General features: G+C 50.0%; 6 protein-coding genes across 8 annotated transcripts in view; 3 read left to right on the top strand and 3 right to left on the bottom strand.

The window, feature by feature from the left end:
- The first annotated feature begins 4,249 nt into the window (after positions 1-4,249).
- ADORA1 (adenosine A1 receptor) lies at positions 4,250-29,891 on the top strand. Its single transcript, XM_075722382.1, is given in 4 exon segments — positions 4,250-4,289; positions 4,292-4,467; positions 4,868-5,253; positions 29,258-29,891. Coding segments are annotated over 4 exon segments (1,236 nt in total).
- Positions 29,892-34,353: 4,462 nt separating this feature from the next.
- On the bottom strand, positions 34,354-44,551 carry MYBPH (myosin binding protein H). The gene is made up of 10 exons (XM_009489549.2): positions 44,269-44,551; positions 43,898-44,032; positions 41,815-41,982; positions 39,139-39,227; positions 37,900-38,095; positions 37,434-37,573; positions 37,124-37,283; positions 36,146-36,282; positions 35,520-35,706; positions 34,354-34,364 (listed from the first exon to the last, which is right to left on the bottom strand). Exons 1-10 carry the CDS (start codon positions 44,549-44,551, stop codon positions 34,354-34,356), a joined length of 1,506 nt encoding a protein of 501 aa, XP_009487824.2.
- A 13,830-nt stretch (positions 44,552-58,381) lies between these two features.
- DENND2D (DENN domain containing 2D) lies at positions 58,382-69,660 on the top strand. Its single transcript, XM_075722407.1, has 12 exons — positions 58,382-58,436; positions 62,003-62,187; positions 62,721-62,833; positions 62,947-63,016; positions 64,156-64,233; positions 64,327-64,467; positions 66,367-66,515; positions 66,670-66,847; positions 67,359-67,400; positions 67,754-67,844; positions 68,292-68,531; positions 69,599-69,660. Exons 1-12 carry the CDS (start codon positions 58,382-58,384, stop codon positions 69,658-69,660), a joined length of 1,404 nt encoding a protein of 467 aa, XP_075578522.1.
- A 6,145-nt stretch (positions 69,661-75,805) lies between these two features.
- Positions 75,806-107,780, bottom strand: CEPT1 (choline/ethanolamine phosphotransferase 1). 3 transcript variants are annotated; one of them, XM_075722509.1, is made up of 9 exons: positions 107,746-107,780; positions 105,601-106,002; positions 101,739-101,886; positions 100,592-100,733; positions 84,655-84,739; positions 79,681-79,812; positions 78,655-78,813; positions 77,352-77,477; positions 75,806-76,586 (listed from the first exon to the last, which is right to left on the bottom strand). In XM_075722509.1, the coding sequence occupies exons 2-9, from the start codon at positions 105,994-105,996 to the stop codon at positions 76,467-76,469; spliced, it is 1,308 nt and encodes a 435-aa protein (XP_075578624.1). In that variant the 5' UTR covers positions 105,997-106,002; positions 107,746-107,780; the 3' UTR covers positions 75,806-76,466. The 3 variants fall into 3 exon arrangements, with proteins under 3 accessions (XP_075578624.1, XP_075578625.1, XP_075578623.1); XM_075722510.1 differs by lacking the exons at positions 84,655-84,739; positions 107,746-107,780 and adding exons at positions 93,222-93,306; positions 107,711-107,732; XM_075722508.1 differs by lacking the exon at positions 107,746-107,780 and adding an exon at positions 107,711-107,732.
- A 3,980-nt stretch (positions 107,781-111,760) lies between these two features.
- Positions 111,761-123,573, top strand: DRAM2 (DNA damage regulated autophagy modulator 2). Its single transcript, XM_009483761.2, has 8 exons — positions 111,761-111,855; positions 114,298-114,455; positions 115,240-115,307; positions 115,871-116,010; positions 118,571-118,748; positions 121,593-121,675; positions 122,652-122,744; positions 123,255-123,573. Exons 2-8 carry the CDS (start codon positions 114,325-114,327, stop codon positions 123,360-123,362), a joined length of 801 nt encoding a protein of 266 aa, XP_009482036.1. The 5' UTR covers positions 111,761-111,855; positions 114,298-114,324; the 3' UTR covers positions 123,363-123,573.
- Positions 123,574-136,906: 13,333 nt separating this feature from the next.
- Positions 136,907-140,711, bottom strand: part of LRIF1 (ligand dependent nuclear receptor interacting factor 1) — an 11,363-nt gene continuing 7,558 nt past the window's right edge. Inside the window, exons 3-4 of the mRNA XM_075722381.1 lie at positions 138,880-139,155; positions 136,907-137,556 (exon numbers count right to left, since the gene is read on the bottom strand). Of these exons, the coding sequence (XP_075578496.1) occupies positions 137,089-137,556; positions 138,880-139,155 (744 nt within the window). The 3' untranslated portion in view covers positions 136,907-137,088. The remainder of the gene's footprint in view (positions 137,557-138,879; positions 139,156-140,711) is intronic.

Genomic DNA, 140,711 nt, shown 5'->3' with positions numbered 1-140,711 from the left:
AGAAGCCACATTTTTCCATTTACATTTTCCTCCTTTTTTTTCTTTTTCTTTTCCTTTCTGGGGAAGTTGCTGTTGCACACACGTCTTTGCCCCACAAAGATCTGTCATCGCTGCTGCGTGCTTCAGAGCACTTACACCACCAGCATCCCTCCCTCCTGCCTTCCCATGGGCATGGCTCCATGCCCCCAGGGCCGGAGGTAGCAAGCACCATCCTACCTTTCCATGGGCCATTTCAAATAAAAAGAGAGGCTAAACAAGCGCTGGGCTTGTTTAAAGGGTGGCCATGGAGTTGGGGCAAAGGGTTTTAACTGTCCTTTAGACTGATTTGCAGCAATGGAAAGGTTTAACCACCTCCTGCATTGCCGAGCCTGCTGGAAGCATTGGGCAGGAATAGCTCTTGGCCGGCAGCCTGGCTCGATAACACTCCCGGGGCTCCCTTGGGATTAAAATAAACCCAGCATGTGGTGAGGAAGATCCAGCGGCGAAGAGGCAAAGGGCCTGGATTGGGGCATGGGGGCGGACGCCAGCACCCTGCTGCGGTCCTGGGCGCACTGCAGAGCCGGCGAGCGGGACAGACCTCTGCTCTACTGTGCTGCTCTGCCAAGGATGGCACTGGCGGAGAGCTAGCAGGGTTTTTGACTTGTTTTCTCCTCCATCGAGTGACGTCTCAGCAGTTCCTCCCTGCCAGGGAAGCACAGAAGCCCATTAGCATCCTGCTGTGCCAAGGCACCCAGCTTGGCTGCGACCCAGCTGCCTGCGGGCAACATCTGGCTGGCATCTGGCAGGGCACCAAGTGGGGTTTGACCCCTCCAGCCACTGCGTGGGAGCCCGCAGCCTCATGAACATGGCATCTCCCTGGGTGGAGGGGAGCCGGGGCATGTCCTCGCGCCAGCACCCACTTGCTGAGTGACCACAGACACCACCCGTGACTCAGTTTCTCCCTTGAGGCATGGGCAGTGCTGCCAGCCCGCGTTAAAACCTGCTCTGGGCGGCAGGGCTGGGATGCGCTTGGGGGAAAGGGTCAGTCCACAGGGAAGCAACCGTTCCTCCGTCTGCCCTCCAGGATTTCCTGGTTTAAATTATCTCCTGGGAATTTTTTCTACACTGTGTCATTGCTGCTGAGTATCTGCTGCAAAGCCCAGATGGGGATGCATCACCCCGCAAAAGCATGGTGCTCCTTGCTCCCCAAACCACTTCCCAAGGGCCATGTATCCCGTTAAATGGGAGAGAAACCAGGCACAAGTCATGGAGCAGCCCTGTATCACCAGTGGAGTCCCGCTGGGGCTGTGTCACCCGGTGCACACTGACCAGTGGCCCCAGGGCTGGAGCTATGGGGTGAGCATTGCTCCGCAGCAGAGGCATCCTTGGCAAACCTCCGGCTTTTCCCTTTGTTTGCTCCTTCTTTTTTCGCCTTGTGCCATCTTGTCTGCACCCACCGGACCATGGCATTCGGGGAATCACTCATCCTAATTAATATCTTGCAGAGACGTCAGCCCTCCAAGCACACAGCCCTGTGCTGCTGGCACCAACTGTGCTCCTAATAAACTTTCCTAATTAAGAGGCCCCTTTCTACGACCAGAAGGGCTGTGGGATGGTTCTTGTGATGGAAGAAGTGGAGAAACCCTCAACTTCTCCTGCCCTGAGCACCCAGGATGGCAGCATGGAGCTGCTCTTCATGTAGGTAAACTGAGGCAGGAGAGGGAAAGCTCAAACCCCCAAGAAAGGCCAAAGAAGAGACGGGTGGAAATGAGCTACCCACGCCCTGACTTGCCTCCTTGGAAAAATATTTCTTGGCTGCTGCCGAGCCCTGGGGGTGTTCAGTCAGGGTTCGGTCTCATCAGCCGGGCAGGCTGGCTCAGCCGGCCCTGACATGCCAAACGCTCCGGTGCCTCACGCTGGCACGGAGCCAGACACGAACCATTCCCTCCTGCCATGGCCCAGGTTTGGTCCTGTCCCCATCTCACAGGAGGCGGCAAGGTGGAAAAGCTGGTGCAGGAAAATTGAAGCCACGCCTGTCCCCTCCTTGCCCTTCTTCATCCCATCTCTCCCACTGTGCTGGGGATGGCAGCAGAAATTTGCCTGTAGCAGCACCATCCGACACTTCTTTGGGATCGGCACGACCCGTTGCACCTCTCAGGCCATTTTCTCCTTCCAAACCCCAGCAACAGCCTGGAAGACCTGAATAACCTTCTGGTACCTGACGTTCACCAGAAAATTACCTTTCGTGGGTTTTTAAGGAATCTCCGACACTTGCCCGACACAAGACCTAGCCTGGTGTCCGGGAGGGTGAGCAGATGATGCCACGTCCGTCAGGAACAGGCTCTGTGCCACCACCTGCGACAACCAGCAGCAGCACTTGCTCATTCAATCTTTGCAGCCTTTGCCAAAGCCCTGGGACAGTTTGCTTGGGCTGGTGGGAGAGCTCCTACCTCGCTTTGGCAGACACCCAGCCAGGCAGCTTATTTTTGGCATGACGTGGGGTTTTTTAGGGGTGCTGCTAAAATTAAGTATGCTGGGGCATGAGTCCAGGGAGGGAGAACAAACTGCAAATCCACTAAGGAAAAGGAGTGGTTTTTTAATCTCTGCGTTTGGGGGATTTGCACACAATTAGGCCGGGACCTGCCCGCGTTTGCTTCCGCATTGCACTCCTGTGATGAACCTGCCGGTTTTCCTGCTCTGCTCCCAGCCAGAGATTGATTGCAAGGACACTCGCCCTGCAAAGTCGGTGGGCGAGGGGTTTCTGCGTTTTCTGGGGATGCCCTTTCCACTCCCGGTACCCTGTCCTGAGTGCATCCCCCCATGCATTGCCTATAGCGGGGCAACAGCTTCCTCCCTGCGGTGGAGGATGTGTGAGGAGATGCGCTGTGAGATGCTCCAGCAAACGCCTCCCATAAATAGCACAGTGTTTACAGGAGCCCGCCATCCTGGGTTTATTTTTCTCTCTGCAGAGCAAACAGATCGCTCAAATCCAAATAAGCTCTCCTCGCCCTGCTCCTGGCACAGCCCAAAGGCTGGAGGCGGCACATTGCCACGGTCCCCGGACAGCACTCGGGTGCTCGAATGCCCAGCCCTGTGCTGGCCACTTGGCCAAGGAGGTGAGGGGGAAGCCCACGGGCCACCAGCTGATGGAGAAGCCCAGTGCTGGGTCTGTGATGGTCCCACAGCTGTTCCCATCCCTGCCTGGGGGTGTGCGGGCTCTGAGGGAGGAGAGGGTTGAGGGTCAGCCCCAAGGGGCAGATCCAGGTGTTGGGGCATCTCTCTCCCAGGCAGAGCAGAGCAGGAGGGGACAGCTCCAGCCCCAGGTCTCTCCAGAGGAGGGAGAAAGGATGGGGAGAGGTGCAGATGGGGTTCGGGAGAGTCCCCTTGCCCCAAATCTGAGGTGGTAGCTGGTCCTGGTCCCTGCAGCACTCGGATAAACCAGCCCCGCTCCTGGGGAGCGACTTGCGCAGGATGAGCCTTGCAGGTGCCTGCTCCACACCTGGGGGGGGCTGGAGGGCTTGGCTGGTTCAGCTCCATCAGATCCAGCACCCAGACCCATTGCCTCTGCGCTACCCAGCCCAGGGGGGAGATTTTGGGGGTGGCCATTTTTCCCCAAACTTCTCCTAGGACCTTAAATAACGTCCGGTCCAGCCTCGCCGCCGGTGTGGGGCCACTATTCCTCCACCCCCCCATCCGGAAAGGCCCTCCGCCGTCCCCAGCAGCCGTGTCCCAGCCACGCAGCCCCCTGTGCGAGGGGTGCTGCCAGCCCTGTCCCACCCCCGCTCCGAGCATGGGGTGCAGCCCCACCCCAGCACCCAAGGGTGCCATTCAGAGGATGAAGGGTGCTTTGGGGCTCGCCCTCGACCCACCCCAGCAGTGATTTTGGGTGAGACATTGTCAGCCAGAGCCCGGGCGAGCACCCCAGCTCTTTGGCCCTGTTCGGGTGTGACCTGGGGTGCCGGCCCCATCCTGGGGGGATTCGCGGGGTCCGAGCTCACCCCGAGCTCAGGCTCTGCCTCCGTGCTCGCCTCCCCTCCCCCGGATCCTCTGCTCACACCCGACCTCAAAAACCGGTTTTGGTGCTAAAACCGGGAGCCGAGCCGTGCCGGGAGCTTGGGGCTGGCCCCGGCTCCGCCGCCCCCCCGGCTCCGGCTCCCGCCCGGCCCTGCCGCCCCCCGCCCCCCGCCCGCCCTCCCCCGGTCCTCCCCGGGCCCGGCGAGCCCCGAATCGCGTCAGACCTCTTTAACCGGCTGGAAGGCTGCACCATGTGATGCTCCAGCTCCGGCTGGGAGCTGGCAGAGCCTGCGGGAGCGAACGGTGCCGGGGACCGAGCAGAGCCCCGCTCGCCGCGGCGAGCCCGGGACCCAGCGCCCCGAGCATCCCTCCGGCCGCCCCCCAGCATGCCCCCCGCGGTACCCTGCGGGTGCAGAGCTCTTGCTATTTTGGGGTGAGGGCACCCCAAAACAAGCCCTGGGCTTGCAGGACAAGGTGAGGAGGGCGGGGGGCGGGCGGCTGCTGCCGGGGAGCGGTGCGAGGGCGGCGGGAGGGAGCAGCCGGGGCGGGCGGGGGGCAGGCGGGGGCCCCGCTCGGGCTGCACCGGCCCCGCTCGGGCTGCACCGGCCCCGAGGGGCTCTGGCAGACGGCCCCGGGGCGGCCCCGAGGGGCCGTGGGGCTCCGCCGCTCCCCACGGCGCCGGCCGGCGGCTCCGCTCGCCCCGCAGCTCCGGGAGCGGTGGTGGCGAGGCGGGATGGAGGTGGGTGCAGGATGAGCCCCGGGGGGGCCGGAGCCCCAGGGGACGGCACAGCCAGGAGAGGGTTTGGTTTTGTTTTTCCCACCCCCCGCCCAGGCTCTATCCCGGCCTGCAGTTGCTAACCCCACGCGTTCGCAGGTGGCCGAGGGACCCCAGCGTGAGCGGGGAGGGGACCGGAGCATCATGGCACACCCCGTCTCAGCCTTCCAGGCTGCCTACATCTCCATCGAAGTCCTCATCGCTTTGGTGTCCGTGCCGGGGAATATCCTGGTCATTTGGGCTGTGAAGATGAACCAGGCGCTGCGGGATGCCACTTTCTGCTTCATCGTCTCGCTGGCGGTGGCCGACGTGGCCGTGGGGGCCCTGGTCATCCCCCTGGCCATCATCATCAACATCGGACCGCAGACGGAGTTTTACAGCTGCCTCATGGTGGCCTGTCCCGTCCTCATCCTCACCGAGAGCTCTATCCTGGCGCTCCTGGCCATCGCCGTGGATCGATACCTGCGAGTGAAGATCCCTGTCAGGTAGGAAAACGTGTCGGGACAGGCTCTGCGGTGCCTGCTGTGGGGGTTAAAAGGGAGCAAAGATGCCTCAAACTCTTGGAGAAGCACTGGGAGAAAGGTCTTCCTCCACACTGCTGGCCCGGCACATCTGGCCGGGCACATCTGGCCGTGGCAGCAATCGGGCCGGCTGGGCAGGGGGGTCCTCAGCGCCTCTGGCAGCTTCGCTTGGGGGCTCAGGGGGGTGCTGGGTGTGCAGGCAGAGATTGCATTGTGGCAGCCGGCAGGCAGGGCAGGGCAGCCCCTCTCCGGATCCCCGTGGCTGGGACAAAGTGTGTCCCACTGCATGTGGGAGAGCACCAGCAGGGTGCTTCAGGGAGTGGAAAGGGAATGACAGATTTGCCTTCAGCCCAGGTTTTCCTTTGCCATGGGGAGCCCAGGAGCCTGGGAGTGATAACCTGCTTGCTCATGGACATGTAGGGGACAGCTTTGGGGTTTTGAGGGACCAGAGGTGACAGCCCAGCACATCTCATGGGGCAGGCTCACCCAGGAGAGACCCCTGGCTATGGGGTTGCCCCACAAGTGGCTCCTCTCCCTGTTCTTCCCTTCTCATCATCTGGATCTCTTGTCAAAGCCAAGCCCATAGCAAATACCGTGGACCATAAATGAGGGGGATGCACTTTATTTGAACTCTGCTGCTCCCGGAGGAGGTATTTAACCGCTTTGTAGCCAGCACCCTCCCCACTGGTGCGGTGCTGCAGCTGCTGGGGCTGGGGGAGGCAGCCGTGGGGCCAAGGTGCCGCAGTGGGACCGGGAGTTGTCGGCAGGGCTGGAAGGGGATGTGACCCCCAGTGTCAGCACCACTTTAGTGCAGCCTGCGCGTCCCAGCTCGGCCCCTCACCGTGCAGTCGTCGCTGGTCCCCCTTGCTCTGTCCGAGGACACACCCGGGCTGCAGGGACACCTTTGCTGGGCTCGTTGGCTCTGGGAAGGCTCCCACTGCCACAAGCATTGCTGGAAAACTCAGCCCAGCCAGGACAGCTGAGCACACACCCAGCTCATGTCGCCCCACTGAGCCTTTGAAGCTCAAACACGGGCTGCAACCTGTTTGCTGGAGGTGTCCATGACACTTCATCAGCACAAAGACGCCTCCCAAAACACGACCAACCCCCTTGTGTTAGTTGCTGCCCAGACCCCAATGGGCGTAGGACCCTTCTCGGGGCAGGAATCGCCTTCCTGTACAGGGAGACAGGGACAGGAGGCAGCCTGCATCGGGATCAACTGACTGCTCCGGAGTGCTCAGTGTCTGCTGATCCACTGGATCAGGCCAGAGATCTGTTGCTTTGGGGATTTTGCCCCCGCCGTGGCTGGCACAGGCTGCTTGGCGAAGGAGCATAAGGCAGAGGGGGGGGCACAGGATAAACCCATGGTCCCTGCCCACCCCCTCCCTGCCACGCACAATTTCGCAGGCTGTTCCCAACTTCCTCCCTAAGTGTGATTTTTCCCAGCCTGAAAAATCCTCGTCTTCCAGCCCGTCGGTGTAGCCGAAGCGATTCTCACCCTGTCATTGCTCTCGGTGTTTTTTTGGTCCTCCTGCACCCCCTGTGCGGTGCGGATGGGTTCAGGTGTGGGAGTACTGTGGCTTTATACATAGCAACACTGCCTAGCTCTCGTCTGTCGTTTTTCGAACAAGCCCAGTCTTTTTTCTTCCCTTGCTGCCTTTAGCATCAAATGGGCCTTTTTGGGGACATTTCTGCCCCAGGCCCAGTAGCTTTCCTGGGAGCAATATTAAGTAGGAGCCCTCTGTGCTGTGTATAGTTTGGGTGAGTTTTTCTCATGCAACATCGACCCTGAATTTTGTCATCCTGTTATGTGCCTGAGCACTCGTCATCATGAGATTTTCCTGTGACTTTTTGTAGCCTACTTTAATACTGAAAGTTTCGTAGCCTCAACAAGAAGGGTTCGGCTTCACCAGTTCTCCTGTTCGCTTATCTCTGGATGTCTCCTTCTTTCCCTGGTGTGAATTCCCAGCTGTTGGCAAATGCAGTGATTTGAGGTGATTTTTGTGCCCTAGACACAGCAGCAGCAAAACAACGTTGTAGATCACAAATAGGACAGAAAACTCCACTAAAGAATATTCCCTGAATCTGAAATGCCTTAAGTTTCTCCCAACCTGTTGCTAGATGCTAAAAGATGATACTGAAAACATTTCTACAGTGCTGCCAACTCGAATCGCAGCTTCGTGGTGTCGTTCCGCACTGCGACGCCGAACCCACCGGTGTGCAAATTGGTGCTGGGCGCTGAGAGCCTGCGACACCTCGGCAGAACTTGGGTCCCTGGCAAGACTCGTGTGGCCACTCGTGCCTGGGCACCTCAGGGAGAGCTGCTAACGTCCCTGGAGGTCCCCAGGCTGCAATGGCATCCAGTCCTGGGCAGCGATGGCATCCCACAGAGATTCGCAGGCAGGTGGGGAGCGATGTGGGGGGATCTCTGTCTCAGCCACATCCCTAGGGCAGCCAGGACACGGAGCAGGCACATCAGCTCCGGAACGTGGCCAGCCAGCATCACGCACAAAGGGGACAGGGTCAGCAGACAGCGTGCGCGCCACAGCCTGCTCCTGTGCCAAAGTCCCCAGATAAGCCTGGCACGGGGTGAATGCTCGCCAGCATGACCCACAGGTGGCCCAACATGGCCAAGGGGGTATCATGGGCTGTCGTGAGGGGGGTTCTCCCACATCCCCGGCCCTGCTATCTGCTCGCAGGCAGCCCTGGCTCTGCTGAGGCTCCGGGAGAGGCGACAGCGGGGAGCGGAAATGCATTTCATAGAGGCAGCAGACAGGGACCGGGAGCAGCAAGGAGAGAGGCTCTGTGCACCCCTGCTCCGTCCTCATGCCAGCCACCCTGCAAATGCTGCTCCAGGGGTCCCCAGCAAGTCACCACTTGCATTTTGGGTTCCATGAAAGGGTGTGCGAGTGTTTCCACATCCCTGTCATGTACGGGCCAACTGGGGTGAGAAGCCAATGGGACTGTTGGCTGGGAAATGTTGTCTGAAGGAGAAGCAAAGTCACCGCTGAACTTCCCAGGCTTTCTGTTTAATTAGGCAGAGCCAGGACTGGAAGCGCAGCTTGGCAGGGACAGGGGAACACGGTGCATCGCAGCCCGGCTCTGGCTCCTGGCTGCCCACGCACACCCCAGCCCTGGGGCCTGCGAGCTTGGGGGAACAACCTACAGGTTTGCTCCTTCTTCCAGCAAACACATGGACCCGTCCACTGCCCACGCACCCGGCCGGAGAGCGAGCCCTGGGGGGACATCGGGAGCTTTGCGGCCCCGCGGGTGGGTGTCTGCTGGCAGCATGTCTTGAGCAAATGATGCCTGGAGACATTTGTAATGTGTCTCAGGATGGCAGCAGGAGATGTCCAAGTGTCATCCAATGCTCAGTCTCAGGCATCCTCCTCACTCCCCTGGCCATGTTTCCCATGGACACAGAAACACAGAGGAACGTGGGCCACTTGTGCAAGGCGGAGGCAGATTTTGTGGGATGGAGAGGGGTCTTGCACAGCTCTGAATTGGCACCTCCTTCCTTCTGCCTTTGGAGATAAAGCCAGTGCACACCCAGCATGGTTGGGGGACCAGGATATCCCACCGAACCCTCTCCATCTGCCCCAAGCCCCTGGGTAGCATCCCTCCTGGCTGCTGGGGTCTGAAGGATGCTGCCTCTCCCCAAGGGGCCTTTTTTCGGCTGTGGAGAGATGCAAGAGCATCGCTCGGGATGAGCAGGCTGGAGCAGAGGGTACCACGCTCCCCAGCCTCCACAGGAACCGCTCTAAACAGCTGGAAACCAACTAAAATAGGTTTGCTGCCTTCCTGCTGGTGGAAAAGCTCACATCTCCCCTCTCGCATCCTTCCTCCCCGCCCGGCGGCAAGGCAGGACCCCCATCCTTGTCGTCCCCCTCCAGCTGGGCGCAGCGGGGTCCCCCAGCCCAGCCCAAACTTCCCTCTTGCAGCCGCACTTGGGGAAGATGAAACGAGTTCAAAGGGAGGGGAAGCAGCCGGCTGGGGGCGTCCGGCAGGAACCGGCCCCTCGGCATCCCTGCGGCGGCTGTCGGCGGCAGGATGCTGGAGGGGACGGTGCCGGAGGGATGTTTGTGGGGGGATGTAGCTCCTTTGGCGCCAGCCTCCACTGACTCAGGGGCTCCCGTCTCTGCTCTGAGATGCTGCATTGGGCTTTTTGGAGAGGGCCATGGCAGAAGGAGCTGGTGTCCTCGGGACACGCTGAACCACAGCCCCTTGGCCAGGGATGCTGGATGCACGGATGCAGCCTGGTCCTGTCTTGGTGTGTCCCTGGGGGTCCTTACCTTGTTCACTTTGCTCTTTCCTCAAACACTTTGAAACATGTGCCAGGAAGACAAAAACTGGAGAAATCTGCTGGTAGCAAGAGCCCTTGTACGTGGGGTCTCTCACATCACAGGAGGGACCCCCACCCTCTGTGCCTGGACCCCGACTTTGGGGTGCCCCACCAGCTCTGCCCTTCCCACCTGCGGCATCCTGAGGAGCATCCCAGCAGGGTGAGCTGCATTTTGTGTTGCTGAAGGATTTGAATGTACACATGAGACTGCAGAGCCATGGAAATTAGACCAAACCGGGCTGGAAATTGCCAGGAAATGGGGGGGGGGGGGGGTGGGGGCAGGAGGCTGGGATGCAGCAGGGGGAGAGCCCAGGGTAAAGCAGGGTCTGTGGGTGGCTCTGCGGACAGCGCTGGCATTCTCCGATGGTTCAGAAGTGCCCTGTCCTGAGCCTTACGAGACAAAACAATGCAGGCGTGACAGGAGCATCTCTCGGTCCCGGACTGCAGCACCTGCAAGCCAGGAGGTGAGGAAGACTTGGAGGTAGCCTGCAAGCTCTTGGCTGGGCCCAGCAGTGGAAAGGGGAAGCTTTCCTGCCTTGACCCTGCTGTTTTTCAGGCTCCTGCCTGAAGTCAGTCTCTTGCCGGGATTGCAGCGCTCTTTCCCCTTCTCTCCAGGCCTGCCAAGGGCCCCAGGCGTGGGGCCAGCTGGGGCTGGGTCACAGGGAAGCCTAGGAAGTCTCGTCACCCTCAGCCAGCTGGGTCATGGAGCAGGGCACACGTCCGAGATGGTTTTCCCCCTTTTCTCCACCGAGAGTTCATTGAGGGTCTTGGCAGGAGAGCGATGGGCACCCCGCTGCCATGGGATGGGGATTGAGGAGGACGTCGGGATGAGACCCTGCTTTGGCCCAAATTCCCGGGCACCAAAGCACCTAAGGGCCCACGAGAAATCTTTCCAGCACTCCCAATACTAAATGCCAGGAAACCTCCCCAGACACTTGGGCTCTGAGACCCAGCAGCTGTGTCCGGGATGGAGATGGGGAGGTTTTGGACCAGGATGGGGTGCGTGGTGGCCCCAGTGCCTGTGGGAGATGGTCCCCTGGGGACAGTACGTGCTGAAGGGAGAAGGTATCAAACTGCAGAAGCAATTTTTCAGGCTGGCACAAGGGTTTCATCCCAGAGCAATGGGATGAAATTAAGAAAAGGAGATGTATGCTCCACCTGAGGGCAATTTGCTGGCCAGGTGATGTGTTTCACATGTCCCCAGGGAGGCAAGGGTGACTGGAGGTGTCTCTAGCCAGCCTGGCCAAAACAGCAGACGATAAGTGAGGGCAATGGCAAGCGACCCTGTCCAGCCAGGCAAGTGAATAAACATGTCTCTTCCAAGGCTTGTTTTTAAATTTGGAGGAAACATTTCAAAAGCATCCAGGTGACTCAGAGCCGAGAGCGTGAGCTCGGAGAGCTGCAGGGGGGCTCTCGTGCCCAGGAGCTCATCTAGCTTTTTTTCAACCTCCATTAGTCGATGAAAAGACAGCATCCATCCTTACAGGCCCTGCCCCTGCAAAAGCCAATTGAATTTCCAAGGAAAACGCTCCCATTTTTCCTAAAGTGGAGAAATTTGGGGGACTGGCAGGTCTTTGCAGCCACCTCTCTTGTTTCTTCCCTTGCTGCTCTCCACCAGGTATATTTTTAGCAAATTAGGGTGTTCTATGGAGACCTACATTCCCAAGGAACAGGCAGATCTGAACTAAGGATGGAGAATAAAAGGCAGAAATCACAGTCCAGAGAGGTTTGCTGGAGACTTCAGGATGTTTCCAAGCCGTGGTTTCCAGCACCCTGCACCAGCTCAGCGTGTGGGTGCTAAACCAGAGCAAGCATTTCACACCGAGCTCTGCTCGAACAAGATCCGGGGTGCACGGACGAGCTGTGCCGATCCAGGACCAGGAGCTCTATTCTGATATCACCAAAATACTCAGAGCCTTGGAAACAGGAAGGGATTTACCAGCAGGTTATATTGGTCTTGAGGTCCTGGCAAATACCCAGGTGAGCCGGTTTTCAACACGACTGTGATCTGCAGAGCAATTTTAAGCCAAGAGCATGTTAAGTCAGAGATCAAAGGCATGAGGGCTCTTTCCTTGGTGAGGGGACGTCTGGCTTAGGCTCAGCGGGAGCATGCACAGCTGCTGCAGCGGTGCCATGAGACGTTTGCCGACAGACGCAAAATCAGGTCACTCAAAAAAGCTACAGACACTGCCATGCCAGCCAGAGGGAAGCGACTTGGGCTGTAAGCAGTGTCCCCAGCTCCTGGGGACACTAATTCCAGAAAACGCTGGGGTTTGCAAGTTTCCCCCTCCTTGGGATGCAGCGAGGGTCTGACCGTGGGATGTTCCGTTCTCAGTAGCACAGAGGGAAGGGGAGAAGAGCAGTGAATCCTGTGCAGAGATGCTCCAGACTTGTTGATATTTGGGGTTATTCCCAAATTTTCTGGATTAAAAGGGCAAGGGGATATACATGGCCTCCAGAGACCCAGGACGGGCTTCCTGAGCAGCAACACCCCGTCTCCTCCCAGCCCTTCTCCTGTATCTCTGAGTGGGGTGAGACGTGGTCCCCATGCTGGGTAATCTGCCCAGGGTATCATTTCGCCCTGACCCCGTTAGCTGTGAGTCGACATCTGTCCCCTCAGCAGAGCTTACATCTGCCTGCATTGTACTGCAGGATGATGAATGAAATACAGCTCCTTTCTTGCTGGTGTTTGCCTGCTACGCCCCAAAATCATGCTCTGGGAATATTTTCATTGGTTTTTTTTCCATTTTCTACTGATTTTTAGGTTAAAGCATTGACCCTTGACAATGCATCACCAGTAAATTTGAAGGCATGTTCCCAGCAAGTGCAATAGCACATTTGCAGACAGGGAAACTGAGGCACAAAGCAGCACCATGGCTCACTCAGGGTGACCCCACCGGCCAGGGATGGAGGCTGGGGCACAGCAGGTATGGAAGCTGAGATAGGCCGGGACAGCGTGCCCTTTCTGTTCACGCACTGTGCAGTGATCAGCTGGTCTTATGTCACGACTGTGCCCAGGGCACCCGGCAGCCAGGCTCCTCCATGGTCCCAGCCCATGCCATGGTGATCCATGCAGGAGTAAATGAAACAGGGTTATCCAGAAGGCCAAATGGTCCTTCTGGGCTGCAGGTCCCTGATCTGCAGAGCCTGGAGTCAAGGATGCCAAAAGTCACTCTTGTCAGCAATTGGTCCTAATTAAAAGTGACAGGATCTCCGTCCACCGAGAGTGTCAAAAGGGGCTGAGATATCTGTAGGGACAATGCCCTTGGCGAGTGGGCTCCTGCCCATGAACTCATCCTGCAGGGAACACAGACATCAAACCAGGTGGAGATAGGTGGATGGAGCCCAGCAAGGCTCTGCCACCTCCATAGCAGTGATTCAGGTGTGTTGGGTACCATCAACCCAAGAGGATCTACTCTACGAAGTGGGCAGATGGGACACTAGCCAGCTTGCATTTCTTCATTCCACGGCAATATAAACTGACGATGAGGTCCCCATTGACCAAAAGGTGAGGAGCACCAACAGCCAGGGCCACCCAGACATGGTGGGATGGACAGCAAGGTGTCTGCAGTGAGTAAGGTGATGTCCCTCACTGCATGGGTCCATCAGACCCATGGTTGAGCAGCAGAGCTCCCAAACACCTGGGAACACCCAAACAGACTGTCACACTTCCAACAGCACCACTGAGCACTTCGGAGATGGTTTTCCCTTTTCTGGAGTGACCGGGGTGTTTCCAAGGTTACTAGGTTGGTGGAGGTGATGCTGATGCACATTGGGGCTTGGCATCCAGTGCTTTCCAAGGACCCTGTGCAGCTGCTGGCAATAAGACAAGTGAAACACCCTACCGAAGGAGGCCCCGCCAAAGCAAAAGCTGCTGATTCAGCGTACCCAGTCCCCGCCAGCCCAGCCTGGCCCTGCAGGCAGCATGTCAGGAGTGAGTCAGGACCAGCTCACCATGGTGTGTGCTGTCACTGCAGCCATCTGGTGCTGGAGCTGGCTCAGGGCATGCAGGACCGCTTTGATGGGGTGTCCTGGGTCTTCCCCACCCTTGAGATGGAAGAATGTGACTCCATCAATGGGAGGTGTCATCATTATCTGATCTTTACAGAAATGGTCCCACCTCCGCTCCATGACGGCCAGAGCAGGCAATAGAGCAGAAATAAGTGACTCAAAGGGTCAAGGCTGGGTGTGCAGGTGGGCTCAGGCACTCTTATGCCATGGAGCTGGCACCAACCCCCTCCCCAGTGACCAGCTCTGGAACCGCAGGCCAGTCTCTGTGTCATCACCCAGCCCTTGGCACATGCATGTGGCATCTGTCTTGCTCTGGTCACACATGTGCCATGTGGCCACCAACAGCCAAGCCACCTTCTAGCTCCTTTTACACCCCAGGGTGCATCATAGCATGGTTTTTTCTAGCCCATTCATGGTGTTAGAATAAGCTCAACCGTGTCTTAAAAGTGCCAGGTTGACTCTGTTGACCAGAAAGGGGATTTTGACCATGAGCTTGGATGGGAGACAGCTGGGACAAAGACCACCAGCCTCTGTTTTCAAAGTCTGATCTGGAGGGTCCCCCAGACCCACAGCTGCCATTTGCAGTCAGTGAGGCCAGACCCAACAAGGTCTAGGACATCTCAAAGCAGCTTGTACCCAAACACAAGGGACTACTGGACATAGGGATGTGCTCTGAGGGGACATGGCAGCCACCTGCAAGTCCCTGGGCCTCCAAGGCAGCATAGGCAGAGCTGGGCAAAGGCTCAGGGACAGGGGCCATGGAGCCACTGCATCCAAATGGCCATGCTCGAAATCAGCCTGACCCCAAGGGGTCACAGCATGAGCCTTGGCACAGAGAAGGGGTTCGGTGGAACTGGTCGGAGCAGACACGAGGGAGTCAAGAGGGGTCTGTAATTCAGAAAGTCAGCATATTGGCAGGTCTGTTATGGAGGCAGGGGTGATAGAATGGTCACTGCAACACAATGAAGGATGGAAAAAAGGAGGAAAACATGGAGGAGGCACCATGGTGAAATGACCTGAGAGATGAATTTCTTCATGACACACACAGGAGTCATTTGAGAGTGGAAAGAAATTGATGGGCTGGAAGAAAACCTCTGGCTGGAGGAAGGACAGGGGAAAACCCTGCAGGGTCCTGCCCACAGGCATGTGAGGTCATGCAGGTCATGGAAGGTTGTGGTCCCTGCAGACAGCGGGACATGGAGCATGGAGGAGACCACGCAGGCGAGAGATGCCGGGGAGGGACGGGGACAGCTTGAAAGGCTTGTCCCCTTGGGGACAACAGCACCAACTTAGAGCCTGGCAAAATGACAGCCAGCACAGCTGAGCTAATATGAACAGCATTGGTTTATCCTGGAGATAAATTAATGATTTTTCAAAGCGATCCCGCCAGATGCAGCAGGGCTGGATGCAGGGGCTGAGAGCCGGGGACAACCCAGCGTGCGGGCTGCCGATGGGCTGGAAGGAGCAGTCCCAGGGAGCCAGTCCTTTTGGGACACATCTCAACCAAGATGACCTGAACTTTCAAGCCCATGAAATGGGAAAACAGCCATCCCAGAGGCAGTCTGGGGTCCTGGCAGGGAGATGCCTTCTCTGGCAGCATGGCTGCCCAGCTGCTGGGGCAGGCGCACAGCTCTTGCGCAGGATGCCCAGTTGCAAGAAAGAGCAATTGATGCACTCCAAGGCGGCCACAAAGCAGCCCCACAGCCAGTGGGGTGTCCTGCAGAATAGCAATGAGCTGAGCACCCCCTGCTCCACCAGCACCCAGCCCCAGTGCAGCCTGCTGTTGGGCACGTAGCCGCCTTTCCAACCGGAGGGCGGCTGAAGGGGCAGGTCTGGGTGTTAAGGAGACATCACTGGTGAGGCCATCAACAAGAGAGTAAAAAATAGCCCCAAGGGGTTGAGATCCTCCTTCCTATAGAGCACAGGCAGCACTCGCCTATGGGGTAAGGGCCAGAGGGCTGATGGGGGGCAAATAAGGGGGGGAAGGACCCTTTTTGGTGACATAGGGCAGTGCAGAGCGGGATGGGCCACTGGAAAATTTTGCGGCATCTGGGTTTGCCCTTCACTGCACTGAGCCTGGCGGGACCCAGCAGCTCCCCCTTACATCCTTGCCCCATCTCTCACTGCCTTTTCCATCCTCCCCCCATCCCTTCCTTGCCTCGGCTTTGCCCCCCAGCACTGAGCAGGGGACCACTTTCAGCAGCTGCTGCAGTCTTGGGTGGCTTGGTTGGATTTTTGTTAAGAATAAAAGTCTCTGTTCAAAAAAAGGAGCTGGAGGAGAAAAGGGGATTTGGTCCCCAGCCCCGTTCCCTTGTCTTCCTCACCAGCCCCCATCTATGCTGTCCCCGAGACTGGCCCTGGTGCTCTTGCACGCAGACCCCTGTGCACCAGCGATGCCCGAGCAGGACCACAGGGACACAGAGGCAGGGAGGTGACATCCCCCAGCCCTGGACCCTGCCTGGGGTGACAGTAACACCTTTCCATCGGTCCTCAGAGGATGGCCAGAGCACAGAAAGCCAGGACATCACTGAAATGGCTGTCTATCTGCTTTCTCCGGGCCATTTCTCTCCCTGCATCCAGAGACCAGGGTGATTTTTATTGGCCTCCTTCAAATAAGGGAAGTGCCAGCTCCTGGCACCAGGGATGCTTTCTCATGCAATTCAGTTCATCTTGCTTTGCTTGGCATGCCATAACCCCCCTCTGCGACTCAGTTTCCCCATCTGTTCACAGAGGGAATGATGCTACAAACTCTCCGAAAGCAGTGAGAGGCCGATGCTGAGAAATGTTGTCTCAGACATAGCCATAATTAGCACAGTCTTACAGACTAAATTATTTCTCTTTCTTTGCTGCACTGGTAGCAACACTCAGTGACTTAAACCTTGTAACACGCAAAAATGACACACTCATTTTTCTCAGCGCAAACGGCTCTGTTTGCCTGCAGCACTAAGCGGTCAAGACTGGGAGAGAGCTTAGAGCACAGCCTGCGTCCAGATGGACACGGCAAAGCCTGCGCAGAGCCAGGCAGACGCCTGCGTGGGTGCAGGCGAGGGGTTTAATTTAAGGGAGCTCATTTGCCACGTTCAGTACTGCCGGGACATGGGTGCGTTATGGGCTCAGAGAGGTCTGTTTGCTCAAAGGGAGCTCAAGGTGCTCTGGTACCAGCAGCCACCCTCCTCTCACTTTTACACCCACTCCCGTGACGCTCACAGAATCAGCGGTGCAGATGACCGCCCTCCATAGGGCCATACCCTGCTCTCAGTGCCACGGGTCCAGCCACAGAAGAGCACCTCCATCTCCAGCAGCCTGGGGACCTCCTTGCAGCACTGCTTGTCCCTTGTGCACCAGGCAGGGGGGATGCCGGGTCCCTCGCGGGCTTCACAGGGACCGGCACAGTCCTCATGCTTGGGGAGGACTCGTTCTGCCTGGCCTATGCATCCTTCATCTCCATGCCCTGCGCCAGCCAGGCTGCCTGGGCAGACTCAGGCTATGTCTGCCCGTTGCTCCTTGCCTGGATTTAACTGCCAGAGCAATTAGGAAGATGTACAGGGTGTAATTTATGCCCAGCTGATGCATTTTGCTGCAATTCCTTGTCTTGGGTCTCAGCTCTTTCTCTCCACCATCCTGATGGAAATACTGAGCTGTTTCCTTTCCAGGCAACAAGGTCAATCAGTTTTCCTCCAAGGGAATAAATAATCTTTTAAATCTGAAAGAGGAAACAGGGTTTAAATAATAAACTTCAGGTTTGCTTTGCATTTGCACTTTTTATTTGTTTTCTGGTGAAAGATCGATTCTTTGCGGTGAGGGAACATTTAAGTGTGGTGTTAACTGGAGCCTTCATTTTCAATTTGGCATTTCATTTGGCTGATCAAGATATATAGATCTGCACTGGACAGATTCATCCCAACATAAATAACTTAATGGCTTGACACATAGGTACTCTGATCCTCACTTTCCCTGTTTTTATAGTGTTGTGGAGGGGTGAATAACCAGGTTTTACTCAAGCTTTGTGGCAAGTTGTGTTTGGGCAGAAGCTGGAAGTCGACTATAGCATGAAAGGGCCTCTCCAAATGATTTTCACTAATTGAAAGTACATATAGCCAACTCATTAGCAAAAAAAGAAATTAAATTAATCCAACTGGTTTTTGAATTTGAAATTGATCCTTTAATCAGGGGAAATATGCATTGGACAGAAGACGCTGAACTGGTTGTTTTGGGTTACTGTGTCCTCTGAGGTTTAGAAACAGTAGATCTCGTCGGCACTCCTAATTCTCATTTAGACATTGGGCAGAGAAAACAACCTCCCTCATTTTGTGAGCTTCCAGCCAATTTTTCAGTCTTGAATGTACTAATCATTTAACTGGACTAAGCGCAAGAACAGAAATGTCCCCTTTGCAGCGACAAATTGTGCTGTGAGGATCCTGGACAGCAATAACAAGTTGTAGCCTAAGAAACTGAGGAGTTCAGTTGTTGACTGCAAAATCAGGAGTTGGGTTGGCAAGCAGAAGTGTAAAACCCAAGAAATTAAAAGGCAGCTGATCCTAATCTCTTGTTCCAGCTGTAATTTAGGATATGTCTTTTTCTGAAGAGTCTGTCTGCATTGGAGAGATAAAGACCCACCTCAGCCCTGCTTCGTGGCTGAGTTAATGCCTCTTCACAGGAGATCCTATCTCCAGTTTCCTGCCTCCCATTTATCCAGGGAGCAGAGCTTGATGTCCTGTCAAATGCAGATGAAATACCAACAGCAAGTCTCAAGACCCCTTTTATTTTCCTTCTAGTTGAGATCTCTGAGCTGCTCCTGCCTTTTAATGGCTCTCGGTGGTTTTCAGAATCACCTGCTTAGAGGTCTCCTCTGGGTACCGACTTGTCCTTTGATTTAGCAGCATTTGCAGAACGTGGTGGGGACATGCAGGGAAGGACGGTGGCACTGGGCAACCTGCCCTGATGCTCTACAGATGGCACCAGGTGCTTCCTTAGCTGGCATCTTCCCCCTAGCACAGCCAGCTTTCTGTAAGCCACAGCGTTTTGTGGGATGGAATATGAGCCACAGAGGCTCTCAGAGCCCAATCACACCAGGCACTTTGTATCTGCCGTCTCATTTCAGCTTCTCATAGAGCCCGCATTTGACAGATTTGGCATTTTAAGTGGTTTTTAGAGCTGTCTTTTTTCTTTGTCCTTCCCTCTTCTCTCTTCCTTCTCTATTTTGGGGCTGACTTTCAGACTCTTCATTTCAAAGAGGTTCTTTTGCATAAAGAACAAAAATATGCAATGCATAGAAAAATTCAAGTACAATACAAATAGTAATTAAAACCCCACTGCTTTTATCTAGCAAAGTTCTGGATTTACACTGAAGATAGCCAAAGCTGCCTGTTATCACTTCTCCTTTGTACTGCACGAGTACATCGCCCTGACTTCTCTAATCACACCGTGACATGCAGGGACACGCAGGATCAGCTGCTGAGCCAGGCCTGGGCAATCAGCTCCCAGCTAATCGCCACGCCAGGGGCAGGGCTGATGTGTGAGAACCTTTGAGGTAGCCACATCCACAGGGTGGTGGTCTGGCGTGGCGAGGGCAGATGACCTGAGACTCCTGGCCGAGCACATTGATCTCCCCCCCAATGATGCTGGGTGAGAAACACCTCCAGCGCACTGTCCAGAGAGGGATGCACATGCATTTTGAGTGTCTACTCCTGAAACCTTCTTGCCCTGCAGAAATTGTCTTCTGCTGGAGATGGCATTGCTCCCAGCATTGGGGGGGTCAGCCGTGTGGTGGGGGTGTGCAGGACCCTCCCTCAGAGTCAGACCCGTACTCCCCTCCAAGAAGATGTTCTTACATCCAATTTCTATTTTTTGATGACAAAACTGTTTAGACACTAAAGATGTCCAGTAAGTTTACTGCACCAGGGTAACACTGGAAACAAGTCCATCATGCCGTCACGCTGTCCATCAGCGATGTAACCAGCTCTCATAATTTCACCCCCTTCTCCTAGAGACTGGGCTGTTCCTCTCTGCGTGCCCTAATTCCCAAAGTCCTGGTGCTATAGAAGAATCTCGACTTCTGTTTCTTCTCTCTTTTAAAGCAGTCCTTCTCATGCTTTGCATTGCAGGGAAATGCTCAAAAATGCTGCTGCCTGAAACCAGGAGCCAAAAGACAAAAACATCACATTTTTTTCCCCAAGTTCTGAGATTCTGAAGCTCATTTCATGATTTTGCAGCCGTTGCCAATAGCGTTAAATCATTTCCCTCCCACCTACCTCGGGGTCCTGGATGGAGAAGCCAGCAATCCAGGAAAATCCTGGAGGGCTATGACCACAGATGGTGGAGCTGGGAGGGAGCTCTGGAGCTGCCTGGGCACAAATCTATGGCTCGGTGCGACTTGTACCCCATTGACCAGGGACACTGGGTGCACCCTCAGGACTGTCACACGGCAGCAGCAGGGTGGCACATCCAGAGCATGGCCACCCCAGTACAGGCACTCAGCACCCTTGGGTGCACTTGGTGCTGCCCACAGCATCAGGCGGTCTCACAGCTCCCTTTGGGGCATGAAGGGTCTGCCTGGGCTTACAGGGCAGCGCTCCCCGATAGGCACAAATAAAATTATAATTTTCATCAGGCATCAGATGCCCTGGGCATCCCCAGCCCCCTGCCTAACCCCCACCCACACACATTTGGGATGAGGGGGCTGAGCATTGGGTGAGTGGTCCTTGCTGAGAATTGCTGCTTATGCAGTGACAGAGCACTTGAACATGTTAGGATCCAGCCACAGGCTGTAAACCAAGCCCAGTTTGAAAACCAGATTAACTTTATGCGCACAAAGGATTTATATTTGCTGCTGGGGTGAAGAATGCTGCTTAAAGGATGTGAGAAAAATTTGCCTTTCTCATTGAGCAGCAGTGGACGACATGCGCTTCTTTGCCTTCTTTGGACAACAGCAGTGCCTCCTCCACACCCAGGGCACAGCCTGAAGGGGAAGGATGTGTGCGAGGTCCCCATGCTTTCCGACCTCCCGCCCTGCGATCTCCAGCCCTCCCCTGCTCCCTCTTCCCCTGGCAGCATCCTGTTGCAGTGAGAGCTGCTGGGATGCCCAAGGGGAAGCCATCAGCACTGGTCCACGGTGGAGCTGCTGTGGAGGTTACTCACATCCCACCTCTGAGATGAGGACAACTGGGCAAGTGATCTGAAAGAAGCTCTGCAGTTACTGGAAGCCTGTGATTTGTTCCCAAAGATGGGTTGTGATTCATCACCAAAGCCTGGGCAGTCCAGCAGCACAGGCATCCCCAATGAAGCAGGCTGCACAGATCCAGCCAGCAGATACTTCTGCATTGAGGCCAGGAGCAGCCCCAGGAGGGGTGTGCAACTGCTTGGCAATGAACTCATCCAGGCTGGTGTGATGTTGTGGCTGCTCCTAACATCCCAGGGACCAGAGATATGATAAGACAAGTCTCTTTGGCTCAGCAGGCAAAGATTTAACTCAGTCCTCTAGCTGGAACCCAAAATATGGCAGGTTTAGGCTCAAAAACAATGTGGGCTTGTGTATGGGTATTGGGGAGCAGGGAAACAAGCCCTTAAGCAGCCTCATGAGGTTGTGAGTGATGCTGCTCCATGGAAGATGCCAAGCTCAAGGTGGACTGAGCCGTGATGTGTGCTTTGAGGTTGGTCCCACTGGGGCTGATGGCATCAAGAGAGTGGCAGGGGTAGGGGGACGTGCCTAGCCTCTGGGTCCACGCCGTGGACTGCTGGAGCCGGGGGAGGACATCTCCCACACGTGTAGCCGTCCACTGGAGGGACATCCCTGATGGGCTTTCATGTTTTGTACTGCCAGTCTGGGGTGAAGATACCCTGGCACAGCCTGGCTGCCCTGTAGAAGCATCATTCCTCATTTCCAGGCATTTTACCCCATAAAACTCTTTTCTACCTTATTTCCCCTGCTTCTTGCGGGGATGTTTGTGTCCCTAGGGCTGCTTCTGGATGTGCCTACATCCCTCTGCAGTCCTCAGGGATCCCAGGGTGCCCCCAAGGTCCCGGGAGATGTGTCAGGGCAGGATGAACCCACACCAAGGCAGCAGCATCTCCCCAGACCCTGTCTGGGGTCCAGGAGGGCTGCAAATGGTCCAGGTCCCTGCACAACCTGCCCCGACAAAGCTCAAAGCACAAAACCTCCTTTTTCTGTCACTTTCTTGCCGCTTGCTGGAGTTGTGGCCAGCTCCAACTTCACCCACCACTAAACGAAGCACTCACCAAAGCCCTGGGGATGTCATGTCTCAGTCTGTGGGGAGCAGTCAATTTTGGCAGGATGGGTTTGTTCTCATAAGCCTCATAATCACCCTCGCCTTTATCCATTAAAGAATTACTGGCTGCTGAAAGCAGTCAGAAACATTTGGTGGACTTGCCAGCTGCTTCACCCAGCCATAGCCTCTTGCACTTTGCAGTTGCTTGTTGCAGAATAATTCCTATGCGGAGAGCTACCATTTTAGGACGGTAAAACCAAACCCTGGACATACACCAGACCAGGAGGAACTTCAGTGGGATGCACACAACCCAGTGCACTTATGGATCTATACAACCCCATGCACATGCTTTCCGCCTCTCTCATGGTGCCTTTGGGCAAGGTTTGCATTAAGCAGCCTTGTGGTGTGGTGCCATCTCCTCTTGCTGCAGTGGAGGAGACCCCAAGTGTTTCAGGAGCAGAGGTCCTCAAAGAAGAGGGTTCATCATGCCCAGCTCCTCTCTCTGCTGAGCCTGGGGTGCTGAGCTGCTGTAACTCCAGGTCACCACGTGTGAGCTGAGCTATAGGGCTTAGAAAGGTGCCAGCAGCTCGTAGAGATGACGCCAAGCAGAAAGGACCCATATGGTGAGAAAATTCTTCTCTGACTCTCGGTGGGGTGGTCCCAACCCTGCTCTGCCCCTCTGCAGGGCACTGCTCCAGCTGCAGTGGCAGCCGTGACCTCTGACATCTCGGCTCATTCAATGCAGTGGGACTTGCAGCAGCATGGCAGGGAGGACCTGGCACCCACTGGGGACATCCATCCCCGGAACCCCTTGCAGACTTCCAGCTTTGGACCTCCTGCCCCCACCTCTTCTTGCAGCGCATGGCTCAGGGAGCACCGAGCACCCTTCTCCCGCCGTCCCCTGGGCTGTCCCAGTGCATGCTCCAGACTGGGGCAGCTGGTGATGATGGGAGCAGGGCAGCCCTGACTTGGGCTCTATCTCAATGGGTGCCAGAAAGGTTCTAGGCTGAGATTTGGGGTGCAGCCCCATCCACATGGGTGGTAGGTAAAAGCTGTCTGTTCCCATCGGTGCCTCTCCTGCTTTGGGAACCTCCAGCAGCCCCACCAAAAGTGTGACCTGTAGAAAACCCAATGTTGTCCTCACCCAACTGTCCCCTCCAGCCAAGCTCACGCTCATCCTGAGCAAACAGGTATGGGTATGGTGCCAGGTGGGGATTTTCCTCCTCAGCTCCTTTTAAATCAGTTCCTCAAGGTCACGTGAGGAGTCTGAGGCCAGGACACTGGAGACCACCTTGCTGCAGCCACCTGGCCTGTCCTCTCCCACCATGTCCCACTGTCCCCTCTTGTCCCAGGGGTCTGCTGGCACTTCTCAGGTTTCTCCCACAGCTCAAATTTCTTGCAGACCAACCAACCAGAGGTGGTGGGAGGGGACAGTGCACAGGGCACCTGGGGTCCTCCTGGTCCCTTTGGAGCACTAGGAAGTGTCTCTGTGGTAGGACATCCGTGTCGGGCTGGAAATACTGTGCTGATGGAGGCTGCTGGGCTATTTTGGTGCAGGACAGGGGCTCCATCACCAACCAACACCAATGTCCTTGCTGCAGAACGATGCACTTTTCTGGCTCACCTGAAAGACTCTCCATGGGTTTTGGACCAGTTTTTTATGTCTTTACTTGCCAGCTGGTATCTGACAAGCAACAAGTCTGGGATTTTGGGATCAGGACAATCCCCCATGCATCCCAGAGGAGATGCTGATAGGGCCAGTCTCCTCTCTTCCGAGCATATTTAGGACCAGGCTATCACGGAGAGCTCTATCCAGCTACCAGCTTTGGCTGATGTTGGTTGATGTCTGTCCCTCCCAGGGCCCCCAGTCACATGGTGACGCACCCACGAGCGGTCACAAACCCACAATTCTTCTAAGGTGGAAAACCAGAAGTGATGTGACCATGAGAGCAATGTGCTGAAATGGTGTCGGCACCCCTCTGCCCAGGAGATGTTTTCTCACATCACCTCCACAGTTGTGTCATTGTCACCTATCACCCCCCATCCTGGCTGTGAGAGTTGCCAGGATGGCGCAGGAGGGTGTGAAATGCCTTTGTGGTAGGAGCCATCCAACAACTCAAGCCATGTTTGCAGACAACGTGGGCCCATCACTAGTGTTGACTTGCTGCAGTTGTTGGATGGATGCTGTCAGGAGTGTGAAGGGCTGAGCGGCTGGTGTTTGACCCCAAATAGCCGCAAAGCTCCCAACTGTCACACAGGGGTGATGTGGACAAATAGGAGATGCACTCAAATGATGCAAGGAGGATGCTGGTGCTGAGACATTTATGCCAATGCTAACAGACCTTTTTAGACATTTTAATACACCTTCAAATCCTCGATAACCTTCAAGATTTTGAACTTAGGGTTTTTACCTAAATGAAGTCCAAAAGAGATCTGAAGGGAAGGAGGAAAACAGCCAAAGCAAGACACTGAAGAAGGAATAAACTTTTCATGTCCAGGGTTAGAGGTGACAAAGGAGCCATGATCAGGGTTCCTCTGTCACACAGTGGCCCTGCTGCAGCACTTCCCACCTTGTGCGGGTGCCCAGGGACCTCCTCATCCCAGCCCTGAGCCGCAGCTGAGATTGCCCCTCGCAGAACCCATGTGCCACTTCACATTTCTCAGCTCCACGTTTCTGAGCAGCTTTGAACACCAACATCTGAGTTTTCCCACCCAGTGGCCTCCAGGACACTGAAAGATCTGAAGCAAAGATACAGCCAGGAAAAAGGAGCAGAAACAAAAATCTTCTGAGATCAAAGCACTTTTGTGTAGAGATTTTCAATTAGGTCAGGACATGCTCTGGCTGCTTTTCCTTGCTGCGTTCATAATGCAGATGAGTTTCATGTCAGCTTGGCCTCTTTTCCTCCTACCACGTTGGCTCCAGCTTCATTTCATTAGTGATGGCCTGCCTTCATTAATGAATTAATTCCCCAGGAATTGCACTGCAATAAACCCTACCAGAGCAAGGACCAGCGAAGCTGCATCTTGGGGCTGGCTGGACAACTGCGAGTATTTTCCGGACACAAAAGGATATTCACAGAAATACTGAAAACAAACAGATTTTATTCAAACCAGACCTGGAATCTTTGAAGTTTTTTCAATGAAAACAAGAGGACATGTTTTGTGAGTGTTAGATTTGGATTGACCTGTGGCTGGGAGATCTAGGAAACCAGCCCTCGTCTCTCTCTTGGGGGATAGGCCCCAAGAAAAAAGTCAAATCATTAGAAATGCAATGAATACACTGCTCTCCATTTGGTTTTAGATGTGTCCTGATATGTTAGATGGCCATGGGGGCTTTGCCCACCCAGTGCCAGACACCTAAAGAGCAGGTCCTGGGCTGAGCTGGGCTCCCTTGGCTGCAGCGGCGAGCAATGCAGAGGTCTGGCCACATCAAGATGTGGCGGAAGAAGTTGAATCTATTCTGGGAATGACGAACAAAGGGAAAGGAGGGCAGGTAGTGTCCTCGGGGTGAGGACCCAGGGAGCATTTCATGATCTCCTGGAGAAAAGGGGCCTCAGCGTCTCCCCCTGTGACTCTATCCTGAGCCCAAGAAACTTTGACTGCAACATCTCTTGGAGCATCCCATCATGAGGCAGCATCTGTCCCTGGAGGAGCCTGCTCCATTCCTCCCCGTTAGCTCTGTGCAGCCCTTGGGGACAATTTGTCTGCCTCCGCCTCCAGCCATCACTTCTTGCGCTTCCTCTGGGGGTGCAAACAGCACTCTATAAATAATTGATATTTTACCTCTTTGCATTACTTTCCAAACCCTCAAAGACATTTTTGTTCCACACCAAACCAAAGTTCCTGCCCATCCCATTTGATATCCACCAGGATATCAATGAGGCTGGATGGCTGCTGTGTTCCCTCCAGACTCCTTTCTCCTGGCCTTGGCAGGGCATCCAGGAGGACTTGGGGCGATGCCCATCTCTGTGGGGAAGGCATGGAGCAAAAACTGCCAGTGAGGGAGGGCAGGAGGAAAATCTAGCAATTATGGTCAGGCTCAAAACCCCACAGACAAAGAAAACAAACCCAAATTGTATGATGATGGTGATGGCTATTATCATGGATGTTTTAGTCACAGCTGTTAATAAAAATAATAGTAGGAATAAAATTGTAATGATGTTAGCAATTGCTCCAATGCTGCTGATAATAATAAGATTATTTATTAATTGTGAGCCATTATCAGCATTTTCTAGTGCTTCTGCCTCTCAGACCTGTCTGAAACTCCAGCCCTATCAAATTAATGCAAAATGAGGTAAATGAGAAAGGCTTTTTTCTTTATGGCATAACCCAGGAAGAAACATGGGAACAGCACAGTCTGTCCCTCACCCCTCTGCTAGTTGCACCCCACCAAACACCCTGTGCCATGGGGTTGAGCATTAGGTGGGATCTTGCATTTCCCTCCTTTAAGCAGGGTTTGCAGCCTTCAGAGCAGCTGAGCCCCACAGGGGCTGCATGGTCAGACCCTGTGGGGCGGACAGAGGAGGAACTTGGAGTCATTTTGTGGCTCTTGTCACCCTCCATGTAGGGCTGACAGGGGACAGTGAGAACCCGTGAGCCCCCGGGGAGCACATTTCCCTGCAGGGTGCTGCAGCTGCCTCTGCCCTTGGCTTGTTGCTTGAAGGAGCAAAAGGAACAAAAGCCCCAGCTCCAAATGTTGATGTTTTCTATGGATTTTTTGGGTTAAGCCATGGTTCCTGTGACCATGATGCACACGTGCAGGACAATGCATGGACAGGCTTTGCTCTCAGCTGCCGGCTGCTTCTGCAGTGCCACACTTAAACCTCACCATGTGAAGTGAAGCAAGGAGCAGGGAGAGCCAGGTCCTGATGCTCGAACTGTTGTGTCTGTCAGGCCAGGCATGTGCAGCGAGGTGGCGGAGATAGATGTGCAGCAAGGAGGGATGGATGTGGATCATGGCAGAGAGATGGATGTGTGGCAAGGAGGAGGGATGGATGCACAGCGAGGTGGGGACATCCATGTAAGGCAAAGAGGGATGGGTGTGCAGTGAAGAGGAGAGATGCATGTGCATTAACAAGGGATGGATGTGTATTGAGAAGGGATGGATGTGCAGCAAGGGGGGGATGCACGTGCAGCGAGGAGGAGAGATGTGCAGGGAGGACATGGGAGGGATGTGCACCTAAGTGGGGAGGTGGATGAACAGCCGGCGGTGTGTGGGGCGGTTGCTCTGCTATGTGTGTGTTATACACTCTGAACCATGCGAGCTTGTGTGCATCCAGGGACCTGAGGTCTGCACGACCTCCACAGCTGTCCTGATAGCCATCTGCAACAACACGCAATGTTCTGCAGCTGCAGGGGGCCGGGCCCCCTGCAGCCATTCCCCATCCCGTCTACTTTGGCTGCAAGAGTGAACACTGCGTCCTCTGATCTGACCCCGGTTCATGACTAACAACGGGGTCCCAATGCTCACTCTGTCCTGGGTGCTGCCCCAACCCAGGCATGACGGCAGGGGGGAGAAGGAGTGGGTGCTCTGGGAGCAGTTCCATGCCTGGGTGCTGGCTGCAAGCCCTGGGAGGGTGTTTGGGGACTGTGGTGGCACCGCTGCTGCTCAGCAGCCTTGTGTCTCTGGCAATGGCTGTCACACAGCTCTGCAGGGCAGGGAGCACCCAGCACGGCAGCGTGTTCAGCAAAATCAGTAGAAGACCCTAGAAACCCCCGGGAGTGGGGAGATGGGACACAGCTTGCAGGGACTGCAAAAAGGGAAGGCGCTAGGGCAGGGGGGTTGGTGCTGTTATTTCTAGTGCCACCCCCCCGAGCTGCTCGAGCCTAGGGAGGTGGGATCGGGGTGTCACTGCTGGAAGGGCACATCAGCCCTCCCCAAGGACCTGTCGTCGGTGACGTGGGGTGCACAGCCAGCACACAGCCCCATGGGAGCCTCTGGTTTCCCTCTGCCACCCGCCGCTCCCATGGGCCCCCCCACCTTTCCCTTCACTTAGCCCATAGCACTGGTGCACTCCCACCGCCCCTCGTCCTCCCCATGCCCCAGCTCTCCTGCTCTGCACCTTTCTCAGGGTCTCCTGCCCTCTCTCCTCCCCACAGAGAATAAATCACCCTCCAGCTCCAGCATCAGTTTTCAGAGGAAACAGCAGCCCGCATTGCCACCTCCTTCCCACGGGACCTGGCTGCATCCGGGATGCTGGGAATCTTTTTTCAGACCAGAGGGGGGGTTCATTCCGGAAAGCTGTCCGGGACCAGTGGCTCTGGACCCTCTGGACTCCTGGGGACCCATGTCCCCCCCTCTACCCAGCGCCTCTCCATGCTCCCACCCTGACACCTTGCCCATGAGATGGGTCTTGAGAAGGGACCTTCAAGGGGGAGGGAGAAGGGGTTTGGGTCCTTGGCTGCATTAAAAAGCCCCGAAATGCTCCATTTTTCCACCACAGGTAAAGGCTGCAGACATGCAGCAGGAGGCTCTCAGCATCAGGATGGAGATCCAGCTTTGCCAGCCACCTCCACATGGCTGGGTTAACACCAGCATCACTGAAACACCCAGAAAACAGTCAGAAACATGTTCTTTGTTCAATCCCCTCTGGTGGAAAGCAATAACACTTGGGCTGCGAATCTTCTCGGCCTCCAAGGAGAAGCTTTCCTTTGAGGGCCAGGGGGAAAAATCAATGTAGCAGGCTCCACTTCCCGCTTGAAGAGCTCTGGAGAGACGAACCCAGCCTCGGCATGCTCCCTGGTGGCATCAGGGAGGGAGCAGAGCCCAGCCGGAACACGGCTCTTCTCCTCCTCCATCCCTTGGCACCTGCCCATTAGGAAAGAGGGTTTTGTCGAGCAGCCCAGCACATTAGGAAATGAAACAGGCTGTGCCCAGAAGCTTCCCCAGGAGTCCATTAGCACCAGCGGATCCTTCCTCCAGCCCGGCAGGTCCCAGAGGATGTTTTTGCTGGTGATTTCCTCCCCCGGCGCAGGGGGAATTGTCTGGGACAGGGTGCTGGCAGGGCTGGTGCATGGGGGAAGGAAAGGGTGACCTGCTTCTCTGGGTGCAGGGTGCTCAGGACTGAACACGCAGGCACGTTCCAGATTGCTAATGCATTTCCTGGCTTGGCATCAACCCTCAGAGCTCCAGGATCGTGTCTGAGGTCTCTGCCTATCCCTGGGGCTGGGGGTGGTGGTGGGAGACAGGGTGAGGTTCCCCTGGGCACATGCAGAGAAACCAGTCCATTAACACATCTGTCAGGACAAGCTGTCACCGATTGCCAAGGGAGGGAATGAGGAGCATCGTGCCATACCAGCATGAGCACTGCATTGTGGAGCAGTCTGAACCCCCAGGCAGAGCATCCCACTTGTGTTCAATTTTTTCGTGCTGTTGTTGTCTCTTCCACAGGTATAAGAGCATGGTGACACCCCGGCGGGCAGCCGTGGCCATTGCTTGCTGTTGGATCGTCTCCTTTCTGGTGGGACTCACCCCTATGTTTGGCTGGAACAACCTGAACAAGATGCGGAGGACTCAGGAGCTGAATGCCAGCCACACTGAGTTTGTCATCAAGTGCCAGTTTGAGACGGTCATCAGCATGGAGTACATGGTGTACTTCAACTTCTTCGTTTGGGTCCTGCCTCCCCTGTTGCTGATGCTGCTCATCTACCTGGAAGTCTTCAACCTTATCCGCAAGCAACTCAACAAGAAGGTCTCCTCCAGCTCCAACGACCCCCAGAAGTATTATGGGAAGGAGCTGAAGATCGCCAAGTCGTTAGCACTGGTTCTCTTCCTCTTCGTGCTCAGCTGGCTCCCTCTGCATATCCTCAACTGCATCACCTTGTTCTGCCCATCCTGCGAGACGCCGCACATCCTCACCTACATTGCCATCTTCCTCACCCACGGCAACTCAGCCATGAACCCCATCGTCTATGCCTTCAGGATCAAGAAGTTCCGGACAGCTTTTCTGCAGATCTGGAACCAGTACTTCTGCTGCAAAACCAACAAAAATGCCAGCACCACCACGGCTGAGCCGGGCAACTAGGAGCTGGGAGAGAGCAGACAGGGGTCCTCCATGCCCAGCCCGCTCCACATCTGCCCGCTGTTCCTGCTGCCAGGGGAAGGGCTGGTGCGGACCTGGGAGAGCTGGATTCACCAGCCCTGTGCAATCTGAACAAGCCGTATCCCCCACCTGCCCCAGGGGGTTATTTATTCACAAGCATTGTACTGTTTTGATATTGTAGCCTGCACTGTTCCTTCCTTTTTTTTTTTTCCCCTGTTTGTTTTTTGTTTTGTTTTTTTTTAAGGGTTGCCAAGTATTTAAGGAGAAATTGTACAGACAAAGGCACAGTTTATCTTCATGCAAATAAAGTAAAATGATAAAAACCACCTAGGAGGTCCTCTGCCATTGATGGAGACCTCTGGCTCCTTGGAGCGTGGCAGTCGGCGATGCTGGGGGTACGTCACACCTTGGCCCCCAGGTCCATGGACCCATGGGGATATCGGGGCAAAGGGGTGCGCTGGTGGGAGTGAAGCTGCTGAGAACCAGGGGAGCCCAGGGCAATGTGATTTCTGCAGCTCTGAAGCTGGGAGCTTTCAAGCCCTTTCTTTCCCCTCCATAACCAGGGAGAGGTGAGCTAGGCTGGGACACAGGAAAAGATAGGAAAAGGTATCCCATGGCAATGCCAGCACCCACAAGGGTGATGAACCCACCATCCCCATGGAGCAAAGGGTCAGTCTCCAGCTCTCAACACTACCAAAGAGTGGAAAAGGAAACCCCTGGAGTACACGCTGCAAGAAGTACCCTTTGCTGCCCCAATGCCTCCCTACATACCCCAGCAACGCCCACCACCTCTGCGAGCTGCACCCAGGGAGCTGGCTCCCCTCCATGTGTCTTTTATCTCCTTTTACTTTGGCTTTGAGTCATTTTTCCCTCTTTTCTCCTGCCTGTCTTCTGTGCAAGGCAGAGGCAAGTCTCTCCCACCCCCTGTTTGTCTCATGTCTCCCACATCACTCCCAAGCACCCTCCCTGTGCAGCCAAATACTTTTGACCCAGACTTTGTAAGTTAATGCAGCCACCCCCATGCCCCAGGGGAGCAGAGAGGTACCTGCACCCATTTGGGGGTGAGTGGGGGACGTCTGCAGGCCACCATGTTGGTGCTGATGTTGCCACAGGGGCATTTGCCCACCCCTGTATGTCTGCCTCAGGTTGAGCCGTGGGCAGGGTGTATCTTTGGTCACATTTGGGGAGGGGGTGGCTGGAGATGGACCATCACCCCCACCCAGCTCTGTGGTCCCTATGGATGCTGGCAGCTGCACTGCCAGTCCCAGCTCTGCAGCAGGTTCTCCCAGGGCTGAAGTGGTGGTGGGAAGAGTTAATTTTAGTTAATTTCGATTCTTTTCTTATCAGCATCCTATGTTCACCAGTCTCCCACTGGAATCACACTTCTTATGACCCTTCCCCTGCCCCCAGGAGAGTCATGCCCCTCGGACGGGCAACGTGACTCAGCAAGTTCCCGCCGGAGCTGGGAGGGGGTGTGGAAAGGAAAAGGACCTTGGGTGGGTGAGATTTATGGGTGGCTCTTTAGCTGGCTATGGAGAGCAATGCTGTGCACATGTAGCACTGGCAATGGGGCTGCTGGGTGTCCCCTTTGCCCACCACTGCCGCCAGCTCCGTTTAGCCTGGAGGGAGTTCCTCCATTTCTCTTGAGAGGAAGAGGAGGGCAGCAAAGAAGGGTGGGAGGAAGAATGAGAGGAGATGAGGGGCTCAGCCTCCTACATTTTGCAGGAGCCTCAATATATCATATCCAGGCTCCTAGCTCAGACTACACTGGGCAAAAACAGGAGCGGAGCAGAAGGTCAAAGGCAAGGACAGGAGCAAATGCTTCCCTTGGACCTCATCGTGATAGAGGGGCCCTGAACGACCTCCCAGCCCCCTCAAGGTGAAGAACCCCAAATCCCATATCAGTAGTGTCTGAGGATGCTGCAGCCCCAGGTTAGCGCAGGGAGGACCCCCCCCCGCCCCATGCCCGTGGTCTTTTTGCACTGCAGTAGCTTGGCCTCGGGTTAGGGCAGCTGTTTACCGAGCATGGGTCTGATTCCCACTTGTACCTTTTTTGTGCAAGAGGCTGCTTTCCTGGAACTGATGCCTTTGCTTGATCCTTGCTAAGGTGCCCAGAAACCTGATGACTGGGATGCTCATAAATTAAAAAGCATGTGGATGATTACTTTCAGAAAAAACATCCAGTGGATTTTTCCACTCCATGCTCTCCGGACCTTTCCCAGGGAGAGCTCACTAAAAGTGGATGCTGTTACCTACCCCGGTCCCCTGTGGGGGTTACAAACACAATCTTCGCCCTGTAGGACTACATTAAGAGTCTGGAAAGGGCACAGTGTGCCGCATGACACAGTCTTGGAGATGCTGCTTCTCCTTTTCTAACACATCCCACTCCCAGCTCCTGTCGCCCAAGGCTCCCACTGGCCAAAGCCACATGCCAAGATGCCAGGGGCATCAAGGTGACCAGGGCATCCCTATCAGTGTCCAAGACCAGGTGTGAGCATGCCAAGGGAAGACCTGCTCTTGACCTGTCAGCTGGACTGCAACCTCCACCCAGGTGGCATCATAGCTAACCCCAACCATCTAATAAATCAGCCTGACCATCGGCCAGGATAAAAATTAATCCGACAATGCCCTCTGATGGTGGAAACTGTCTGGTGTGGACAGTGCTGTGCCAGTGCTGAGCCCCATGGACTTCATGGACATCCATGGACTTCAGCATGGGCATGGAGAGTAGGTGACTGGGGGCAGACGGGGACAAAGCAGAGGGGCTGCAGGAAAGATGCTGCAGAGGGGGGGGTCAGCTATTTTAGCCATAAGCACTGCCTGGCTTTGCTCTCCAGTGGCACCAAGGGCGGGCTGGGCTCAGATCTGCGGACGCCCAGGCTGGATTTGCACCCACATTTGCAGTGCCAGGGCCTGCCCGGGATATCTCTTTCTCAGGGCAGGATCTGGGTCTGGCCCCGTGACCAAGCTGGCACACAGCCGGGAGAGCTCCTGCCCTCACCCGCGTGCCAGACCTGTCAGCCCAAGAGGGAGGTTGTGCTGGCAGAGGAGGTACTCCGCACTGCTGACCCTTGCTTAATGACGCGCTTAGTCAACTTGATGGATCTGTCTGGGCTCTCTGTTAATTAACAGCATCTGACCCGAGCTGTCTCAGAGCTGTAAGTAGCTGCACTTGAGCTATCAGTAGCTAACGGAGCCGATTCCTCCTTCTCTGGATAAGGCATCGGCATGTCCTGTCCCCGCCATCTCATGCCATGGGGAGGGGATGCTGGCAGCAGCACATGGCTGGATCATTGCATCACTGGCATGGATAAAGAAATTATGCTTCGAGGAAGAAGGATCAACGTGCCACAGTTTTGATGTTGCATTTCCCCCGCCCCCCAGCCAGAATCATTCTCCATCTCCAGAAGGAAACTTTTCCCCCATCCTCCTCTTCCTCCTTGTTGGGTTGCTTCTGGTTTAGTCATCTTAATATGTGTTTTATAAAGCTGGTCCTTTCTTTCCAAGTTCAAAAGCCATCTCTTCCACCCATGGTTCGGTGAGATGCTGTATGAATCTGTAGCATCCCTGGCAGCTCTCTCTGCTCTACCTCCCCCCACCCAAGCCCACCCCACAAGCAGGACAGAGTGGTTTGGGTTTTTTTATTAGGACCAAAGCCCCTCAGATGGGCTTGTTTTATTGTCACAGCCAAGGACACATTCAGAGAGGACCATGCCATGGCAGGCTGAGGTGCAGGCCCCCCAGAGCAGTGCCAGGGAGCAGGCAGGCCGGCAGGCAGCAGAGGCCATGGCCAGGAGCATCACCGTGTGCCACGCTACTGCACAGCAGCTGCAGCAGCCACCTGGGGTAAAGGAACGAGATCTGGGTCGTGTGAGGGCACCACGGCCGAGAGACCAGTGGTCAGGGATGAGATAGGAAACCACGTCCCAGCCACGGCTCTAATGCAAGACGAACCCAGCCCAGCTCTTCCACACTCTCCTGCCCCACAAAATTCAGGTGCAACCCTTTAACTCTGCTTTTCCACCCCGCAGCCCCATTTCACACCCCTTTATACCTGCCCCCAGCCCCAGTACCTGCCCCTCATGTGCATCCAACCGGGTGCCCCAGGTGTCTGAGCCCTGCCTGCAAACTGGGGCTCTGCCCACTGTGCTGCCCATGCATCTGCCAGGAACACCAGTCTCCACATGCATCTTCACCCTCCTGGCCACATTTACAGCCCTCCTTCCACCTTGCAAAGGGGCAAATTTCTCTCAGCATCCCACCCCACCAGTGCATCTCCAGCTATGCGATGAGGAAGACCCAAGCGGGGCTCCATCAGCAGGTGACAAGGGCTAATCCAGGACACTCAACCCAATCCATCCCTGATGAAGTGATCCACCCTCCTTCCATCCCTCAGCCCCAACCCAGACCTACCTTGCTCTTTGTCTTGCCCTCCGATCTGTCCTCACTGGGGCACTGCAGGAGAGCATGGGAGATATAAACCCCCTGAATTCCCCTGATCTTACTCCCCTTTTGACTTCCAAAAGTGAGCCAGGGCATAACCAACCCTCTCATGTGCGCACACCAACGTGCACCTACGCACACCATCTCAGCGCGCACATGCTCCGAGCAATCACACACACCACCGTCACTGCCTGTTCCTGGCCAGCTTGCCCCCAAAACCCCAGCCTGGGTGACTCCCAGGTGCTTCATGTCCCCAGCACAACAACAAGCTCATCCTCCTGGCTGACTTCACCGTGCTGCATGCATGGCTGCACTGACAGCCCTGCCTGCAGGGCAGCGTGGCCGGGGCCAGCTGGGTCAGTGCTCACTGCACCGGCTGGAAGCCCTGGCACCAGCTGCCACAGAGCCAAGCACCGACCCCATGCCACGCCAGCAGCTCTGTAGCTTCAGCAGGGACCGAGGGTGCTGGGTGCCTGCTGGATTGGAGCCCTGCCTGTGCAGGAAGTAGGGCAGAGTGTGTCTGGGGGGAAGCATGTGCTGGGAAGCCACAGGAGGAGAAATAATAAAAATGACATTTGTCTGAGGACACACCGCCACTTGAAGAACACGCATATAGTGTGTGAGCATGCATCCTCCTGCATGCCGAGGTGGGTCTGCAGCACGCAGACGAGGCGCCTGCAGGGAGCAAAGCGGCGCACTTCTATGCAATAGCTGGGCTGGGTGCTCTGCTGAGGCAGGGAAATGTGAGCTGGAAAGTCCAGGCAGGATCCCGAGACATAAATCAGAACAACCCAGGTGCAAGGGACGGCGTTCAGCACAGACCCCACATGCATGGTTTGTGGATGGCTTGGGACACAAGTGCTGGTAGACACAGTGAGGTACAAGCAACTGTCCCAGCCTCCAACAGCACCTCTGGTCCTTTGGCTCTGCAGCTTCTGGTTTCCTCCCCATTTTTTGGCCATGAATGAGGGAAGGCGGTTTCAAGATGCTTCAAGACCATAAACCCGAGAAGCCCAAAGCTCCAGCTCCCCTGGGCTGCCCAGTGTCCTTAGGCTCCCCCATCGCCAGGATCAACACAAAACAGGGACAAACCACACCACTGTGCAAGTTAGAAGAGGAAAAGGCAGGCAAGGAGACCTGCTCCTCTATCTCCTTGGCCAATCTTACCTTTCACATCAAGTTTGCAGTCTACTGAGGCTTCCCCCAAGGCATTCACAGCTTTGCAGGTGTAGATGCCCCCATCAAAAGGGTTGGGCTTGCGGATTTCCAGGGAGCAGACGCCCTGCTTGATCATCGCTATGTATTTGGGGTCTTCCCGTATCTCCATCTGATTTTTCATCCAGATGATTTTGGGCTGGAAAGCAGCAGGATTTACTTATTTGTTTAAAGCAGGGAGAGAAATGAGAAATCTAACTAGGCCCCAAATGCAGCCACCTCCCTCTGCCTTTGCCTTGGCCCTGCCTGAAGCTGGTGGCCATGGTGGGTTTCACAGTCAGAAGTAGCTTGAAGAGCTAAATCTCCCGTACTTGAGCCCTAACCATTGCTCCATACTTCCTTCCCTCATGCAGAAGGAAACAGGACATGGCTTGAATTAAGACCAGTCTCTCATCTCCATGCAGAAACACCCCAAACTTGCTCCAGTTTGACTCAGAGGGCATATGCAGCCCACTAACCTCATCCAACCCTAACCCAACATGACCAACCATCTCCCAACACCTCCAGCCACCTTGCAAAAAACCCACTGGTGGCTGCCCACACATGGAGGCAATGCTGACCATGGAGGAACCACTGACCTGGGGGAAGCCCCGGACACAGCAGAAGAGATGTGTGCTGTAGCCCCGGGTAGTGGTTCGGTCTGTCAGGGGCTGGGTGAATTTTGGAGGCTCCATCATGTCCCTTTGGGGAATCTTCTCTGGCTGGTAAGCAGTTTCTAAGAAAATAATTAATTCTAGATTGAGGCAGAGCTTGGACTCCTGGGCTGACCAGCACATGGTCACAGGGATTCAGCCCAAGGTATCGCAAAATATTTCTGCTCCCTCACATAACAAGCCAGACAGTGTCTAGCCTGACCTGAGGACCTGGCCTTCAGCACAGACCAGCCCTGTCTCTAAATCCCTTCTTATCCAACCATACCATGTTAGTGCCCAGTCCCTGCGGGGGACAGCGGAGATGCCAGTCTGGAAACCAACACTGCGATGCATGCTATGTGCAGCATGTCAGATCCAGGCCAGGCACCTCTCTGGATCTCCTACTCCATCCCCAAAATTCAGTGCGCAGAAATAGGAGCGGGAGGTAAGCCCTGCATGTGGCAGAGACCCCAACTCACTGTGTGCTACCAGGGAGCAGGATGGAAATAGATGGAGGGAGAGCGGCGCTCAGGGATGCTGCTGTGGAGATTTGGCCTTGAGGTGGACCACTGCAGGGGTCTCTTCCCCTGCTGGCCCTGAGCTGCGGAGCCAAAGCCAGGGCTGTTCCTCACCCCTCCCAGCTCCTGCTTCATTCTCACCCCAGGGATGTCCATGCCTTGATCCCTCCCAGGGGGCTGACCATGGCACAAGCCTTCTCCAAAGGAGAAAGGAGGTGTAGAAGGAAGGCAGGGGACCTCTGGACCGCTGCCATGGGGATGCACAGCCTTGCCCCTGCAGGGCTCATCCTGGGGCCAGCCCAGCAGCATCACCACAACACCGAGGAAGCCCCACTAGCCCTAATGGGGATGGGACCCTTCTTGCCCACTGCCATCCCCAGCCCCTTAGCCAGGGCCTTGTCCCCACTTGTCTTCTTGATGTGGGCCACCCCAGAGGTGACAGCTGCTTTCTCGCTCAGCCCACAGGCGTTTTCCGCGAAAACCCGGAAGGAGTAGCTATTGCCAATGATGAGGTCGGAGATGGTGCAGCTGGTGCGGGTGCAGCGCTCCAGCGCCGTGAACCATTTCTGGGAGGAAAAAAAAAAGAGCAATGAGGAAAGGCAGGCTGTCCAAAGGATGGAGAATGTGTGAGGGGAGACAGGGGTATGCAGCTCCCCGTCTCCCATAAGGGTATCCCCAGCACCAGGACACGGGGGTCCAGGAGTGCCCAGACTCACCCCACTCTTCTTGTCTGACTTCTGCACCACGTAGCCCTTGATCTCAGAGTTCCCGTTGTCTACCGGGGGGGTCCACTCCAGGGCCACATTAAAGCCCCACACATCCACCAGCTTCAGGTTCTGGGGGGGGCCCGGTGGCTCTGCAAATACAAACCCTCACAGGGTGGCATCCTAATTTGCTACCCCCACATTCTGTGCTTTGACCTCGCTTTTAATCTCTTCTCACCCTGTTGCAGCACACAAGGGATGAGAAGCTCTGATGGGCATGGGCTGGCAGAAATCCCGCATCCCCAACCAGAGAAGTTTGCCTCCATGATCCTGGAGAAGATCCCACTGGAAGAGGGACCCCAGAGTCCCTTGCCTTGTTGCTGTCCCTGTCCCATCCCACCCAGAACAAGAGCTACCCCCAACCAAGGGGCAGAAATGAGCCCAGAGCCACCCTGCATGGTCCCACCCCCAGCCTTACCAATCACTCGGATGTCCAGGGTAGCCTTGTCCTCCGCTCCATTTATCCGCACGGTGAGCTCGTACTTGCCCGAATCGCTGCGCTGCGCCTTGCGGATGTAGAAGATGGTGTCCTTCTCTGTGTTGTGGATGTTGATGTGGCTGGTGTCCAGGGGCTGGTCACCCTTGGTCCAGATCACCTCAGGCCGCGGCTTTCCCTGGAGCAACCCGCACAGGCAGGTTAGGGGCCACTCGAGTGCACGGTCCCAACGGGTCCTGCTGGGAAGGATGGGTGGGCAGAGCCACCCCACTTTGTCCAGGCAGCAGTGGCCTGGATACGGCCTCTCCCATCCAGCAGTCCCCAGGGAAGAAACTACAGCTGACTCCTGCCAGCCTCACTGACAGGAAGCCATCAGGCTCCAGGGATGGTGCGGGAATATGCTGGTCCCCCAAAGTCCTCAAAGAGCAAGCCCAGCTTTACTTGCCCAGGGCATTGCAGGCAGAGCTGTGCTCCTGTTGCCCAGACACTGAGCCCAGGTTCATGCCTAGCAGCAGGGGCTTGAATTCAGCATCCAGGGCCAGTTCATTCCTGGAGCATGGCTAGTGCAGGCTCCCAACCACCTATGAGACATGGCATGGACATGTCCTTCATCTCAAGGGCAGCTTTCTGCCTCTCACTTCCCCCTGCTTGGCCAGCATGTTTCAGGGCTGCTTTTCTCTGTCCCAGATGCTGTGGTGGAGATGTTTTGGTGATGCCCCAGACAGTATACGATAGATCAGTTGAGGAGGGGACCTTCAGCTTGGCCCACCAATGTCAGCATTGCTCCCTCCATCACACAGTCCTGGGGCTGCCCTGCTCCAAAGGCAGCTGCTCTCCCCAAGGGGACCCCCACTGTTGTGCTGTGGGGTCCTGTGGTATGTGGCCAGATCCCTGCCAGGCTTGGCCAGGAGCATGAGCTGAACAGGGCTCGTGGGCTGAGACAGCAGCAATAGCTAGCCCATGCCCTAGTGTGTTTGGGGTTGTCCGTTGTCCCATTGACACCACCATCAATAAAGACATAGCAGGAGAAAAATAGGAGCTAGGCAGGGATGGGAGAGAGGTTCCCACTCCATCTCCCACCCTTGGTCCATGAGACACAGGGACTGGGACAAACCAGCCCACAGTTGGCCCCAGGCATGTCATGGTGGCTAGAAAAGTCACTGCAGAACCTAACCTGCAGTGAAAAAGCCTGGGGGATTAAATCCCAAATCATCCACCTACCTGGAAAGGGATCATCATGTTCACGGCATCCCCAACATGCCTGACATAAGTCTGCCGCAGGTGACGGGGCATGCGGATCCTCGGGAGCTCTGGGGACCAGAAAGTCATGCCATGGGGCCAAGGAAATCACAGCCCTCAAGTGGCTCTCCCACCCTATGCATCCCCCCCTTGGCCATCAAGAAATCCCACCCATAAACACAACCACCTCTTCCCCCTCATCTCCTGGACAGTGCTTGCTTCCCTGCAGGGCTATGCCAGCCTACCCCCTTGCCTGCACCCCAAAATTATATCCATCCTTCAGATACCAGATCACCAACCCAATGGCACCACCCCGATGGACCATTCACCCCCTTCATTATAGCCAGGCTGTGGAGACCAACATGGGCTTAACCAGAAGAGCCACACCACAGCCTACATGGTAGGCAAGGCAGAGGACAGCATCTCCCTGTTAGGAAATATTTCTGCCCCAGCTCAGAAAGCAGACTTACTAGAGGCACTCAACCCAACTTCCAGCAAGGACAAGGCTTGCCAGACCTCCACCTTCACTGTGCGCTTAAGGCCATTGAGAGACCAAGGTGGTGCAAAGTTACTCACAGCAGAGCTATGAAAGCCCCAGGCTCAAAAAGGCGGCTAACGTCCCCAAGGGAACATAACAAAGATAAGCAAAAAAACCCACTGGAGAATGCTGATGGAGCGTGTGTCTCCTTCCTGGGGTGAAAATAGCAGCCGTGTAACCCTACCGGCTCGGTGCCACTCAGTGATCCTTCTCGAGAGGCATCGGGTTTACGTGAGCCCCTTATAAAAGAGCAGTGTGTCTCTGTCCGGATTAAACGTGCTGGAGCTTAGCTCTGGGGAGGGGGCACAGACAGAATTAAACCAGGACTGAGCAATGGCTAAACAGCTGTGAGCGTGAAACGCCGGCGGTGGGCTGGGGAGGGCAGGGAGATGCCCGGCGGTCCCAGATGGCCCCGCCAACAGCTGAGACAGTCTCTCCTCTGCTCGTGCTACTATTTGCTCCAGGGATCCATGGATGCTGCCACTTGGGCTTATCAGTCTCAGCGGGGCAGAGAAACCTGATCTCAATGGAGGAATGTTAATTCATGGGTGGTTTCCCCAGCTTACATGTGCCTTGCTCAGCCAGAGAGGGCTAGCCGAGGTCGGTGGCCCAGGTGACATGCTGCCGCAGGTGGGAAGGCATTTTTCCTGCCCCAGCTCCCTGCAAAACACGACTGCCACACCGATCTTCATCTGGTTTCTCCTCATCATTCTCCACTTCCCAAACCCACTCATCCCACCTGTTTTTAAACTCTCTGCTGTCTGTATCGCTGCTATTTAAAATCCCGTGTGATGCTATAAATGAACTGGTGAGAGGTACAAAATGCAGTCCCAAATAAAATGTGAAGACCAGAAGGCAACAGATGGGGCAGAGAGGAGTGGACTCGTGCACCCGACACACACTGGCACCTCTGGGTTGCCATGGGGAGGCAGAGGGACATTGAGGGTTAATTTGTTCCTCAGCGAAGCCAGGCAGTGTGCACAGGGCTGTATTTCAAATGAAATGCAAAAGTAGGCAAGTGCTGCTTGTTGATGAAGAGTTTCAGTTAGCAAAGAGAAAAGAGAGAAGAAAAAAACCCACTAGTGTGGAGCAAGAGCAAGTTGTGTGGGCCTCAGCTCTTTGGGTTTTACACCTCTCAGCTGGTACACGTGGCTGGGACAAAGCTCAGGCAGCAGGGACAGGAGGGTTGAGCTTGTGGGTGCAGCACGGGACTAGAGGTGGGAAACACGAGCTGCGTATTTGTCATCTCATGCCAGGCCCTCATACCTCAGTCTCCCCAGTCCCACAAGGGATGGTGGGGTGCCTTTGAGATCTGGAGGTGAACACGGCAGCAGACACCAACCACTAAGCCCTGTTCACCTCCTCCAAGCAGACTGAGAGGACAGACCCTGCAGGACCCTTTCCAGATGCTGACAGCCTTCTCCAAGCCTTTTCCTATGAAAAACTGATCGTTCCTGGAATAACTTTTGTTATTATTATTACTATTTTTAAGCAGCTGAAAAATCCAACATGTTCTTTAAGTAACAGGAAAACTTGTGCATTCATAATTCCTTGTAAAGGGAAAATAAGTCTACATGTGTAAGTCTATAAGTGCAAACGAGCCCTGCAATCATACATCAGCCTCAGCACATTCGCAGCACCCCGGGAGGAATGCGAGTCTTGCTAAGCATGGGAGCAAGTCATTCATTAGCGAGTTCAGCATGATTAAAGTTCCCATGCTCCAGACTACCAGCTCTTGACTTTCCTTAGCTAAATAAACAAAGCTGTCCGATGTGCATGTGATGGCATATTAGAGATGTAAGCATGGCCAAGGAGAGGAGATGTGCTGAAAGTGAGACTGTTTCTGAGGTCTTGAAATGAAATGGGAAAATGTGACTCTGCATTTTGAGTCCTTCACCCCCAAAGCTTCACCATCTGCAAGATCAGTGTCTTGAGGTCGGGAAGCTACTCCATCCCACCCCAAGGGAATTGGAAACAGTTATTGAGAATAACATCTCGGTCAAAGGCTGGATTGCGACGTGTGAGACGGCAGAGGCTGCTGAGGCTGCAGGGACAACTGTGATTTCTTTGTACCACTGACAAAGCACATGGGAATTATGCACGGCAGGAGCAGTACTTACGGAGGATCTCTCTGATGAGGACTGGCTGCTCCAAAGTAGCCGGGACACTGGCACCACTGGCATTGACAGCCTTCACCCGTACATGGATCTTGTCACCGGAGCTGAGGTCCTGGATTGTGTACCGGGTGGAAAGAAAAGGCTCCTTGTTCGCAGCTGTCCAGTCTGTACCTACGATGAACCCAGCAGAGCACTTCAGGCGTGCAGTGGACAGACAGATGCGCACCCCAAACAGCAGGACCAAGCCACAGGGGGTGAAACCAAGAGGCAAAGAACCCCCTCCTTGCAAAAGCTGAATGATTTGGGGCACCAGCAGAAAAAAGTATCTTGGGGGGAGGTTGGCCACCCCATCCCACCAAGGAGTGTGGGGTGCAAAACGCTGGCAGAAGCTCAGCTGTTGAGCAGGAGGCTATTTGCAAGTAAGAAAAGGCATTAGGCCAGCAAACATGGTCCCTGCTGACCTTCCAGGTGCATTTCTGGAAGTAGTTAAGATCCTTTGACCACCCTGCCAGCCAGTCTGCTCTTCTTACTGCCCCAGGATAACTCGTTGGGGCCCACCACGTTCCCCAGAGCATCCTCCACATCGGGCAAGGTCTGCTCATCACCTGCCACGAGCCAGCTAGATCTCCAACTGTTCTTCTTGCTTGGAAGGGGCATGTCAAACTCACCCCACAGCCGAGATGTAGAAGCCCTCCACATCAGCCAGCTAACGCGGCCTTGCAACGTGCCGAGCTTCTTAAGAGGTTTCTCAGGTAGAAAACAGACTGCCCCCGTCACCAAAGGACTGGGTGTCCCCAGAAGGCAACTAGAGCAACCCACGTGTGCCAGAGTTTGCTAAGCCACCACGTGCACCTTCAAACCAAGGTTTTCCTGCCAATGCCATCAGACCAGACAAATCATACCAGCTCCTCTTTCCCTTCACCACTGGCATTACTCAAACCAGCCCTCACTCAAATCTCACCATAGTTTAGCCAGCGAGGGTCTTGCGCCAGCCCAAATAACAGCAGTCACAGAGCCCATGTGGTTATTACTGAATGACTAGAGCTCTCCGGTCACCCAGCCAAGCCCAACGCAAGTTAGGAGAGCATCCAGAACTGTGACCTTTGGTGGCTGTTCATCAGCACCCTCCAGAATGGCTGCATCTTTCCTTGCCCCACGCAAGGGCCTCTTCACACATCCCATCCAGCCATGGTTACCTCCCCAGTCCCCAGCCCAATGATGAAAGCCTCCCACAGCCAAGCACGTGTTGATCGTTCCTGCCACAAGCTAAACAGCCAAGGGTCATAGATTGAGTTCCCCAAGGCCCACGGACCACCTGGGTCTCCCAAACTTCTCCAGCCTCATGCAGCACCCAGGCCACCAGCCACAGCCTCCCCTTGCAGATTCCCCCAGCCACACAGGTCATTCACTCTCACACAAAGCCAAGCAGGGCTTCAAGAGAGCATCCAAAACACAAGTCCTATCCACCTGCCACATTCCACCAACCAGCAACGCAACCGGAGAACCACAGATAATTGTTGCCACCCACCAGCCCACCTCCATCCACCATGGCCATCCTCCTTCCAGGCATCTCAAGTCCCATCTTGCTTGGGCAGGGCTTGCCTGCTGATGCACCCCAGCCCCTCTTGCACTGCCCAGGATCCTTTCCTCCCTCCTCATCCTCCCACCTTATCCCCATTCCTTCTGCACTTCATTTTGGGCAAACATGGGAGAACTGCATCTTCTTCCTCCTGAGGTCTTGCTTCACCATCCCAACCCCAGGTCTCTGCAGAGCTGGAGTTCATCAGAGACCATCCTCAGTGGGTATGCTGGTCTCTCCTCCACCCTCTAGCCGGACATGGCTTGGACATTAAACCTGGTCCAGCCCCCCACTAAAGACATCACTACTACCTGAAGCCAATGGGAAGCCCCTCTCCTCCGTGGAAAAAAAAAAAAAAAAAGACCATTTAAAATGAACCCATTTAGGCAAAGAAAGGGAAATGTTGCTGGGGGAAACATGCTGCCAGGTTCTGCCCAGCTCCATTCCATGCCTCTGCAGCAACACACCAGCTCTCCATGCATACAAGGTAGGAAAGCCCAAGCCTACTTCCATCTTTGCAGATCTCCACCACGTATCCATCCAGGCCCGACCGGCCTGTCTGCTCCGGGGCTTTCCAGGTCAGCGTAACTGAGTTTTCGCTCACTTCTTCCACGGCCAAGGACACGGGAGAGCTGGGCAGCTCTGTAACAAACCCACAGTGGTGAGGACAGGCTCTTGAGTACCTGGGCTGTTGGAGGGTAGTCACCCAACCTCCATGTTGGTCTTCAGCCCCCCCACCCTAATTCCCCAGCCCTATCCCACTGCAGAAATATCTTTGATGACTTCATCCCTCTGTCCCTTCCCCCTGGCACCCCCACATGCTCCCTCCCAGCTTTGCTATCTCCCCTCCCCACTTCAGTGTCCGGTCCCATCCTCACCTGCCTTTGGTTTCTCAGGCTTAGGTTCAGGGGCTGGGGCTTGGGGTTCAGCTGCGGGAGGCAGGTCACCTTCTTTAGGGGCTGGAGTCGCTTCTGCCGTAGGGACGGGAGCAGGCTTGTCTGCAGGGGCTGTGGGCTGCTCCGTGGCAGGGGGATGCTCAGGGACCAAGGTCTTTTCAGCAGCTTGGGGAGGTGCTGGTTCTTCTTTTCGGGTTGGCACTGGCTTTTTCTTCGGAGCTGCCGGAGCCGTGTCTGTGGCTGAAGGTGTGGTTTTGCCGGTCATTGCTGCAAAGCCAGGGGACTAAGGAAGAGGATGTTTTGGGGTCTCTGCTCTGGGATCTCTGCTCTGTTTTGGGGTCCCTGCTCCAGACCAAAGGTCTCTCCTCCAGATCTGTGATCTTGACTCCGAAGCTGGGGTCCCTGCTCTGGACCAGGCGTCTCCACTCTGGACAGACAGTCTCTGCTCCGGGACGGCTGTGCTGGGAGGGGGGAACCAGGTCACTGAGCCAGAACAGGGGCTGGGAGATTTTTATACGCTTCGGCTGGCACTTGTCACCTCCCTGCAAACCAATCTGCCTGCGCAGGCGGGGGCTGCCAGGAATAGCCACCAGGGACCTGCACATTCAGCAGCACGCCCCTACCCCCTCCTATGGGACTGCAGCACATGGTCCTGGCCCCCCCGCCACCCCCCCCAGGCTCGCACGGGACTGGGCAGGCCAGGGCCAGGTCACCTTTCTTTGGGGACATGGCTCCTGTCCCCAGCACCAACACCCCTCTAGCTAAGGGCTTCCCACCCCCCCCACTGCCACCTCCTCAGCCACCCACTGCCCCCACAAGTCCTACCCCCAGCCTCCCCATTGACCCTGCACCCCGCATGCCTGCCCCTAGCCCCTGCATTAACACCAGACTCCCCAAACCCACCTGCTTCCCCCATGTCCTACCATAGCCCCTACTGTAACCCCAGACCCCTCTGCTCTCCCATGTCCTCCCCCAGCCTCCACCTCAGTCCCAGATCTGTTGAGACTGGAAGGCAACTCTTGGGATCACCTGGACCAACCCAGCTGCCCGTACCCCTGACCCACGTTCCTGGAGAAGATTAATCACTGGCCAGCCCTGCACCATGTCCTCCAGCCTCTGCCCTGCCCAAATGACCAGGACTTTGTCCACGGAGTCTGGTCACCCAAGGACTTGTGACCCACCAGCCTTCTGTTAGCCCCCAAACTCAGATTTGACCCAAAGTACCCCATTGACCCAGGAAAACCCCTATAGGATATAACCCCTGCCTGTCCTTGTTTCCCCTCACTTGCCGTGCTTGCATGAGACGCTGCTAAAAATGTCTCTGTAACCTATGGTCTAATTCCTCAACCTTCCTCAAATTGGGGTTGACAGAGTGTTTTCTCCTGTTCCCCAGCTACTTGCCTGTCTCCAGGGATGCTGCTATGGAGGAACCAAGCAAGCCCATCTCTCCTGGGTGTTGGTCTAAAGGCTTACGGTTTTGTGGTCCCCAGGAAACACCTCTAAACATGGACATCAGGTTCAAAAGACCTCTCTGAGACAGCCAGAGTATGAAGCTATGTACTCTGACAGGGCCAGATGATCTGAGCTTTGCTAACAAGGAGGTGGTTTTCCAGGTCAGGGGAGCTGTGGTCACCCAGGAAGGAGAGGGAGAGAAGAAAGACCAAAACACCCTTGGACAGGCTGGTCTTTAAAGGGATGGTGACCTTTTTGGTGACCAAAAAGAAGCCACAGGGCTCTGAAGGATGCATCCCAGCTGGAGCAGGAGCCATGGATCAGGTGGGAAGAGGGGATGGGGAGAGGAGGCCAGGGCAGTAATGCTGGCTCTTTGGTCTACCAAGGTGTCACAGGGGTGCTGGGCTTGGCCAGACACCAGGCTCAGTTCCTGGCTGCAAGACAGCAACAGGCAAGCACTGATGGTTGCATGGACACATTGCTTCGAGGACCCCTGCCCACAGGGTTCTACACAGACAGACAACGAGACGTGCAATTGCTGATCTCCAGAAAGAGCATGAAGGAGACCGCACACTTTCTGTTAGCTCTGCACCTCGTGTAAGCTGAGAAGAAAGCCTGCAGCACGACCCTCCTGCTCCAGGGAGGGATATTTTTTTCCCCTGGTTATTTCAGAATCAGCGTTTGGCAGCAGGACAAAGCCAGGACACCAAGAGGTGGTATCAGTATCTCAAGGAGGACAAGTTTCCTCCAAAACTGTGTGATAACCCAGATGTTCCTCGATTACTTTCACCACTGAGGAGGAACATGACTAATAAAGGCTCCTCCTCCCCCAAAATACCTTTGGGATGCCTGAGGGAGGGGCTTCCTGAGGCAGGAGAGGGTGACGTGGGGCTCCTGGCTGTTTTTGCTGCCTGCGGGCCATGGACGGGTACTGGCAGTCCTTCCCGCTCCCCAGAGCAGCTTGGAGTGGCTCAAACTTGCCAAGTGGGTCATGAACCAGAAAATTTTCTGCAGCTGCTCTGGCAAAAGAGAAGACAGCCCTCGTCCCCAGCACAGTGATGTAGGGCTAGAGAAGACCGTCCATTTGTCCTTCTCCAGCTGCCTTTGGCTCCCTGGTGGGTCTGACACCCAGAGGGGGGATTGGAGAAGCTCTGGTTTCTCCATACTTTGATCCACAAGGATTTCATCCTGTCTTGGATGATACTGGCACCTCCTTGACCCCTCAGCATTCACATGGCCCATGCCTTGACAACTTTTTCCATCAGCTCACAGGTGGCCACTCCAGACTCCCATAACCATCAACTCGGCTCAGAAGTGTTCCATGTGACTTTCCCAAAGGCAATCATGATGTCTAATCTAAACCAAAATGCTTTGCAAAAAGTGGGTTTCTTTTGATTATGTCTTAAGAAAAGCAATTTAAAGAGCTCTGGGGAGAAAAAAAAAAAATCAATACCAAAACTCTAGTTCATAAGGAAATGAACACTCAGATTTCTCTCCTGTTTCAATTCAGGTGACTGTAGTTGAAAATTAAACACTTTCCCTAGGAAAAGAATATCAATGCAATTATTTTGCTTCAAGTTTTTGATTTGAACAAAAGTTGAGTTTTTCAACCTGCTCGGTGATATTTAGATGCTGTTTTCTTTGTTGACTCACAGGATGACTCATAGGTTAAGAGCAAGTGAATCAACATAGTTTATCATCCAGACTTATCTGGGCCACGTTACAGTAGTATATTGGCATCTTCTTTATTCACACACTGCCGGCAAGACTGCCGTACATTGAGCAAACTCAAGCATGGAAACACTACACTGCCTGCCGTAGATGACAAAGGCATAGCAGCAGGTTGCCCCAGTCCCAAGGCAAAGGGTTTCCTTAGGGATCAGACTTGGGAGCCGAAGGTTTCGTTACCCACCGCGATGGCTTCACTTGTGGATGCATGACGGGGAGGGAGAAACTGCCCCCATGGACACCAACAAGGATGGGAGTGGAGTGGCTCAGCCCTACAACTTCGAGGTGTGGGAGCTAAAATGAGTCTGGTATCGGAAACAAAACGAAATGTCCACTGGTGCGATTCCTCCACCTCGGCATGAAAATAAGGAGCACACTGGGTTGCGCTGGCTGTTCCTGCAGGCAACTGGGAGGGTTGAACATTAAAATTTTAGTGATAATTTAAATGTCAACACATTTTTTTGTCTGAAAATCCAAATATTTCAGGATTTAGCTGAACTACTGGGTATTCGTGTTTTCCAGTGAGAAAAGATCTCTTCTCTACAGGAAGCAGATACTTTCATAAATTGGTTTTGACCCACATTTCCAGCCCACTGCACCACTGATATGTTGCCTTACTTATCTTCCAGGTAAAATATAGGTCTAAATAATGAGAGCTTCATTTCTTCCTTAAAGGATCGAATCCTTCTCACACCACTGTTATTCAAACCCCCCAAAAGATGCATCATGGTCATCTTTCAGCTGAGCTTATTGACAGGAACGCATTGCAAAGAGATAAATCTGGCTGTACCCCAAAAGCATCAGCTCTACCCATTCACCCCAATTTGCCAGTTTAGGAAATCGCAGCATTGAGGACCTGCCAAGTGGGACGGGGGGAAAGCCTCGGCAGCGCCATTCCCCAACACGACAGCTGATGTGTTGGTGCGGGAAGTCAAAAGATGCCTCCGACAGCTGGGGCAAATCCTGGAGGCTTTCAGAGATTAGGACCAGCCCTAAAACAGGGCTCCAGGATTAGACAGGAGGTGGCAAGGTCTTCCCACTTGCACATCGTAAAGCAAAGTGGAGATGCCAAAAGCCCAGAATAAATGACAGACCCATGTTATCTGGGTGGGAAGGGCTCCTTGAAATGGTAACATCCTCCATGCCCGTCCCCTTTTGCCCCTGTCCTCATGAACATCTCTGGAGAGCCCAGGTGGTTTCTTTGCACCCCAGAAGGATTCTGAAAGCAGCAGGGTGGCTGTCACATGCTGTTACCTGGGCCACCACTGATTTTCAGCATGGCATCATGAGGTCCTTGGCACAAGTGATGTGTTTCACTGGAGCAGAGGATAGAGCCAGGCTCCAAGGGATGGATGATATCATGGGTGTCAAGAAGGAGCTGTCACTCATAGCCTATATCAGGGTGGGGAACGGGACGCCCAGGACTGACAGGGTCTCCATTGCCATCCCCAGTGGGATTTATTCAAAACCTCCCAAAAGGAGAGAGCAGGAGCCATACCCACCTCCCTACAGCTACATCCAGCCCTGCGCACATTGTGTGGACTATGAGTCCACAGAAGACACCACAAATGGCTGGAAAAATGCCCAAAGACCCTGGGCTTCAGCAGAAAGGAGGTGCCCGGACCCCTCTGGGGGAGGATATTGCTACTGGCTACAGATGCAGCTGGACATGGTTCCTGTATGGGGCTGTCCCCTCCTTTCGGCTGCTTCCCTCCTTCCTGCCCTTGCTCGTCCCCTCTCCAGGGCGGGTTAAGTCAGACCTCCAGAAAACCAGGGAGGTCATATGGAAAACACACAGCGGCTGACCACAAATGCCAGCAGGGCTGAGGCTCGGGGCGGCTCAGCACCCTGCCTGCTGCATCACGTCTCCCTGGTTCCCAGCAGCATTTCCAGCCTCCGTGTCACCATGATATTCGCAGCGCGCTGAGTCAAGCAGCTGGGGCAGGCGGCAGGTGGGCTGGGACGTAGGCAAGCTTTCCATTTTGTGTGTTGCACGCAAGCGGACACTTACTTCACCCCGAAGCAATGACTGCAGGCAGGGGCTCCTGGGGCCAAGCTGGGACACGGGCTCGACCCCTCTCCCAAAGCCCCCAGGGCAGTGCCTGTTGCATTGCCACCCTGGGGCAGGAGTTTTAAGCAAGTATTGTTTTAAAATGTCTTTGTCTGGTCTAGAAAACACAGCCAGGCAATGAAGAGACATCATGAGCATGATTCAGCGTGTCTCTGAGGTCCTGTTGGGCATCCCTTGCTAAGCGCAGAAGTAGGGTTCACGCAGCCCAGCAGCACGCTCCAGAGTTAGCCCTGTTGCATGGTTGCACATCAGCTCACATGACCAGCACTCAGCATCACCACAGTTTGATTCATCAAATCATCCATAACCCTTCCTTCACCAAAAGGGTTGTCAAGCACTGGAACAGCCTGCCCAGGGAAGTGGTGGAGTCTCCATCCCTGGGGGTATTTAAAAGGCATGTAGAGGTGGTGCTTGGGGGGCATGGTTTAGTGGTGGACTTGGTAGTGTTAGGTTAACAGCTGGACTCGATGATCTTAGGGGGTCTTTTCCAACCTAAATGATTCGCTGAATCTATGATCAGTTGGGGTGAGCAACGGATCCATCCTCCACTGGGTCCCCCGGCATCAGCTCACAGAGCAGCACCGTGGGTGCCTAGACCTGCAACCTGCCCGCTGGGATCAGGAGCTGCTGGATGCAGGCAGGACTCGTGGATGCAAACACCCAGCACCAACGTCCTCTTTGGGGTCTTATTTTGGGGCTGTGATAGGATAATTCTTCTCTGAGCAGTCAGGAGAGAGAAATAGAGAAACCCATGCAGAGATGCCCTGATTTTGCCCAGTGCTTCACCAGGAGCTGAGCCAGGGAGCTCAGTGCCAGCTCTGTGTCCCCTCCAGCCTGGGGACAGCACTGTAGGGGGAAAACCATCACGGAGTGGCATCACCCGCTGCCCTCAGCTGAAGCGGTCCCCGCAGCGCTCTCCATGACGCCATCACACATTGTAGCCAGGGCACGAGGTGGGCAGCACCCTCCAAATCAGCAGTTGCGCCCAGGGCCAGCCAGGACAGGACATGACGGGCTGACAGAAGCACTCGCACACCTTGGCACCACATCAGTCACCTTCCACATCTCCAGTACCCAGAAGCAATGCCAAACCCAGGGCATTGCTTTGCATTTGGTGGGGTCTTTTTCCAAACCTGCCCTACCTCTGGGGCTGTCAGCAGGATCTTACCTAGGACAGGCAGGCAGAGGGCCCGCTGGCGCTGAGCCTGTGCCAGCCCCGCTGTCCTCAGCCTGCCAGGGGTCACCTCTACCAAGGGTTGGGGACAGCAGCTGGGGATGCCAATAAGGCTCTGTCACCACCTGCCCTGCCTGGTCCCACTTTGGGGCAGGGAAAGGTTGCAAACGGCAGCTTGGGTTTTGCCTTCTGCATTAAAAGCCAGGTGCTCAGAAAGCCCAAAAATGTTGCAAGCCACTTTCGCTATTTTATTCAGGACATTTACAGACAGGGGTTGCACCTGGGGGACACAGCCACACACCTGACTGCTTCTGTCGCCAAGCTGTGGCAACCCTTGAGCCAGCAAGTGGGGAGACGGGAGGCTCGGCAAGAGAAGGTGGAGGAAACAGCTCAGCTCTGGGCTCCACCAGCACCGAGGGCAAGTTTCTTTATCATTTAGTATCAGCGGGGAGCTCAGGTGTTTGCTCTTCACTGCAAAGGGGCAAACACCACTACACAGAACCCCATTTTGTTCATCTCCATGCCTGCAGTCCTAGGCAGAACCCAGTGTCCCAGTTTGCCCAGTCCCCAGGAAGATGTCTAGCCCTGATGTAAAGACTTCAAGGCACTGAAAGCCCTGCCAGGGTGCACCACGCCGTTGGCCGGTTACACCCCAAGCACACACTTCTGGTCTTACTTGACTTTCAGCGTCCCCTTGGGTCTCCTTACCTGCATCAAGGACTAAGACCACCTTAGGTGTCCTCAAGGCCATTGCTCCTCTCCAGCCTCCAGTTCCTCCTGCAGGATCAGCACTGGGGTCTGGTGTCTCGACTTCCCCTCCCAGTTCCCCTCCCAGCTCCTCCCTAATTTTCTCACACGGCTCCTTTCCTTGCCTTAAATGTTTTCACTTGCACCCTCCCCTGCCTCCTTTCCCTCTGCTCTCCCCATCCCCTTCAACCTGCTCCCTCCAACCTCCTCCCCACCTCATGCAGAGTCCCTGCAGGACACCGCCGTTGTCCACCCCACCGCAGCCGGAGCAGCCATGTTTCAGCTGGTTTGGCTGAAAGCATCATAGCAGACGGGGACCAGCATGATGTCCGGCAGCCAGACCTGTCCCAGCCCTGGTAGCACTGGGACCAGCTGCATTTTGGGTGGGGGCAGCCAATATCCCAAGGAGGTTCCCAAGGCCAGCATGGTGGTGGCTGGCACCGCAAGGGCTGCCTGTACCTTGCCATGTCCGAGGGTTTGTGGGGGCTGTCCCTTCCCAGGATGCTCTGAAGCAAATGGGATCTGCTCCCTTAATGGGGCAGCACATCCCAGACCTCCCCCCATGTCTCTCTCTAACCCAGGCACCTTTGTTTGGGAGCCTCCCTGCTGTGCCCCCCTCCCTGGAGAGTTTGCTGGATTGGAGGGGCTTTGAGGGGTTAGACCACCCCCAAATCCTGGTGACTCCCTCCATGCCCCAGTAAACTGGGAAGACAAACCAGTTTGGCATCGTCCAACCACGGCCCAGCTGCACCCTTCCCTGCCGCCACCAGGGAGCATCATGGGGACATTTAATCAGGCTGTCCTCACCCTGGGTCCCTCTGAAAGCCTTCAGATATTGTGTCAGGCTTTGGGAAGATGCTGTTCCCTTTATGCCTGGTCCTTAGTGTCCCTGACAGATTTGACCCAGCCCTGCTTTGGACGCATGGGCTCGATCTGCTGTAGGGTGTCTGCTGCCGTGGCCGGGGCACCTCCTTGCAGGGTGCTGCTCCCTGCCCTGCCCCATCTCTGCTGTCCCCGTTCAGCACAGTGTGACAGCCCTGTGCCTTCCCTGGAGGAATCATCACCCCAAAGCACCTCCAGAGCAGCTGAGCCAGGACACAGGCTTCAGAGAGCAAATGTGTTTTGATCTGTTGACCCAATAACCTACAAGGAAACTGCCACAGAAGAAACTGCTCCATCCTCCTCCTCCTTGTCCATGTGCATGTCAACGCAGGAAGGACACTCTTGTATTTTTGCAGGGGAAGGCCACCACCTCCAGCCTGCCGTGTCCAAGGGCCAGTGAGTGCCAGGGCTGAGGCTGGCGGTGGCTTTTGCCACAAGTGCGTGTGATGGGCTTGTTCCCATCTCCTGGGGGTTAGGAGGTGCAGAGATCCCAAGGGATCTGGGGACAAGGGGGAGAGATGGGGGGTCACAAGTGCTGGCCTTAGGAAGGAGGAGGACTTCCCCAGCAAATAGCAAGACAGACGGAGGGACCATCCCCAGCACCTGCTCCATGAGGGAGCCCACCCTTTCTGTCTGCTGGAAATGCCCCGGGATCCCACTGGGAGATGGTGGCCAGAGGGGTCATTCCTGCCCGGCACCTGTAAAGCCCTCGAGGATCCCATGGGGTGGTAAAACATGGCAGGAATGCAAAGTGACGTGCAGGGCTCTCGCCCAGCCCTGGGTGCCACTGAAGGTGAGAAGCTGATTTAATTTCACAACCTGCAAAGCCCTTGGGGAGGTGGACATAGCCGGGCTGGGCACCAGGGCTGGTTATTTTCTGCCCCTGGCACTGTGACTTCCAAAGCAAAGTGTTGGGGCTCTCCACAAGTTCACATCTTCCTGCAAGCCAGTCCATGACCCACATCCCACCCCACCATCTGGACGAGGAAAAATGCCCTTAGTGGTCCCTTTTTTCTGCTGCTCATGACCGTTGTCACCTCTTCCTTGCGGGGCACAGGAGAAGCTGATGTCCTTTTGCACCCCGGCACGGCAACCAGGAGGGACGAGGAGGAGGGACGGAGGGAGCAGCCAGCAACTGGTTATCTGATCCCAGCAGCTCCGGTGTAAACTTAGCATGGCCTTTTGGAAAGAACTTGCTGTGGCAAAACATGCAGTAAATCACTGTTCTGAATGCCAACAATATTTTGAGATTAGCAAATCTTACAGAGCGCCTTGGGTTGAAGCTCATTTTGGGGTCATGGTTTGCAGCCCTGCCAGTTTAACTGGGGTGCTCTCGCCACCCCGGTACCCCTCAGCCCCCAGGGATTGCACCGAGATGCAAATGCTCCTTGTTTTATGGAGGAGATGGGGCAAGGTCTGGGGTCAGCACTGGGCATGGGGCTGCAGGACCCCCACGCTCACGTGGGTGCCCACCCCATGCTGCCGACGAGCAGGACCGACCCTCTGATTTCCCTGCCCTCCCCTTCCCAGCCTGCTCAGCCCAGCTTGGAAAATCCCCAATTTCCTCCTTTTTTTTAATCAAGTAGTAAAACCAGCTTCCCATCGGCTGCCCTGGCACTCTCCAGCATTGTCCTGTGCTCCCTGGGGCAAGCCACCGTGACCCCCAGCACCATCACCCCGGCCCCCGGTCCCCAGTGTCCCCAGTGTCCCCAGCAGCCCCGGCACTGGCAGGTTGCTGAACCACAACGCTTCGGGGTGGGGATGCCCAGGACTTTGCAAAAGCCACCCAGGAGGTTGGGCCCCGATGCCACCACCTGCCTCCAGACGTGCCACGAGTTTTCCAAGCTCAGCTGAAGGCTAATTCTGCACCAGGGCCCTGCTGTGGGACAAAGAGGAGGGAGAAACTCTTTGAATTGAGCAAAAAGAGGGGCAGCAAGTGCTGAGGGAGGCAAAACCAGGAGCATCCAGATGGAAAATTAGCCATAGGCTTTGCAGGTGATTAACCCCTGAAACACACTCCCAAGGCCAAAGTGGCCCCGAGCTGGCATTTTAACCCAGGACGAGTCACTGGCTCCGTACGGGAGGGACTGGGAAAAATCCTGTGCTACACCTGAGGCTGGGCTCTGCAGCTCGACCCTTTCCATCTATGGATGCCCGCTTGCAAACAGCGATGCCAGCCCGGCCGGGAGCCTGTAAACTGAGACGTCTTTGCACCTCCTGACCATTAAATGGCCTCAGAAAGGAGCAGTTTCCCTGCACAACATTTGCAAGGGGGCTGCAGCCCAGCACCAGCCCTCCCTGCCCAGTGCTGCCGAACACCACCTCCAAGGAATCCTAAAGGTGGATTGAAATGCTCAGGATTAAAATCATTGGGTGGAAGGAAAAGTGGCCAGATTAGCTTTGTTTTCTCATCCCTAAGAGTTTTTGCAGCCCCCTCTGCAACCACCGTGCAAGAAATTGTCCCTAAAGCTTTTTTCATGCAAAAATGTACAATCTTTGGGGTCTGTGACTTTGACACGGGGCTCTGTGCACCAGCAATTGGAGCAGGGAGGGCTTTGGGGGACAGGGGATGCACCTTGCTAAGAAGCCATGATTTTGGTGTCCCATGAGGGCTGACATCTCTTCTCCTTGCCCACTCTGGGACTGCTTCGCTCCTGGTCATGGGCCAGAGCGTCCCAGCTGGCTCTCAGCCCCCCTTGTCCCAGCAGGTCCCTCTACACCCACAAGCATCAGAGGGAGGAGGAGCAGGCAGAGGATGTTACATGGCACCCCATTTTGGGGAGCTGGGAGTGATCACCAAGCACCAAACAGGGCAGCGAGAGAAGCATCCATGGCAGGAACGGTGCAAACACAAGTGAACTGAACCCGCACGTCCTCGGCCCAAGTGCAAACCTCCCCGGAGCCGGATAACCAGAGAGAAAAGCCTCTCCAGAGGAATGTCCCCTCTCCTGCAAGGTCTCCCAGAGATGTTTCTTTGCTCTAATGCTGCCATCCAGTGGGAAAAACTCCTTCCTGACATGGGAAAGGTTGGAAATGAGGGTCTTGGGGTCCCCAGCTGTGGGCAGGGGGCACCCACCACCAGCACCAGCCCTGGGCTGCCCTCAGGGACCTCCCCAGCAGAGGTGCTGTGGCCAAACCCGAGCCTCCATCGCCAAGCCCCGACCCCAGCCTGGCTGCGATGGGCAAAATAAAAACCGCTCACACGGCACACACTTGAGCTGCTCCAGCACCTAACACCCACCCGAAACGCAGCACCCAGCGAGGGGATGGGGAAGGAGTGAAGATGCACCGGGACGAGGCAAGGGGCAGCAGGCTGAGCCTTCCTCAGGAGGAGGAGGAGGCTGAGGAGCTGCGGTGCAAGCAGGGTCGCAGCCGTGAGGACACCTTGGTCCCTGTGCGATGCGGCCCCATGGGATGCTCACAACGGTATCCCCCAGCAGCGGGATATTTGCAGTCTGAACACACCACGCCTGTAGAAAGCCAAATTCCAGCGCGTATTCATCAGCACTGGGGCTGCAAGGAGGTGAAAGAAAAAAAAAAACAAAAACAAAACCAAACACAAAACTCCCCAGGCTTGGTTCAGGAAAACGAAACGACTTTGGCAACGGCGACAGAGCAGCACAACGGCAAGCGTTGCATCCGAGGTGTCCAGCAGCCCCGAGGAGCCCACAATGTGCCCGTTTGTTGTCCCGGTGGGTGGCTGGCTTCCCGCAGAAAGGAGCTTTCAGTAGGAATATTCAAAAGTTCAACCTCTTTCAGCAGCGCAAGGTTTGCTGGATTGTGTGACGGGCACAAAGGGACAGTGTTTCCTCGGGAGCGGGGAGGTTTTGTGGCCGGGAACACGGCTCTTTTCTTCGCCGCACAGAAGCTGTCTGAGCAGAGTCAAGGCATTATCAAGGCAGGATGGCAGTCAGAGAGTTGTCTTAAAGGGAGAAAGCAGAAAAGATTTGTGTGTATGGGGGGGGGGGGGGGAAATCAAAGAATTTGGGGATTTCTTTCGGCTGAGGGCAGCAGCTGTTTTCCCAAGGTGGCTCCAGTTTCCAGGAAAGCAGGGATTTTCCTCCAAAACTGAGGGGGAAACCCCCTAATTTTTTATTTCGCCTTTGTGCCAAGAGGAGATTTTTCCTGGGAACGAGCACTGTGCACAAACAAACACGCTGCTCTCTCCTCCGGGAAGCAGAAGTGCTCTTCCACCCACTCCAGATCAGCCAGAAACCATGCCCCAGACCAGCAGTTCCCTGATAACCCCTGCGAGGCAGCAGCATCCTGGCCGGGTCAGAGGCATGCGCCCCATCCGGGACGTGCTTCAAAAGCATCCACCACCTCTGCAAGCTGGCAAAGGCCATTTATCCTGGCTGCAAACCCACCCCCAAGCTCCAGCCCACACTTGGGGAAGGGGCTGGGAGGTGTGGCAAAATAGGAGAGGAGGATATTTGGTGTAGGAAATGGGGTCTACATCTGCAAACAGCCACGCTCCAGCATTAGGGCTGAGAACTGTGCACAGCTCATCACACCTAAAGTCCTCATAACCCATAGCTGTGCCCAAACCCCTTTCTGCGTGTTTAATTACTGCTTAAGCACTGCTTAAAAATAGCAGAGGAAATATTAGGGGTGTGGACAGGCTAAGGATGGGAAAAGGGGATTTTTTTTTTAAAGATACCACTGGTTTTAAAGAGGCTTTCCTCCTTGGCAGGTCTGGAGCGGTAAAACCGCCCGGCAAAGCCGAGCAGCTCCCCAGGCGTCCCGGCTGCACGCCCGGCATGGGGTGGCCACCGTATCGCAGCACTCATGAACTGCTCTCCCTTCCTGTAACGAAGATGGATGGCGACCGGCCTCGAGCCCGAGAGCTGGCTGAGGTGCCTCTGAGTCACCCCAAGCAGGGAATAAATCTCTGCCCAGTGGAGAAACGCCTGCCCAAGGGAACGCACAATCTGGCCGGCGTTCCCAAGCAGAGCCAGGACAACCTCGTCCGATGGCCGTGGAAATGAAAGCATGGCGGCATCGCCAGGGCGGCTCGGCGGACTCCCCATGACCTTGCAGAGCGGGAGACCCCAAAACCTCCGTCCCTGAAGGGGACGGATCAGCGTCACCCCCGGCCCCGCAGCGGCTGCGCTGGGCACCGTCCCTGGCACCAGCGGGCTCTGGGGGAGAAAAGGGCTCAGAGGAGGCAGGGAGGCCGGAGCAGGGCTCGGGCAGAGGTGCTGGAGATTTGGGGCAGGGCGCTTTGTCCCCCTGTGGTGTAGGACGAAGCCACCCCTCGTCCCCGGGGTCCCTGCCCCATCTCCCACTCTGTGCCCGGTGGTGCCCCGTGCCCCCACCCGGGCTGTGGGGTCCCCATGGGGATGCCCAGCCCCGTGTGCGGGGGTGCTCAGCTCTCCCCGTGCCCGGTGCTCCCGGGATCCCCGTATCCAGATCCCTCCCGGGATCCCGGCGCTGCTGCCTCCCCCGTGCCCGGTGCTCCCGGGACCCCCGTATCCAGATCCCTCCCGGGATCCCGGCGCTGCTGACTCTCCCCCCGGTATCCCCATGCCCGGTTCTCCCGGCTCCCCCACGCCCAACTCCTCCGGGCATCCTCATACCCGGGGGTGCCCCCGGTATCCCCATGCCCGCTTCTCCCGGCTCCCCCATGCCCGGTGCCCCCGGCACCGCTGTGCCCGGCTGCTCTCGGTGCCCGGTGCTCCCGGCTCTTCTGCAACCAGGTGCTCCCGGCTCCCCGCTTCCCGATGCTCCCAGCCCCCCGTGCCCGGTTCTCCCGGCCCCCCCACGCTGTGCCCGGATCTCCCGACCCCCCGCTTCCCGATGCTGCCGGCCCCCCGTGCCCAGGTGCCCCCGCTGCCGGGGCCGCCTCCCCTCGCCCGGCCGGTGCCAGGTGCGGCCCGGCCCCCCCGCTCCTCCCTCCCCTCCGCCCCGGCCCGGCCCGGCCCGGCCCTCCCCTCCCCTCCCCTCCCCTCCCCTCCTCCCCCGGGAAAGCGAAAGCGCACGGGCGGAAGCCGAGCCCTCCCCGCCGGGCCGCGCCGGGGCCGCTCCGCGCCGGGGCCACCATGGCTTCCTTCGGCAACTTCTTCCGACGGAGCCTGCGGCGCTCCGGCCGCAGAGGTGAGGGCCGGGAGGGGACGCCGGGGAGCGCAGCCCCGCGCCGGGCTGCGGGGGGTGCCGGTGCCGGTGCCGGTGCCCGTGCCCGTGCCCGTGCCCGTGCCCGTGCCCGTGCCCGTGCCCGTGCCGGTGCCGCTGCCGGTGCCGCTGCCGGTGCCGGTGCCAGCCCCGCGGTTGCGGGAGGCGACGGTGCCGGCGGAGCGGGGGCTTTCCCGGGCAGCGCAGCGCGGCCACGCCGGGCGGGACCGCCGGTACGGGGACCGGCACCGGCTCGGTCCCTTCCAGCCCTGCCCGGACGCGCTTCCCTGCGGAGCCCAGCTCGGGCCGTCTGCCCCCGGGGCTTCCCGCAGCCCCCGGGGCTCGCCCCAGCCCCCGGCAGTGCACCCCATCTCCCGGGCGCACACCCCAGCCCCCGGGGGTTCAGCCCATCCCGGGAGCTGCACCCCACCCTGGCAGCCTGCCCCATCCCAAATGAGTCTGCCCCCTCCCCCGGGGCTTTACCCCATCCCAGGGGCAGCCCCACAGGCCCCCTATTACCACATTCCCGAAAGCTTTCCCGGCCCTTTGCCAGGGAGCGCAGCATCGCAGGGCACACCGGAGCGTGGCACGGCGGGCATCCGCGGGGCACGGTGCCCCCGAGGCCAGGCCGGCGTTGCGGAGCCTTTAGAGGACGGTGCAGGAATCGGTCCTTTGGGATTTGCGAGCTTTTCCGACATACAGGATGGATCGTTGGGGGTTTCTGGCCTGCCGTATCTCAAGTCACAACAGAGCAGGTTGGGGCAACCTTGGGGATTTGTGGGGTTCACTGCAAGCCCCCCCCCCCCCCAAGTCTGTTTTGTGCCAGCTGGCTCTTGCTCTGGGTGCGATACATGTTTTTCCAAGCTCAGCAGAAAAGGTTTGATAAAGCAAAAACCATTTCCTCTCTGCTGGGGCAGGTGGGCAGCTGCACGGTGTGGGAAGCAGAGCTCCCCCCCAAATCATCGTGCTGGGCCGGGAGATTTTGGCACGTTGCAGCCCGGGAGCTTTACAGGAGGAAAGAAACAGGTTGTGCCACATCACGATGTGGGTCTGAGCGCTGGTAAAAAAACCTCGCTCCGGTCGGGGAAGATGGTTGTGCAGCAAAATGTTTCTTTTCTTTTAACGCTGGTGGCCCCAGTGCCATTTCCGCGTGGGCCAGGGCGCACCGCGGCAGCCTTTGCCCTCTCTCTGCCTGGCAGAGGGGAGGGGTGAAAATCCACAGTGCCGGCGGCTGCTTTCCGTCCAGGATCTGCGTGAGCTCGTTTCCCTCCTCTCAGGGGATGCTCCCGCTGCTGGGGGGGCTGTGGGGTGGTCCCCAAGTCTTCCCCGCTTGGCTACAGGAGAGCTGTTGGCCAAAGCACTTGTGACAGTGGCTGGTGTCCCCGGGACACACGAGGGACTGCGACTCCTGCCAGTTTGGGGGAGTGGTGGGACCTCTGATGCCACATTAAACCCATCCAACGCTGCACGACGGGGCATGGCCCTGTACATCCCCGGAGCTCGTCTTCCAGCCCAGGGATGGAGTATTCTGGTCCCGGAGGGATTTAGGCTCTGCCAGCGAGGGCTTTGCAACCAGACCAGGCGCAGGGGAGCGCTGCCCAGTGATGCCGCGCTTTCGGCGGGGTTCGCTGCGCTGGGTCGCGCTTTGGGCAGGCGCACGGGTCCGTCTGCGAGAGGCAGCCCTCCGGCCCGGCACAGCCAGCCTCCCCGGAGCGGCAGGTTTTACTCGGCTGTTTGAAAATACCATGGACGTAATGCAAATCCGGCCCTTGCTTGAGAGCACGTCTTGCGTTCTCCAAAATGCAGGATGGGACTGGATAGGCAGGATTTGACCGGACTTTCACCTTACCCTGGCAATCTGTGATGGGAAAACAACCAACGCCGGCATCCAGCGGGGATGGGGGATGCCAGCAGCCCTCCCCGCTGCACAGCCTGGTTCCCTGGGGTCCCCCCAGCAACAACCGCCTGCCCTGGCCCCGCAGGCGAGGTTGGACTGCTGAAGCCATTGCTGGAGCATCCCAAGGAGGAGCAGGAGAAGCAAAGCGCATCTTGTCAAACTTTTTTCCCCGGCCCGGAGCACCTTGCTGGGCTGTTACACGGCTGATCCCCACCGACGACAAACCAGAGGTGTCTGCAGCCGGGTCTCATCCTCAGGATGCTCCTGGGCTTCCCCCTGCTGCGGAGGGACCTCTTCAGGGTGAATTTCCCCTTGCCAAGATGAAAGACTTTGCATGCGGAGGTGGAGTGGCCTCAGGGTGCATGCGGGGGCAGCTTCATGCATCTCCCCGCCCTGAGCTGGGAAAGGCGTTTCTGGTCCCTGGGAAGGGACATCCCATGATGGGACTGTGAGTGTCACCTCCTCGGATGAGCTTTCTGCTCCCATCGGCTCCTGATGACCCGGAGCGAAGGCTGGAAAGGTGCTTCCAGACTAAGGGAGGTGGCTACAGAGCCGGGGGGATACGTGGGGTGGGGTGTTGCACATGAGGGAGAGGGATGATGAGAGCAGCCGGCCATGGCCACGCCTTGCCCTGCCGAGCTGCGGCACAACCGAAAGAGCCCGGGGGCAAACTCCAGGGTGCAGGGAAAAATTTCATCCAGCCGTGCGTTTATTTTCCTGTCTGCTACTCCTAGGAGCAGCTCAAGCATTTCTCTTCCAGCTCCCCACCATAATGAGCCAAGACCAAGCCCGGGACAGTTTCGGTGCCAGGAACTGGGGATTTAGAGAGTTGCAAGTGGCTGCTGGGAGAGGCAAGAGCTGTGGCATGGCTCGGCTGCAGCCTCCTGCCGGCATTTAACTCCTCTCCTTCCCAGCCCTCGGGTCTCGCTGCCCCACCACGATCATCACAGGACCCTTGGAGATGCCGGCTTGGGCTCTTTTCATTCTTATTTCTAGTTTTTCAGGTTGTGACAGCTGACGCTCCCCAGCTGTCCTCCCCAACCGGCCGAACAAGAAATGGGATGTAATCTCAGGGAATTGCTTTGCTTTGGGAGCTGTGGTTTAGGGAAAACCCTTGAGTATCTCATTTGCAATCAGCAGTTCCCAGGACTGAGGACATCAGGCAGGGAGAAGTTGGGATTCATCTTGTTGGAGCCTTTGGAGGTGCTCAGACAAGATCCGTGCTGTTTGTTTGCTGTTTTTTTCCCTTAAGGGAGTAAAATTAACTGCTATAAGAGCATTCCCGCACCTTCCTGCAGGTGCTTTCTGCAGAGACCATCTGCTCTCCACCATCCCGTGTGCTGGCTTCGCTCTGGGCATCCCTCTGCCCTCCCTGGGGATGGGGCAGAGGAGGGCTGGGGGTGTCTGACAGCACTTTGATTTTCTCCAAAAGACTAATAAAAGCCATTTTTCTTTCCTTTCCGTGTTCTGTGCCCGCATGTCCCCAGCTGTTCACTGTCGAGGACCAAAACACCCTGTGCACCAGGTCCCAGTTCCCTTCAGCCACCTTGGCCAGTTCGTGTGTAGCTCTGCATCTCCTCTCCTGCCATCAGGGCACCTCCTGGCCTTTCATTTCATTCTTCTCTCTTTTTGGGGGGTTTATTTTTGGCTACAGAAAGAAAAGAGGAGGCCTCTGCTGCAGAAAACAACCCCTCACGGGTGCCGCAGGGGAAACCAGGAGAGCGGAGCTCCATCCTCTATTCTGCTGGACAGTTTTTCTTTGAGTACTTGGTGGTGGTGTCACTGAAGAAGATGTCAGATGGACGTTACGAACCCAAGATAACCTACCAGTTCCCAAAGGTATTTATTTAGTCCCGTGTTTCTGGGAAGATGAGTTTTCTGAATTTAGAGGAAAAGGGGATGGTACTCCTCCCATCACTAGAGCTGGGTGAGGAGAACAGAAAAATACCCCGTGCCCTGGAGTCACAGACCCAAACCCCAGGGCTTTGCCTGCCGTGGGTTGGCATTGCTGGGACCGTCTGTCCCTCCCTGCGGTCCAAGCCCCGGGCCACAAACCCCAGGAGGAAAATCCCGGGGTGCTCCCTGCTCTCCAGTCCCAAAAGGACTGGAGCAAAATCACACCTTGGGGAGGTGGCACAGGAGGAGTCCCCCTGTTTGCAGAGGGGCCCCTGAGTGCCTCTGCTTTGCCCCACTATCCGTGAGGTAAAAGGGTCAAAAATTGGCTTTTCGGGAGATGCTTGTCCAGGGATGTGCAGGCACCCTCTGCTTCAGTCTGAGCCGGGGGTTGCTTTGGGACACACCCCGCTCCACCCCATCCCCTGGGGCTCTGGGCACCCTCCATCACCCTGACTCTTGGCATCGCTTCGTTCCAGCGTGAGAACTTGCTGAAGGGCCAGAAGGAGGAGGAGGAACGTCTCTTGAAAGCCATCCCCCTCTTCTGCTTCCCCGATGGCAACAACTGGGCCCCCGTCACCGAGTTCACCAGGTACCTGCCCTGCTGCAGGGTCTTGGCCGTGGTTTCCCACCCCGCGCCGTCATACCCCTGAGGGCTGCGGGTGGAAGAACCGTCCCATCCCCGTGCGTTGTCTTTCCTTGCAGCGAAACCTTTTCTTTCGTCCTGACCAACGTGGACGGCAGCAGGAAGATCGGCTACTGCAGGCGGCTGCTGGTGAGCATCCCACCACCCGTACACCCATCGTTGGGTCAGTGGTGGCCGTGCCACCCCGTCCCCGTGGTGGGACACGATGCCTTCTGCCAGGCCCAAAGTACAGCTCTTGGGGACGTGCCTTAGAAAGCCACTTGCCTTGACAAAGATGATGACAAGCAGCAAGGGGGTGCCCAAAGGGATTTTTTGGGAGCTTTCTTCTGCTGGGGCATCGGTTGGATGCTGGATGGAAGTAAGCAGCATTTGCTGTAGCCCAGGGCTGGCCTGAAATGCAACCAGGAGATGTGACAGTTGGGAGGTGCCCTTTCCCATACTGGTGGTTGCTGCCTCCCCACCAATCTCCCGCAGCTTTCCTGGCTCCTTTCCCTTGGCCGCAGCGGTCAGGATGGCTGGAAATCCCACTCGGGATCAGGATAGGGATGCACGTGCGCTCATCCAGGTGCCAAGGAGCCTGATGCTCTCAGCCCCATCCCCAAAAATTGCTTCTGAACAGTGGCTGCCTTTCTCAACTCATGGATTTGGCCAGCTCAGGGGCTGCGAGGTGCGATGGGGGTCTTCCTCGGCTGCCGACTTACGCACAGCCTGCTGAAATAGGGACATAAAGCCACAGGGCCATACACCATGGCTCGGTGACTTGCTGGATCCCACCAGCCTTTCCCTGGCGAACCTGCCCACTTCTGCATCCAGGGCTGAGCTCTGGCTGTTTGAACTGGATGTCTGGAGGGCTGAAAGCACAGAGAGCAAAGGGACGCAGGATAGTCCAGCTGGGAAGGGGAAAAAACCCTTGGCCCTCATCCCAATGGTCCCTGTTTCAGTAGGAGGCAGGATTAGCCCCAAGGATGGTGGGGCAGGACGTCTCGGAGGATGCGTGTCTGGGGGGGAGGAAACTTTGGGAATATACCAAAGGGCTTTGTACCAAAATGATTAACAGCTTTGGCATCTGAATTGCCTTGTCCGGGCACCCTCTACTTTTACAGCATCAATGACATCCTTGGCCTGAACCCCAGCTCTGAAAATCCCCCAGCGAGTGATTGGGGATTTTGGGGGGGGCCGAGTGGGGCCAGGGGGGTTCTCTGGGGAAAGCGTGGAGCTGGTGCAGTGGGGCTGGGAGATGCTCAAACCCTTTTCCCATCCTCTTCCAGCCATCCAGCCGTGGTGTACGCCTCCCGGAGGTCTTCTGCATCATCAGCTGCCTGGGCTGCTTCGGGCTCTTCTCCAAGGTAGGGATGTGGTGGCTCCGTCTGGCATGGTGGTGGCCCAGGCAGCCACTCATTGCCTGCCAGCATTTCACAGCTCACTTTTTTCTCCCCCAGATCCTGGACGAGGTGGAGAAGAGGCGCCAGATCTCCATGGCGGTGATTTACCCCTTCATGCAGGGTCTTCGGGAATCGCCCTTCCCAGCTCCAGGGAAAACCGTCACCATTAAAAGCTTCATCCCCGAGTCAGGCACAGAGGTTGGTGGGGGCTGCGGGGGCTCAGTGGCACCTCCTGGACTGCTCCGACATGGGGAGTCCGGGCTATCTCTGGGAGCATCCTCCAAACCCACAGCACCCATGGGTGCTCGCTGGAGCAGTGGGTGGTGGGTCGGGCTGCCGGGGCCTTGTGCTTTGGGAATATGGGTGCCACCTCCCTCCTGGAGCAGGAGCAAGCAGTGAGGCTGAGGCTGGAGCCCATCCCCAGGTGATGCTGCCCCATCTTTGCATCCGTGCAAAGCAGCATCTTTGCAGCTCCACCAGCCTCGAGCTGGAGCTGCCAGCACAAAACTTCCCCGGACACTGTTTCTTAACACGTTGGTGCTTGCACAGCCTTTACGTCAGGGTGCTGCATCATGCCGGGGGCCGTGGAGCAGGGCTGGCTGCACCCCGCTCGTGAGCTGGCGTTCGCACCTCCGGGTGCGGCATGCGGGGCTGCTGGGGTGCGCAGAGGTGCTGGGGCCGTTGTGGGGTGTTGCGGGCTGCAGCTTCCCCTCCGCACCGCAGTGCTCAGCTCTCAGCCTTGACGCCCACCCCAGTTTAGCATCACGAGCCGGCAGCCAGCGTGGCGCAGGCATGCGGCAAGCCTAGCCCTTACCTGTGGAAAGGAGATCTGATACGGGCACGGTGCCCACAGGGCTCATCTTGCCCACGCACGGCCCAGGCTCGCACAGGCAGAGCCTTTTCTTTTGCTTTTTCTTTCTCCTGTGGCAAAGCTGGGGTGGAAAAAGGGAGAGGATCTGCCTTGGCACTGGGCAAAATAACCTCAGTGCTGAGCATCCCAGGGATACGTCCTGCCAGGGCGGGTCTGAGAGCAAGATCCCTCCTCTCTAGTGCAATTTAGCAGCTGGCTATCGAGAAATCTTGCAAGAGATTTCTTCATCCAGGAAGGCTTGTGCAAGGGCTTTGCAGGTTGCTCAATGCTCTGGCTGCAGGCCAGGCTGCAGGGAGTGCAGCTGGGGGTGACGGGAGGGAGCATTTGCGACGAGGATGTTCTTCGAAAGAGCTGCGCTTTGGGGTTCTGGGCGGGGGCTGGAGTAAGTCGAAGAGATCAGTGAGAAAACAGGGCAAGCGGTCAAAAATAAATCCTGGGTACTGTGTGAGCTGGGAGCTGGGGATCGTGCAGGATTTGTGCTGGAAAGGGGCTGCGGAGTCCAGCCAAGCCCTATGCTGCTGGCTGGGAAGATGCTGCTTTGCTGGAAAGGCGGCTTGGCGCACGGAGGAAGGGGATTCACCCTCTAAAGCTGGGGAGAGGGGCCAGGACTGTGTCACGAGCTGCACAGTCCTGTTAACCCTTCTGCGGTCGCCGTCTCGGGGCTGCCCGCAGCAGGGCAGAGCTATCGACCGGGTTTGGGAGATTCTTGTCTGGGGCAAAGCCAGCAGAATAGACAGACAACCTGCAAACATCCATTAGATAATTCACTTTAGGGCCATCCTAGCTAGGATGAGGCGAGCTGGCCTTCCCAGAGAGTCTTTTGAGGAAGTCTTTGTGGTTTTTATAGTAAAAGTCATGCCTTCATCCCTTCTCTGTTTCCTGGAAGCTGCTGCTCACAGACGAGCTGTCAGATGCCGAGGTGGGAGCACATCCCTGCCCATCTCCTACCAGGGACAGAAAAGAGGCATTTTGGTTAAAAATCCAGTGCCCCAGTAAATAAACCCCACAGCGCACATCGCCGCTGGCTTCTCCTGCATCCTCAGCGCTGCGCAGCCCAAATCTCCAGGCAGGACAAGATGAGGTTTGTCCCTTGCAGAGGGACGCGGTGCAGATGCTGCAAACTCTGGGTCATCAATTGCTCCCAAGTCACCTTCTCAGGGAACCAGGGTGGCGCAGGGGGAGCGTTGCACCTCCTAAGCCGGGGTTTGGTGGCTCTCCCTTGGCAGCTCATCGAGCTCACGCGGCCCGTGGACGCCCACCTGGAGCACGTGGAGTTTCAGGCTCTGCTCCAGCGGCTCAGCCCCGACCTCATCTTGCACATCTTCGCCTCCGCCGTGTTGGAGCGACGGCTCATTTTCCTGGCGGAGGAGCTGAGGTGAGTCCTGATCTGTTTATTTAAAAACAAAACCAAAAAAAAAACCCCTTGAAGGAGCACAGGATGCAGCTGAGCTCAGGGTGGGATGTTCCCTCTGAGCAGTGAAACCCTCTTTCCTCATGCAATGCCACCACGATGGCTCCTTGTCCCGCAGCGTCCTGTCGCAGTGCATCCACGCAGTGGCTGCTCTCCTCTACCCCTTCACCTGGGCTCACACCTACATCCCCGTGGTCCCCGAGTGCCTGCTCGACACCGTCTGCTGCCCCACGCCCTTCATGGTCGGCATCCAGATGCGGCACCTGGAGCGGGTCCTGGATCAGCCGATGGAGGAGGTATTTCATCCGGGCAGGGAAAAGCATCTGGACGGAGCCATCGGTTAGTCCATGACCCTGGGCTTGGGCTGGCTCTGGGGCTGAAGGCTCTGGTTTGTGCCCTTTTCCCATCCAGGGAGGCTGGAGATTGGGGCTTCTTGCATGTCCCCTCCTGTTGGCACCTGGGGCAACACCTCCACGTCCCCCTGGGTGCGGCTGGCCACCCCAGGACCCGCAGCCCTGACCCTGGGGGCTCAGGGAGCTGCTGTCGGCCAGGCTGGCTGTCAGCATTGTCCCAGACTTGCGGAAGCAGAGAAAGGCTGTGTGGGGACAAGCCACCAAGCCTGGGGCAAACACGGTCCCTGGGGGGATGCCCTGGTCCCCCTGCCCGGGTCCCTCCAGCACAGAGGGACCCATCCTTCTCCTGCCGCCCTCGTGGGCTGCAGACACAGAGGTCTGATCATAAAACGGGTGGGAGGAAGCCTGGCTGCCTTGGTAGGACTAAACCTGGTTCCTCTCTGCTCTCTTTCAGGCTCTGATAGTTGACCTCTGCAAAGGGGAGATCCTCCGGGCGGTAGGTGCCCCCGTGCAGGGCGTGGGGGGTGGGCTCGCCTGGGTAGCCCTGGGAAGGGCCCCTTTCCACCCTTGGTCCCAGCGACCTGGCAGCTTTCACATTTTGGGGACAGAGACATCTCAGTGTCGCCCATGCAGGGATAATGTCCCACGAAGGGATGTCTCCATCCGCTGCATCTCTCTTGTGAGCCGGAGAAGCAGGGGCCGTGTGTTGGGCATCCCAGCATTACTGGAGTGCCCTGCAATGACAATTAATTAATGAGCCCGCTGATGGGCTGCACTAACCGCTGCCTGCAGCCATCTGAGCCAAGTTCCCACCGGTGCTGGATGCTTCACAGCCCTGTTGCCTTCCAGGTCGGCGATGAGGAGGAGATCTTGCCCGTTAAGCTGCAGACTGAGATGCTGACGTCTCTGAACAGGCACAACAACAACAACAACGTACACAGTAAGGGCGTCTCTTTAGATATGGTAAAAAGGATGCAAGCTGCCCTCCGCAGATGGCCAGAGTCTTCAGTGAAATGGTTTTCCTAAAGAGACCTGGCCTGGGACGTTTCTGCCCCAATTTGCAATAAAATGCAGCCACAGGAGAGAAATCCCTCAGCCTTTCCCCTGTCCTGCAAAACATGAGAGCAGGAACAATTAATTCTGCTGAAAAAAATCAGGTTTTGCCAATATTTGGCCCGCAAAGATGCCACCACCCTGGAAAGCAAATACAGCCAGTGCTCTCTCAGCAAAATTAGTCTGATCTTCATTTACTGGCAGAGGGAGGTTTTAAGCAAATAATTTCTTGGGATGCAAACAGAGACTGCGAACCAGCCAGGTTAAAATAGGTCCATCCTTTCTACGCTCAGAGGTCCCATCCCCACCTCTCACGTTCCTTGTCCTCTTCCAGCATCCGAGCAGGTGAACGCGCTCGTCTCTGAAGCCTTCGTGCAGTTCTTTGTCCGAGTGGTTGGCCACTACGCCTCGCACATCAAGTGGAGTAAAAATGGCTCAGGCACCTTCCAGGAGCGAGCCTTCTGCAAAGCCATTGCCTCCAAGACCAACCGCAAGTTTGTCAAGAAGTTTGTGAAGACAAACATGTTTTCCCTATTTATTGAAGAAGCAGAAAAGAGCAGGATCCCACAGGAAGGTAAACGGCCCCATCTCTTTCCCTCTCCGGTCGGGTGAGCTCTGCAAAGTCCTGGGCTATGTGGTTAAGGAAAAGAGGTGCCCCGTGCCCGGAGAGGGATGCAGCTCGAGGCTGAGGATGCTCAGGGCAGCGAGTAGCTCCCATTTGCTCTCAACAGCTGCATTTCTCTGTCCCTGTCAAACAATTGAAAAAATTCCTGGGCTCATTTTAGATCTTGTCGCTTGACTGGGGTCGGGGCAGGCTTACCGAGCTCAGTGTTTAGGCAAACATGCCAGTAACAGCGCAAATATTTGGCTTGGACGCAGGCAGCAGCTGGAAGCTGGCTCCTGGCTGCGCTGCCTGCGAGCCCTGACTCATCTCTGCCACCGGCTCCAGCGCGGACCCGTGGCGACTGTGTTGGTCTTTCCCCCTTCCCGGGGATTTACAGGGCGCTGGGCAGAGCCGAGCCTCCTCCCAGCCCGGGACAAGGACAAACGGGCAACGGAGGTTGAGGAAGCCACCCAAAACATCTACCGGTGGCCAGAGACATCCTGGCCTGGGACTTGCCACCCCCAAAGTCTCGCTGCAGACAGAGGGCGTGCAAGAGGGTGCAGTCCTTGCCCTCTATCAGCCACTGACCCCAGTTGCTGCCTTCTCTGCCCTTTGAGGTCAGACTTTGTAGGGCAGGCACGGACCTGGGTCTGCCTGGGGTTGGGAGAGAGCATGGCACAATCCCAGCTTTCTCATTACATTCCCAGTCTACGTCACCTTTTTGGCTATTCACATTCCCAGGGTCTCCCGCTTTCTCTCTTCCTCGCTGGTTGGAGAGGAAACACAAAAACTGAACAGGAGTGAACACGTGGGTTAAAAACTTATGCTAACCCAGCTTAATAAAACCTATTTGGGGCAGGTGAGAGGGATGGGTGGAATTGCAACAGCCCTGATTTCGCCTGGGTGCAGCTGCCCGTAACCCAGCACGGTTTGGCTCCCGGGGTGCCTACGCGCTCCCCTGGACCTGGGCTGTGCGGCGCTCTATCCTCCCCAGCCCGAATGCTTCCATTTCACTAACGACCTTTTCTCATCCACAGCGTATTTCCAGCGGAAAATAGCAGAGTACCACGAACAGAAAAAGCACCGAAGGGACTCCTGAGGTCCAGCCTGGGAACACGGGAGCCGGGCTGGGACCGAGCAGGTCCCCGCCAGCAGCACCACGCTGCGCAGACTGCACGCGTGCCCCGTCCAAGGGCAGAGCACGCTGGACTCTGCTGGATCTGTCCGCCGGTTTCTACCCATCTGTGACTCATGAAATGCATGGGCAGCACTGAACACCAGTTTCTACCCTTTCTTTTTTCCTCAGGGCATCATTGCACTGGAAAACTCTTTTGCACAGAGCTAGCAAGCAGGCTGTGATTTCTTTTCCAGTCTTGCAACAGGGACAAACTGCCCGGCCCTGCGCAGAGCCTTTGGCCCCATCAGGACCTCGCGCAGCGAGGGAGGGAAGTCGGGGAGCTGGCTGCAGGACAACAAAGGTTGTAGAGTAATTGTTAGAGGGGGGGAAGAAAAAAAAAGGATGAGTAGGAAATTGTATTATTAGTGTAATTTCTAATCAAAACAAACCTAGGTTTTGCAAATAAGTAACATCCTGTTGAATAAGTTTCCGAGGTTTCTATTATTGACAACTGTTTCACTTTATTTTCTATCAAGGTAAGCTCATTGTTAAATATCAGCAGGAACAGTCGCAGTGGATTTTAGCAGTTTCCTCTATAGCAGCTGTCTGCTTTGTCGGTACCACTTAGAGCCCAGTTTAGCTCTTTAAAGAAACAAAAATACTCTTTTCCAACAGGTTATTTATTTGTGCTGTAAGCAAACTGTGAAGGCCGCAGGGCTGTGTTTTGTAGTAGAGGGAAAAGGCCAACCAACAGCTTTGGGTAGGGAGGAAGTATTTGTTAAATCCAGTAGTAAAACATGTCGACATCCTCCTTGTTTCTGGTTTTGATGCCAACTTCTTTTAAAACCTTGCAGCTCATTGAAGTGCTGTCTCTGAAATGTGATGCCTGCAGCAGATTTAAAGCTAAATGATGGTTCTCCTCCTTTCCTAACGCACTCATCCAGGGAATAAACATTGCAGCAGGGGAAGCTGGTGCTGGCTGCAGATCTGCCTGGTTCCTTCCCAGACAAAGCAGGGCCAGATACTTCTCTCAGCAAGGGCTGGGGTTGAAGGCAGAGCTTCATCCTCCTCTCTGGGATGTCATGTGCCGTATCACCCGGTACCCCCTAGACATGTGCACACATGCAAATGTTGTCAAAAATACAGTTTAATGCAACTTTTGCCGTGGTATCGAATGCCACGGTAAGAGATTTTACATAAACACTAAAAAAAAAAAAAAAAAAAGCAGGCTGACTGCCAGACAGCTTTTGCTTTCAGAGCTGTTGAACATCTAACGAAAACGAGACGGATGTAAAGGGTATTTATTTTAGAAGTAACTATTTGTGCAGTCATGTACAAATGCAAGTGAGAGAAACGCAGTTGGACAGAGGGTGCAAGCTGAACAGCAAGGAAACTCTCTAGCCCCGCTGAAAGAAAATTGTTGATTTTTGTTCAGCCCCCCCTGTGTGTTTGGAGGGGGGAACAAGAATTATTTCTTTGAAAAAGGGGGATTTCTGGCACCGCAGGTGCTTCACAAGTTCCCCCTCATGGGTAGAGTGTTACAGGTTTAACTACAGGAAATCAAAGCTTAGTGGTCTTTTTCTGTAGGTTTTTTTCATTTAAAAAAGTTCACCTGCCAGCAGAAAATGGGGTGTGTGGAAAATCAAGGGCACCTATCAGGAATTGTCCCTCCCCCTTCTCCTGCTTGTTCACTACCATTTTGAGGAGATGCCAACCTTTTTGGTTGTGAAGCTAACACCCGCTCATTGAGAAAAACGGGAAGTGGCCCTTGCTGGCGATAGCTCTTTAGAAAAGAAGAATTAGAAATCACATCAGGGACTGGATTGTGTGGTTGCTTAACTCCTGCTAGAGAAAAATGCAATAGAAGGTTATTCCTTAGCTGCTGAAAACAGATACACAAAAAAATGATCCTTAAATTTTCAAAAAATGTTGTTCAAATGTAGCCAGTGCTACAGATGCCAGCAAGGGTTAACTACAGTGAGTTAGAAGGGTTGGTGCTACCTTGCATGACTGCTGAAGCACTTTTCCTTTTAGTATTGTTATGGAAAAAGGGACCTAGAGCCATTCCCAGTGCCCAGCCCAGAAAAACATCCTTTGGGAAGCACATCAGCTCTTAGCTCAGCTTCTCAGTGGGCTACAGGAAGACAAAAGGAACAGGTACAGAGCAGCAGGAGCAACCAGGCACTTTTCTGGCACGAACTTCTCTCCCCACCGTCCAGCAGCAGCTTCAGAGCTACAGGTGGTGGCTGACAATGCTGGAAAGAAAGGAAACAAGCCCAGGGGCATAATCTACCCCAGGACCCCCAAATCTCCCCCCACACTCCTCTCACATCTCTTCCCTTTCAGCAGGCTGTTACTCTGCCTGACAGCTCTGTCCTTGTTTCCTAAGCCTGCGTGACTGACATCATTCCTGATCAGCAAGGTTTAAGGGTTTCTTCGGTTGGGTTGGCCCCAACACTGAAAAGCAGCTTGGTTATTGCCATGCTTGCTTACTCACCGGACTGGTGCAATCTGGCAAGAGCTTTAATGCCCTCCCTTTAATGCCCAGATGGACAGACTGCATATTGCAAGAATTATGCACACCCCTATGATCGCTCAAGACCGGTGAAGAAAGAAGACACCGTGCTGAAAGGGCAGCTGCTGAATAAAATACCCTATTTACTTCTTCGAATTCAGTCTGCCTCTCTTCAGTCACCTGCTTGTAGGTGGGGACACTGTGTTTGCTGCCGGGGTAAACTCCGCTGCTGTTTGCCAGGAGCACGGACACATCCAGCTGGGCTCAGGTCACATTGCAGCGTATCAGCAAAACTTGCAGCGTATTTTTAAATCCTTCTTCCTGCTCAAGATTTGACTAACGCTTGAACTAAGACTACAACCGTAAATAAAACAGTGCCAAGAAATGTCTCCCTGAACTGGAAAGCACTCATTTATTCTGCTAAATTGTTAACATAGTTCCCAGCATAGTATTAGCCAACTCGCACTTGTACAAACAACTCCCAGGCATGGTTTGGGAGTCAGCTCAGGAGTCGCTTCTGATTTGCGTTTCAATTCCTGCTATGCAGCTGCCCTGCTTGGAAGATAAGTTTCACGTTATGGTGTGTGTCACCCTCTGCCAGCTGGCCTCAGTGACAGCAAATAGTCCTGGGCATATTTAACCTACCAGAGTCAGTGCAGTCATCATTGCTAAGTGCTTTCAGATTGCTCCAGAACAATAACAGACACAGCTCCTACCTCAGATCACTTCCCACCTGGCTATAACCTCTGAAAATTGCTGCAAGGCTTCACATCCTGCTCTCTGGAAATGATTAAACTTCTCTGCAACTCCATTCCAAACTAAAGATGGGCCATAGCAGCACTGGATGCACCTGGTACATGCAGGGTCAGAAAGAAAGAAGAGAAAAATACTGGTATGAAACAAAACTGACACTCAGATGAACAGAAACAGGCCCTGAGGTACCTTGACTTGTCTCTTTCCTGTGTTAAACTCCTTGCCAAGCAAGGGAACTCCTTTACCAGTTCTTAGAAGCAGCAACACTCCAACACCAAGTGGATATTTTCAGCTTGCCTTTACAGTTTTAGGGGAAAACTTTCCTACCAGAGAACAGGTTGTATTTGTTTTGCAGGGAGTATACTCAGACGCAGGTGTTCCAGCAAGCTCAACAGCCTGCTGTTGCAAAAGCTCTTCCTTCGAAGTGTCTTCTGGATGCAACAGAAAGTGAAAAAGCACATCACAAGGTCAGGCCGAGCCCACAAAAATTCTGTTCCCCATCTCAACTCCTTGAGCAGCCTTAGCTCTACAAGCAGATCTAAGATAACTTATGATCACAAGACAGTGTTGTAACGTACAAGTGCCAGTGGTAAAGCTCATTCATTTATACAATACCTATATCCATAGCAACCCTATATGGCTTGGATTCCCAGCTTTACCAGGATAGAAATGGGAATTTTTTCCTGGCTGGCTGAACATGGAGGGCACTCAAACTTCCAGGTAGTAAAAGGCTGAGGATAAGGTGCCCTATTGCATCTCCTGAACATCAACAGGCTTTAGCTTAGACGTGTTTTGTAAGCAAGAGTTCGGTCCTAGACAACCCTTCAAAGACTTCAGTTCTTCACCAGTCTCAAGTATCAGTGACAAATTATTTGGAGCAGCTTAATCTTAAAACCCTGAAGACCAAGAGCACAATTCCCTATTTGCTTCTCCAGAAAACCTCTTGCACTCCGGGGAGGGACTATCCAAGCAACTGAGTTTTGCACCCACTTCATGCCGATGAAAAGAAACACAGGCTTTGCGAAGGGGAGGCAGGCCCTCAGCACCTTAAAATCCTTCCAGTCTTTTGCCTCGCAGACTTTGTCTTGCTCACCACTTGAAGGGCAGCAGCAGAGGCTTGACTATCTAGATCAAACCTTCACCCAGCTGAACGTGGTTAAAACTAAACAGAATCACAGAATGGTTTGGGTTGGGAGGGACCTTTAGAGGCCACCCAGCCCAACCCCTGCAGTGAGCAGGGACAGCTTTAACCATGTCAGGTCGCTCAGAGCCCCGTCCAACCTGGCCTGGGATGTTTCCAGGGATGGGGCCTCCACTGCCTCTCTGGGCAACCCCTTCCAGTGCCTCATCACCCTCAGTGTAAAAAATTTCTTCCTTATATCCAGTTTAAATCCATTATTCCTTGTCCTGTCACAACAGGCCTTGCTAAAAAGATTGTCCCCATCCTTCCCATCGGCCCCCTTTCAGCACTGAAAGGCCGCAGTAAGGTCTCCCCGCAGCCTCCTCTTCTCCAGGATGAACCCCAACTCTCTCAGCCTGGCCTTGTAGGAGAGGTGCTCCATATAAACTAGTTATCCAAATAAACTAGTTATCTAAATTCCCATTGCATGTAAAACTGTGATACCGAAGAGACAGCTGCCACCTTACTCACTGGGACCATTAACATTTCCAGGACACTTCAGAGCTGTGCCACAGCTGCGTGGTCAGGACGCAGGAACCAAACTCTCCCTCAGGCTTCAGCCTGGCAGGGACGCTTTGGGAACCCCCAGTGCAAACCCAGAGGTACCCCAAAGAGCCCTCAGCTGCGCTTGCCACATAATAGCTGCTCACAAGGACACAAATGCCTGGAAGTTCAAGGGCGAAGTAGGGAAGCCTACAGAAATTTCTCCTCATCCTGAAGACATTCCTCCTTTCCCCAGTGCCCCAATCCTGAGGCATGACCTCCAACTCACTTGCTGAAATGGTATCGCCCCACAGAAAGGAACCAAAACTTTTCCAACCAGAGACGACACAAGACAAGAGCACATCCATGTGCTAAACGCTCAGCTGGAGTTTTGATTTATTGTTGTTGGGGTTTTTTTAATTTTTTTTTTTTTTTTTTTTTTTTTTTTTTTTTTTTTTTTTTTTTTTAAGTGAGCTGTGTTTAATTCCTTGAAAGAAGAGACACATGCAGTTGTCTTCAGGTACTGCTGTGGCTCTGGGTTCCCAGCAGACAAGAAGCATTTTCTTACCATGCTGAGAGAGATGCTCCATAGGGAGAGGGCTAGGATTCCCCTCGCCAAGCTCCTAGCATTCCCCACCACCTGGCTCCCCAGCAGCTCCCCGATAGCCATGGCAGATCCTGCTCTGGCGACGCTCCCTTTGCTCTGCACAGCAAGCCTAGGCACTTTGCTCAGGGTCTGAAGTTCCCCTCAGTGCCAGGGCCTGCGGCACACATTGCAGCACTTCACTACCGTGCGATTAAACCCTCCATTAAATCTAACTTAGCCTCCCTGATGCAGTTCACCACATTTAAAATGGTATTAACAACAAAAAAAACCCACCCCAAACTTACAGCACTATGTAGCAGAGAAAGCTCTTGGAGATCCTGGAATGACAACGCTACACACATAAAAGCATTAGAAAGCAGCTTTCTAAATAGCAGGCAGAATTGTACTTCAGAAGTCTAAGTAGGACAGAGCAACACACACATCTGAAGACAAGGGTTGCTCTCAGAATTCTTATTTATTAAGAGCAGAAAGGAAATTTTGCTTAAGTTTCATACATAAAAAAAGTAAACAGTAAAATTTTCTTTTCATAGTCTTTCCACTGAAGAAAATTGAGAAATAAGTTGTCTTTTTAGATAATGTTTATTTAAAAAAATAAAATTAATTGACAAAGATACCATACTATTTTGCATGCCGGTCATCCCTTCCGCTTGCAGAACCCTGTTCAACACATTATTCTTCAGCAAGAAACCGCTTTATCAGCAATGCATAAGCAAAAGAACCACATCAGTCTGGACTCAAACCTCAACAGCTGCTTCAGCTACACAAGCTAGTGCGATATCTCTGTTTTTACCAGCTCAGGTCTTTAGTAAATAAATTTCGAGTGGACACTAAACAAGTATTTCACTAAGAGATGATGAAATATTAAAATTAAAAGCAAGTTGTATTGCAGCTGTAATTATACTACATTAGAAACTTCAGTTGTTGGGGATCCATTCACCATATATAGATTATTTTGTAATCAAGGTAATTACAAAGACAGAGCATTACTCCCTGCATGCTTTCCCGGGCTTTGAACCAACAGAGTTGACTACATGTAGAGTTGACTAGGGTGTACTTGGAATTCACTCTCTCAGGCAGGAGACTAGCTAAGGAGTGTTACTGATAACAAAGAATAGCAGTTATACAACATGGATTACTATAAATTACTTTGTTCTTATCTGCTTTTTGCCTTAGTCTCCCACATATCTTCACATCCGTTCATGTAGAAAACCAACTCTCTCTTATTTCTTCTTATGGTGACTCCCCATTTACTAATGGTGATTAGAATGCGTGGAGGACGACTTGATTCGGAATACATGGATGTGCAGATGGGCAGCAATTTGATTGCACACACTGACACAGTATCGAAGCAAATCAAAGAGAGAAAAGATCTGCCAATGGAAAAAATTACACACATTTAGATCTATATTTGCATAGAGTATAACACAAGATTGTAACACCACCTGCACACTTCAGAATAAAAGCACTCGGGTCTTCTTTTCACAAACTAAATCTCCAACTCTGTAGGAATAATCACTCAGTGAAGAAAGAGTTTCTAGGTATGCTGCGCTTTCTTCCAGCTTTGTAAGAATACAGACTCTTAATTCTGTAGTCAGAGAGGGGAAAACAGTTATAGTACCTATACAGATACTGTGAAATGCCCCATTAACTCTGAATTGTGATAACCATACACAAAATACCGATTTCATTAAAAGGTTAACACTGCATTTTGGTAGATAACACTTGAGTGCTTGATAAGCACGTATGAGTAACTTCAGGTATCTTTTCCTAATGGATGCTGCTAGTAGTGACAGACGTACATGCTTTCAAGAGCTTAAGGTACAGCCGTACTACAGTTGCACCGCACATAATATACTCCCTCGCTAACAAGGCATCAACACAAATCTTCAAAACAGTCTATTCTAAGCTTTGAGTATTTGCTACGTTGCTTTAAAACTGTTTAAACTATGCACCAAGCAAACCATGTTTACCTCCGTTTGCATGAGCTCTATTTAAAATCAACTCAGTAAAGTAAGTTCCCAGTCCCATCACCCTCTAGGTGAGTCAGCTAGGCTCAACCAACGCAAACCATATTTGTGAGAGAGCACGCAAACGCTCACAATGATTACCGACAAGCAAAGCGAGCCCATACTTACCAGGGCAATCCAGAGTACAATATACTCATCAATAAAGCTGTTAAAATACTGGTCCAGAAACAACAGTGCTGGGCCTATGAATGCTGTGTCGTGCAGGTGCATTTCACTTTTGGTCATGTGTGCAACCTACAACAAAAGAAGGAAGTTTAAGAAATAAACATATGCCAGCCAACGCAGAGTGATTTCAGAATACACAAAGCCACAGAAGTTATAGTTCAAGCCGCATTACCGTAAGATGTATCAGGTACTTAAGTAGCAGCAGCAATACTGTTTGAACCACAAAAGTCTACAGCTATGAGATGCAAGGTTTGCAGAGAAGTATCTTTTATTAGCACAAAGAACGTAGCTACAGGGAAAAAATCCTAACACATTTTCCAGCCCACAAATCTTTCCTCTGGCCAGAAACAAAACAGTAAAATAGAAGTAGACTGGTAAATTTTAAGGTTTAGTTGAGCCTGGAAACCAAAACTCACAGCTGCTAGACCTTCAAAAATCAGAGACACTTACTGTTCCTCTCACTTCACCTATTTGTTCCCATCCCATAAGGATCACCACCTCTCTCTGGTTACCATTTGATGATCACATCTTTTCATGCCAAATTGTGACATTCCCTCCCTCCCCCACAGGCACAGAGGCTGTCCTACACCACATCCTCACTTTTACCAGCACAACTGTTGATGTGACTGTGTAGTTAACCAGCCTTGGTAAGAAAGAAACTTTTCTTCCATTCCGAGTTATGTCCGTTGTTTCATCCCTCATTCACCCTCTGTGCAACGGGCTCCGCTCCCAATAGCGCTGCCGTCTGCTCCCGGGTACAAACCTGTTAATTTTAACCACTATTTCTCTCCAATTGTTTAAGTTAAACCCTGAGCAACTGTTCCAAACCTCAGCACCTCTGTCACCTTCGCTCCTTCTCCCAAACTTCCCTCCCCCCTCTGCACCTGCATCTGAGGGGGGTTTCAGCCACCTCCGTGCCTGCCCAGCTCATTGCCCACATGCCCAAATACACTGCAAAAATGTGAATGAACAGCTGGGAAAGTGGGAGAAACAGAACTTTGGCAACTCTAAGCTGTACTGGCACTGACTGTGTAACCATGGCACTAACTTGAGGTTTACCGCTCCCCTTTCGAACAGAAGGAAGGCTCTGCTGCACCTCCAAGCTACTCAAAATAAGTAAAGCACGAGTATCGCTTCAGTACACAAACAGATGCAAGTTAGTCAGTGGAATAACTAGAGAACTTTAAATAATCTACAAAAAGTTTTACTGCAATAACAAGAAACTGGAAGGTTCTGGCACACTTACCACTAGTTTATTTGTTATCTTAGCAGATACAAAACCAAAAGTAAGTATATATAAGCAGGGATGCCTTTCAAAGAGCTGCACAGCAGATTTCTTGTAGATCATTGCAGCTAATGCAATCACTGACCCAATATGAAGAAAAGGTGAAAGGACGCTCGTTCCCTACAGTGGGATTAAAGTTAAAGCGTTAGGTTAACAAAACATGCACATTGCAAAGAAACCTCAGTAAGCCAGACGCTCACGTGGTATGCAACTGGTGGTTTCTAACTAAAGTAAGATTAAAAACATGTCTTTCTGAACACCGGTACTAACAGGAACAAAGCATGGTGAAACTTGAGCGAGCATCAGCTGAGAACATGGTTGAACCTTTCATGTGCTGGGAGAGGAAATAAGGTTTTTGGCAGCAAGAAGCGCACAGCTGTGACACGTGTCACACAGGCAGTGGCTGACACTTTTAGCAAGTGACAGGAGACAATACTTCTATCGCTTTCTCAGCTAGAAAGCAACTCAAACAGTCTTCTAGGTAGCAACTAATTATTAGGCCACTATAGGATTGCTTTTTGGAAAACTCCCGGGGCTCCAGAATCAATCATCATCTTCACTGAAACAGAAGGTACTTGTGCAGATACCTCCACCTGTAGTTCTTCACTAGTAATATGAATAATACAGATCTTCTAGAAGGATCAAAGCCATAACCAATCTTCTTGACGAACTTTCTTCTGAATGGATTTTTGCATTGGACTTTTCTATGAACTCTTTGGGGGCGTGCGCATTTGTATAACCTGTTTTATAGGATTAATTCAAAAGCAAATATCAAAGTACAATAAGCACTTTTAATCACTCCAATTTTAAAACTCTTGACTCCTAAAGCTACTATTCTTACGCAGACAATATTCACTTGTTTTTCCCACGCCAGCAAGGAACTGAAAGTATTTCACATGTAGAAGGCATTATCTTAAATAAAAACTAAAAGGCATGGCTCAAAAGCCACAGAGTGCTGAAGAGTAACTAGCAGAACAAAGTACTTACTGCTATAGTGGATCCATTTTTGCCAACTCCACCTGTGAAGATTACACCAAAGTAGTTTGTACAGGAGAATACGGTTCCTGCGACAGTACAGAGAGCTGGGAATATTTTCACCTGAATATTCAGTATTGGAATCTTAATGGAAGAGAGACAAGAAGTTAAAATATGCACAAGCAAACCAAAATTGGGCTTAATACTTCTGGTGCACTCAAACACTCCACTTTCCAATACCACATTTGCTTTTCTTTCTCTGCTATGCAGAGATTTAAATTTCTACAAGGCACAGAGAAACATGTGTTCTTCCAATAATCCTCCCATCAAGCTCCCCATAAAGCCAGACGTATCTTCAGTTACCTAAAAAGAGCCACCAAAAGCAGATAAGTGGACCCAAACCAAGAACTTGCTAGCTAAATCACCCAGCTATCACACAGAAGAAAAATGCATCGGGCATCTTTTCTGAAGCTGGTTCGAAAACTCACAGCTGCAACCCAAGATCAAACTGGGCAAAGCAAGAGCCACGGGAGATGATTAAACAAAGCCCTTTAAGAAACTGGATACTACCTTATGGACAAGACAAGGGAAGCAAACAGAGATCAGAGAAATCATCTCGGAGTCAGTGAGCCTAGGAGAGCAAGCGATGAGTTTACTAAAGTCGTGAAAAATGAGTACAGGCAGCTTTGAAAGAAAGGCAGTCGTCGTCTTCATGTTTTAATAGGAGTGTTTCAAGCAGAACAGGAGAAACTGGAAGTGAAGAAAGCATTCAAAATAAGCCACAGCAAATGTGTTATGGAAGCAAGGGTTTAGAGAGAACTACCCAAAGCTTCCCAACTTTATCTATACAACTACTACAAAAAAATCTTCACAGGCTCTTAATTCAGGAACTGCTGTCATAGCACTCAACCACATAAACACCCTTGGCTCCCCAACAGCAAGGAGCCCAACTACATACAGAAGCCCAAATAAGGTCAAGTTGTTTCTGTTTTTCTTCAATTATACTCTCAGCGTAGCTTTCAGCAGGTAAAGATCATTAGTTTTCTACCGAGTTCAATAACTTAATATCTCGATCTTGTCAGGGCACAAATGGGAGGCAGAGCCAGCTTTAACTCTTCATGCCTTGCCTTTAGGCAGCCTACAGAAGAGCACGCAGACCACCTCTCCAAATCACTGCCCTGCAGGCTGCTGGCTGACTGGCACAGTTCATGACACTCAAGCGTATTTCTCCCTTGCTCAGGCTGCACTGTTAAGTCAAAAAACATTTTCTGAAAGATAGCATAGAAAGAATAATGACAAGTAAACAAAAGGCATACGTTGCCACAGACTGGAATGCTAACTGCAATCATTCAGTAACGCTACGAGGCACAGAACTTCGCAAGGTCTCCACTCAATCTTATAGAAGAAGGTACCTGTGCTGCCCTCCGCATCAGTAACCGTAGTTTGGTATTTAAGGAATGGGGTGAATTTGCTCTTCTACAGGAAGAGGAAAACAATGGCAAGCTTCACGCAGGAGTCAAGACATTAAGCTTGACGCTTCCCAAAAACAAGGGGAGTTTGCTGGGAAAAAACACCCCATGAACTCCAAACTATTACCAACACATCTGAGAATGATGCTCAGGAAAAGCAGAAGGATGAGACCACGTTGTTGTAACATCCAGGTTGGCTAGTCATGCTTTATTAACACTCTCCTTTTTGCTTCCACTGATAGCTGCATCAGTGGTAGGTATTAGACTGCACTTATCTGGCAGAAATAACTAAGGGGAAACAAAGCTACATACAGAAGTTTGGCAGAGGGAAGTCAAAGGCAGCGCCTGCTAAATTGCTTTGCATACAAAATGTAAGCAGCAAGGCCAAAAGTTGGAAGCAGCGAAGGCAAGCAAACAGCACAGAGAAAAAAGAAAAAAAAAATATCTGAGTAAAGGGAGAGAGGGAGTTGTACTCAGAAATCTTCCCACAAAACGGCACTGCAGCCCCTGATTTTTTAAGTAAGAGGACACTACAAGGCAAGCCACAAGACTTCCTTGCCTGGTATTCCATATATCACTACAGTCCGTGCAATTATTCTGACCTTGCTGGTAACTGCATGGGTTTCACCAGAAGTCAGACGCATGCACAACTTCACAAGACTACGTCAGTAATGCAGAGAAGTATGACAAGCCAGATCTTTTGCAGGTAAATTATGTTCTTTGTTAAACCCTTTGAAGTCGATTACAAGAGAAAGGCTACACTGCACAGAAAGCTTCTGAGTACAGATAAATCCTGGTAAAGGGAGCATTCCAAATTTTGTCTGGGAAAAAACCCATGCATGTCAATAAAACCAAGGGGCAGCAGGCAAAGAACGGATTAACAAGTGCTTGCCAGAGCCTGGATTAAAGCAAGTCCAGAATCATTTGGCAGAAAATTAATGTCAGGCCTCCAGACTAGATGCCATCAGTTTTGTGCAGCATGAATTGGGATTTAAAAAAAAAAATTTAGGAAACAGTCAGGGAAGGAGCACAGGTAAGGGCTGAGGCAAGGAGCAGTGAAGAGCGTGCAAGAGACGACGCGTCCGAAAGGGGACCCAGAGGCACTCCCTCCAGAAACTCCTCTTGGCTAGCTCCTCGCCGCAGACACCGCAGCCAGCTGGGCAGCTCACGGTGTTCTGGGAGCCCTCGCCAGGCTGGGTCCCAGCTGTAGTTTAGAGCTGTATGTACGCACGCTTCAGTCACATCTGCAAGAGGAATAACAACGCCTAGCAGGCCAAAACCAAGGTTGCTTTATATTCATGAACTGTTTATGCTTTTAAAGATTATGTTGTGGAATAAGACTCAAGCAATTGCAGCACTTTTCTCACTTCAAACAGCAAAAACCCTCAATGCGTCAAACAAGTTGCACCTAAGCTTGCTGACTTTACTTACATTTTCCAAATGAGCATCTCTGATGCAGTCGTACTCACCATCCACCAGAACTTACCGAGCTCCAGGAGCCTTGCAGAACAGCATTTTAACACGCTTTAAAGAGAACCTACACTGACAGAAAGATGGAAGCCAGTACCGGTACACACCGTTCCATGGAAAAAAGAAAGCTAATGAAAGCAACAGTTGACAAAATACACAATTCTGCATTTAGCCTGTTCAGATTGTTTTGCTTTTCGCATGTTAGCATAAGAAAGTGGAATGTTTGAGTATACAACCACATTTTATTCCATTGTTTCCCCCTCCCCCGGATAGAAACAAAACAAAAATACCAAGCCACCAATTCTGCTGTCACATAAAATATTAAAGGATTGGGGAGGTGGGTAGGGAGGGGTTGTGTGATATATTTTGCTCTGCAAGTAGTAAATAACATTTATCTCTAAATAAACACAAAGTCTCACAAGTTGACTGAAAAAGGAAAATTCCTAATTGTCATGGGAAACCTGATCAAGTTCATTCTCTGGAGAAATGCCTCCATTAATCCAATACCGGACTTCAAAATAGTTTAATCTTTTGGGAGCTGACTTAGTCAAATACTGCTGGAACCCAGAACTTCTAACAGATGTCAAGATTTTGCTGAAAAGGGTTATTTAAGTTATTTAATAACACAAGAGAACAATTTCTAAGCTCACACAAATACCACCTTGCAGTGATTTGTGCCAGAGGTTGATGTGCCAGTATTTTTCCCCATTTTTTTTAAAAAAAGAAAAAAAAGGGGGGGGGGGAAGAACTGAGAACATAAATTGGGAAATCCCTATTTGTAATGCAGCATAATAGCTGCATGGGGATGCCGGCCACACTAATCTCTCTGGAAAAGTCTGAGTCTGGCACCAATAAGCTGACTTGTAGCCTCATTTTTTTAGAATTAGTCCTATCTACACTCATTCTCTTTAAATGGTATTTGTAGCCTTTTTTTTTAGAATTAGTTCTGTCCACACTCATTCATTTAGATGGTATTTACTCTGCAGTTTACGTAATTAATTGGGGGGGGAGGGGGGAGGGATGTTAAGCCTGAAAGCACGTGTAGCAAAACTGGGGTAGCCAAGGTTAGCTCCTTTTTCTAGATAATTCTCTACAATGTTAGAGGTTTCCTTTTCTTTAGTTATATGAAGCAGATTAGAAATTCATCAATTTGGGGTGAGATGTTTCAGTAATTTTTGACCATCTCTTGGTTTTATTGCAAATCACAATTTCTTTCTGCACCTTAGGAATTGCATTTATCAAGTACACAAACAAGATCAACACTCTGGAGGGAAAACCTTCCAGGAAATCAATGCCTTAGATGTTCTTTCCCGAAATCTGTTATATTTATGTATGCACATATATGCTTTTCTTTGGGCAATGCTATTTCAACAGCCCAACGTGGCTTCAGTAACGCAAACGTAAAGTCAACTTAATGACAGCCCATAAACTGCCAGCTGACACGGCCTGGCAAGCCTGTGTAACTATGCGGGATCGATATGCAGCCAGCCCGGGATCGTCAGCTTGCTTAATTAGGATGCTCACTGCTAAAAAACCAAAACCGCCAGGAAAAACAGAACGAAAAACCAGAAAACCCATGTGATGATTCCCCCCTCCCATACAGGTAAAGAGCTGTCAGCCACGTTCAGGCCAAATTATCTACTGATGGTTACCAACTGCTCTCCAAAAGCTTCCCCCATATCCTCAATCCAATTTAGCTCTCCTCTCTGGCTGACTTAGCGTGTTGCATGAAATTCATTCAAGTTTTGGCCAGCTCTCTTGAAGGAAGCTGGACTTCACTGAAGGGACATTTAAGTTTGTGCAACATTTGGTAACTTTCTACCTGCAAACACAAGATACAAAATAAGAGCTTGTTTTAATAACTCTGGTAAAACCAGAATGCACAGTTATTGCCACGTGATCTATACTCAAGAAAGTACATTTCCATTTAGGAGGAAAAGTAAGACCTTCCCTTCACAAATTAAACTGTGCAACTAGTTGCAGGTAGTTCTTCCAGATGTCTACTAGATTATTACAAAGCTTAAAATAAGAACATGAACAAAATTACCAGAGATTGCCAAAAAGGTGGTCCTCCAATCACTGCCAGTAAATGCATGATTATTATGAAGATTTGCACTTCAGTCACATCAATTCTGATTAAGTACAAAAAGCCAAAAAAAGCAAAATTATTCAAAGCAATTTCGAGTCAGTTATTTGCAAGCTCAGCAGCTCTCCTCTATCATGCACAGTATAAAACTCCAAAATACTGAGGAAAAGAGGCAAAATTTATAAATAATTTAGAAAGCAAATATTTTAGTTTTATTGTTAAAATTAAGAGCCATGCTGTACTATACTTTTTATTTCACAGTGCCATAAAAATCCATTTTGTCAAAAGGAACAGTTGGAACTCTTAACTGACCACTGCTGGTTGCAGAAATAAATATTCAGTTTTAACCTTGCCCACCAAAAAAAAAAAGAATTTATTTCAGATTATAAAATTCGGGAAAGATATTTTTAATCCCTATTATATTCCCTACCTTACTTTTTTAATATCAATATTCACTCTGAAGAGCATCAAACTTTTAAAAAGAAACAGAACTCCCTGAGGAGTTTATGCAAGCGTGAACGGTACAGTCAGCCGCACTGCTGAAGATTCCACGCTTCAGTCTCCAGCACGCAGCAAGAAGAGGAACCACTTCTGGCTCTAGCACAGCTGGTAGGTTTTGTAGAAGGGCAAGAAGGAAAGGCTTATAGAAAAGATTGAGTTTAAGACTTTGTTTTAAAGAGTGTGCGAAAGCCTTGGAGCTAGCAAGAGGGAAAAACAAGGCCATACAAACCAATTCCAGAAACAAGAGTAAAGAAAAAAATACAAGTGAAATATAAGGAGGCTGACTTGCTGGTGTAAAGGAAAAATACAAGTGAAATATGAAGAGGCTGACTTGCTGGTGTATAACGTGAAGCAGTATAATACTATCTCATACTGGAGTACCGTAAAAAAAAATCCTTCAAGACAGTCTGAAATATTTATGGCATATTCTTTATCTCTAATAATGCAATTCTATCTGAAATACTCAAAATCGCTTCTTGAGAATACATGCCTCGCTGCTACATACATACAGTTGATATTATCAACTGCATAGGCATCAGGAAATAATGGTTCAGGAGGTTTTTTTGCCTGTCTTAAATGAACTACAAGACCATGTAATTAAGTTTAATATCAGATCAGCGTGCCACCAAGTTTTCTCTACAGCCTTTGTTCCAGCTTTGGAGTGGATCCTCTCATTTGAGCATCTCCAGTCTGGCCAAAATATAATTTTGTTTCAGCAGCAGATAAATAAGCACAAGGGATAATTACGAGGCTGCATCTAACTTCCATGTAGAACATTCCCCAGAGCATAAGGAAGCAGAAGGGCAACAGTACGTAGTATTCAAGGCAATTTCTTATCTTACTACGGATTCTCTAAATGCTGGCTGCTGCTTTCAGTGGGCTGTAAAAACACTGCATCCATCTCCCACTGCACAACTTCACCTTTCCGTCAGCCAAGAGACTTTCTGAACAACTCCAAGAGCAGGGCACGCACCTATGAAACAAGCACAGAATCGGCACGCGGCAGCGCCAGCAGGCAAACAGGATGCGGCACCCAACCCGCCTATCGCGGCTGCGATCGCCCACCGCTCCCTCCCTGCAGCGAAGCAGCCGAGGGGAGCATGCAGGATGGAGACGGCACAGCAGCAACACCCGTGAACTCGCCAGGCTCTCAGCACGTCATGGCAACGCTCAGCCAACGCTGCCGGAGAAAAGCTAAAGATTCCAATAAGAGACTATTTCTTTTTGATGTCTTTGCTTTGTAAGTTTTCTTTTCACTACGCCAAGCATGGAGATACAAGACGCACAGGAAATAACCTCAGGGGGCCTCCTATATTCTGATTTGTTCAGTAACAATCCTGTAAGTCAATCAGAACTAGCTTGGGGAAAAATTGATTTCCACAAAGAGGAAAGAATGTTCTTAAAAAGAATCCTTATTTTCAGTCCTCATGCAAATGGAGCTACCTTGCAAGAAAAAGTAAAAACGCTCAGCCATGCAAGAAGAGTGATACACAAAACATCTGATTAAATGCAAATTGCTCCCTCCTAGCTTTTGGAGTCAGCATGGAAACATGTTTTCAGTGTGTCCAGCTGAGGAAGGGCTGAAGCAGCTCTGTGAACCTGCACAGGTTAAGCAGGAATGCATTTTATTTAGCCTATTTCACTACTCCTGTCAGCGACCTAAAAGAATATAAAGCAATTGAGAAAGCTCACAGGAACAGTGACTAGTAACTGCTGTAGGTAACAAGCTTGTAGCTTTCCTTGGACAGTAAAACAAGTTTCTTTTGGCAGCAGTAATCTTAATGCAAAATAAAATTAAGGGCATATACTTTAAAAAAATTTCAGATCACAAAATACAAGGTATTCTGAACAACAAACTCTTGCACAAAACTGGGAGCCCAGCTAAATCCATGGAAGCAGTGCCTGGATTCAGGTTAGGGAGACAGCATTATCTTCTTTACACAGCCATGGTACAACCTTTGCTCCATTGCCCGTAGTTCTGCCCTCCGCAACTCAAATACAAATGGCATCAGGCAGCTGGGAAGGGTTCAGCAATGAACTGCAAGTATATTTGGTTAAAAACTCCTCCCTGACTTTTAATAAGAATCTCATATTGCAGAACAAATATTAGCCTTAACTTCAATTCTATATAAAGAGAAGATTTTTAGCACTAAAGGGCTCCTTAAGGAGCAGGCAAAGACGTAAGACCAACTGAGGAGAAACTAAACACCTAAACTATCACCTAAAGTAAAGCATAAGTTCTTAATACCAAGGATGAAAATGGACTGGGAACACCTTACCTATAGGGGATCCTCGTCACCTACACTCATTAAAATCACTGTTGGATTACTTTCAAAAAGACATGCTCCATAACTGTAGAGTACATGCCTGATGCTGGAATTATCCAGTGAATTTTTTTTTTTTTTTTTTTTTTGCAGAATGTTAAATGGCCACTACTTAGAAATCTAAGAATACAGGAATCCGGACAGGCAGCTCCTCAAAGCTAGACCACAAAAGGGAACATTTGGAAACGGAAGCTGGGTGAAAGGGAAAAGAGGCACACTGTTCCTCTATTCATTTATCTTGAATTTAAAATGACTGTGCAACTACAGCATTAAACTCAACTACATTCATGCTGCTGCTAAAAGGAGCAGTCATCCCGGCTTCTCTAAAGACCAACCACTTCCACCCCCAAAACCCAAGGGCTCAGTCCCACTTTCTCCCTTGTGCCAGCTCTGCGGTCTCATGCCATCAGCTGCACTGGGGATATTAGCTTAGCTAAAGTGAGCCAAACAAAAAAGGGGAAGAAAAGAAAGGTTCCTGTCCCAGTTCCTATCATATAAGCGTTCGTTATCCATTTTGCGTGGCCTCATGAACGATGCAAGCACAAAGGAGAGGTCGGTGGAAGGTCTGCACTGCTGCTTTCGGCAGCTGAACGAGAGCGCTGAGTGACTGCAGCCACAGGCTTGGATGACAAGGCAGCATAAGGAGGAATAAACGGGAACGAGTTAAGGCTTCCGAATGAGACACAAGTGGACCGCTACCAGCATTCATAAAGTCCTAAACAGCCCTTAAAATGTAACACAGTAAAAAAAGCAAAAGAATGCACTTAGAAAACAAAGCAACAGTGGTTTTGTCAAGAAAGATGCTGAGCAGAGGTAATGCACGGCACCACCTGGAAAACGTTAACACGTCAGGCACCTAGAGGACATTCGTTTCCTACACTTTAATGATTAACTTGTGTATATGAATTCCTTCAAGATAAAAATGTGCTAGTAATAAAAAGATCCATAAATTGCCTCAGTCACCATATCGGTTTCAAACTCTGGTAGAACTGGGAAGGTACCTAATAAAAAGACAAGAGAAAAACAGGGCTGCATGGAAAGCTGCTTGCTCAGTTTGGCTGCAGACTGACTAAAGCCTTTCTGTACTACCCACGCTGGCCTTTTGCGGAAAAATATATATAGCTTGCTTTAGTGGCTACAGAAATTATTTGCAAAGTAGGGCGATAACGTTCCTGCTTAAATATTACATAAATAGCACTATATTTTTTTTCCACACACACTTCCGTTGCACACTGGAGTACCTCTTCCTATGGTAAGGAAATGCAAACTAGAGTAGTGGATCATTTATCGACTAATAGCAGGAAAGTATTTTTAGCTTCAATGCAAAAAAGATAGGTACCACGAGGAAAAAATAAAACCCACAGCATTGGGAAGTCAAAAGTGGGGAAAGGCCTTTGGTGCTGCAACCCCCTCCACTTAATTACAGAACACAACCAGCAGCCTGGTACCATAAGCAGACCTGCAGAAAGCAAGAACATTTCAAAGCAAATACAGATATTGGCCAGTTCAAAATCAGATTCTGTTTTCTCCTTGTGTTTGTATTTACTTACTCATTTAAACACTACAGTGGACAGCCTAAGAAAAAACAAACGGAAAGAGTTAGCAGCATGTAATTCTGCAGCTCAAGTAAGGGGGTTTCTTAAAGCCTCTTAACTGGGATATTTTCAGCAATCACTCGAGCCACACTTCCCCTAACCTGACAGTTTTTTTGCCTGATGTTTCCTACCGAATTGAGTCATGCTGGTATCAGTAAAACATTAAGCTGCTTTTGGCCCCTGTGTAGTCCCGACCACGCCAGAACATGGCAGAAGATTTACTGTAGATGTAATAATCAAAGGAACTCAGTGTAGTGTAATGGAACACTGGGGGAACTTGAGCAAATGACAGATGAATGAAGAAGGACAATAGAAAAGGTTTGGATGACCACAACGTGAACTTTGGCAACACGCCTAAGGGGGATACAAGCTGGAGCGACCACCGAAGACCAGAGACCCCAATGGAGCACGCGGGGTTAGACTAAGTGTTCTGTAACTGTGTCATTACATAATGTATGCAAATTAAAATGCATATATGCATAAGAAGGGCATGCGGAATCTGCTGTATAAATATGATCAAGAGGAGGCGTCTGTGTGCTAGCTTGGTGGAATTACCACCTAGCACCTATCTCTGCGCAGAAATGAAATAAAGCAATATCTCACCTGTGCGCGTAGAAATCAGCTTATGGCACACTGGGCAGTGAATCCGCTTTTCAGACAACGATGTCAGCATTGCCCAAACAGTTTATGTTGCTAGGACGATGCAGAGACATAGTGCACAGTATGTGGCGGATCCCTAATACGTATGAAATGGAGCAAAGGAAACAAACTGTTTCCCCCAAGACATGCTCATGCTACAATAGATGGATGTGAAGTGATTGTAACAGCTCCTCAGACTCAAAGCAGCCTAGTTCCAAAGATCACTTCTTCAAATAAACCAGGGACTTTTTCATCTTCTAGCAAATAAACAGAAGACCCCAAAAGCGAGTTTTTAAGATCACCAGGAACATCCAGGCAAAGAACCAAGGAACAAAGATCAGGCGCTGAAGACAAAGCGACAAAGAACCTAGACTTAGTTTGTTAAACTAAAAATGCCTAGACAGAACATCTAATTGCAAGGCTGGGAAAAACATTGAAAATGGCCCTGAAAAATACTGATTCTGCAGCAAACTGATGTTAGGAAAGAATAACAAAGAGCAGCTCTGCAGAACTGAAGACAGCAAGTAGGGGCTAGGTCAAAGTGTCAACACTGCACCAGCTACCTTTGTGAACTGAAGATTGTAAACACGAATATCTAAGTGTTTTAATTCAGATAAAGTTAGGGAAGCATAAAAGTTGTGAGGTTTTAAAGGCACATTTCATCCCTCTCTCCCCACCTGCGTAAATTCACAAGCCAGCACAATGCCTACAGAGCTGCCAAAGGCGTTCTCCGTTCCTGCAGCGGATCTGCTCTGCACACTGCAACTCGTTTATTAATCCACCCCTCCTCATCGTGCCAAACCTGGATACAGATTACTTGCTAGTTTTCAAACTTATGTTTTCTGACATAATGGAAGATTATCAGGAACAGTGTTTTAACATTTTATTTCCTATAAAAGTCTAAGAATTTTCCAGATTCATTCATCTTAAACACCTTCATCTGCAATTCCTCTATATGTAATACACATTGTGCTAAACTGTATTAAAACTGCCCACTTCTGATCTATGGAAAACACCAAAATGCGAGGTGTTTACAAGCAAAAGTCACATTCCACCACTACAAGTACTGATGGGCAACATTGCAGAGCTGCAGGAAGAGGGATGCAGGGCTGAAGCTCTTTAGAATTCTGCACATTTACACTTTTTAACTTGATTCCCAAAATCTCCCCCCACCACCCCAATTCTTTAAAGCCTTCATGTTCTTTTAAATAACCTCTCTGGAGGCTAAAGGCATAAGCAAAATTCATTAACAATTTAAAAAGTTTTCTCCATCGTTGATGAATAAAACCCCCTTACAACCCAGCACACGTTAAGTACAAGGTTTATCTGTGTTGCAAGAATTGCAATCTGTTCACTTCATATTTTGCCAGATCACGTAGTACTTTCAAGACAGGGCTATATGGTTATGCTTTCTCACTACAAGTGTTAGTTACATGAAACAGCTATCAGATGAAAGAGAATAGCATGAGTACGTATTTCCTGTAGCTTAACCATCTCAGAGATGGTGCAATACTGGAATAAAAATCTATACCACCTGACCTCAAACTGTGTAAAATAACTGCGATGCTTTGCGTGTTCTGAGTGACTGAGAAGCAGCAGCATCTTTAATTAGTTAAGACTAAAAATACAGATGCTAGAAGACATCTGAAACTACACATGCAAGAATTTAAGAAGATAATTAAGTCTATTCCGTAATTCAGTATGCTAAAAACTGGCTAAAATTAGCATGCATGAGGGGACTTGTCAGAAGCAAACACTCAGCATTCTGTTACTGGAGTAAAAGTGACAAAACGCTCTGCCTGGCTCATCTGCTACACACACCAACCCTACCAACCACTGCATTTATTTGGAAAACAAATGTCGTCTTGAACAGCAAAGGCATCCTTTCCAAGGGTGGAGACCACAGCAGGGTCTACAGACTGACTTCTCCTTCAGCTCCAGGTCACCTGTGCAGAGGATCAGAACTCCTCCCTCAGGTGGCATTTTGCCCTCATCCATTTTAAACAACTCGCTTTCATTACAGAATTTGGAGCTGCTTCCTCTCACCTAACTATCATGCCAATGGGGGACTTCAGAAGTCTCGGAGCGTTTTGGTACTAAGGGATTTCTTCCCCCCCCCCGCCCAAGTGACTTCTCAGGAAGAGTCATAACGCCATTATCACAACGGGCTCAAATCTTGATTAAGCTCTTCCTTCCTTCGAATTATTTCTTCCCACATTACCATTTCCTGACAGTAAGTATTTCCAGCCTTTCATAGACTGTCAACAAAAGTATTTAAAAATTATGTCATCTGACTCGCTTCAGAGCACGCCTGATTGTCACTGGGCTGAAACTGTCAGATGCAGCCCGCAGATACGGCAGACACCATGATTTACCAGATTGCTGATATTGTTGGATCTCAAGTAGAGCTGGTAATTAAGGACTCTTTCTAATAGCCTCATGAAAACAGAGATTGTGCTGAACCATTACAGGAAAAAGAACAAGCCAAAAGAACAGCGTAATTTGCATCAATGCAAGTTTAACAAAGGGTATCTAAACAAGCCACCAAAAAAAATTTATTTAAAAAAGTTTTATTTAAAATCTGATGCAGTTCTAAGAAGGCTATCAAAAATACCAAAAAGCTGTTCTTATATCCCAAATATTTCAAGGGAAACTCCTGGCTAATAATCCAGCAACTATGAGAAATTTCAAGGAACCCAACTTACGTTTAATGATACCATTTTATTGGGGGGAGGGGGGGGAACCCCACCTATATACACTGTATTAAAAGAGCCAAAATAAGGAAGAGAAAGTCCTTTCCAAAAGGAACAGTAAACCAGAGTGGAGAAGGATATATTTAGCAGACATAAGGAGAATCATTTTGAAAATAAAGACAACCAGGAAATGAAGTTACTTAGCGATGAAGCTACAAGCACAGTTAAGTGACCAGACTACACGGATGAAGCAGCACAGTTCAAAACAGGCATTTTTTAACCAGTAACCGGTGACTTTTTAAGCTATTGCACAGCATACAGTTCCCTGAACTAGGCAAGAAATCCTTTTTTTTTTTTTTTGGTGGAAAGGTATTTAAACAGCAACAACAACAAAAAAAATTCTACAACTTTAAAAAGCAGTTCCAACAAAATTAATCTATACCCTGCTGCTTCCACAACCCTGGTTATCTTTTAGGTGAAGCCAGAACTGTGACAAAGTAAAAAGCAATGCTTAAAGCAAACTTTTCTGTTTAATGGGCAGGTTTTCGCTTTGTTTTCAAATAAAACATGACGCTTTCAAAAAAATTTATTTCCATTAGATCGGATTTTTCCTGCTCATTCATATTTTGCAAACATTTTTTCCCCCTGTATTAAAGCACTTGTGAAATACCCTTAGATGTTGTTTTTCATATACCAGTTACTATGTGCATGACAAAGGTGCTGTCTCTGCTTAGTCCATGCCATTGCTCGCCAGGTAGCATTAACGTTCACTTTACCGTGTAATTCCAGAACCAGGGCCCCAGAGTTCCTGTGAGAAGCTGGATTGTTATTGTACAGAGCATAGACTCCGTAACATCAAATCTACGTGTGAGGGAAAGAAACATTTCAAAACATTTTCCTGAGCACTTCAGTTAAGTGGAACCATTAGAACGGATCTTCAGTCACGGTATAAAGAACAGAATCCAGACAACTACTGTACAGCATTGAGATAATTTAAAGGGTAGGTCAGAGGAAGGGAATTAATGACCACAAAAAATGAGAGTATTAGTGAATTAACAAAAATATTGTAACCCACATAGTATTTTACACATTCAAAACTCCATTCAGAGCTTCTACAATTTACAGTACCACTCCAACACATGGGCAAACACAATCATCAGCGTGTGCGTGAGGAAACAAAATTTAATTCCTTGCTGCAAGTCACAGCAAATAAAATTCATAATCAAACACAATCCAGGACCTCTCATCTCCCTACCCCATGCTTGTACCTCCGAATGACACTGAATATATATTCATATATATTCATTCACTGAAGCGCAGACTGCATCTTCAGTTTGCCACCTCTAAGGGAAAACAAGGAGTTACACCTCCTTGCTCACGCAGCTCCTTGGCTTTTTGGCAAATAATGCTAAAAGAAGTCAAGTGAGCTCCGGACCCCTGCTCAGTGGCAACCAGACTCTGTTCTGTATACATTTATTTTTCACCCCTGACAGAAAGGGATGAAAAAATAAGCTGTAGCCAACACAGCCACAACTACCTTATGGTACAGTACAAATTTATAGCATTTTATAAGTAAAATATTTTAAAGTGTGATCAAATTAAAATTACATCACACCATCTAGTTAAAACAAACAAAAAAAAGATTTCAGCAATAACAGATTCAGCCATAACAGAGATCCTGTTTATTGCAGTGCTTATCAAAGTATGCGTGGAACAGAAGCAAGCAGACTGCCATCCAGCAGCACGCCAATTGATTAAAAAGGTACATCAGAGAAACAAAGCTCATCGTGATTGCACTGACAGAGCTTAAGAAGTGCAGTACGATGTGCAGTCCCATCCCTGGTGAGAGGGTACGCTGAATTTCAGTCTGATCAGCATTTTCAGTTTAATTATCACAACACATAATACAGTATCTAGTCAGAAAGTGTAACATTTGGTATTTTAGGGCATATGGGAAGAGAAAGTCACATATACAAACAACAGAGCTTTGGTACTTTTGGACAGCTGCAGTTTCTTTTCCTTTTTTTCCTATGTTACTCCAAGCGATATTTGCATTCAGACATGGATTCATTTTTTAAAGCATTATCTGGGAAAGCTTAGGAGGGGGCCATCAACCTTGGCATGTGCTTAACTCTTAGATGTTGGTAGTGACAAGTCTTATTTCGTATGCTGTCTGCTCCGCTGGGTTCCCTTGTCAAGCTGGTGTCTTGAGCCAATTAACACGCAATTGATTAGTCATGCACCCAGAACATACTCTGTCAGCGCTAATTTATTGAGCGTATTCCATGCACAATTCTTAAAAGGTCCTGTTTGATTAAACAAGCCATTAGACTTTACAAGGGCCACCGCTGAATCAAGTTTCAGAATTTAGAGACAGCTGCAGTCAATTCTTTCCTTGTCCAGAACAGTGAACTGAAAGGATTTAATTCAAAGTTGAGATATTTCCTGAGAAATGAACCAACCAAGAACAACAGGAAACAGATACTTACACTGAAGATTGCTCTGAAATCAAGTCAATCACCACCAATTCAGCTGATCTAATGCAGCTTCTTTTTAATAGTGTGTGAAATTAAAGGGGGGGGGGGGGCACACGACACACATTTATGTACCATCCTCCTCCTCCCCAACGCACTGAATTCCTTGCAATAGTCCCATGTAGCAAAACACGGCTGACAAGACAGACACCCTTGCCTCATCAGAAAACAGAAGTTATGAGTCTGGGAAACTCTAGAGGATATGTCTACCACTTCAGACTCCGCACAGCAGCACTCTGGTCTGAGCAATGATTATTCTTCCATCTGTCTTATCCGTATCTACCAAGCGTGCAAGTGGGATTACTCAGGCTGGGCAGTGAACTACGAATCTGAGCAAGAGACAAAGGATTGTTTTCTTAAGGGAACCACTGCAGCAAGAAAAGAATGTTCATCCTCACAACACGAGAAAAAAAAGGCTAAAAGTCCCATGCTAGAAGTCCAAATGTTTAGTTTTAAAGGTTGTTATGGAGTTCCAACCCAGCATTTTACTTGGACATAATGAAATACAAATAGCATGAATAAATCAAACCGTACAGAAGAAAGAAAAGCGTAAGCAAATTAAAACTATTCCCAGCTACAGGAAATTCATCTTGAGGTAAAAATATTAGAAATGAGCCATAAGCTTTTCTCCTTTCCTTGTTGTAATACACTTAAGATGATAGATCAAGTTTTTCCTTTTGCTGCTTATTAACATAGATTAAAAGTTGTACAGGTCAGATAACGAGGTGAAGCATGCGGCTATTACGTTGAAGCTCACTATTTCACAGAGCACTAAGAACATCTTTCAATGATAAAGGCAGAAAAATCAGAAGCAGCACCTCTACGCATGACTGCTTGGTTCCTGGTTTGAAACACTGTTAAGGGACTTGTGAGAGGGAAAGGAAGAAGGAGGAGGATCATGATGTGGAAAACCCCGCTCATCATTTACATCAGCCGTCAGCAATTTCAGCTGCATTAATGCTGTAGCAAGGCACTTAAATATATTTATGACACACACCAAGCACTAGAGAAATGCGGACAGGTGGCAATGAGTGACCAAAGGATGCAGAAGGCAGCAGGTTGCAAGCAGCAAACTCAACGCCGACCACAACACTACTTCAGCGTACACTTCCTGCAAGTGTAGAGAAACCAATTCCCCCCGACATCAAGAGAGACTCTACTGAGCTTCAAACTTGCCTCTGCAAATAACCAAGGTGTTAAAGTTCTTCAAGAAGTGTTGGAAAAACCTGTAAGATGGAAAGTTTTAAGCCCTATAATCATGGAGATTACTGTCTTATCTCCTACCATAATCCTGAGATCCTGAAGCTGTTCCCAAGAGCAAGAACTCAATGTGCTAAACTTTGACTTGGAAGGTTTCCATCTCTGTATTTTGATATTTGGTGTGAGTTGTCTATCCAGGACAACATACTAACTCCTTTTCCACTAACTGCTAAAGAGGAAGGCTTCATTTTAGCTGCTTTCTGAACTACAGCCTCATTTACTCATCTTTCCTTTAAACCCCAGTGGTAGTACTGGCAAGAAGGCTCAGAAGGCTAACCAAATTAACCACCTTCCCTTCCTAAACCAACCCACTATCAAGCGGGCTCTTGCTTATTTACAACTGCTACAGTGTCACTGAACAAGAATGTTCCCCCAAATTCTCCAACATTCCTCAATAATGGCTGTTTTGTTAGACAGCCTGAGTGCTTTTGCTTTCTCTAGGGACTATTATTCAAACAGTGAAATAACATTTTTAACTTTTCAGTTCTATGAAAGCTGGGAAGAGCTGACCCTTCTTCTCAGTGTTTACAGATATGCCTTTATGAAGCATCCTTAGAAACCAATTCCCATGTCATTGTGTGTATATATATTTATACATATACACACACACATCCCCTTATAATTGCTACTATCACCAGCTTTCCATATTTCTATTAAGAAAGGTTGGGATAAACCCGATAATGCAATAACTCATAGGAGAAATGCTGGAGACCACAGTGCAGCAACACTCTCGTGTCTCTGGGTGGACCCTTGATGAGGGCCCACTGGGTTTTTAAAATAAGACTAGCACTTCCCCCCACCCAGCATGGCCAAGCATTACAAGGTCTTTCCTGTGCAGTGCTGCGTCTCATGTCTCGTAAGACAACACTCAAGTTGCAATGCAGAACCCAGCTCAGATCTGACAGGGACTAATGGCTCTAGCTTCACTTCTAACTTCCCTGGATTTGAGACGGCTCCTGCTGAGTCAGACTGTCTGTGCACTGACCTTGTACGGTGCGATACAGCGCTGAACCTGCATAAGCACAGACATCTAATATACTTCTCGAAGCCAGAACAGTGAGCAGGTGCAGTATTGAATCCAAGTGGAATAAGTTTGGATCTGGAAGAACCAGAGCTAGTAATCACAACCGGGCTCTGGCTAATGGCAGGCAAGTTCCCTCCAGGGTTTGTGCACGATATTCCCTAATGATTCTATTTTCTGCACAGTGTTCCTAAAATACCAGATCTGCTTCCACATGGACATGCAAAAGCCCACTGGGGCTTGCCAGTTTGATTTCTGTGATACGCAGAAGAAAATGCACTCTCTCCAAACCAGAGATGCCCCGGTTATGGCACAGCTGTACCCATACAACACTGAGCCTGAAACAAAGCTCATTCTGTATTGCAGCACAGCAAGTCCACAATCCAGATAAACCAGTTACTGTGCTGGAAAACAGAACAGGAGAACAAGGTATTTGGACTGCTTTAATATTGAATGTTTTCCTGCAATTCAGAATCACCTTGTTGTTTCTTCAAACGTGCAGTATATTCCTGCTCTTTCCCGAGCCCGTTCCCAGGTCAGGTGTTTGTTCTTAAACAAAACTTCTGCATATGACTCCATCCATGCTGTTCCCTGCTGCCTTTGCACCGCTGATGTTACTTACAGTGACTTTTACCGTAGCCAGCCCAACTTGCTTTGAGACACTTCCTGCTTCCTCACGGGGAATTTTTAAGCAATACTGACCTCTAGCTATTTTTTCCAGCTATTGAACCAACTCAAGTTGCTTTCTGTAAGGCTGCCAACAGCTGCCAAGATTAATAAAATTATATGATCATTTAAGATGGAGACAGATCACAGGACCTTACCAGCTCAACTGATTATTCTGCAGTCCTGGAGCAGTGCAGGGCAGCTCCTCACAGTTGTCAGTGGGAAGAAAAAGAACCAGCACAGTTGATGTATTCGGTAAGCGGGCACAATTAAACTAATGGTTTTCCTGCTCCACCTGCAACACCTCATAGGAATTTAGCAGAAATGATCCATTTCCTCCTCCTCCCTCAGGGTGAACGCTCTTGCTCTGCAGACAGAATCTGACAGAAAGCGTGCTCTGCACAGCTCCAGTGAATTGTCAAGGCTGGTATACAGTGACAGCATATGTGAATCTGACATTGTTCTGCAAGCATACACTTAATTTGACAGACTAATTTATCTTTTTTCTTTTTTAAGACCATGACTTTCAGCAAGCAAAGTTGATTATACATTTAACTGTTCAAGTTTGAGCTGTGTGAAAGGAGTAAAATATTAATCACTCCCTCCATCAGCCTGCTGCTCTTCTCTGAGCTGTTTCCAGTTTGCTTGAGTTGATCTCTGTAATGAAATACAATTTCTTGGACATAATCTCATCACAGAAAGAGAGTAAGTGCTAGCCAACTGTGTGCTCTTTCCTGCTTATTTGGAATGGAAGGCAAGTTAGAAATGCTGTCATGTTTCCTAAAACATCACTGCTTTTCACAGCCCCCTCAGTGTATTTTTGACATGGAGTTACTACGTAGGATACACAGACAGGAAAAAGCTACTGTGCACTGAGACCTTTTCGGCTCCTTTCAACAGCTGTCTCCAATTCCACTTATTCGGGAGTAAGAATTCCTAAGCCTGCTTGCTCCAGAGAATCTGAAAGGGTAGATAAAGTATAGGCTTTTTTCCAGTTTTGTGATTGGTGAAATGAAAGCTTCAGAAAAAACTAGTAGCAAACAGCAAGAATCAATTAACTGGATAAATAATCTCAGAGTTTTTGCCATAGAAATGAACATCAGCTTATGGCAGTCTATTAACCTTATGACACAGGGCAAATGAAGAAACAAATGTGTTTACTATACAGTGCTGTCCATTACCTAAAATAATGATACACACACATTTCTGTGCTTATTGCCTTCTCTAAATTAGCTACATATTGATGGATCATCAAATTCTCATCATGTAAGGCCATGCAGAACAATAGTATCCATTACAAAGTGTTGTCTCCAAAGTATAAAGATTCCTCACAAAAGCAAAAAGCAAAAGTAACAGTGAATACCAGGAGTAATGTACGCATTTGTCTGGAGCACAAAAGCAAACTGGGTGGTTTTGATACCTGCATCTGTAAAGTCAAGCACGTGCCAAGGTTGGGGGTTTTTGTGTTCTTTGGTCGATAACAGGAAAACTTTGATTATCAGGACCCTGTAAAGTTCAAAGGAAGCTAAAAGCATTCAGTGTTGAACCTTTGGTAGAACATGAAAAGTTAGAAGCCTAAAACAGTACAAGATAGGAGCCAGATGTCTTACTTGAAAGATTCAGCATCAGGGAATTGACTGAAAGTATTCTATCTGCTTTGGTGTAGTCAGGATTAGAACAGGGGTCTAGATTTTCTTTTTTGATTTCTCCAGTAGACACTGAAAACTGCTCCAACATCTTACATTTTTCCAGCAGAAACACAGAAGTTTCTCAAGAGAATCTGCATTAGTATTCTGCCAATAAGAGCTGTTACAGACAAGAGGTCCATAATTGTACTGGTTTAGCAGTATCTGGGTATCCATAGATCAGCAACAACAGAATGCAGATAAACAGCGCATGTTGTAGCATTATCTCAAAGTCCCATACAAACTAAGGACAAGTTTCAGAGGTTTCCAGGTGCAAAATCATTCTGCAGCATATTTACTTGAAATATATTTGTTAGATCTATGAATGCAAACACAGAATAAACATACATTTCCACACTAAGGCTAGTGAATCCCACAGCTCACCGAGTGCTTGTGTTCCGTTTCCCCACCTACCCTCACCCACCAGCAAACAGGACTTTAGCTCCTGACTTTCTTGGCATTGCAATTTTGGTCCCATTATTGACAGAACCACAGTCTACGCTAACTAAGAGGGATTCAGAACTTTAAATTGTAGGCACAATGTCAATGAATACACTGTATTTTAAGAGTTATGCTTAATAGTAAAGGTTAACTATACCATCACCACAAGTCAAGCAAGATCAAGAGACGGGTAGTTAACTGAACACTAAAGCCAGAGTGCCACCATCAGACAAAAGCACTCCACTCTTGGGGATGAAACACCCCAGGTACTTTCCCTATTTATTCAGGTTTAAATGACTTCAGAAGCTCTTAATTAACTAATATGACAAAAGGATATTTTACCACTCCTAAAACAAGCCAACTAACATTCGGTATTAATTGCGGATCCAACAGCTAATAGCTGCCACAAGCTCTAAGCGTGTATATGTGAATACAAACAATTTACTACTGCCCTAAATACCTGAACTACAATCACATAAAGTGCAACTAGACAGGAAAGCAGCCTAACTTTCACTTTTATTTTCAGCCAAGGTACTTACATGCCAAAGCGCAACGTTCCAGAGACGTACGTCTGCCAATGCGCGCAGTAAAACATGAATGTTCCAGCAAAACAACAAAAGAACATCCAGTCAGGGTTCGTTCCCAGCTGCACAGCAATACAAGTTCCCAAAACCACAAAGACTGCAGAAGAAAATCAGTCACATAGTAAAAAGATAAAGTGTGTATGTGTGCAAAGATCCTTACCAGAAACAAATCTAACAAAAGGACCCAGAGAAGGAGAGACAGTGTGAAGGTATCCTGATGCGTTTTATTTCACAGACATAAGAGATTAAACACTTCCATTTTAAAAAAGTACAGACTGTAAAATGTGTATTTAAATTCCTATCAGTTATCAGAAGTCCTCAGTATTGAGGGTTTCTTAGTTTCCTACATTTTTATTGAACTTAATGGGATTATACATCAAGGGGCTTGAGCGATTTATGCAATTGCAGTCTGTGGCCAGAGTTTGGGGGTTTTCTCCTGTATCCAAGATTTGCTGGACATATTTTCCCCCCTTTTCTGAATTTTTATTATGCCATTATAAAAAACCCAAGGTCTGTCATTCAAGATTCATGCCTCCCCTCCCCCCTTTAAATACACGACTTTGATAAAGCATTCATAAAAATGTAAAAGCGTAAGAGCTTTAAAATTTAAGTAACGAAAAGTATCTAATCATTCTTTTGCAATGGGGTTAAACTTCAGGCTGGCTCAATGAACTCTACCTACCTAGAAAGGAACTGATCTTGCTGATTCTAATCTTAAACTCAGACTTCTACCGTCCCATTGTTTAGGCTTCATACCTGTCTTGCAATCGCTCTATATAGATTCGATCTAAAATAATATAGAAGAGCATTTTGACAACTTCTCACAGAATTTTTTTTAGAACCAAGACTCTGATAAAGCATACACATAAGACTGCTGGCTCAGACTGAATTAGTCACATGCTTAATTTTTTCAGTGTCATACAAGAGAAGACATTCAGCTGATCAAGAGTACTGTCTATGGAAAGACGGTTGACTGAAAAGCTATACATTCAGCAATATCAGTTGTCCTCTTCTTCAGTAAAGAAGCATTTTTCTGTATTCCAGATTTGATCCCTGAAATAGTGTCATTTAATTCTCATACTTCAATTAAAAATGACAATACCTGTGGAAAGTGAATCACAGCCATGATCAAAAAGTTCTCCTAATGGAGTACTGCTATTTGTCCTTCTTGCTTGTTTTCCATCTATAGCATCCAGAGACTGGTAGATGAAAAGGCCACATGCACAAGCAATGTACGCCCAGGGAGGTGCCTAAGAAAGTCAATGAGAGTAAAAGATTTTTTTAAGCCTTAAAAAAAAAAAAGCCTGAAGTTGAACTATCTTACACTCTCATACAGTAGTTTTTCATTTGCATCATCACATCATGGACTTTTCAGTAGCTGGTCCTTGCAGGGACAGGCAGAGGGGTTTATGACATGTGAAATGTAAATAAAACAGTGACAAGAGCTACTAGCTTAGATTAATAGGCATAGCACATTTTCTAAAGCAGCAAGCTGCATTGTACATCTGAAAAAAATTATAGTACTACATCTGCAAAGCGGTGCACAATTAAGCTCTCGTCTTGCTTCTCTTTCGTGTAGGGGTATGCGTAAGTTGATAGAGTGATTTATAAGCTGGAAAGCTTTCTTAGCCCCCAAAATGTGCAACTGCGTCACAAACACTGAGCTCATCTTCACAAGACCTCAGGAGGTGTCACGTACTAAAACGCTGCCAAGTACAGCGTATTACCAGGCTGCAGTGGCATTTGAGAACTATGGCAAAGGGCTCAAACTTTCAGAGTTCAAGTTTAGCTGTTACATTTTCTGAGCTCTGTAAAGCTTCGGTGCTCTGCAGTACAGCACCTCCACCACCAATTGTTTTTTCTCCTACCAGGCAACAGCAGCATTGCCCAATCTACGTTAATAACCCTTAATATTCACATCCTGTATAGCGACTTATTTCTACGGAAATACAAACAATACCAAATCCTGCTAGACCAAAGACTACAATTCAAGCTTTTTGCAGTATTTGAAGCATAAACCATTATTACCACAAAAGCCAGAGGGTTGCCATTAGTCCATCTCAGTTTACACATTCATAAAACGGGTATTATTGGATATTTTGCTCTTCACATTTGACACACTTTTTATAAAGTGAGCATTTACGAGCAGCTCTATTTTATAGACCATGCCAATGAAGTCCAAATAGAGCTAAGTAGTTTAAGCAAGCCGACTCGCCTCTCAAAGCTCTGGAGTCCAGCTTCTTTGGGTCTACCCAACCATGATTCATTTGTAGCACAACTTAAATATATTCTTTCCACAGCTTGCATTGTTCCTGCTACTGCATTTTACTAAAAACAGTTCATTTTGCCTCAAAAGCTGGCACCATGCTCTGCTTTTAGCAGTGTAGCTATACAAACCATCACAAGGAGAGAGGTAAGGGGGAAGCGTGTCGCCCAAAAGCGGGGGATCACATTTTGACAAGGCTGTGATGCTACAGAATTCCATCCCATAATGATACTTCTATTTCTTATGGATAGATTTTATACACAAGGTTTAAGTTCTCTTTCCGTATCATGCAATTTTTCCTCTATAAACTTCAAAAAACCCCACCAGACTGTGGCTCCTCTTCTTCCTTAAACACTACTTTCATTACCAGTGGAGGTGTTTCCACTTAGATATTCTTTGTATCTGCGTAAGATCTCACAGGTCCCTCTCTTATCCAATTTAAAAAAAAAAAAAAACAACCCAAAAACCACAAACAAAAATTCAGGTACCATTCCATCGCTCAGCGCTTTGCTAGCTGGGGTCTTCCCAACTAAGCAGGCAGTAGAACTATTTGTATCTCATTTGGCTACCATTGAAGCTGTAAGCAATAGCTACGTCCCCTTGGCTACACCTTTCATCAACAGGAAGAGACAAGTCGCTTTTGAAAAAAGCTGAACTAAGACTGAGCTACAAGGAAGAGACAATTTACATCTGAAAGCAGTAGTGCTTTCAGAGAAAAAAAAAATAAAAAAAAAAATCTGTTTCTGAAATTTCAAAGCCCCATTTTCTTCCCCAGACAGCTACTTGACACTTAAAAAGCACAAGCTTACAGTTCCACCACTGAGATGGCATCCTCCTTGTCGTGCCAGCACAGGGGGCTGCAGTGCCATATGGCAAATCAGATCAGGCTGAAAGCTACCTCAGCAGAAAGTTATTTTTCAGCTAAAGCAAGACGACAATCTCATTCGCTTAGCACAAAGTAACTCTCAAACTGTTAAACACAGGACAGTGTTTTAATACAGATTACAGCTAACACTGTGACTTTCTGACACCGAGTGTAGCTTAGTGCATACTTCAGTTTAATTACCAACCAAAATACAACTGTCCTCTAAATTTTAACTTACTCTCTGGTTCAGTGGCCTATACTAGCTGCCAAGTTCCTGCAATACAGAGAGGTGGAAGTCTATCAAACTGGATTTCAGAGTCTCAGTCCCCATGTAGTACTGCTATGGGAACAAGTGACAAGTTAAAACTGAGTCACACAACAATGCCTTAGTCTGAAAAAGGAAGGAGCTGCTCTAAGTATTCACTGCTCAAACTTAATATTCATTTTTTATCTTACACCTGCCAAATCCCACAAGTTATTGTGAAACTATTTCAACAGATCTCTAAAAGAGGCAAACATCCCTTTACTATGGCATACGTGGAACACGGATGCACAAGATTGAGTGTTCCAACCTACGCGGGTTTTTTAGAGTCTGGATGGAAACAAATTGATGCTGCTTGACTACGAAGCATTCTCCCAGTCTCAGTTGAAGGACTTGATTATGAAGGAGTTCAGATATTTTAAAAGCTGGAACTCATGAGGCATTCTCCAGCTATTTGATAAGTAATACATTTTCTGTACAAAATTATTCCCTTTTTCAGTCCTTATAGATATAAGCAGCTTTTAAGACTCAACATTCAAGTGGCAAAACTTTTCCAGTGCACAAAAATAAGTCTTCAAGTGCCTTATGAGGCAACTCCAGTCAGAGAGAAAAGTCTTTGAAACTAGTAACTTGAAATGCCTTGTAAAGACTTTTGTATCCCTGAAACCAGGAATTACGGGAAGTTAAGACAGTTCTCTTGAGGACAGGTCAGGAGCTTTTAGTGCATTCAGAACAAAGAATAAAACTACTTTTATCCAGCCTTGTCACAGCACAGACTACCTGAGCAGCATGCTGCTCAAGAAGACAACTTTGTGTTCCCGCAGCTCATCATACACGGTACCTAAGGTCCTGATCTGAGCTGCCTGGTAATAGCGAACTGCCAGGGCCCACACAGGATGAAGAAAGGTGTTCCTTTGTTTTAGGAAGCTGGGTTTAGTCCCACCAGCCACGGAGGCAGCAGCCGGCCTTGATCTCCCAAGCTGCACCACTGTGGAGCTCAGTCCCTTGTCTGAGCTTGAGTTCCTCGCTGTGTTGCAACTCTAGCTGGGCTCGCAGGCAGACTCAGCTCGCTGCCAATCGTGTCACCTTGCACTTCTTGTTGTGTGGTAACTCTAGATCAGAAAGCTGAAGGTGACTAACCCAGTCACAAGCAGAGAAAGAAAATGGGCAAACACTCCACATGCCATGCAAGACAGCTGCAAATCGATCTCTTAATTGTCTGCACATGCACTCGAGCTTTGTGGGGCTGCAGCTTTCATGCAGCAGATCCTTCACAGCTGCTACCGGAACAGCTATTTTGGTTCTAGACCCCACTTCATACAGTGCACGGTGGCCAGAGGAACCACTGTTTCACTCAGCAAGCAGCATGCTAACCCCAGAATCCGTATCTGCTCTTTTTGCATGCAAGCACTCACATTACAAACATTTACAGAGATTAGCTTAAATGTACGAGAACTGTGGGCTGGTCAATGAGAAACAGTTCTCCACAAAGACAAGAACCCACCAGAGAACAGTGCCAGCTGCTACCAGATGACAGTAACTACAAAGATGGTCAGAGGTCCACAACTTACCTGTTCTGTAGCTGTTGGGCAGTAATATACTAATAGCAGAGTTGTAAATATATTTATTAACAGTCCAATGATGGTGATCAGATTCGGGGCAATCCAGGCTGGAACTCTTCCAACTAACCATTCCCAGTAACCTTGCATTAGGGGTTCAAGCAGGGATCGTCCAGCGCTCTGATATTTGTGTTCTTCTAACCGCTTCAGCTGGTGCTTTGACAAGGGAGGTGTAGGCAACTGAACTAGTTTGCTTAACACGCATCCAGCAGCGGGACCATGACCGCAGCCCGCGGGGGATTCCAGGTGCGACTCCCCACATCGCCTCTTTATGTTTCGATGCCCACTCATGGATTGGGCAGCCTCAGAATTTTTATTTGGCAGGTAGCAGCTGTTACGGAGAATCATAAGATCCTGCAACATAAAGGGTTGAGATATACTGAAGGTGAAGAGCACAAATGGGATTTTAACATATCAAAAGTTTCTAGGCGCTGCTCTAAGGAACATTTCATTTGCCATTAGCAAGCCAAGAAGATTTTATAAAAGTTCTCCCTTAGAAAAGAAAGATGTTTGGAGAATTGCTGAGGGTAAGACAGGAAACAAACGTTCTCAGTGCAGTTATAAAACAGTAACTTGCACTTGCTTACTTTCCTCGCTGTTAGTGAAGCAAATATCCTGCAGCCACCGGCCTAATTTTCATCAGCAGTAGAAACTTACACCACAGACTTATGTTACAGACTAAGGCACAGTCAGTCCCCTCGCATCCCTCTTATAGGAGAGCTAGCTGTACATAACGGACATCCACCACTTTCGCTTATCAATTGATAGCGCTAAAGATTTCTCTGTATTTGTAGTGCGTTTAGTTTAACTGGTTTGAAGAAGCTTTGTCTCTTTAGTGAAGCTGAACAATCACCTAAAGGCAGTTATAAGCATTTTTTTCACATCCCTGTTCCTTATTTCAGTTTTGCTGTAGCTTTTTTCTTCTCCAAATTTAACCCAGCTCAGGTGAAAGCTCATTGTCTATTCAATTTTTAAAATATGCAAGAAACATGCAGGAGCTAAGGAGCCTTAGCTGGCCAAAGACAGCCTACAGACACCAGCATGAGGCAGCTGTGAAAAGAAAACACAGGGTCAGGAACAGCATTTCCAGTGCAAACAAGGACCCTCGCAATGTTCCATCTCCCTTGAAGGCAGGTGACTAGAAACGTGTAACTCTCCCTGTGAACTAGAGGGAAAGCAGTAGAGAAAGCAGACTAAAAAGAAAAGTTTGCTATTTATCTACAAAAGCCAAGCGGAAAAAGAAAAAAAAACAAACAAACAAACTAGTTGCAAAGCCTAGCAGAATGAAGCTAGAGAGGGGAAGACGACAGCTACCTCTAAAGCCATCAGCAACGCACGTACCACATAGGGAAAATAGGCAATGTAAGTCAAAGGTCGATACCGGCATAAGAACAAGTGCTCTCATTACCACTCACCACAGCTTAATTAAGGCAATTTCCAACAGTGAAAAGCCAGCCTCAGAAAGCCCTGCCAGTCCAAGGAGAGGAGAAAGCAAGCAAACAGGGCCTGGGTTATGCAGGAACTTCATAAGTTTGGGAGCAGGCAGACTTGCACCCGTTTGCCAGGAAATCAGACTCAGTCACCTAGGAAGTCCCTGTGGGTGTTCTCCTGGTTGACCAGGAAAATTAGCTCCAATGAGAAAACTATATGCTTTTCCTCTCTTCCTGAAGGGCTCCCCCCCCCCCAGGAGAGAAAACAACCAAAGACCGCCTCGCCCTCCAAAGCAAACAGCCCCACACCGCCCGGCTTCCGCGGGACTCTCACCCGGGCCTGGCTGCTTGCCGGCAAACACCCAGGGGAGGGGAGGGAGGACAAGGACACCTCTCGGCCCAACCGACCGCCTCGCCCCCAGCCCGCCGGAGGCAGCTCCCTGGGCGGCCAGGACCCACCCGCACCCAGGCCGGGCGGGGGTACCCCAGCCCCCGGCCCAGCCCGCAGCACAGGCCCAGGCCCGACCTCAAGGGCCTCCCCCTCACCCACACGGCGCCCCTCTCCCCCCGGGACCCCGCCCCAGCCGGCGGGGGAGCGCACAGAACCGGGAGGGCGGACCCCGTCCCCTCACCTCCCACCCGCCACCGAGGAGAACCCAGCATTCACCTCAACCTCCCCGCACCGGGCGACGCTTTTACGCCGCTTTTGCGACGGCCGGAAAGGAGATGGGCGGTGGCAGAGGCGCGCGCTGGGGGCGGGGCGGGGCGGAGAGAGGCGGGGCGAGGCGGGGCGGGGCGGGGCCGGGCGGAGCGGGGCGGGGCGGCGCGAGGCCGCCGCGGGGACGGCGCGGGAGCGGCTGAGGTAACCGGGGAGGGCGGGGGGGGGGCTCAACGCGCGGGCCCCGCCTCTCCCGGGGCCTCCCCGGTTCTCCCCACGGCGACCCCCGGCCTCCCTGCGCCTCCCCGGTGTCACCCCCGGCCTCACCCCCGGCCTCCTCCTTCCTCAGCCCCTGCCAGCCCTGACCGCCCCCCCCCCGCCGCGGCAGCGACCCTCCGGCCGCCTTGGCGCCCCCCGCGCCCCGGGAGACCCCCAGGTGCCTCAGGCGCTCCCCCTCCCTGCCCTGCCAAATCCCCGGTCACCGCTCCCCGCGCCCCCCGTCAGCCCTGGTGACCCCCATCGCTCCCTGACGCTCCGGTGACCCCCGACCACCCGCGGCCCCCGTCGCTCCCAGTGACCCCCTGCCCCAGGGACCCCCTCGAGCCCCTCAGGCCTCCCACCTCCCTGCGCCCAGGCCCCTCACCCCCAGGGCTCCCCATTTCCCCCCTCCATCTCCCCTTCCTTCCTGCCCCGCTGCTCTCCTAAACCTTCCCTCCATCCCGGTCCCTTTTCCCTCTCTCTGACCACCCTGAGCTGCCCCCCACGCACCGGGCACCTCCGGGCCCTCGCCGTGCCCTTGCGGTAGCTTCGACTCCTCGGCTGTAACGTGGGAACCTGCCTCCCATGCTCTGCTCCAGGTACTCGTTTATTTTTAGCTGCTTTTCCCCGGTTAGACAGGTCGGACTGACAGGTAGAGTGCGTTCATCCTGGACACCGAGCTCCTCTGTCAGCTGTAGCGACAGGCCAGTGCCGTGGCGCGCCACGTTCCCAAAACAGGCTTTGGTACATCCTTACGGTATCTTGTGCCTGGCTCTGTCTGGTTTGGTGCTGTGCCATTCTGCCGCTTCCCCAGCTGGGTAACAGGGGCTTAGCGAGGGCGTAAAGATCCTTGCCTCAACTCTCTGGAAGCTGACCCCCATATCCAGAAGACTGAATAGCAACTTTTTTGGTGTCTGTACCGAGAAAACGCTCAAAATTAGTCATCCATCATTACCCTGCAGTGGGAACAACAAAGGGGACACATCTCCTATTTTCTTACTTCTAGTCCTTTGAGGATTAGCAACCTTGAACTGTTATCAGTTTGACCCTGACGATAAATTGCGCAAATGAACGTGTTCAATCCCTTTCTGACTCATCCCCATCCAACCTTCGTGTTTGTTTAGGAATGCACAGGGCAAATTGCTTTGTCTTTCTTCCTTCAGCACAGTGTCTGTCGGAGTATTTTGCTGGAGAGAAAAAGGAGTATCCCTTAGTACGGCATTATCTCTGCCTGTCTTGCCGAGAGAGCAGGGAAGAGGCAGGCTGACAATCAGGGTATCAGCCTTAATTTAGAAAATTCCCTTTTCCACACGTACTTTTGACAATCTTTTGAGCATTGTCATTCTAGATAACATTAACTCTCTGCTGTTAATGGTCTTGGCCACCTTTCATTTTCACTTGTAGTTTCTATTCCGCATGCTCAAGCATGTGCAGAATGCTGCTGCACACTTCCTGCCTTTAAAGAAAAACCTCACAGATGGTTAAAATCTCCTTTGCTTTTGAAACACTTCTTTGACTTGCTCTTGGTAATGATTTGGTAATGTCTATCGCAGGAAAGGTCTGTGATAATACTCAGTTTGGGGCTTAAAAACCCCCTTAGGACCCAAAAGTGCCGACAGATCAGGATAAATGTTCAAGAAAATTATAGTTATCTTGAAAAGGGAGGCTGGCCATTGCCATTACATAATCAGTTGGCAAAGGACCTCGTGAAGAAACAGGGAGGTGGAGTGTGTTTTCCTTCTCACTGTTGAAAACAATAGGACAGGATGAGGTGTTCATAACAATTTATTTCAGGACCTTCCAGCTGGCAAATTGCGAGGCAATTCCATCCTGCCTCCCAGTGATTTGAGATGCCTCCGTATGCGCCTGTGCTTGCCCAGACGTTCAGAGCCCTGTGAGTTGGCAGTGTGTGTCTGCAGCAGCGCGAAGTTTGGACGGCCTCGAGCAGACGGGGCCATAAGTGTACACGGCGCTTTGCACGGAACAAAGCCTGCGTTTGGTATATACAGTCTGTCCACATGACAGCGTGAAAAAAGACTTGAATTCACTGAAAAAAATTAAACAGGAAGGAAGATGAAGGGAGATGATAAGAATTCCGGGAAGATCTTGACAGAGCTAAGAAAGAGAATTTAGTGGGGAAAAAATTTACAGAACCGTTTTAAGCGTCAGGAGAGTTTGTCAGGGGTCTGTGAAAGTGAGAGGATCAGGGCTGCAGTATTCCGACAGAGCCCAAACCAGCGCTAATCCCTGTGCCGTTGGGATGTACCAGCCTGCAGCTATGCTCACAGTAAGAAGTCACGCCTCACCAGAGCTCTCAGGTTGCAACTGAAGCCACCGCACTGCTCTTTACGCCTGACCACATGAAAACCATCATAATTTGTGTGCAGGCCCGAGCTCTGGGCTAAGTGACGGCACAGGTTGCAGAGATGCCCAGTCTTGACCGAGGGCTTCGCTGCAGCAGGGCTTGCTCAGGAGCAGACATTGCTGAGGAGCTGCCTGCGTGGACACATTTATGAAGTAATGAGAGCAATATCCAGGGGGGAAATTCGGAATAGCTGTTCTGCTTTCCTAACCTCGCCTTAGTCCATGTAAATTAATCTGTATCCGCACGCAAATACTCCCAACAGGCGGAGAGTCTGCGTTGTCTGTGAGCCTTTACCCCCGCGTAGCTTCAGTCCCACTGCACCCACGTGGCAGCGGTACCCCAAAGACCAGCACCCGAACATTGCAAACATCTGTGCAAGCTTATGGATATTGCTAGCTGTGTGAGCCAGCACAGGCAGGATGCAGGAACAACCACAAAACCACGGATGAAATGCGGAGAGTAAATTTATTTTTGTTACCTCGCCAACCGGGGGAGCTCTGAAGCGGCACCCGGGCAGAGGCAGGCAAGCAAGGACGCAGGTACCGCGGAGCTCAGTCCATGCAGGAGTATCCCCAAACCTGCTCTTTTCGGCTGCTTATTGGGGATTCGTGCAGGCGTAGTTCACCACTATGCTTTGATCTCTCCCGTAGCAGGGCAGGAATCTCAAGCACGTTCGATAGGGTGCCTCTAAGTCTATCATAGGCCTGTGTCATCTAAACACAGATATTCTACAAGGCCAAACAACAATTAGCATGATATATGTGTTTTTCGACACCCCAGCTGCAAGTCACTTGAGCGTGTTTTCAATCCTCCTCGCCGATCTTCCATTGTTTTCCCACAGCAGCCAACAGGAACGCAGCCCAGTATCTCCTCCAGTGTTTGCCAATGGCAGCTGCTCACGTGAAGAGGAGACAGGAGTTGTGGGATGTCTGCTTAAATTCGGGTTGCTTCAGCACCTATCCTGCCGCATATCTAGCGCAGCATCACATGGGGATGCCCATCCACAATGAAATGGGAAGACTCCATGTCCTGTCCTCTTCCTTATGTGAAAGCAGTGATCATAGGCACTGGTTTTAATTACATTAAAGCAGTTGCAGTCATTTTTTTTTCTTGAAAGCTTCTCACTTCAAGTTAAATCTTTGAGTAGACAAGTCCTATAAATCAAAAAGTCTTAAGCACCTGTTTTTCTGCATTTCTACCATCCCACCATACACAAGCTTCACTCCTTAAACTACTTGGAACATAGGAGGAACACCCTGTGCCAGGCCAACAGTCCCTCTAGTCCAATGTCCAGTCAGCAGCAATGACTGATAGAAGATGCTAAGAAGGAGAACAAACAATACAGAGTCAAAGGTATAGAAGTGCCTCACATCTTGATTATTTTCCTTTATGTCTCAAAGATTTAGAACAAAAATGAAGCGAATGTGGAACTTCACCAGAAAGATGACTTTGGATTCCCCTTGAGGTGACATTTCTTTCAATGCCCTTGTTCTCAGGTATGTGGTATATTGTTTTGTTTGTTTTCAGGCAAAAATCTATTAGCTCAGAAATAAAGCTAAGGCACCATTAACATTTAAATGCTAAAGGAAAAGTAAAATCTAAGCATCAGACTGACTGCTTGCAGTTTTGAATTACATGCCCAGCACTTAACATCTGTAACAGAGAATGCCACGCAAAATACGCATTTCTCTTTCAAATTTCCAATTTACTCATATGAGAGATGGGATTGTGAAGTTATATTCATTACTATTTTTACTGCATTACAGTCTGAAAATGAAAGTCAACATTAAAGGGTAAATGTTAGCTTAAAAATGAAAGCTTAAGGGAAAGAAAGCAAGCAACTTTAATTCTATCACTCTGTTCTTATTCACTACATCTCCTGTCAGACACCTTCGTCTGCTACCTAACATCGTCCTTACAAGCAGCTGAACCTTTAATTCTACAAGGATGTAACTGTACATTCTTTTCAAGGGTTATCAGTTAGAGTTGGCTCTTGTTCCCTCCCAGGAGGATGCCAGAGCTCATTTGCTCCTGCCTGAACCACTAGTATTCTAGGCTTAAAAGCAGCACAAACACAAGTCACCAGTTTCTGGTAAATGAGCAATTCTCATTATGCATTATGTGATGAATCTGTCAGCCTAGCTTTCCGCAAGCTCTCCTAGACATGCGTGCTGGCAGAGGTCAGCAAAAAGATACGACAGAGGTCTGCCTGTGACCGAATACCTGCTGCGTGCAGTAAGTCCGCATCAGAAGAGTGCTGAGGTCTCCTGAGTGAGATGCAAAGGAGTTGATCAGCTCTGATCTGTTGCAAGATCACCCACTTTTGTTTCAACTTGTTTTTTCTTCCCATGAGACTTTCTAGTCTTGGTGCTTCCTATCTCTTTCTTCCTTTTCTCTTTCTCCTTTTTTTCAGTCTCCCACACTCTAGGCAATACCTGCCTCCTAAAACCTCTCTGTGCTGCACTCCTTCCTATTTTGTCTCAACATTATTTAGCTTTTCTCACATAGTGTTTGATCTTTGCCTGAATGCCCTTGGATCTGTACTCTTTATTATTAGCTCTTCACCTTTGCCCTGTTTCATATTCCATGTACAGTCTCCAGTTTCAACTATACTTAAACACCTCCTGTACTCTCCTCACCAGTGTAAATGTAAGGGAATGCTGTCAGTAAAATGGCACAAAACACGGGGACGAGTAGAGCCTAGAGAAGAGGAGGCTCGGGTGGGATCTCATCTCCCTGCCTGGAGGGAGGGTGCAAAGAGGACGGAGCCAGGCTCTCGTCAGTGGTGCCCAGTGCCAGGAGCAGAGGCAGCGGGCACAGACTGAAACACAGGGGGCTCTGCCTGAACATAAGAAAGCACTTTTTCACTGTGAGGGTGACTGAGCGCTGACACAGGTTGCCCAGAGAGGTTGTAGTATCGCCATCCTTGGGAGATACTCAAAAGCCATCATGCACAGCTGGCTCTGCATGGCCCGGCTTGAGCAGGGGCTTGGACAAGACGACCTCCAGAGGTCCCTTCCCACCTCAGCCATTCTGGGCTTCTGAAATCAGCTCTGCTTAACTTTGTATTTGAAGCCGATAGAAAATTACTTCCCTCTAGCAGCAAGAGTCGAGAGGAGTCACAGTTCCTTCTGCGTGAGCTCACCAGCGTGACACAGCTGCACGTTATTGCTCTTGGAGAGCTGGAGGTAGAGGCACCAATTTGCTGTCAGGCTGGGACTTATGGAACTGGATAGCATGAGTTACAGAGTTAGCCATTTCACTCCACTGTGAATGGACTGTTTCCTCCCACCTCTAAAAACATGGCAGCTGCTACACTGCCACCAGGAAAAAATAGCCCTGGAGTTTGAAGGTTGTGGTTGGTAGCGCTCAGCTCTTGCTCATGGACGTCTGTGAGCTCATTTAAGTGATGCTTGTAACGGATGTTGGGTCACGCAGCATGACAGGTAGTAAATGAGTGCGGATATTAAAGTAATTTTAGGTCATTTTCTCCCATGTCTGCCCAGTGGATTGTTAATGGAAGTTAGAGGCTCCACAACAGCCACTATCACTTAAACTGTCACTACTGGGACACGTTCTCTGTCAGCCTCACTAATTCTAACATGGTGTTATGACACAAGGGTGAGAAGAAAATAGAATCAGTTATTCACAGTGACCCATTTGACCTTATTCTGGCAGCAACAAATGTCAAGACATGTAGTAAAGTGACACTACTGGCTGTTTTTCTCATGATCTTCTAAGAATTTCAGAATTAACATTTCCAGAAGTTATTTCTGCTTATATATGATCGCTTCTTTGCCGTGAAGTCAAATGTTCACTTTGGGTTTGCAGGACAGGACTGAGAGCAATATCGAATCGCTGTACTTGAAGCAGCTTGCCTCAAGAAAAGCAAAACCTTTGAGAAATCTTAGTAAACCTTTGTATTTGATTCCTCACAGGGTTCAGAGTTAGAAGTCAGCACTGAAATGTGGTGGTTTCAGCAAGGCCTCTCTTTCTTGCCTGTGGCTTTGGTTGTTTGGTCAGCTGCATCTTTTGTGTTCTCATACATTACTGCAATCGCCCTACACCACGTCGACCCCTTGGTGCCCTACATCAGGTCAGTAATGGTCACACAGTTGCCCTGTAAACTCTACCATGGTATCGAATTGGCCTCTCACTCCGGTGAATTTTTCCCCAACTCCAAACTTTAAACAGCAGTTCTTACCTAACAGCTCCAGCTCTAAAGTTACTAGCTGTTTGTGGTTATTTGTGTGTCACTCTAAAGCTGTATATTTTTGTGCCAAAGCCTAACCTTTAAGCTGTGGCTCTGTGAACGTATCCTGGAAGTTATGATGAACAAGCAAGCTGGGGGTGCATCTCCAACGCTCTCTTCAGAGTAGAGTGTCTTGCTGTCACCAGGTCTGGTTGCACCAGTAAATCCACACCATAATCTACATTCCCAACTGCATTGCATCGAGGCTGTAGTTTTGGTCTTTTAGTTTTCTAGGTTCTTCATTTTTCCAGTTTTAATACTCTTTATTCACCTTTTAGGGGCTCAAGATCAATATAAAAGAAATAGTTAACACCATGTATGTTCATTCCTTGTTCTAAGCGTAGCACGTCTTTACCATGCTTATTTCTACAGCTCTAAAACTAGCACAGTGTAGTTTGAGTAATGAAAAAATCAGTGAAAAATAGCTGGAAGGATGGGGGGTTTTGTGGGTTTTTTTGTTTGTTTGGGGTTTTTTTGTTGTTGTTGTTGGAGGTTTTGGGGTTGGGTTTTTTTTTCTTTTTTTACAAACATGTTTCTTATGGTTCCTTTGTAAACTGAAATAAGTACAGTTGTGTTGCAAGTATTTTTAGTATAGATAGATACATATCACCCCATTTATCTCTTCCAGTGATACAGGGACAATACCACCTGAAAGATGCATATTTGGGATCATGTTAAATATTTCAGCTTTCTTGGGTGAGTATAGAAAGCTGTCCTTGGCGAACTGCAGGCAGTTCTGGAATGCACACAGTTTTAAATAATTTAATTTCCTTATTCAGATCATTAGACAGCCCATAATTCTCAGTCAAAAACTAAGTTCTAAGCAATCAGTCTTAATTCTCTTAAGCAATTCAGAGGAAAGTGTATGTCAGGGATGTTATCCACAAAGCCAGCATGACAACTGCAGATTCCAGAAGGCCAAAGTTGTGTTTAAAAAAAACCTGACGGACTAGTAAAAGAAATAGAAATGCAAATTCAAGGCAGTCGCCTTACTCGTGCTGTGATTATGGAGAGGGGGAAAAGCAACCTAGTATGTCTTTCAAATGAAAGAGATCAGAAAAAGCTAGTAAGTTGACTTGTTTACCATTATATTATTTCAGTTTTGGCTTCCAGATTCTCAGCTTTCCTATTTCAGTGTACCATAAGACAGTTTTTGTATTTTAAATAGTTGTCTCTGTCACCCAGCATCTTCCCAGTTAAAAAAGGACAGTCTACTCATCAGCTGAAAATCTTACTGCATTTGGGTTCTTCATTAACAGGTATGGCTACCATGTATGTCCGTTATAAACAAGTTTACGCTTTGAATCCAGAAAAATCCAAGATCATCAAGCTTAATAAGATTGGCCTTACACTAGGATTGATGAGCTGTTTTGGACTTTGCATTATTGCAAATTTCCAGGTTTGTGCTTTGCTTGCAATGTTCTGAAGCTGTCCAGAGTTGTGTGTTTGTTTGTTTACCGAGCTACCTGATAAAATGGGGATTTTGCTGAAAACAAGACTTTTTGGGGCAAACCTGGGCTTTGTCCAATTCCCTACCAAAAACTTTTAAAAATTTTAAGGTTTGGTTTATAATTTCTTACTTATTCGCTTTATCCACTGGGACTTTTGAGCAGAAAAATTCAAGAAATTTCAAAACATTAAAAGACCCCACAAGTTTTGCAGAAAGCAAACTCTTCTTGGATCTCCTTATAGGAGATTTGAAAGCCCTAGCTCCAGATTAAAAGACCACAACTCTATTGTATTCTCAGGAGAATCAGGTATCAAATAGTCAAAAATCGTTACAGCTAGAAGTAGAGCCAACATAAACACCCAACCCCACAAGAAGTTCAGCTCTGAAAAATCCACCCTCTTAGGTATATTTTTCTTTAAACCTGTGCAATTCTTGCACATACTGCAATGTTAACCAGCTTTTGAATTTCTCCATCCCAGCGTCTCTGGTTTTTTCCCTCTACAATACTTCCCAACCCCTCAAAAAACCAAAAAAATCTGATACTCTCACATACCACACCATCAGCAGGGCCACATTCTACATCGTTGGCTGTTACATGAAAGACAGTTGTACAATGTCAGCCTCATCATATTAAACCTGCTGGATTTTTCCGGGATCCGTAGTGGTGCCTTTAGCCACTAGAGGCTGAGTGTCACCTTTGTCTCCTGCTGGATTAGGGCCAGGGAAAAGCAAAGAGGAAAAGCTCCTGGAGAGCTCCACCTTTTTCTGTTCTCCTTTTCTCCTAGTGCTTCAGCAGCCCCTGTCTTAGAAAACTCAGCACACTTGGGGTTGGTTTTGTTTGTTTGTGTGTTGGGGTTTTGGGGGGTTTGTTTGGGGTTTTTTTGAGCTTTGGGGGTTTTATTTTTTTGGAGGCCTCAATCTAATTTTTTCTAGAGCCCTAGCTATACCCAGAGGTCACAGCCTCCCCTACCACACCCACCAAGCAAAAGCTTCCAGGCTGTGTTCAACTCCACGATTTCCCTCCACCACTGGTCAGGAGAGGTTATGTCTACTTTCTGTAGGTTTCAAGATAATCAAAATATAGAAGGTGCATGTTAATTTGTTAACTAGTTTGTGTAACCTTTAATCTTGAGCAAGACAAAAATTGGAAGTGAGGTACCTGCATATCCAAGTGATACCGAGGGCTGGCTGAGGGCCACCCCAGAGGCAAAAGGAGCTCAAGCCCCCTGCAATCCAGTAGTTACTGAAAACAACTGAAGTGTGAAAATATAGGAAGATGAACAAAGGGGATACGGGAACAGCCATCACACAGCTCTCACTGCTGGGAGTCAAAGCAGTAGCACAGGGCTCGTCCTCATGGGAGATTTAATTCATGCTGTTTAGCCAGTACTATTGCTTTCTTCTAGCTCTGGCTATTGATTTCCTCTCACCCAGGGCAAAGATTTCCCTCTGATGACACCTCATCGCTGAGCAGCACATGATTCTGGAGCACACGCCTGTGCAACTTGGTTATTCACTATTTAAATATAAAGTCCCACCTCTGTTGCACTGTGGATGCAGCACTTCAGATTCATTTGCGCACATAAGGGGCACATGGGGATTGCGAGGAAAGGGTGACTCCAATTCCCAATCTTAATAGTTACTCAGTGAACTACACAGTCTCATGCTTTAGGGCATAAAAGATCACCCGCACGATTGGCGTGCAGGGAGGCTGCCAGGCCTTGCATTGCACAATTGGCAAGGTAACTCTTTTTAGTTTCTGTGTGTGGATACTGTGCTTAGCCAGGGATGAGAGGAAAGGACTGAACACAATGTGATTTTTCAGGGCATAAATTTTAAGTTGGGTTGTTTTTCTTGGAATGCCTTCTAGTTTTAACATTTTTACTATTTGACAGTTCATTCTCCTATAGTGTTTAAGTTAAGAAGTATTACTGCTTGATTCAACCTCGTTCCCTCTGAATATTCCAAGATACTAATTTGACAAACAAGGCTTATTCAAACTAGAGTAATTCAGAGAAGCACTAAACCTTGTTATTTTTAATCCCATTTGGGGTACTAGAACTGTGTTGTGTTTATCCTGTATCGCGTTATCTTTCATAGACGTACAGATTCCTGGGATAGAAATGCTCAGTAGATAGCCTGTTCTTACTCTCATTCCCTGCCCAACTGCAGGGATTCCTTCATCCAGGTGCTGTATGACTGTCCATTATGGCTAATGAGAACAGCTCTTACAAATTCCTGTAGTTCAGATATAGCTGTGACCTGTAAGTCGGCCACAAGAACTTAACAAAAGCAGCAATACAGAGGGCTGGCAGGTGCTGGCTTCCAGCTAACTCTGTATGGGGTTTGCAAGAAAAATCTCCTAAGTACTAGCACGTTCCAGAACTGCTTAGCTTGGGATGTGAGAAGGTAACTGAGTGGGTGGAGTGCCAAAGGTTTACAGAAGAAAATTGTTCTCAAAGTTTAAAATGAAACCAGGTTCTGTACAAGCAGCGCTTTCTTTCCCTAGAAATGTATTCTGTACTACATACACGTGGTTGGAGCGTGCCTGACATTCGGAATAGGGGCCATTTATATGCTGGTTCAGACCGTCCTATCCTACCTGATGCAGCCAGAAGTTCACAGCAAAGACGTCTTTTGGATCCGTCTGACCATGCTAGTCTGGTGTTGTTCAAGCATTGTGAGCAGTATCCTTTTGCTGTGCAGCGTCGCCGTAAAACAGAGCAGCCTTCACAAGTGACAGTGAAAGATGTAAATGAAAGATATCTACGTTAATTTAACCTGCCAGTGTGAAAGGCTGTGCCACAGAAGGCCTCTCATCTTTACAGGTACAGCTTGTATCGTGCTACCTATTCGTATTCTGTATTGCAACCTGGGAACTTTATCCTAAAAGGCACCGTCAGGCTCACCACAAGTGAGTCACTGGATAATAATAAAAAAAAAAAGGGTAAGAGGGATGGTTACCACCCTTTCTCCTCTCCTTTCCTTCTGCACACCAGAGACTGAAAATGGCAAAATAAGAGTTTAATCACAAAGAGGTCTGACTGTAGATTATGAAAGATGGGGAGAAGGGGAAGTGTACTTAAGAAATGGGTAGTTTTAATGGGGGGAAAAAAGCCAGGTAAGAATAAAAGTGTCTGTTCCCTGGTGACAGGAATGCTGCAGCAAGTTTTATAGTTGGATACAACTAAAAGAGAAGTACAGAACGTAGCATAAGAGAAAATAGTACTAACCTAACCATGCACAGCAGTGCTGCACTGTGCCAGCTGGCTCCCAGAGCAGGTTTGAAGTGTGGCATTTGTCAGAGACACAATTCTGGAGCGTATTGCCAGGGTTGAGTCAGAAGAGACATTTGACCTCTGGTCTCCTGCCCTGCCCATCCTACGGTTCAAAAGACAAGATATTTCTTAGCGGGATTCCCTACAACCTTCCCTCGGCTCTGGAATCCATCATGTCCCTTAACTTTGAATTCTGAGTGCTGGAAGCAGCTGTGGGTTTTACAGAAATATGGGCAAACCCATCCAGAAAGAAAGGCGTTTTTCCTGTCCAGAGCCATTTAACAATCAGGAAACTGAACCACAGTGGTTCCTCTGCTCACCCTGCTGGGCCTAGCCACTGCATTTTGAAAATTATGACTCAGTTTTGTGTCAAACAGGACTACAACACTAAAGCTTTCAAATTTACATTCTAAAGACACGAGTGCAAAACTCATTGCTTAAATGCTGTCCCTTCTTCAGCTGAATCAAGGCTGCCAGTTTAATCCCCACCAATTCCACTTATTTCCAGGCTGGCAGCCAAAACCAGCACCAAACCATACGCCCCATTTCCCAGTGACGGAGCATCTCGCTGAGCTCCCGTCTACTGCACATTTATATAATCTGTACTAGTCAGACGAAAAGCGATAGTCCGGGCACAGGCTGGTTGTGTGTCAAGAAGCGAGAAGGACCCTTACCTCCTGAGGAGGCTTGACACAGAGCAAGGAGATCATCTGTGAGACTTGGAGATTTGCAGTCCCTGGCAGAATTTCTTGGTGCTAGCAAAGAACAAGATTATCAGCTTTGAACAGTTAGGAGCCAAATGCAATTGGGGAAGACTAAAATGGAATGATATGATCTGCTGCAAGTTAAGAGCCTTTACAGTTATCAAAAAACCCACAAGCCCAAAATCTATAGAGGTTTTTAAACCAGCGTGGTCTAACCACAATTAGAGGGAGGTAAAGACAGCTGTGGAAATAACGATATGTATGTATGGAAGGGGAAGAGAAGGGAAATTGTCAGAGTATTTTCTAAATTAACAGTTCATAATGTAATAAGGGAAAGATGGTAACAGGCAGAAATCTATGGCCATAGGTGAGAGGGTCGTAACTGGTATTGGAGGACAGAAGGAAACCTAAAAACGCTCCAATCCTCTGCTGGAGTGAAACAGCAGAATTGCCAACACAGGAAGAGCAACACAGTTAATTACCCGCTCTGTGATGAAGGGAAGATGGGAGCCAGTTATTTTTGTATCACAATGATTAAATTCTTTCCACTGCAGTAGTAACTCAGGCAGGTAACTAACAGCTACTAAAGCTGTACATTTTAATTAGCAGAGAATTGCATTCAGATCAGTAACCAGAGCTCCCTGGACCATTCACGTCATTTTTTTTAATAAGCTTTGGAAGTCTGGGTTTTCAAAGACTTGTCTGTGCCAGGAAGTTCAGCCTTGTTCACCACCAAAATTAATCTTTTGTATCAGGAGGCTCTTGATGTTTAACCTCATTAACGATTGAAGAAGTTAATATCTTAATCCTGTGAAAATCAGATCTGCTATAACTTAATGCACCAAGTTTCATTTATAGAGGCAGTAGCACCGATGTAGCATACCTTCCCTCTGTAAGATGCTGAAAAAGTGACATCTCAATCGCTCCAGAAGTAACCCAGGTCTCTGATCAAATGAGGAATCATTGCCACGTGGGGTTTTTCCTTGGCTGCTGTACCAAAGCAGTTATAAAACCTTGAGTGAACTAAGAGGGAACCAGGAAAGCTAATAATCCTCTCTGTTGCAAATGATGTAGAATTCCAACCTGTAACCCACATATCAAGAATTCAAGGTGGTTGAGAAGTTGAAAAGCAATCAGAGAAAAAAGGTCCAGGCCCTGTAAGCCCAGAAAATACCACTAAAAAATAATTCAAAATGCTAAGTAAGTATTCACATTTGATCACAATTTAAGTGCTTTCATGAGGATGCTATGTTTGCTCAAGGAGGTATAACATGATGCAGCATACAGAGAACAAAGATAATTGATTTAGATTAGAATTAACCTTTTCATGTGACAGTAACTGGTTAGATGGAACAACCTGCAAGTTGAAGGGAGCGATGAGCGATGTGAAGCAGCCCGCGTCACCATTACTGTTCGTGATGCTGAGGAGACCTTGTGGAAAACACACAGAGATCTTACAGCCTCAGCTTGACACAATCCAGAGCTGAGACTGAAATTTTCAAGTTGCTCATTCTTTGTCTTGAATCTTTCTTAACAGATTTCTTTACAGTGTTTGTTTCCTCAGTTGTCTTATACAGCGGCCTGTATGGAATGAATCTAGTGCAGAAGTTGCACTGGGACCCACAGGAAAAAGTAAGTGATTGAGCGGAGAAAATAAACAGAGAACAAAAGATAGCTGCATTATTTGCAGTGACAAATGCTTCTGGGCGCTTACTGCAGTTGTGTACATGTACTTGGAACAGGAGAGCACAAGTGAGCTTTACCAGTTGAACCAGTACGCACCTACTTGCTGAAGTACTGCTCCGAGGAAAACGGTTGCAGCTTCAACAGTTATTTTCAATTAATCTCACTCACAGGCAGTAATTGAACTGCCTTAACGAGATGTCAAACTACCAGCCTGTCTGGTCTGTGCGCTTCCCGGCCACTGTTAACACGGTAACTGGAAATAACGAGTCTCACGTGCCAGCTGGTTGCAGCGAAGCAGAGTTCCTGACTGCGGCCAGGTGGGTGTCTGGTGGAGTCAGGAGGAGAAAAAGGCCAAAGGATGCAAGGGATGGAGCTGGCACTGAAGTGTAAGTGCTGGGCAGTGGGGGGTCCCACATGGGACACAAAGGGCAGGTAGATCTTAACAGCTCTTGCCTGGCTCCCTGGCCCTCCTCATCCTCTCCAGGCACTGCTGGAGGTAGTATTATGCAGGCTGGTTTTGAGGGCTATTCCCTCCCCTCCCTTTATTTAAAGCATAAGGAGCCTCTCCGAAGTCTGCTTACGTCCAAGGATGGCCTTGAACCTTACTGTTGTAAAGAGGTTTTCCTGCTAGTCATGCCAAGCTCTTGATTGAGCCTTCGGGTTTTGCAGGTGGATGTTGGATTCCCAGTGGGGGTCATCCCAGTTGTGTAGAGCAGATGTTTTCCTGGTCATTCTCACTCTTCTGCCAAGTTCAGCACTTCATTCTTAGAGACTCTAGATACGCTAAGAAACTTTGCTCTCCAAAGGGGATAGTTGTGGATGCGGGATGTCGTATGTGCAAGCCATCTTTGTGCTATTGCAGGTTCAAGAGGAGCTTTTCACACGGATTTGTTTTTTTTTTTTCCCTCTCACTATTACACAGGGCTACACAGCTCACATCATCAGTACCGTCTCAGAGTGGTCGTTAGCATTCTCCTTCCTCAGCTTTTTCCTCACCTATATCCGTGACTTTCAGGTAAAATGAAGGTTCACGTTAAGTTTTAGTCTAGTCTACCCTTGATTGGCTTAGAGTAGACTTGGTAGTGTAGGTTAATGGTTGGACTGGATGATCTTAAAGGTCTTTTCCAACCTAAACGATTCTATGATTCTAAGTGCTCTGCTTCTCCAAGCTCTAAACAGATGCAGGACGGGCTGCCGTATATTAGCAGCCGTCAAGGCTGGAAGACCTGTAGCACGAACAGCATTAAGCAGTCCTCTCTTCCTCGGCAGGATCTGCCCCTGCTGTGTTCACACACAGACCGGCTTTAACCAGCCTCACTCGCCAGATCCCTCACGGTCACAGGGGAAGTTTGCTGTAGGATTGCAAGGCGAATGATGGCGTCAGCCCAGGAGCACAGCTTGGGAGTCAGGCTTAGAGTTCTGGAACCGATCTGCATTTCGGTGTTTCAGCTGACTGCTGAAGTTGTCCATGCTGAGACGGTGACAAGCTGGCTAACTTGATTTTTCTTTCCTTTTTCCTATATAGAAAATTTCCCTGCGTGCAGTTGTCAGCTTGCATGGACAAACCCTTTATAACGCACCGCAGAGCTTTGTGACTGAGGAGCAGACACTGCTGGTAGCGGGGAGCATCTAATGAAGGTGAAGAGAACACGTTCTCGGCATAACTCAGGAATTTAATAGCAATAATGGTTGATATTTCTAAGCATTTATTTTATGTAAAAAAATATGAAGTGATTGTATTGTACTTGACATAAAGGGCTTTGCTATTAACCCACAGAGCAATGCAAATGTTATCAGTATTGTAAACAAGCCTGTAACATTTCTACACATGCCAACGTCATGAAAGAATTAAATGAAGGTTATTAAAGGGTTGTGTCTCCTCATCATTTCCACCACACCCAATTTTACCTCCCTCAGCCCCTTGTCCTGCTCTCTCCAGCATTCCTCAGGCCAAATCCTTTTGGATGCATGGAGCCCCCAGCCTCGAGCTGGGCTCCAGCCTCATCCGCACCTGTGGCTCCCTCCATGGCAGCTGGGGCCGACCCATGACCTGCATGCTGAGGTCCTTCGGAAGGACCCCGAAGCCCCCTCGTCCTTTGAGCAACCCATAAGGAAAGTCCTCTTTACACCACAGCTTCCTCGGGAGGACAGGAGGCAGCCGATAGCTTGACCAGCTCCCCTCTTGCTGGGAGCGCAGCCGTGCAGCTGCTCCTGGAGAGGTCACACGCAGGAACGGCGACCTGCGTGGGCTGCTCCGAGGTCAAACCACCCTGCTCTAAAGTTCCACCCTTCCTTTCCTCCCTCCCTCTTCCTGGCAGTTGTTTGAGCTGATGGACAGGTTCATCCGAGAGCCCACACGCAGTCTCCGTTGCACAAGTCTAGGAAGAGTCAGACTACGCAGCCCGTGTCCGGCTCACTCAAGGGGAAGCACTGACTCTTACATGAGCGCAGAGCAGAGCGCAGCGCGTGTCCTTATAGCCTTGATGTCCCTAGCGCTCCCCAAGACAGTCCCCAACCCAAGAGCCAGCTGCATTCCTCTCGCTGCTTCCAAAAGCGTTGCGTGCCAGGGGTTTATACTGAGCGTTTTCATAGGGACAACCTCCCACACACCGGAGTCATGTCCAGACCAAGCCAGAAGCCTTAAAAATACACGTTTGCTCTAGTTCTACCAACGTCTAGCAAAGTAAAGGGCTATTTGATTACACAGACTAACAGAATATATTATCAACAGCTGCCCCACTTAGCAGGAATAGCTCAGCTTCCTTCCTAAATTATTGCTCAAGTCTACATCTACATAAGCTCCAGCATGTATTTCCTCCCACACCAAAATAGCTTACGCTGGCATCTTCCCTTCCCTGGAGGGGCAGGTAAAGGACCAGGAGAGGAATTTAAACTGGAGGCCTCCTGGAAATCCCAGCAGCTGCCCTGGGCAACTTCTTTCTCCCAGATTAGAATAGGACATCTCCATTGCAGTTGTAATTTATTTGCACTTGCAGCCTGGTTCAGCCTACAGTTCACAGTTCACGTGGTGAGAACAAGCTTTGGAGACAAAAACCTGCCAAACTACTGAAGCCAGTGGAGTAAGAGGACAAGTATGTACGATTAACATGGAGTCACAGAGACCCCAAGGGCTCTATGGCTTGGGGAAGATTTCCCCAAGTGTTATATTTTAGCTGCTGATAAATCCCTAGGGATCAGGGCCTCCCTGGAGAGTTGCACGCTTGGCTACACGCTCTCTAATATGAGGCAATACACAAACCCCAGTTTCTAGTTAACTGCCTCAACCTAGAAAACATGATGTCTAAGCCAGCAGAAACCCATTTCCTAAGCCTCATTTAGGTCTCATTAGGCAAATGGCTTAACCAGGAGGATGCCACGCCAGTGACGTACTGCCTTGGGTTTGCAGAGCCCTGATCCCCACTGGGAAGGAGGGAGAGCGCCCTTTTCCTGGTACAAAAAGGGGAGAAACAAAAGCCTGATACATTCATGCAGCTTCTCAGGAAGGCTCTAGTAGGACTGTGCCTGCCCAGAGGGCTTTTCTCTCCTTCCCCTTGGTGCCTGGCATCACCTTCCCTTCCCTCTCTCTGCCATGGATCACTATCAAGCACAGAGAGGTTGTTCCCAACAGCAAGCATCAGACCGGCTCTCCCCAGAAGCCATTCCCACTCCAGAGAGCCCCAAATTTCTCTGTAGTTGCAGCACTCCGACGAGCCAGCCAAGACAGACTGGGGGCAATCAGGATTCTGAGCTCCAGCAAGAGTTTGAGTTCCACCTAAACCAGCACATTCCTGAGCCTGCAGTTAAAAGCCCACAGCCCCCCAAACCACCCCAAAGCTACCCCACCCAGCTCAGCACCACTTGTTGGGTTTTTCGCTCATCTGCAGAGCCACAGAAGTTCAGCCTCAGAGCATCGAACTCTTCGCGGTTTAACAATCTCCCCAACACAAGGAAAACCCTCTTCCTCCTCTCTCACCCTTTACCAAAGGGACAGGGATGAGCAGCACCCAGGAACAGCTCCGTACTCCCGACTGCCTGCTCCAGAGTTACGTGACCCCACAGCATCGCTGCCCCTTTCTCCCCCTCCCCTGCAGTCCCACCAACACAGAGGAGTGCTCCTGGGGGCTGGGCCAGGTCTTACCTCTCCTACTAAAGGCTTTTGACAGCCAGACCCCCTGCAGGAAGTTGGGCACAGTCAGACTGCGCTGGCTGAGGAAAGGCTGAAGACTCAAGCGGTCAACCCAAGGATCTGCTTCCCTCACTTCTACAGGACTTACAGGCCCCTGAGGGCATTAATATACCTCAACTGCCCTGACCAGCTTCACCTGGGACCTCCTCACACACTTTCTGCCCATGGCCCAGGAGCTCCATGTGAGCCCAGGCTCGAGCACCCAGTCCTGGCCTGAGCCATGTTGCGGGTAGACATGCCTTCAGTTCTGCCTCTGGCTTGATTTTACGGACAGACCTCAGACCTAGCTTGTAGGTAACTTTCCTCCAACCTGATCTCCTCCACAGACCTCAAATGTGCAGTCAGTCCTGTCTCCACTCCCATCGCCTGCTGCTCCTGACTGAACATCCTGGATGGATTCAGAACCTCATTCATCATGTCGCCTTGCCTGGGGCTGTCCATGGGCCCTGACATCACCACCCCGACTGGGGGACTTCAACCACCCCGACATTTGCTGGAAAAGCAACACGGCGAGCTGTAGGCAATCCAGGAGATTCCTAGAATGCATTGAGGATAACTTCCTAAGCCAGGTAATAGACACCTCTGCCCGAGGGGATGCAATACAGGACCTGATGGTCACCAATGCAAGTGAGCTCATCAGTGACGTCAAGACTGGAGGCAGCCTGGGCTGCAGTAATCATGTGTTGGTGGAGTTCACGCTCCTGAGGGACATGGGAAAAGCGAGGAGTACAGTCAGGACCCTAAATTTTAGAAAAGAAACTTCCAGCTCTTCAAGGAGTTAGTCAGAAGGACCCCCTGGGAGACGGTCCTCAGGGACAGGGGAACGGAACAGAGCTGGCAGATCTTTAAGGACACCTTCCATAGACCGCAAGAGCTCTCAGTCCCCAGGTGTAAGAAACCAGGCAAGGAAGGGAAGAGACCAGCATGGCTGAGTCGAGACCTGCTGGTCAAACTAAAGAGCAAGAGGGAGCTGCACAGGCAGTGGAAGCAGGGACAGGTGTCCTGGGAAGAGTACAGGGACGCTGCCCGGTTGTGTAGAGAGGGTGTCAGGAAGGCCAAGGTGCAGCTGGAGCTGAATTTGGCAAGAGATGCAAAGAATAACAAGAAGGGCTTCTACAGGTATGTCAACCAGAAAAGGAAGGTTAAAGAAAGCGTACCCCCCCGCTGAACAAGAATGGCGACCTAGTATGAACAGACGAGGAGAAGGCTGAGGTACTCAACAACTTCTTTGCCTCAGTCTTCACCGGCAACCTCTCTCCTCGCCTCTCCCGAGTCAATGGACCGCAAAATGGGGACCAGGGGGGTAAAGCCCCTCCCACTGTAAGGGAAGATCAGGTTCGAGACCACCTGAGGAACCTGAATGTACACAAGTCTATGGGACCTGATGAGATGCATCCCAGAGTCCTGAGGGAATTGGCTGACATAGTTGCCAAGCCACTCTCCATGATATTTGAAAAGTCATGGCAGTCAGGTGAAGTCCCTGGTGACTGGAAGAAGGGAAACTTTGTGCCCATTTTTAAAAAGGGAAGAAAGGAGGACCCTGGGAACTACCGACCTGTCAGCCTCACCTCTGTGCCTGGGAAGATCATGGAGCAGATCCTCCTAGAAGCTGTGCTCAAGCACATGGAGGACAGGGAGGTGACTCGAGACAGCCAGCACGGCTTCACCAAGGGCAAGTCCTGCCTGAGCAACCTAGTGGCTTTCTATGAAGGAGTGACTGCATCAGTGGACAAGGGAAAAGCAAAGTATGTCATCTATCTGGGCTGCTGTAAAGCCTTTGGCACAATCCCCCAAAACATCCTTCTCTCTAAATTGGGGAGATATGGGTTTGATGGGTGGACTGTTCGGTGGATAAGGAATTGGCTGGATGGTGGCATCCAGAGGGTCGTGGTCAATGGGTCGATGTCCACATGGAGACCGGTGACAAGTGGAGTCCCTCAGGGGTCCGTACTGGGACCGGTGCTGTTTAACATCTTCATCAATGACACAGACAGTGGGATCGAGTGCACCCTCGGCAAGTTTGCAGACGACACCAAGCTGAGTGGTGCAGTTGACACGCCAGGAGGACGAGATGTCACCCAAAGGGACCTGGACAAGCTGGAGAGGTGGGCCTCTGTAAACCTCGTGAGGTTCAACAAGGCCAAATGCAAGGTCCTGCACCTGGAACGGGGCAACCCCTGACATCAGTACAGGTTGGGGGATGAAGGGATGGAGAGCATCCCTGCGGAGAAGGACTTGGGGGTACTGGGGGATGAAAAGCTGGACATGAGCTAACAATGTGCACTTGCAGCCCAGAAAGCCAACCGTGTCCTGGGCTGCATCAAAAGCATGGCCAGCAGGTCGAGGGAGGGGATTCTGCCCCTCTGCTCCGCTCTGGTGAGACCCCACCTGCAGCCCTGTGTCCAGCTCTGGAGCCCTCAGCACAAGAAGGACATGGAGCTGCTGGAGTGGGTCCAGAGGAGGCCACAAAAATGATGCGAGGGCTGGAGCCCCTCTGCTACGAGGCCAGGCTGGGGGAGCTGGGGGTGTTCAGCCCGGAGAGGAGGGGGCTGCGGGGAGACCTTAGTGCGGCCTTGCAGTACTTGAAGGGGACCTATAGGAAGGATGGGGACAATCTTTTTAGCAAGGCCTGTTGTGACAGGACAAGGAGCAATGGATTTAAACTAAAGAAGAATAGATTTAGACTAGACATTAGAAAGAAGTTTTTTACAATGAGGGTGATGAGGCACTGGCACAGGTTGCCCAGAGAGGCGGTGGAGGCCCCATCCCTGGAAACATCCCAGGCCAGGTTGGATGGGGCTCTGAGCACCCTGATCTGGTTAAAGCTGTCCCTGTCACTGCAGGGGTTGGGCTGGATGGCCTCTAAAGGTCCCTCCCAACCCAAAGCATTCTGTGATTCTATGATTCTATACCTGGCCCAGCTCCCTGGTTGTTGAGGGCACTGCCTGTGCCCTAGCGACCTCCAGCTCATCCTTCCTTGGGGAGTAGCCCCACTCCTGCTGCTCCCTGAGAAGCTGAGATGTTTCAGTCAACTCCTATTGAGTTAATCAGCGTTTCCTTGTTAAGGAGTGGCTGCATTCATACTTCTTGTCCTTGCCAGTTCCTGTGAACTTCTTCCTCTGCTCCTGGCTGACGGCACAGGCTTGGCCTAGAGAAACTGCCACCTGAATGACACCAGTGTCTTCTCGTGAGACCGTAACTGAAAGCAGGGCTGACTTTCGCACGTGCTTGGTGTGCAAGGTGGCTCTATAGTGTTACTCCTGAAATGAGCCCCACACCCCGCTGCAAGGACAGCAAGAATGGAGGCATCTGTCGGCAGCTGAAGACTGGAGATGAAGCATGCCGCTGAGTCACAGCCCTCTTGGGAAGAGTGACAGGAATGCTAACATAAGACATCTACTAAAAATGGAGAAAAACCTGCTAAAACAGCAACATCCAGCAGCTGCTCAAATTCTTGGTGAACCCTCATCCTACCACCTGGACAGCTCAGGTTTGTCAGATTGCGTTAAGCTTAAAAACCACTTGTCAGGTGTGAGAGGTGGAGTACAAAAATAAGCATGTATTTCCACCCAAAGCCAAATGGGAGGCTGCCAGCTTGAGGGGGCAGCTTTGGTGAGACAGAAGAATGTGCAAGAAAGATGTGGTAAAAATGCAAAGAAAAAAACCAACAGAGAACATGGCAAGGACTGAGCATTATCTTCAGAGAAGCATGAGAAGATGGGGCAGAAGCTAGTTATGAGCTTGTAGTGTTACAGAAGGAAACTGCTCCAGCTGACTCATCCTTTATGCATTCAAACAAGGTCTTAATGCTTTTATTCTTTTTTTTTATTTTTATTATTATTATTATTAAAAGAAAAATTATTAGCAAGTGAGGCCACCATCAATTTAAAAAAAAAAAGAGAATTAAAAGGGTTAGCCCAAAGGGCAAAACCTATGCAAGCTGCTGGAGACTGTTTAGAGAGCAAATGCGTGCCACCTAACCCAAAAAGACTTGGAGAGGGAGGGGGGCAGCCAGCATGGCTACACTGGGTCAAGGCAGCCATTAGATGTAGGGAAAAAAAGCCTTGGATAAATTGAACATGCATCCAAATGAGCAAGTGACTTCAGGGACAACAAACGTGTTTTCAAACATCAGGAGGAAGCTGGCCAGAAGGTTTTTAAAATCAAGGTATAAAATGAGTCTTCAAAGAAAAGTCTATCAGAAAAAATTAAGATATTGGTATCCATGACCACCACAGAAGACCCCAGCAAGGTTCCCATCCTTTCATCACAAGGAACTGATGGATCTGTCTGAAACTGAGATGAGGGTAAGAAGTTTCAAAACAACTGATGAACAGCAATGAGTTTATGAATGAACAGGATTATACCCTCGTGTTCAACCAAGAACCCTAAAGGAGTAAAAGATGAAACAGCTGAAATAAGTTCTCATCGAGAACTGCTTCAGTACTGGAGGACGGGAGAGCGGCAAACACACCACCAACTTTTTGAAGCATTCCCAGGGATGTCTATGGAGCCATTAAGAGCAGGACTTTCTTGTTGATACCAATAAAATAGGTAGAAATTGTAATAAAGACAGAATAATGGAATAAATGCTAGACTGCATAGGAAAAGATGACACTGCAGAACAATGTAGTAAATTTCAGTGGTAGATCTTACTGGAGAAGGTGATTTTATTTTAAATTAAAACCCTCTCTCATGCTCATAACCACAGGCATAACCAAGGTAGGTGTCCACGTGGTCTGGCCAGTAGCTTGGTCCCAAGACACCTGTATCCAGGCAGCTGACAAGCTGGACACAGTGTTGCTTGCTGTGACACAGAGGATGACACCAGCTTCCAAATCCTCCTCGCATCTCCTGGGTGGTTCTGACTTTGCCAACCATCTATCAGCTTTGAAAGTACCTTTCATACCCTTTAGGAGCTGACAGATTGATCTTTTTGTCTGTCCATCCTTCCCAACTTGTGTGAACCATCTGTATTTACTAACTGCCCTTTTCCTTCTTGTCTGGGTGTCTTGTGATTCCTACCCTATTTTCCCACCATCATCTCTTAAAGGCTTGAGTTTTCATTTTAAGCTGTTGCCTTTTTGTGAGTGTCATTAGTTTCCTGAGCTGGAAGTCCTCAGTAGCTGCAAACAGATGCGCTGGGATCTCGATGACCTGCTAATCTCAGTGCCATCCACCCCTGCCATTCTCACAGCCCTCCGGCCGCTTGTATCTTCTGCTGCTCCCATGGCTGTTCATTCTCTCTCCAGACGGGTCTTCTCTTTTCTATTACAATTCTCTACAACCAAGGAGAAGTCTCTGCAGGTTCAGTCAAGACAAGACCTGCCTCAAATCCAGTATCATTTACCACAGGAATTGGTAGACAGGGATCTATGGTCAATCATCTACCTGGACTTCCTTCACAATAGTTTTACAGAAACCAGGCTGCTATGGCAAAAGAGGGACTGCCCCCAGCTGTATAAATAGCTGGTTTAAAGAGAAGAAAGGCTATTCAACAGTCGGTTTCTCAATGAAATGAAGAAGTCCCAGATACTCCTGTTGGACCTTGTACTCTTCCATATTCACAAATTATTTAGAAAAGCAGCTGAAGAGCAAGATGTCAAAGTTTGCCAGTGGCATAGCTCTCAAGAAAATTGAAAAATTCTTCAGAAGGTTCTCATAACACCAAGTAACTGAACAATAAAACGTATTATGAAATTCAGTGTAGATGAATGAAAACCCTTGTGTTTCCATACATAATAATGAGCTCTGAATGAGCTGTTCTGTTCAAAGAGATCAGCAAATTTAGTAGATCAGTCTGCAAAAATATCAGCTCAATAGTAAAGAGCCCTGGAATATAAGAAATTATTAGGGAAGTGTAGAGACCAAAACAATAAAACATCAAAATGCCACTGTAACTCCATGATGCAATGACATTTTAATCAGTGTAGTGGTTGTGGTCCATCCATCTGAAAAAGATCATGGTGGAAGTGGAAAGCTAAGGAGAAGGACAAGAAACATGATCAAAAGTTTGGGATAGTTTCTGTTCAGAGGATGCCTACACAGAATTTCCCAGTCCAGGAAAAGAAAGACGGAAGATGAAAAAAGTCTACAAAATCATTTTTTGCTTGGACATGGTGACTTGAGGACTGGTTACACTTACCTTAAAAAGTTAATAGAAAAATATACAGACAAAGAAAAAAAACCAAGGAGTATTAAACATAAAGATGCCATGTCTTTTTCAGAGCTAGTGTAGCCAGAAAATGAAAAGTAGCAGTGAAGTCTTGCGTATAATCATTATGTCTTTGTACTGTTTTCCAGGCATCCACTATCTGTCTCCATTCTGATTTCCTTCCCCTGCTGGTCTCTGCTGGAGACATGATGATGGGCTGGATGGATCTTCAGACTAATCCAGCACTGACTACTTCTGCTTTTACGTCTTGCGTTTGAAAGCAGTGCCATCTCCCTTCCCATTTGCCAGAAGCTCTCTTCAGACTGCAATGTAACTGCTCTACGCTTCCCACATCCACAAGAGGAGGACACATAGGGCTCTGCCAAATTCCGCCTCCCACTGCCGACTGTGCCATTGGAAATCGGTCACAATTTGTCCACTCAAATCACACAACTGCAGGAAATTCAGGGTCACTTCTGCACTGTGCAAAACAGTTTGAAAGCTGAATCTGCACATCCCTGATGAGAAGTATCTGCAGATTAACTCATTGTCCTGGTTTTGGCTGGGATAGAGTTAATTTTCTTCCTAGTAGCAGGCACAGTGCTGTGTTTTGGATTTAGGATAAGAAGAATGTTGATAACACACTGATGTTCTAGTTGTTGCTCAGTGCTGCTTATGCCAGTCAAGGACTTTTCAGCTTCCCATGCTCTGCCAGGTACACAAGAAACTGGGAGGGGGCACAGCCAGAATAGTTGATCCAAACTGACCAAAGGGCTATTCCATACCATGTGACATCATGCTCAGCATAGAAACTGGGGGGGGTTGGCCGGGGAGCAGCAATCGCTGCTCGGGAACTGGCTGGGTATCGGTCGGCGGGTGGTGAGCAATTGCATTGTGCATCACTTGCTTTGTATATTATTATTTTGTTACTACTATCATTACTATTTTACTTTATTTCAATTATTAAACTGTTCTTATCTCACCCCAGGAGTGTTTCTCACTCTTACTCCTCTGATCCTCTCCCCCATCCCACCGGGGCAGGGGGAGTGAGCGAGCGGCTGCGTGGTGCTTAGTTGCTGGCTGGGGCTAAACCACGACACTCATTTTCTAGTTCTTCTGCACACCTCCACCCCCACCAGCTGACTGCTGGCTTGCCAGGAAGAAACCGGACTTGATGGACTCTACAGTGCCCAGCTTCCAGGTGGCCTCTCAGGCTAAATGACTAGGACAGACTTCTGCGAAGATCTGCATCCTCATACAGAAATCCCGGTGCTGTGGTGGGTTGTCGTCTAGCTGAAAAGTAACACCTTTGCACATAGATAGTTCTGTCCAGATACTCCAAGTCACCAGGTTAGGATGAGGCTGGCAACTGGCCCAGTACTGTCTTTGCTTCCCAGTCTGTTTTGTCCTTTGCTCTTTGGACCCAGAAATTCCTAAAACGTCTTCCACTGACTCTTCCTGAATATTTGCTTGAAAGTCATAGTTTTAATTCATAGCCTAAATCCATGGTTTTCATATTGCTATGTACTTAACACAGCAAGCATGGTGTGTAACTGCAATGCGTTCTGCCATCCAAGGCTGCACACAGGGATGGCTGCCAATAACTTTCTCTCCTGGGGCCACAGCCAATGTTCCCAGGACCCTCATTTTTCTGTCACAAATAAGTTCTTAATGGATCATAGGAGTTCAAGGATGAACTGTGCAGAAACAAGAATCTGTGCTACAGATGCGTCTGGATGAGGAGCAGTTCCAAGAACCTGCAAGGTCCTTGGCTGTTGGAAGTCCCTTTGCTCCTGCTGTTGGCGCAACTTTCCTGCATCAGCACACCAAGTGGCTTCTCTTGGCTCTCAGTGATCCTTTCAACTTTGCATTGATGTCGTTCCCAGACAGGTATCTCTTTCTCTTCCACAGATGCCTTGGCTTTGTCTTTCTGAATTGCACTGAGTGTTTTCCGTTACTAGATTGCAAGGAAATAGCCCATTCGGCTTTTTTCCACTAAATCCTACTGGTCACATTTCTTCAAAACGTTGCAGTGAGGATTCTTCTCCAAATCTTCAATATCTTACCATTGTCTCTAGAGAAAACTGAGGCTAACGGACCACTTCACTATGATAAAAGAGGTTCTAGAAGAAAGAAGGCGGTGTGTCATAGGACATCAAACCTGGAATCCTCCCAGTGAAAAGAGAGGTTAAGTGAACTCGGCTTCATTAATTTTTTTGGAGATCATGGGAAAATAGAGGCAAGACTTCTCAGAAGACAGGATAGGCGAGTGATGTCTGTTGGAAGACTATCACAACAGGTGACTGCAGCACCAGATACAAGACCCAAGGGTGCTTCTATCTCCTTTCTGATTGCCATCCCATCATATTGGGTCTGGCTGGGATGGAGTTAAAATTTTCTTCATAGTAGCCCATGCAGTGCTGTGTTTTGGATTGTGAGGGTGAGTGTTGATAACACACCAGTATTTTGGCTACTTGCTAGACAGTGCTTGCACGTCAAGGCTTTCTCTTTTTCTCACTCTGCATCCCTCCCAGCAAGTAGGCTGGTGATGGACAAGAAGCTGGGAACAGACATAGGCAGGACAGTTACCCCAAAGTGATCAAAGGGATATTCCATACCTTATGATGTCATGCTCAGCAAATAAAAGCTTAATGAAAGGAGGAGCATGCAGGGATGTTTATGGTTACAGTATTGGTCTTCCCAAGTAAACATTATGCATGCTGAGACCCAGGAAATGGCTAAACATCTGCCTGCTGATGGGACACATTAATTAAATTCCTTATTTTGCTTTGCCAGCATGCAGCTTTTCCCTAACCTGTTAAACTTTCTCTCCATTCACAAGTCTTGTCTGCCTTCTTTCTCCTCATCCTGCAGGAGAGAGGAGTGAGCGAGCAGCTGGGTAGGTGCTTGGCAGTTGGTTAGGGTCAACCCATCACACCCACACATGTGCAGGGAACATTCCCACTTTTCACACAAAACAATTGCCTCCTCTCTACTGCTCATATTTGACAGGCAGGCTTCTTCCATGCTTTCTGGAACAAGCAAAGATGAGACTGCAGACAGACATCTTCCTCACTGGTATCGCTGGCTGTTCAAAAAAATTCATCTCCCATAAATGAGCCTCTTTGCTTTGCACATTTACCAATAAAGGACACACAACATCTGTGCACATCTGCTCCATAAGCAACTCAGCCTCACTGTCAGGCTACAGGATGCAGGCCCCTGGTCCAGCCAAGAGTCCTTTCCTCAGGTGCTCAGCTGTTTGGCATGTGCTCCTAGCTCTGCGATACTTGGGCTGCATGATAACGTAGGTCATGAGGCCCAATTCACTCACATCACTCTCTCCGCTGTGCATCAGCCCTCCATTAGGTGTCTGTTTCCCTATGCTAAACTGTAAGATTTCTGCCCCAACTCACTCACTCCATACACAGTGAACCCACGGATGTCCACGACAGTATCACCCTCGCTTGCTTGCTCTATCACAGGCACTTACCTCTTACACAGTAATCTCAATCATTAAAGACTTTAGTTCCATTATATACCTTCCTTCTCACCCACCATTGCGTGTTTGGTGTATCATCTTCTCCTACACTTCTCTACCTCAAGCTCTTCAGAGCAGGGACCATCTTTTTCTTCCCTTGTAAAAGGCTGTCCTGCCTCTCTAATCCACTTGAGTTTTTCACACTGTCAAGATGCATACTAATAAGGAACATAGGGGTGATAGAGTCTACTAGGCTCTCCAAAGATACATCTTCAAAGTAACATCCTTTGCCAAAACCCTATACATACACTAGGCATCCACACGATAATAGAGAAAAACCTTGCAGATGAAAATTTGATTAAAATACAGAAAATAAGAATAGTAGGAAAAGTCTCCCATGAACAGAAATCAGCAATGGAGTTCTACAGGGATCAGTAATATTGAATACAACCATAAATGGACAAGAAAAAAACAATGACAAATTCTGTTGACAAAACAGTTGTTCATGGCTGGAACAATAAAGACTGAAGAACTGCAGAAGGGCTTACAAGATTCAATGACATGGACAACAGAGAGTAGTGAAAGACTTCCATACAACACATGACAGAATATGCTGAGTAAATACACTACTATAACAATTACGGCAAAGACCGTTTGAGTGCACATTCTCTCCTACAATGCAAAACTAAGGTAGCATCAAATGAAGGTAGCAAGAGACATGTTCAAATAATGACCGAACGAATTAATGGAAAAGATACTCAAGTATTATTAAAGATACCGCCGCTAGATAAAGAAATATGCTTTTTTCGCTTCAGCAAGTTATTATTCAATATAATTCTGTTTCAAAGAAATACACATCCCCCTGCAAAAATAACGCCACAACCAAACTTCAACATTGCAAAGCTGGCGAAGGCCTTATAAAGGCTTACAAAAATACTGGTAAGAGGCACGTACCTAGATAACTGTCAGCAGGGGTTTCTACTGCTTCCATTTTCCGATATCCAAGAGGTTTTGTATAAATGTCTGCATTATTACTGCCTAAAGTCTAATTCCCAGATCACTTAAATAGCGTTTATTAAACACTGACCATTGACTTTTTTATGACAATTGACATTTTGCAGGAATTCACAAAAGTTGTCATGCACTATAAAACATTAGGAAAACAAAAAAGTATCTACAATTGGGGTTTGCAATTTACATTCAGTTTCTATGAGATAGGCCACAGAATTCCAAAGCAGGAAAGTTTATTTGCTAGGACCAATACAGAAACCCCTCAATTCAAAATATAGAGAATATACGCTAACAAAAATGCCTATCTTCTGTATTCTTTGATATATATGTCCCAGAAGCAGAATCTGACGGTCCAAGTCTTTTATTTCTGCCATTTAACAATAAACCTGTACTTTTCTAAATACAAACATACTGTAAATCTCATCAAGATCTTCCATCTACCAGAAATAATTCATGTTCGTTTAAACAAGGAATTTCTTCTTGAAGTCACTGAAATGAGTATGGTCCAGATCACCAGCTTCAGTATTTCAGCTTTGCTGCATTTTTCTACGCATCTCTTCAAGCGCTGCTTCTCGTTCTCTCAAGAGCTGTTTAAGTCGTTTTATTTTTTCATCCCGTATTGTTTCATCCAAGTCTGGGGGAGTCAAAGGGAAAGCATCATCTCTGAAAGAACCTTCAAGAACTGAAGTATCACCTTCGCAAGACACTAAAACTGGAATACTTGAGTCTGTAACGTCACTATATTGAGAGTATGGGTCTTGCTCAGAGTCCCTCCCTATAGGCGATATAACAAAGTCTGTGGAAACACTTTCCTGCAGTAAGACAGGTGGAGGTGAAACACTTCTGTTATGTACACTGGAACTTGAGATGGTATTTTCTGAACTTGGACTTGTGGTGGATTTGACTGAAGTTTTCCTTCTCTTTCCACTGTCTGACAGTGGTGAGGATTTTATTTTTCTTTTCTTAGTTAAATCCTCTTCCAGATCCACAATTATCTGTACAGTCAAGAAACATACAAAATATACTTCTGTTAAACTGAGTATCATTCTACATTATAACATCACAGCTCACTAAGCACAAATTACACATTACTTGTTGCAAACTTGTTAGAATTACTATATGGAAGATGTTTCTTTTAGCAATTTGAGCAAACATACTTCCATGTTCAGTATTTTTCTAGATTCCCAGTTAACAACTCCAGAACACTGAATTCCTTCCTTAGTCAGCAGTGCACTTCTGCCTTTCCTACGCATACCTATCATCTCCTGTTGCTGCTTAAGTTCTTTAACTGTAGTGTAAAGACAAGAACTTTCTATCTGATGGGAAAATTCAAAACGTAGAAGAATTCTTCATGCTTACATTTGCAAAAAGGTCAAACATTAACAATAATGTCTGTTATAAGGCTGCATTCCTCCCAGGTGTTTTGTTATTTAAATGTTAACGTACTTTACTAAAAGCAGCCAGCAGATCTGCTCAGAGCAGGGCTCTTAAGACAGAACTATTAAAACCTGAGAAAGCCTTTGACTGGGTAAAGTGGAATCATACAAAAGAAAATTTAGAACACTATGGCTGAACAGAACTACTTTGGATGGGTAAAATCATTTTAATGCATTAAGATGGAAGTCCTTACATTAAGAGAACCTTTCCAGAAGGGCCCAAGCAAGTTCCTAGCCAATGACAAGGGACTAAGTTTATAAAGACATTTGTAACTCTAAAAGACTAGACAAGTACACAGGTAAATTTCTTTTAATAAAACCACACGTGACTAAGTGGATACCCCTCTTTGGAAGTCAGCCACACCTAGTCATGTGAGTGACTGAAGTGCCTTGAAATAATGGCACTTGACTGATTTCAAACTCAAGGGTAAAGCCTCACAAGAAATTATTCTTCTATTATTCTGCTTATATCCATTGCACTACTGGATAAACATAATTGTTTGCAGAAGGCTAAATATAAATCAGGATACAGAGGTATGGTTTCTATTCCAATAAAGACTATCCCCTTTGACTGTTCAGCCACAACTAGAGGGTCCAGTCTTCTTCAAAGCATTTGTTCTTGAAATTTCCTCCAGCGGAACCCAGAAAAGAGGATAAAAATTCTTAGATGGTACTCAAGTCATGCTGAAATCACAGAACTCTGTTGTGGTACACAAACAAGTTCCAGGAACAATTCTCACAGGGACCGTAACAATTACTGACTTGCCCTGATGAATCCAGGGGTACAAGGATAATAAACATGCAGCTCTGTATGGACTATACATACACTGCTTTCTGAATGTGTTGCAGCACGCATTTTAGCACTGGAAAATTTCAAGATACCTTTTCCTCTTTAACACATTCCTGATGTTCATTTGTTATTTCCACATCTAACGACGACGAACTGCAAGAATCATTTTTCTGTTTCAAGCTGTTACTGGAACAAACCCTTTCTTCTGGTTTCTCATAGGAGGTCCTTAATGGTATTCTCTTAAGGTACACTCTCTCCTCCTTAGAGAGACCAAATTTTTTCCTTAATTCCAAGTATTGTTTCCAGTGTGGCTTCTCTTGGTGTTTGATTTGAACCTTTCCCGGTGAATCCATCTTTTCACACTGGATCTGAAATACAGAAACAGTGAGAGTGCCATCAATCACACTCTCTCACACTCTCTCTCTTCCTCTCTCCATACATATAAACTAAAAACTAGTCACCAGGAAGACAGGTGAACATTTCTTTTGTCTGCCATTCTCCAAGAGTTACATTTAACACAGGCAAGCCAATTGTGAGAAATTATATACCTATTACCATAGGTCTAACACTCTTGTTAGTTATTTAAAACCCCAAGTATGTTGTGGAACATCCAGAAAATGCACAGTCCAACTAGTAAACCACAGAAGTAAAAGAAGCAACAAGGGAATCAGCTGTTCTAAAACTTCAAAGTAACAAAGGAAGATAACTGAAGATCAGACAGTGTCTTTACAGTGTCACTTTCAGACTGTTGAATGCATTTCATATTTGTATTGTGGTTGATAATACTAACAAAGCACTACTAGCCATCTCTCCTATCTAACCTCATTGCAACCTGAGCTGTTTCTGATCTTCAAGTCCAATCTCACATCAGTATGTCTGGCAATCCATGAGCTTGCAAATTTATGGACTAAAAGCAGCAAACATTTTATATGCTATATTTCCTATTAGTTAAAACAAATGAGAATGCTAACACTTGGCATCACACAGCACTGAAGAAAAAAAAGTCTATTTTAACCATTTTTCAGGTGAGGAACAATCAAAAAAGAGGCCCTACAGTCTGTTGCAATGATTAAATGTCTAAAATTCACACAAATATGCTTATCTGAGACTTCTTTTCTGCCTGGTCAACAAAAGCAAGTATAAATTAGCTTCAGAATGATTTTTTTTATCTGGAGGCAAATTCATTCTGGCCTCTTGAGCAACCGAAAACTGGAGCTACAATCCTTCATAGGTAGAGTTTGTGAGATTTGAGGCTAAGGACTTTTTACATATTTTTGATGTTACGATCTTAAAAGAATATGTAGGTCCAGCCTGAAGGGGGAAAGCCATTCAAGATCTCAAGAGTTTCTTCTGCCTGACATGAAACCATGAGTCAAAGGAGGTGGATCCCTCCCCATCATGCATGAAAGTAAGGAAACACAGTTCCTGCCTTTGGCTGTCTGAGCTAGCAGAGACTGGACCTGACTTGGTGCAACACCAGAGTTTGTCTCTGGATGACAAACCCAGCTCTCCTACCTTGTTTTCCCCTGTGTAGCTGTGAACTTCTCTACCTTACGTCACACCTACAACACAATGGCTGTGCTGTAAGAATGTGGCATCAACAACATTAGAAAGCAGATAGCTCCCAGAGCTCAAACTTTCCTACAGATTCAGTTGTTACTGACAATTTATCTTGTGAGGAAACAAAGTCATCTCTTCCCTGCCCCTTTCTTTTCTTTATGCATTTTCTCACTCACTAAGTGCAATCTTATTGAAAAAAAAAAAAAAAGATCATCTACTGAATAGAACCACACTTTAGACCAGCATTTCCAGTGACAGGACAGCTGATTACAAAAAATCTGTGAACTTATTAATAGCCATTTCTTTCAAATAGAACCAGGACCATATAACAATTCAGCAGAGACTGAGATGGGCATGTTTACTG

The sequence above is a fragment of the Pelecanus crispus genome, chromosome 17, assembly GCF_030463565.1.
Source record: "Pelecanus crispus isolate bPelCri1 chromosome 17, bPelCri1.pri, whole genome shotgun sequence".
NCBI classification, from domain to species: Eukaryota; Metazoa; Chordata; class Aves; order Pelecaniformes; family Pelecanidae; genus Pelecanus; species Pelecanus crispus.
This window is presented reverse-complemented; position numbering and strand designations above follow the sequence as displayed.

What these genes read in the sequence shown, in the direction of transcription:
- MYBPH (XM_009489549.2), bottom strand. Translation starts at nt 44,551, where the DNA reads ATGACCGGCAAAACCACACCTTCAGCCACAGACACGGCTCCGGCAGCT. An exon ending in CCTGGACATCCGAGTGATTG is followed by an intron (nt 37,574 to 37,899) that starts GTAAGGCTGGGG and finishes TTGTATTTGCAG; the next exon opens with AGCCACCGGGCCCCCCCCAG. An exon ending in AGTCAGACAAGAAGAGTGGG is followed by an intron (nt 37,284 to 37,433) that starts GTGAGTCTGGGC and finishes TTTTCCTCCCAG; the next exon opens with AAATGGTTCACGGCGCTGGA.
- DENND2D (XM_075722407.1), top strand. Translation starts at nt 58,382, where the DNA reads ATGGCTTCCTTCGGCAACTTCTTCCGACGGAGCCTGCGGCGCTCCGGC. An exon ending in TTCCTGGCGGAGGAGCTGAG is followed by an intron (nt 66,516 to 66,669) that starts GTGAGTCCTGAT and finishes CTTGTCCCGCAG; the next exon opens with CGTCCTGTCGCAGTGCATCC. An exon ending in GAGCAGGATCCCACAGGAAG is followed by an intron (nt 68,532 to 69,598) that starts GTAAACGGCCCC and finishes TCTCATCCACAG; the next exon opens with CGTATTTCCAGCGGAAAATA.
- CEPT1 (XM_075722509.1), bottom strand. Translation starts at nt 105,996, where the DNA reads ATGATTCTCCGTAACAGCTGCTACCTGCCAAATAAAAATTCTGAGGCT. An exon ending in GCCCAACAGCTACAGAACAG is followed by an intron (nt 101,887 to 105,600) that starts GTAAGTTGTGGA and finishes TGACTTTCTTAG; the next exon opens with GCACCTCCCTGGGCGTACAT. An exon ending in TTGTACTCTGGATTGCCCTG is followed by an intron (nt 76,587 to 77,351) that starts GTAAGTATGGGC and finishes TTCCATTGGCAG; the next exon opens with ATCTTTTCTCTCTTTGATTT.
- DRAM2 (XM_009483761.2), top strand. Translation starts at nt 114,325, where the DNA reads ATGTGGTGGTTTCAGCAAGGCCTCTCTTTCTTGCCTGTGGCTTTGGTT. An exon ending in CCCTTGGTGCCCTACATCAG is followed by an intron (nt 114,456 to 115,239) that starts GTCAGTAATGGT and finishes TATCTCTTCCAG; the next exon opens with TGATACAGGGACAATACCAC. An exon ending in CCTATATCCGTGACTTTCAG is followed by an intron (nt 122,745 to 123,254) that starts GTAAAATGAAGG and finishes TTTCCTATATAG; the next exon opens with AAAATTTCCCTGCGTGCAGT.